The 127017-nt window shown below is 35.6% G+C and overlaps 2 protein-coding genes and 1 non-coding gene across 4 annotated transcripts in view; 2 read left to right on the top strand and 1 right to left on the bottom strand.

Annotated features, from left to right (window-relative positions):
- Window positions 1-6222: 6222 nt before the first annotated feature.
- On the bottom strand, window positions 6223-66608 carry LOC107139293 (snake venom 5'-nucleotidase-like). Its single transcript, XM_015482174.2, has 8 exons — window positions 66448-66608; window positions 43386-43537; window positions 34540-35120; window positions 33410-33557; window positions 32120-32285; window positions 8597-8744; window positions 7598-7784; window positions 6223-6503 (listed from the first exon to the last, which is right to left on the bottom strand). The coding sequence occupies exons 1-8, from the start codon at window positions 66606-66608 to the stop codon at window positions 6319-6321; spliced, it is 1728 nt and encodes a 575-aa protein (XP_015337660.1). The 3' UTR covers window positions 6223-6318.
- Trnaa-agc lies at window positions 22252-22323 on the top strand. The gene has a single exon. It is a non-coding gene; the product is annotated as a tRNA-Ala (tRNA).
- A 34844-nt stretch (window positions 66609-101452) lies between the features above and the next one.
- Window positions 101453-127017, top strand: part of LOC107139454 (regulator of G protein signaling 7 binding protein) — a 99223-nt gene continuing 73658 nt past the window's right edge. Inside the window, exons 1-2 of one of the 2 annotated variants that reach the window (XM_048806105.1) lie at window positions 101453-101578; window positions 101998-102164. In XM_048806105.1, the coding sequence (XP_048662062.1) occupies window positions 101564-101578; window positions 101998-102164 (182 nt within the window). In that variant the 5' untranslated portion in view covers window positions 101453-101563. Of the gene's footprint in view, window positions 101579-101997; window positions 102165-127017 lie in introns of those variants that run through there. The other variant, XM_048806107.1, reaches the window with a different exon arrangement.

The raw sequence follows: 127017 nt of genomic DNA, 5'->3' as shown, positions 1-127017 counted from the left end.
TTTTTTTTTTTTTTTGATAGTTTCTCTTCTTTCTCTTTCTCTTCTTTCTTCTTCCTCCAACAGCCAACTTCTCTCGTCTCTCCCATTAATTAATTTTTCTCATTTATCTTTTCCTCCTTTAGAGCCATCACTTGCTACATCTCTTCTGCTTTCTCTATGTTCACATTCTGAACATTCTAAACGTTTTTCTGCCTTTCTATCACATTTTCTTAATTAAATGTATTTTACCATCTTTTAGAATTATTTGGTTTATACAACTTCTGCCTTCCCCATTCATGTTCTTTCAGTTATTAGTACTAAGGATGACAGTTGACAACTGCTGTTCAATACCCAGAGCTAGTTGACAGCTATTTATTATTTTTGCTGTTAGCAATTGCTGACCACATTATTTCTGTTTTTCTAGTAATTAGTGTTGTAGATGTTGTTACAAGCATAGGGTATTTATTTTAATGCTGTACATTGTTTGTTTCTATTGCTATTGTTTCCCCATTTTCTGTGAGGTGCTCTGAATGTAGTAGTACACTACAAGTTCACAGGGTGGAGACTGCAGCTGAATTACACCTAGCCTAGTGACAGTACAACTTCCTTCACACGCAAATTAACCAGGCATAAACTACAGCAATACTTTAATGTAAAGAATAAAAGAGGTAAGATAGAGAATTCAAAAGAATGATTATAAAGACGACCAATGAATTCCAAGAGAACAGAGAAAAACTCCTGAATGAATCAAGGAAGACAGTACAGGATATGAATGAGAAATTCAATAAGAACCAAACAGAAGTCCTGGAAATGAAAAGCACAATAAGTCAAATAAAATGTTCAGTTGAAAGTCTTTCAAATAGAGTAAATCATACTGAAGACAGAATCTCAGAGCTGGAAGACAAAGTGACCAGCTTTGAACATTCAGAGAGTATTACAGAAAAGAAAATAAGTAACCATGACAGAAATATATGAGAAGTCTGGGACAAGATTAAGAGATAAATTGAATAATCATTGGAATTAGACAGTTGTGAGATGCAAGCTAATGGCATAGATAACCTCTTCAGGAAAATAACAGAAAATTTTCCAAACCTTAAGAATAATATAGACAACCAGATACAGGATGTATTCAGAACTCCAAATAGACAAGATCAAAAAAGAACCCCCTCCACAACACATTATAATTAAAATGCCTAACAGAGAACACGGATAGAATTTTTAAAAGCCTTAAGAGAAAAACATCAGGTCAAGTCACATTTAGAGGCAATCCTGATTGCCTCTACATCTCATTTCTTAGCACAAACTCTAAAATCCAGGAGGGATTGGAATGATGTGTTTGTTTCAAGCCCCAAAAGAAAATGTCAACCAGGACTGCCATATCCAGCAAAGCTATCTTTCCAAATTAAAAAAAATAAAAACCTTCCAAGATAAGCAGAAACTAAAAAAATTCATGACAATTAAACTGGCACTTACACAAAATAGTGAAGGAAATACTACTCACAGAAAAAATCAGAACAAATCTGGAAGTTTCCTTAAATGGACAAATCTCATTTGAATCAATGATAAGCAGATCAAATTAAACATTTGAAATAATTTGTAATGGCAGAAATTAATAAACATTTCTGTATAACAACACTGAATGTAAATGGTCTCAACTCTCAAGTTAAAAGACATAGGCTGGCAGAATGGATTAAAAAATAAGACCCTGACTCTGTTGTTCTCAAGAGACTCACCTCACAAGAAAACAATAGGCTGAAAGTGAAAGGATGGAGATGGAGCCTGAAAACAGTAACTACTCTCATATCCAACAAAGCAGACTTTAAGTCAAAATTAACCAGAAGAGACAAAGAAGGTTACTTCATACTGGTAGAGGGAACAATCCAACAAGACAATATAACAATAAATATCTATGCCCTAAACATTAGTGTACCTAATTACAAAAAACATAACACTACTTGAATTAAAACTTAATATACTCCAGTATGATAATACTGGGTGATTTCAACACAATTCTCTCATCAATAGTAGGTCATCTAGACATAAAATTGGCAACTGCGTCTTCAGGTTTGTTGGGCAATGTCCTTATCCCCTAAATGCTCCATACTCAGATATGCCTAAGGGCTCCCCAAAATGCAGGTTCCTTTAATTCTCTTATCCCTCTACTATGCTCACGAGGGACCACTCCAGCTAGAGCTTCTGGCCCAGCTATGGAGCAGCTGTGCCACTGGGGATTTTTTTTCCTTATTTTATTGTATCCAACCTCCTGTATCCCTGGTCTGCTTTGAATGTCCAGTTTTTATTTCCAGTAAAGCCCCCCCCCCCACCTTTTTGTTGTTGTTCACCCACCTTGCAGAGAAGCTGCCTGTCTGCTTTCTTGGTTTCACGTTATGGAATAGCCAGGAACACAACCTCCTCTCAGATCTATTTGTCACATATTAAATCCACCTTTTTACATTTAAAAACTCTCTTTTATACTTAAAAAAAAAAGTCACTGGCTGGATCTGACTCAGAGGCCAAAGTTTGCGAACCACAGATCTATCACTGTTTCTCAAATTGGGCTGCATAATAGAATCACTTGAGTAGTTCTTAAATAGTAGTTCTTAATAACTACTATTATTTGGTTCTACAATATTTAGTTCTACTCCCAAATATTCTGACTTAATTGGTATAGGATTTCTTAAAAATTCCCCATGTTAATATGTACTAAAATTTGAGGACTAATGCTCTCTACCACCCCTATTTCTGCCCAATTGTACATTTTTGGACATTAAATCTTTTCAGTACATTTTGCATGACTGGATTAACACAGAAATCTTTTCATTTCTATATAAAATTGGCAGTATAATTAATAGAATAATAATCAAAAAATAGAAGTTTTCATTAACACATCCCTGCTCCCAATAGGAAACCTAACCCCAACAGATAAGATGAGTCAGTAAAATAAAAATTAAACTTGACAATGAGTTAAGAACTCATTGAAAGAGCTGTTATTTTTAATTACATTTCTCTAGTTGCTATAGATGTTGAATATTTTTTCATATATTTGACCATTTGTATTTCTTTGTAAACACATACTTCACAGTAAAGTGCCTGTTTAGTTCCTTGAACTGCAAATTAAAACTACACTAAGATTCCACTTCACTCCAGTCAGAATGGGAATTATCAAGAATATAAGTAACAATAAACATTGGTGAGGATGTGGGGAAAAAGGTTCACTCAACATTGCTGGTGAGACTGCAAACTGATGTCGTCTATGGAAAACAGTATGGAGATTCCACAGAAAACTAGGAATGGGACCATTATTAGACCCGTTATACCACTCCTTACTATATATCCAAAGGAGCTAAAATCAGTGTACTACAGAGATGTGGCCATCAATGATAGCAGCTCAAGTCACAATAGCTAAGCTATGGTACCAACCTAGGTGCCCTTTAACAGATGCATGGATAAAGACACATACACAATGGAATATTACTTACGCATAAAGAAGAATGAAATTATGGCATTTTCCAGTAAATGGATGAATCTGGAGACTATCATGCTAAGTGAAATAATCCAATCCCCAAAAACCAAAGGCCAAATATTTTCTCTGATAGATGTAAACTAACACACAATGCAGGGGAGGGGAGCAGAAGTTCATTGGATTACACAAAGGGGAATGAAGGAAAGGGAGGGGAAATGGGATAGAAAAGACAGTAAAATTAATCAGACATAACTTTCGTATGTTCATATGTGAATACTCCACAGAAAACTCCACATCATGTACAACTACAAAAGTGGGATCCTAAATAGAATAAGTTATACTCCAGGTATGTATAATGTGTCAAAACACACTGTCATGTATACCTAAAAAGAACAACAGAAGAAAAAACACTGTTATTTTATACATATACACACAAAAAAAAATATTTCAGAAGTAAATGAAATATTAGTGAGGATGTAGGGGTAGAAATGAACCTTTTTCTCTGCATACTTTTTTGAAACTTTTCAATTTTATATCAGCATATAGAATAACTTCCTGAAATAAAATGAAAAACAAAGTTAAAAAAAGTACTGGAAGAAAAAAGTGAAACATGGGAAACTTCAGAAAGTAGAGTAATAATTTGTTAAGGCTATGAAAAGTACAAAATATCATAAATCTTATCAATTCAGGATAATTAGAGGAAACCTATTTAAGAAGCCTCAGCTAGTAGAGTTCTGCTTTAAGGATTAAAAATTTACAAATGGCTTCAGAAGCTTGCATAAAATATTCTCTTAGGTGCTTTAAACTATCAAACATATTTTATACTGCATAATTACACTATAAAGGATTTTCAAAGAAAGTTATAAATTCTTTCTCGGCTTTCTCTGAATGTGAATTTAAATTGAATTTTAAAGCACCATAGTTGCTAGTTTCCTTAGAAAATATCTTTAAATTCCTACTTCGATTAGCACAATCTGAAGAGCCACTTTATGCTTGTCATCTTTCCCAAGCAAAATTATTTAATATGTAATATGTAATATGTTATAATATAGTCAAGTAATCGCCCATTTTAAAGACATACTATATTTTTATTCTTACCAATGCTCTTATTTCAATTTGATTACGTTTCTATCTTCTCAGAAACTTTCATATAAAATATATCTGCAAACACTAAACAATAACATACATACAAAGTCCCCTCATGCATTCAATGAACAGTATGTGTACAATAAATATTCATTGAATGAATGTCCATTTTATAAATGATGCTCAAATGTTTTACTGTTCTTTTTGTTTTTTGAACCCAGAACCTCATGAATGCTAGGCAAGTAGGCAAGCACTCAACCACTGAGCCACATTCACAGCCCTCAATTCAAGTTTTGACCATGACTAAACCCAACTTAAATGATGGCCACATATCCTAAGAACTTCAGAAGAAAGTCCTTGTGATTTTCTCATGATTATAATTTAAAAATAAAAAGTCCAGAAATCTACTGGGTATCACATAAAATGAAATCTAAAATTACTGTTGGAAGCAATGTTTCTACTCCTGTCTACTTTCTATTATCAGGTATTCATCAGAGATAATCATCAGTATGTATGTATGTCAAAATATTCATTTATGCATATGATTAATAATGAGCTAAAAATAAAAGGGAATTAAATGAAAACTGCACCACCAGAGTTCCTTCTACCAGATAAACTCCTATTTACATTAATTATGCTAATGTATGGTTACTATTATTCACAACTTACAATACAGACACAATTCAGAATGTCTTTTTCCTTCTACAAACTAGAAAAAGATACACATAGCCTCCCTAAAATAGAAAATGTCCCTTTTCCATAATTACAATATGCACAGCTCTTAACTGAAAAAAGGAAGGAAAACTTACTTTAAAAATTATAAACTTAGGGCTACAGTTGTAGCTCAATGGTAGAGTGCTTGCTTAGTATGTGTGAGACACTGGGTTCGATTCTCAGCAACACATATAAATAAAATAAAGGTACACTGACAACTAAAAATATTTTTTAAAAATTATAAACTTAAAACTATCATAGATGAGGTATATTTAGAAAGGACCATAATTTTATTAATCAATTAATTAATTACCCATTTTGAATTTTGTCCAATCTGATTTTAAATAATTATGAAGCAAAATTTTTCATTATGGCTTACTGGTAAGTACTACATCCTTCCTTCTCATTGTTTTCTGGTAAGAAAGATTTCTTTAATTGAAATTATAATGTAAGCAAACTGCATTTTAAAAAGTATGCTGTCTATTTAAGATGAAAAACTCAGGACTTCTAAAAATATTTATTATCCCATTGCTTCCATACTTTACAACATCATTAAAGTTACAAAGAATAGTAATGATCAGTGTTAGATAAATTTACCTTATTTTTTTAAATTCTGGATCAAATGAGTTATAATAGCAAAATAAAATAGTCTTAAACTAAAAATGGAAGGAAAAGTATATTATTTTAGATAGAGAAGATAAGCAAAGCAAAATTAAGAGAGAAAAAAGATAATATATAAATAAATACTGTAAAAAAGGTGAACAGTGAAGTAATTTAATCTGGAAACATTATGTAATAGACTTAAATCACAAACTTATTCACAAGTGTACATATATTGTGTACATATATGTGTACAAATATTGTTTCCTGCATAACCACAGAAAAGTCAAAAGTTATATGACTTGATAAGAATCAAATAAGAAGAATATTTACAGAAATATTCTTTGAATTAACATCAATTCTAGAACAGTACAAAAGAATCATTTACATTACTGTGTTTAACAATGCTAAAATTGTGTTAATTGGTCAGATTCACTTTGGCACTGACTAATAAAACACAATACCCATATTATATTTCAATCAGAATCAGAATTCTCAGACGTATTATCACTAATGGTGGGAAAAGTTCTTAAGCCTTTTTTTCTTTCAGTTCTAAGTTGGTGCAAATGTTCTTTCATATCCTGAGAAATGTGGCAAATTCGTCCTTCAATGCCAGGTACTGCAATTATTGATGATGGTTTATTTGACTCTTCCTCAAAGGCTATAAGTACAGTAAAACCAGTTAAATTCATCATGACTACAAAAGTAAATACTTAAAAATTATATATAACTAATGAAAAAATTTTAATCAGAATTTCTCTGAATAGTCATTCTTCACAATCAACTGTACAACCAAGAATAAAATTTCATCATTTAATAAATGTATATATAATCAAAAGGATGTTAATTCATTTTTATTTTAAAGATTATAAAGAAAAATGATAAATATTTGAAGAGATACATATATTTACCTTGATTTGAACATTACACCATGTATGGAAACATCCTAGATACCCCATGAATATGTAAATTTTTTAAGAAGAGCTTTCAAAATATTATTATATATATTCTAAAGAGGATTATCAGTTCAGTGTATACTTTATTTAAATGAAAAGATGTACTAGATTATATATTTTATAATGTGATATTTTTAATTCTATCTTCTTATTTCATGTTTCAAAGAAACCAAATGGACACAAAGTATGGTTATTACCAAGTATGGTCATTAAAAACCTTATTTTCTTGTATTAAAAATATGTAATTTGCTTTCAAAACTATGAATATAACTTTCAGAAAATGGGTATATTTAGGAAGACAATTATTTTATCAATTAACCAATTATAAAAACCCATTATGAGTTTAGCCCACTCTTGTCTTTAATTATTGTTAACTGACATTTTTAAAAGAATAAAAGTTCTAAACCAAATCGATAAGATGAACTCTAGATGCCAATGCACAGTGCTTATCAAATAGGAAAAATAAACAAGATATTTTACAGGATGCCAATCTCACTAATTAGAAGTTGTGGGGGGAGTAGTTAAGTTAGAGAAAGAGTAGAATTTGAAAAATATACAATTTTCACTTATGTGTGCTTTTAAGCTTTGAATTTTTTTTTATGCCTTTCTTATAACCATTTGTACTTTCCTTCGATCTAGCTTTTTACACCTTGGCAAATAAATCTCAGCCTTTATTTTATTCCTATTTCCCAAAATATAGTAAAAACAATAAGCCAAATACTATTTTCCAATGCCCTGAAGGTAATAAAAAATTGCTCAAAAAAGAAGCATTTCTAATAAAAGAAAACTATATTATCACCTGTTAGTGATGGTGATTTGCTTGTAGTAGTAATTAAACTCATTCGATGACCTGAAAGGCACTTCTTCCTTCCCTGCAATATTTTTATTGACTCAAAGTGATTCATGACTACTGTAGAAAGTACTTGTGCAGTTTCTGTGTCAAACATTCGAGGACAACTTTTAAGCATACTGTAACCATCCTTCCCCTGGAATATCAAAACATTTTAATTTTTAGTCTAAAATATTAATAAATGAATGTATATCTTTTAAATTAACTGTTGGGACTGAAGTGAATATCATGCACATATACCAAGACATATATTTCCTTTTATGTAAATTGATATTCTAAATTCCTGACCCACTCCTAGGATCTAGACATGATCCCCCTGAAATTATCCTTAGCTCTGTTGCTTAACAGCCTTAAGAGAATAGGTCACCTACCATAAATATCTAAACACAGTTGTGGAAACAGCCTCCCCTCAACTGGGAGATCTTCTTAGACTTGGATTCCTGAACCCATCTGAAACTCATTAAATGAATAGTAATGTGGAATCTGCACGTCTACCAAGCTTCCTGTCATCACCTTCACTGTTCCATACTCAGATACAGAAGAACCCACTGAATCAAAGTCCTTATAAATTAGTCATCAAAGTTTATTCTACATGACTAAATATGACATAAACAAAATATGTAAATGTGTTAGAAGTGTTTTTCATTAAATTTAAAGTTCAGCAATCCTTTATGGAATTTTTTATTCTGGCACTTTCAATCATTTAGAGAATAAGCATGAATTTCAGATGCTCTGTATTTTTAAATCTAATAATAAAAACAATGAAATCATACCTACATATAATAAATTTAATTAATTATAAAAATATAATGGAAAATATTTATTTAAATTACAGAGGATCTGAAATAATCAGAAAGAAAATTATGTTTTTATATACATTAAAATTAATATATAGTAACATAAGATAATGAATTTATTTAAAACCTTTTCAAAAGAAATTAATCTCACATTTGCAATATACTCTTTAATAGCAAGGAGGTAAATTTTTTTTTTCTGTAAGTATTGTCCTTGAACTTTTACAGTATCTCTTATGATTCGGTGTCCTGGTTCTGCATCTGGATCAAATCCAAACTGTATTCCAGCAACTTGAGGAAATCTGAAATTTAAAAATATATTCTTGGAATTCTGTAAAAGACATACTAAGTGAGAGAAATCATTAAAACTTTAAGTGAGCACATTTTATGCTGCTGAAACTGCCAATGTGTGTAAAAGTTAGAGATTACACAACTGGGAAGAACTTGCCAAATGTACTAGATTTAAAAAAGTGGGGGGGGGAATGATAGTAATTCTAGTTTATTTTATTCTACTTAAAAAGAATGTTAAGAATTCTATTCTCAGACTCAGGAGATGGCAGAGTGGATCTAGGCAGCAACTTGTAAATCTACAGCTCAGAAATAAAGCAGTGAAACAACAGCTGATCAGACAGGTGAGTGACAAGAGTAAAACTCAATATTGGACAGCTTGAGACTTGTAGGAATTTGGAATTTGGATACTGGAGCAGAAAATGGGAAAAGAATTCCTTAACCCTGACCCCTGACCAGAGGGAGGTTAGAGAGAGGAGGAACAACAAGAGAAAAAGGGAGAGAAAAATCCCATAAGCTTACTTCCTTAACAATAGTCAGAAAGAAAAGCAAACCAAGTTAAAACTACTGGTGCAACAGAGACAGTGAAAGAGTTCAATTCAAATTGTGGGCAGAATGCTATGCCTGGCAAGGCAGCCATTCTGTAGAGTCCACAGCAAGGTGGCCTCCTTAGAAGAAATTAAGTTAATATAGTTTCTTCCCCCACCTACACAAAATAATAAAATCATACAGAATGCTTCTGAAACAGGTTGTTTCAGTAATCCATCTAGAAGGAGTTTGTAGAGTGATCTCTGTTGGCTGATGATTACTGGAACTCCCTCCCCTTCACTACAGACAAGAGGAGTATGATGGAGTCTTACCTGAGAGCAAATCACTCCTGAGAAGTGCTAACTCCAACCCAGCCTCATGGAAGTTCAGGCAAAGATGGACCAACTGACACCTAAAATCCTAGTAATCTGCAGCAGCCAGGATGGAAGCTTCTGTGCCAAAAATCATGCACAGAGATCCTGCACTCACAGGCCCAAGATTTGCAGACAACCACTGAATCCTTAGATAGGGTTATGACAAGTCCCAGCAGAGGGAAGTCAGCACCCAGCATTTCACAGCAGTAAGCATAACAGCCCTGAGCCCTGACCCAACAGAAACAGCAGACAAAGCATCCTCCAAGAACCCTGACTTTGGCCTCTTGACTAATAAGCATCTATTGACAAAAACATCATAACAACACAGCAAGCGGCCCCTGTACCACAGCACTTCTAGGAGGATCCACAGCTGCAAGTCTAATAGTTGCCAGCTCAATTCTCATTCAAATATATGGGCCTACAAAAGGACATTTCCTGAGGATAAAACACACAGCCAATGGAGAACCTCAGGGTCTAGGCTGAAAAAAATAGTGGAAAGTCTAACTGGCTTACCTGCAAATGTGACCTCCCATTTTTCTCTTGTGGTTTTCAAAATTCTATCCTTGTATTCATTTCAATTATAATGTATCTTAGAAGGATCTTTAATCTTGTCTATTTGGATTTCTAAATGCCTCTTGTATTTGAATTTATATTTCATTCCTAAGGTTTGGTAAATTTTCTCATATTATTTCATTGAAAGGGTTGTGCATTTCTTTGGTTTGCATTTCAATGCCTTCTTTTACACCAGTGATTCTTATATTTGGTCTCAATGCTATTCCAGTTTTTAAAATATTTCTGGTCATGGTCTCTTAACATCTTTTCCTTTTTGACAACTTTATTTTCAGGATTATACATTTTGTATTCAAGGCCTAAGCATCTCTTCTATGTGGTATACTTTATGGGTGATGCTTTCAACTGCCTTTTTAAATTTGATCTATTGAATCTTTCATGTAAAGGATTTCTGTTTGGATCTTTTTCAGAATTTACCACTCTATTGAAATGATCGTTCGCTTCCTATATTTTCTTAGTTCATCCCTTATATCTTCTTTTAGTTCACTGACCATTTTAACTAGAACTTTCTAAATTCTTTATCTGACCTTTCCTCCACTGTGGTGTCCGATGGATCAGTTGTTGAAGTGTTGTGGGGTATTTGAGGTGGCTTGTTCCCCTGCTTTTTCTTATTGTTTGTACCTCTACTCATTTGCTGGAATCATTCCCTCTTCTACTTTTATGCAAGGAACTATTTAGTGAGCTTGTTTACCTCAAGTGCTACAGGCTGGGCAAATATCCAAGTATTGATATTACTACTCAATGTCTATTCTTTGTTATGCCCATAATCCAACATCACTTTAAGATACTAAACCCTAAACTTCAATCACTTCTGAGCAAAGCCATATGCTAATAAACCTTAGGTAAATAAAACTTACTGAAAATGTTCTCCACAGTTTCTCTAATCCAAGTATAAAATTGTAATAGTGTTCTTAAATAGATTGAAAAACTAACTATTAAAAGTAAAATTACTATTATACTATATATAGTTGAAAGGGGGATAAAAGAAAAGTGGGCAAAGAAAAAGAAAAAAAGATAGAAAAAATAATAAAAACTAACATAAAAAATAAAAATGGGGGTGGGGGATTTAAAGTAGGAGCATGCAAGGTAATTCAAGAGGGAAAATAGAGACAAAGAAGAGCAAAAACAAATATAGAAAGAATGATTCCAGTTAATGCTTACAACATTAGAAGAAGTACAATCAATTGTGTTGAGGTCTACAATACTGAATAATAAAGGAACATTTATCAATGCAATATGAAAAGTTAGATCAAACCAGACAAGAGTTATTTATGATACTCCATGCCAAGATGGGAAGATTTCTTATTAAGTCTTCTTAATTTGGACTGCATTAGGATTTGGGACTTTTACAAGATGCCCACAAAATTCAGTACCCATTCATGTTAAAAATGCTAGAAAAAGTGGGGATAGAAGGAACTTACTCAACATTATAAAGACTCTATGCACCAAACCCAAAGCTAATATCATACTGAATGGAGAAAAATTGAAAAAAAATTTTCACTAAAATCCAGATCAAGACAAGGGTTGTCCACTCCCACCACTCCTATTCAATACAGTTCTTGGAACTTTAGAAAGAGCTATAAGGCAAGAGAAGACAATTAAAAGGAATAGGAAAAAAGAAATCAAATTATATCTGTTTCCTGATGACATGTTCTTATATCTAGAAGACTAAAAAAACTTCACAAGAATTTCTAGAGCTGATAAACAAATTCAGCAAAGTAGCAGAATACAAGATTACCATACAAAATCAATTATCTTCTTCTACTCCAATAATGAATCTGCTGAGAAAAAAATCTGGGAAAGTATCCCATTCATAAGAACTGCACAAAAAAAAATAAGATACTTGGGAATAAATCTACCTAAGGAGGTGAAACACCTCTACAATGAAAACTATAGAACACTGAAGAAAGAATTTGAAGACCTTAGAAGATTTAAAAAAAAAACTCCCATGTTCTTGGATGTGTAGAATTATTATTGTCAATGATCATATTACCAAAAGCATTGTAGACTCAATATAATCTCCACCAAAATACTAATGATGTATTTCATATAACTAGAAAAAGCAGATCTAAATTTATTTGGAAAAATAAAAGTCTTAGAATAGCCAAAGCAATCCTGTGCAAGGCCAGCAATGCTGGAGGCATCACAATACCTGACTTCAAATTATACTACAGAGCTATAGTAACAAAAACAGCATGGTACTGGCATCAAAACAGACTTGAAGACAAATACAGTAAAAGAGAAAACACAGACAAACCCACATACATAAGGTACTGAATATTCAACAAAAGTGTCAAAAACATGGTGGAGAAAACATGGCCTTTCTAACAAATGGAAAAACTGGTTATCTGTATGTAAAAGAATGAAACTAGACCCCTACCTTTCACTCTGCACAAAAGTCAACTCAACTCTATGTAACAAAGACCTAGGAATTAGACCAGAAACTTTACAACTGCTAGAAGAAAACATAGGATCAAACACTACAACATACTAGTGCAGGTACCTGGCCCCCTTAACCCCTAAAGCTCAAGAAATAAAACTAAGAAAAAAATAAATGAGATGGCACTAAATGAGAAAGGTTCCACACAGCAAAGAAAATGTGAAGAAACAGCCTACAAAATGGAAGAAAATCTTTGCCATCCACTCCTCTGATGGGATTAATATCTAGAATCCATAAAGAACTCAAAACATTTAACATCAAATAAATAAATAACTCAATTAATATATGGGCAAAAGATCAAAACAGAAATTTCTTAAAAGAAGGAATACAAATGGCCAACAAATAAATGAAAAAAATGTTCAACATCCCTACCAATCAAGGAAAAATTGATCAAAGCCACATTGAGATTTTATCTCATTCCAGTCAGAATGGCTATTATCAAGAATACAAATAATAATAAAAGCTGGTGAGTATGTGGGGTAATTGGTACACTCAAAATGTTGATAGCACTGAAAATTAGTACAGCCACTTTGGAAAGCAGTATGGAAATTCCACAAAATACTAGGAATGGAACCACCATATAATGAACTACCACATTCCTTGGTATTTATCCAAAAGAATAAGAATCAGATACTACCATGATACAGGCACATCAATATTTATAGAAGCACAATTAATAATAGCCAAGTTATAGAACCAGCCCAGGTACCTTTCAATATAGGAATGAATAAAGAAACTATATAGGTATACATATACAATTGAATTTTACTCAGCCATAAAGAGTGAAATTATGACAACTGCTGGTAAATGGATGGAAGTGGAGAACATCATGCTAAGTGATATAAGCCAGACTGAAAAAGTCAAGGGTCAAATGTTTTCTGTTACATGTGGAATCTAGAGCAAAATAATGGAAAAAAATGGTGGGGTGGAGAATCCCATGAAAATATAAGGGAGATCAGTGGAATAGAGAAAGAGTAATGAATAGGAGGGAGGAAGAATAGGAAAAAGGAGGAACTATAGAATGAAATTGACCAGATTATGCTATATACATATATGATTATACCAAGTGCATTCACCTTTATGTGTTATCTATAAAGCACTAATTAAAGAACAGTAAATAAATAGAAGGAAGGTCAGTAGAGATGGGGAGTAATGGGGGAAGAAGTTGCAGAGGGAAAGAGAAAGTACTGGAGAGAAATGGAGCAAATTACATTCCATGCATGTATGATTATGTTAAAATGAATGCCACTATTATGTATAACTGTAATGTAGTAATAAAACATCTTTTTTAAAAAAATATTCTATTCTTCAACAACTCTACACTAGTCTGAGATCACTGTTGTCTCAATTTCCTTCCTCAAGTTACTAAAGGAATACAGTGTAAAACAGACATGTTTTGTCTGTTTAAAATGTCGGCTCATTTTTTTTACTTTTTAAATTTTTTTATTCTTACTTGTTCTTTATGACAGCAGAATGCATTACAATTCATATTACACATATAAAGCAGAATTTTTCATATCTCTGGTTGTATACAAAGTATATTCACACCATTCGTGTCTTCATACATGTACTTAGGGTAATGATGTCCTTACCATTTCACCATCTTTTCTACCCTCATGTTGGCTCATTTATTAATTGAATTCATTTTAAATGTAAGAAATAGGTGGCTTCTTCTTGACTATTACTTCAACATTAAGAAATGGCTAGAAAGATTTTTAGTAAATTGATAGACCATTATTAGGATAGTCTGGGAAAAACAAAGTTTGCCTTCTAAATTCATAAACTCAGTCTTATGACATTCTTGGAAGACTATTCATATTGGTTCCAATGACTGCTCTCTTTTCTATTCCTATTGTATCTGTCCATTCCCTTGAAGTTTCAAACTGGAAGGAGCTGGCCTGTTTTGGTACCAATTCACAGAAGTTATTAGGCAATCATTCATTCAAATAAAATAAAACAATTAACTGAATATTCAGTATCACAGTATTGCCTAGTAGAAAAGTGATAAATACAGCATTAAAACTAAGATAAAATAATGCATATATCTAGATAACATAAAGAAATTAAAAAGAAGCACTGCTTGTTTTAATCAATAAAAACTAAATCATCCAAAATGTCAAGCTTCCAATATGTATCTAGATCATGAATATAATACCTTACTCCCCAACACACACCACACAATAAGTCCTGATTACAGAGAAACAGCACACAGACAATGGGAAAAAATTTTTCACTGTAATTGATACATTAGCAAATAACATGTAGGGACATGATTTTCACTGTAATTGATACATTAGCAAATAACATGTAGGGACATTGGGTGAATATTTTTGCTTGAGCTGTCACCATGTTGTTTAGACTTTTTGTCTCTAAAATTATGTGTTACAGAAACATTTTTTCTTTATAATTTAACCAGCCTTATATATTTTATTATAGTAACAGAAAATGAACAAATGGTATGGCTAGTAAAGAACAATAAGTGTTAAATCAAGTACTCTGGGAATTGTGCCAAAATTCTCATTACATTTTATTTATGTACAAGCAAATTATGGAGTAATTCTTTATAATAAAATTGGCAAAAATTAAAGTAACTGACAATATCAAATGAGAAAGTGTGAAATTTAAACTCTGAAGGAAAGAGTTAATTTTTATGTCCTCCACGGAGGGCAATTTTGTAAATCTGAATAAGTACATGCCCAATAATTTTATTTCCTGGTTGACTTTTTCCTAGAAAAAGTTAGCACATCTACACAGAACAATATTGTGTGTGAGGATATACTATGGCAGTGCTGTTTAAAAAGGAAAAATTGAAAATAGTCCATATGTCCACAATTAGGTAAATGGATAAATGTAGTATGTGCTTGCAATGGAGTTAAGTTTCAAAAAATAAAAGGAATACATCAGCCCAAAGCATTTTACTAAAAAATTATACTAACTACTTGACAGTAATTCTATAATTTTAGTAAAAAAAAGATGAAGAACACTTTACAATTCATGTTAGGTATCCAATATTTCTCCATATTACAAAAAGATAATCTAAAAAGCTAGAAAGTATTATGCTTCATGAATATTAAATACTGACATAAGATTTCCAGTTTTCCTAGCACCATTTGTTGAAGAGGCTATCCTTTCTCCAATGCATGTTTTTGGCACCTTTGTCTAATGTATAATTGTAATTTTGTGGGTTAGTCTCTGTGTGCTCTATTCTGTAGCATTGGTCTACCAATCTGTTTTGGTGCCAATACCATACTGTTTTTGTTATGATTTCTCTGTAGTATAGTTTAAGATCTGGTAGTGATGCCACCTGCTTCACTCTTCCCGATAAGGATTGCTTTAGCTATTCTGGGTCTCTTATTTTTCACATGAGTTTCATGATTGCTTTTTCTGTTTCTATGAGGAATGTCATTGGATTTTGATTAGAATTGCATTAAATCTGTATAGTGCTTTTGGAAATATGGTCATTTTGATAATAATGATTCTGTCTACCCAAGAGCAAGGTAAATCTTTCCATCTTCTAAGGTCTTCTTTGACTTATTTCTTTAGGGTTCTGTAATTTTCATTAAAATGAAATTAAAGCCCTATCTCTCACCATGCACAAAACTCAACTCAAAATGGATCAAGAACTTAGGAATAAAACCAGAGACCCTATGTCTAGTAGAAGAAAAAATAGTCCATAATCTCCATCATATGGGATTAGGGCCCAATTTCCTTAATGAGACTCCTGTGGCACAAGAATTAAATCAAGAATCAATAAATGGGATGGACTCAAACTACAAAGTTTCTTAGCAAAAGAAACAATCTGTGAGTTGAATAGACAGCCTACATCTTGGGAGCAAATATTTACCCCTCACACATCAGATAGACCACAAATCTCTAGGGTAGATAAAGAACTCAAAAAGTTAAACACCAAAAAAACAAATATCCCAGTCAATAAATGGGCCAAGGAACTGAAGAAACACTTCTCAGATGATGATATACAATCAATCGACAAATATATGAAAAAATGTTCATCATCGCTAGCAATCAGATAAATGTAAATCAAAACCACTCTAAAATTTCATCTCACTCCAGTAAGAATGGCAGCTATTATGCATACAAACAACAAGTGTTGGGGAGGATGTGGGGAAAAGGGTACACTCATACACTGCCGGTGGGACTGCAAACTGGTGTAGCCAATACGGAAATCAGTATAGAGAATTCTTGGAAAATTGGGAATGGAACCACCATTTGACCATCCCTCCCCTCAGTCTATACCCGAAAGACTTAAAAACAGCATACTATAGGGGCACTGACACATCAATGTTTACAGCAGCACAATTCACAATAACTATACTGTGGAACTAAACTAAATGCCCTTCAATAGGTGAATGGGTAAAAAAATATGGCATATATACACACTGAAATATTACTCAGCAATAAAAGAGAATAAAATCATGGCATTTGCAGGTAAATGGATGGCATCGGAGAAGATAATGCTAACTGAAGTTAGCCAGTCCCAAATAACCAAATGCCAATTGTTTTCAGAAGGCTGATTCATAGTGGGATAGGGAGAGGAAACATGGGAGGAACAGATGAACTCTAGACAGGGCACAGGGGTTGGGGGAAAGGAAGGGGCATGTGGTTAGAAATGATGATGGAACGTGATGATCATTATTATTATCCAAAGTACATGTATGAAGACATGAATTGGTGTGAATATACTTTGTATACAACCAGAGATATGAAAAATTGTGCTCTATATGTGTAATAAGAATTGTAATGCATTTCATTGTCATATATAAATTAAAAAATGACAGAAACAAAAACAAAATAAATAAATAAATACTGACATAAAATCTTTAACAAAATATTAGAATTCAGTAGTGCATAAAAATAAACATGTACCATTACCAAGTGCAGTTTATTCCAGAGATGTAAAACTAGTTCAATATTTGAAAAATCAATTAACATTATCTATCAAATTAACAACTTCAAAAGGCAAAAATGCATGATTCTATGAATTCATTCATAAAAAGAATTTGAAAAAAATTAACACATAATTTTAAAATTGCCGAATACTGGGAATACAGGAAAATTAGTTCAACTTAACAAAGAACATCTTCAAGAAATGCATGGCTAGCATCATATTTAAAGATGAAAACATAAGTATTTTTTCTTCCTAAAATCAGGACAAAGATATCTGCTCTCACCAAATCTGAACATAGTGCTAGTCATCTAAGCCAGTGCAATAAAACAAGAAAAGAAAAGAAAAGTGTGTAAATGAAGTTGTTTTGGGATGTTTGCAAAATTGTAGTGACACATGGTTAGCAAAGAAAATCTGAAGGAGCACACAAATATGTTCCTGGAACTAGTAAGGTTGCAAGATACAAGATCATCATTCAAAATTCAATGATATATTTCTATATATCAATGAGCAGTTGGAAATCAAAATTAGAAACATAAACCATTTATAATAGTGCATAACAATGAAACTCTCAGGTGTAACCCCGAACAAAACATGTACAGAACTTGTATGCTGAAAACTACAAAGTGCAATCAAATAAAAACTAAATAAAATGTAGAGACATACCCCAATTGTGAACTGGAAGATTCGTGACAGTGAAGATGTCAATTCTCCCCAAACTGATATAAAGGTTTAACATAATTCCTATTAAAAATCTCAGCAATACTTTCTGTTGCTGTAGACAATTCATTCTAAAATTTATATGGAAAGGTTAAGGAGTTAAAATCATTAAAACAATTTTGGGAAAGAATAAAGTGGTTTTAAGACATAATATATATCAAGTCTGTGGTATTGATAGGGAAGACATATTGATCAAGGGACATGAATGGAGAACAAAAATAGAAACACACAATCACTAATTTTTTGCAACAGTACAAAAATAATTCAATGATAAAAAGACAGTAATGACATCAGAAAGATATGCTATCCACAGGCAAAAATAAACAAAAAAAAAACTCTAACTCAACAGGACTCTCACACCTAATAAAGTATTTAATATTTTAAATGAATCACAGATTTAAACCTCACACATAAAACTATAAAACTTCTAGAAGAAAACGTAGGAGAAAATCTTCAAAACTAGGGTTTGTTGAAGAATTCACAGACATGAAACCAAAAGTAAGATGCATTAAAAAATGAATTAATTGGACTTTATCAAAAACTCATTCTCCATGAAAAACCCTACTAAGAAAATGAAAATACAAGACTGGAAGAAAATATTTACAAATCACACAACTCACAAACAACTCTCATCTAGAATGTATGAAGAACCTTTAAAACTCAACAGCAAACCAAAAACAAATAGAAAATAGCCCCAAAACATGAATAGATATTTCATCAGAGGATAAACATCATTAATAAGCACTTTAAAAGTGCTAATTGGGCTAGAGTTGAAGCTCAGTGGTAGAGGGCTTATCTCGCATTGTGTGATAACTAGGTTCAATTCTCAGCATCACATATAAATAAATAAAATAAAGGTCTACTGACAAGTAAAAAAATTTTTTGACACCAAATTCAAATTTGGTGTCAATATACCTTATATACAAACAGAGATATGATAAATTTTGGTATATGTGTATTAAGAATTGTAATGCAAAAAAAAAGAGTAAATTTTTTTTTAAAAAGTGCTCATTATTCATTAGAGAAATGAAATTTAAAACCAATGTATACCTATTTTAAAGTTAAATTTTAAAATAGTAATAATATGAAATTGCAGAGAAACTGGGATATCTCATACACTGCTGTTGGAAATGGTGTAGTTACTTTAGAAAGCAGTTTGGCATTTTCTTTAGAAAATAATCATATATTTACCATATGCTCCCACAATTACATTCCTGATCATTTATCACAGAAATGAAAACTTATATGCAAACACCTGTACACTAATAATAATAGCAGTTTTATCTGAATAGTCTAAAACTGGAATTCCTCAATATAATGTAATGGTTACATTATGGTACATCTATAACATGTAATACTAATCAGTAATAAACAGACACATGAACTAACTTAAATGGATCTGAAGGACACTGAGTGAGAAAAGCAAATATAAAAGGTCACACAGCTTATAATTTCTTTTATGTAATATTCTCAAAATAAAAAAAAATTATTGTAGAGATAGAGAACATGATGGAGGTTGCTAGAGATTAGGGAAGGTGAGTGGGAAAAGAACAGGTATGACTAAAAAGGGGGCAACATAGGGAGATATTTACGATGAATGTTCTGTATCATGATTGTGCTGGTGACTACATATGATAACATTGCACATAATTATACAAACACACTGCACTAGTATCAATTTCCTGGCTTTGATCATGTACTATAGCTATGTAAGAGGCAATTTTCGCAAAAACCAAGGGAAAGGAAGCTAAAACCTCTCATATTAATCTTGTAAACTTCCTATGAAACTATAATTATTTATAAATAAGAAGTTAAAAAAAGAAAAATCTAAAAAACTGACCAAGTCCTCATTTGAGGCATTATATGGAGATTTTCTTATTTTATCCTTTAATAATAATCTATATTAAAAATATTTTCAAAGACATAGCTAAAAACCTATCATATAAAATGCATATTTCAAATTAAATTCCTAGTTTATTATTTCATATAAATGGTTTTCAACAAGGGATTCTGGGAGTGCCTGAATTTCAGAATATACCATAAAGTGAGTGGCTTAAATAATGGTAATTTATTGTCTTGTCCAATCACAGATACCACATATTATATGATTACTTTCATATGAAATGTCCAGAACAGGCAAATCTATTCAGAAAGTAGAGTGGTGATTGCATAGGAATGGGGAGTGACCACTAAGGAGTATAGGCATCTTCTTGGGATGATGAAAATATTCCAAAATTTGACTGATGATGGATATATAACATGAAAACACTAAACATCACTCAATTATATATATTAAATGGGTAAATTATATGGTATATGAATTATATCTCAATAAAGCTATCAAAATTCTACAAACCCGACATTTGGAACTTTTTCTAGAAAGCAAAATCCAAGCGAGTACTCCTTCAATTTACGTGAATTCTTTCTGAGGGCTTATATCATTAATATTTGCATATACTTAAATCTTCAGCACATTACAAGGTTAATGATGAAGACCATAAATCTCTACATAGAATAAACTTTAGTGTGATTCATTTGAAGGCAGAAAATAACAAAGTATATCTAACTAAGTTTCAGCCAAAATAAAAAAAAATTCAAATCCTGGACTTAAAGAGTTAACCCTTTCCAGTCACAGTGGCACATGTCTGTAATCCCAGTGGCTCAGGAGGCTGAGGAAGGAGGATCATGAGTTCAAAACCAGTCTCAGCAATTTAGCGAGTCCCTAAGCAACTCAGTGAGACCCTGTCTCAAAATAAAAATATATTAAAAAGGCTGGGGATGTGGCTCAGTGTTAAGCACCTCTGGGTTCAACCCCTGGTACCAAATTAAAAAAAAAAAAAAGAGGTAATCCTTAGCTGGAAAAATATGGCTTTTCATAATAACAGTCAAAATCACTAGTATTTTCCTGCAAATCTATATATTAGTAATTAGGACTAAATATAAAGTTTATGTACACAGAATTTTCATGATTATTTATGATAACCTGAGACAGGACATATGCAAATGTTTGCCCAATAGTTTGTTCAGTGAAAAAAAAGCACTGTCTTGTGTCTGCATTTGGCTTGATTTTGGTATTTGTCTCAGTTTCTCCTTCCCAGCCTAACTAATGTCAACAGAGAGAATGATGCAAGTTAGGGTCCACCTCCAAGCAAACAAAAGCATATGTCAACCATTTCAGACCAGCCATCACTGATAAGGACCTAGAAATCACTTCTCTGTTCCTGACATATCATCTCTTTGTTATTACTGCATCCTTCCCAATACTGATTTTTTAAAAACTTTCAATGCTTCTTAGCTCATTTTAATTTTTCCATATTTTTATTGGTGCATTATACTGATGCATAATAGTTGGATTCTTTTAGCCCTACCAAACTAGAATTTTAATATTTGACTAATAGCCACTTGACCAAGATAAAATCTGTACTACTCTGTAATAATTTTTTGATTTTTTTTAGTTTTGACTCAAAAAAATCCCTTATATTCCTACTAGACCTCCCTACTCAGCCTTTATTTCAGAAAAATAAGCCAAAATATTAATTTGCCTCCTCCTAATTCCATGCAGTCCTATAAAATCAATTACCAGTCTAAGAAATGCCTTACTATATGTGAGATTCTATTTTTAGGTACTGTAGGATAATTTAAAAAGCAAATGACATAGAATAACTTTATACCAGTGGAACTCCAAAAGAAAGAACTGCCTCCAGAACTAGAATATATGCAAGTCTCATAAAATCTATTTCTACTCATCTCTGAAAGTTCCCTAGAAAAAAATGAAGAACACTGGGAAGAAGGGCATAAGATAAGGAGTTTTAAGGTCACATAATTTAAGTACAGGTTGAAAGAAAGCCAACAATCTAATTAAAGTTTAGAGGCTAGGCTCTAAACTAGGCTCAGTTAAAAATCATGTATGAAATCCCTTTGTGGACACATGCCTCCAGTTAATATCAAGATATCAAACTACTTAGAAAAATAATGATATGGGGGCTGGGGCTGTAGCTCAGTGGCAGAGCACTTGCCTAGCATGCATGAGGCACTGGGTTCGATTCTCAGCAGCACCATATAAAAATAAATAAGTAAAATAAAAGTCTCCCGTCCATCTACAACAAAAGTATTTTTTTAAAAAAATAACTATACTAGCTGCTTAGTCTTTTTAACTGCACTTATGTTAAATAAGCATTTCTACTTTTGAAAAAGAAGGTGCTTACAGAGCTTCCTAAGCACTTCACCTAAACTGTATACATAGAAAACCATTCATAGTACAAGTTTTTCCTTGTGTTTATTCACCATATTAGCAACACAATGTTAATGTTGATGTAAAAACATAACTAATTCAATAACTCAATTTATAAAAATCAATTTTCTTTATATTAGCATTGAATAGTGAGAAATAAAATTAAGAAAACAATTCCATTTACAAAAGATCTAAATATAAAATAATTAGGAATAAATGTAATAAAACTACAAGAATTATAATATGAAAACTACAAAACACTGTATAAAGAAATTAAAAGAACTAAACAAATGTTAAAAGACATTCTACACTGTTGAACTGAAAGATTTAACATTGTTAAGAAATGCAATACTCCCCAAATTGGGCTACAGATTCAACTTTATTCATATCACCTGCCTTTTCTTTCTTTTTTTTTTTAAGAAATTGAGAAGCATTTTCTAAAATTCATTTTGAAAACACAAGGAACACAACATGGTCAAAATAATCCTGAAATTACAAGTATTCATAGCTTATTTTTAAAACTTATTACAAAGGTAATCAAGACAGTGTGGTATTGCCTATAAGGATAGACCTAATAGATCAATGTAACCCAATGAAAGACCAGAAATAAACCCTTACACGTACAGTAAACTGTTGTAACAAGAGTAATAAGACAATACAATGGGGAAAAACAGGCTTTTCAACAAATGGTCTCAAACAATTGGATACCTACATGTAAAAGAAAAAATTGGACTAACATCTTATGCCATACACAAAAAACAACTCAAAATGGATCAAAGACTCAAAGGAAAGAGCGAAAATTATAGAAGTCTTGGAAGAAACAGGTATAAATCTCTGTGATCCTGGATTAGGCAGTGGTTTCATAAAATGGCAATAAAAGACAAGTAACAAAAGAAAAATAACTGTATTTCTCAAAAATTAAAAAACTTTCGTGTTCCAGTTTGCAAATCACAACTGAAAAGAGATTTTTATCTAGAAGATAAAAAGAACTCTTATATAACTCAATAACAAAAACAAAATAACCCACTTTTGAAAGGCAAAATATAAAATTAAACATTCTCAAAAGGAGATACACAAATGGCCAATAAACACATGAAAAGATCCACAACATCAATAGCCATAAGAAAATGCAAATTAAAATAAAATGAGATGCCATTTCTCATCTACTAGGATTGCTATTATCAAAAAGGTAACAAGAAGTATTCGCATAGAAGCGGAGAAACTAAAACCTTCATACAATGCTGAACAATGTAAAATTATGTAGTCACTTTGGGAAACAATCAGTTTCTCAAAAAATTTAGACTAACCATATGATCAAGAAGTTCTATTACTAAGTATATGCCCAAATGACATGAAAAAATTATGTCCAAACACCTGTGCATGAATTCTCATAACAGCATTATTCATAAGAGCCAAAAAGTAGAAACAGTCCAAATGTTTGTCAACTGATGAATAGAAGCATTTATGATTATCATACAATGGAATGCTACTCCACAATAAAAAGAAATGAAGTCCTGACACATGCTATAGCATGGATAATCCTTGAAAACATACTGAGAGAGAGAAGTCAGTAAAAGAGTCACATATCTATGAATCCATTTATATGAATGCACAGAATAGGAAACCTATAGAAATAGTAAAGTAGAAAAGTATTTGCCTAGTACAGGGAAGTTTGGGAAGAAATGGTGAGTGATACTTTGAAGTTGATGGAATATTCTAAAACTGTGAAAATAACTGTACAACTCTGTGAACTACCAAAACCTATTCAAATATACATTTTATTTTTTGGTAGTGTTGGGGATTAAACTTAAAGGATGTATGCTAGACAAGGGCACTACCACTGAGGTACAACCTCAGCCTCAATTGTATATTTTAAATGGATGACTTGTATATGAATGATGTCTCAATAAAGCTTCTTAAGCAAACCTTGATATAACATTTTATAAAAGTATAAGATTTTTCTATAAACTTACTCTCCAGGTGGTTGGCTTCACTTTTTTTTCAGTTTATTAACTCTTGCCATCAAGGTACCCTATAAAATGTACAACACAATGATACCATAGAGAGCAATATTTAGCTGCTGACTTATCATATATTTTAGTTAACAGTTAAAGGGGCTCTGGGAATGGCCTGTCCACTGCTACCTCTGTCGCTACTTCTGAGGTCACTGCCACTGATGCTGGGAGGTCTCTTCTCCAATCAGCTGCTGCCTACACTGCTACTGCCATTGCCGCTGCCTGTGATACTGCTGCTTGCCACCCTAAGGTTTCCTGGAGATCTTCTTTCTAGGTGCTGCTGCCCATGCAGGTACACCCACCTGCTGCTACCACTGAAAACACTACTGACCCTGAAGCAACTGATGCCGACACGGCTGCTGTACCCCAGAGATTGCCTGGTAATGCTGCCCCCATAGCCACAGTTGCAGCCACCGCTGTGGCTGCTGCTGACACTGTTTCACTACCTTCACTACTGTTGCTGCTTACATGCTACTTGCTTCCACCAATCACATCACCAACACTGCTACCACTGCCTAGAGGTCTGCTGTGAGGGGGACTCCAGATTTGGTTGCACACAGCCGCACCCATTTTAGGACACCAGCCAGGGTCTGGGGCCCAGGTGCCAGCCAGCAGGTTTACCACCACAGAGCCTGTCTGGGGACTCCAGCTGGGACCTGCAGGTTCAGTGTGGGGGTGCCTGCAGCATTGGAGGTGGCTGGGAATGCTGGTGGCCCTTGTTTTGCTGCTGAATCTCAGGTTTGCAACCTGAGACCATCCCTGGTGCTCTCTCTGAAAGTAGGAACAGCATTGAGATCTTGGGACTGCAGTGTGACTGAGCCTGAGGTATCTGAAGACCATATTGGTGGGATAGTGACTGAGTCTCAGAAGGTTGCTGTGGGCCTGGTGATCCTGATAGACATCAGAGACAGGGCTGAGAAGCTTTTGAACACTGATGGAAACACTTTGACTTTCCATTAAGATAGATTTATTTATTTATTTATTTATTTATTTAGTTAGTTAGTTTTCAATTCGCTGATATCTCTATAATATTTGTAACAGGGTGTTTTTCATGCATCCGTGTGTGGAGGACAATGATATATGAATGGTGTTTTGCATTTTTGTTACATTTTTATGTTTTTACTTTTTTCTCTTTGTTTGTATTCTTCCTCTCACTTGTCTGTTTTCTTGGATTTTCTTTCCAACTCTTCTCCAACCAACAGCCAATCTCTGTTGGCTCCTTGTCCACTTTTCCTGTGAATTTCTGCTTCTAGCTTCTCCATTCCTCCCTCATGGACATCGTGGATTATGCTACCACTGTTCTCTAATCCACCATTTGAAATTGTAAACCGTTTTAACAAATTTTCGTTTATACTATAGAGAGTTATTGAATTCATCATTTTGGTTTAATGTGAGAAAGCAGTAGATGCTTTAGTGGGAGCTATGAGGTTTAAGGTATATATTTTTTATACTGGGTGCTGTTGATATTGGTCTCACCATAAAGGCAAGGTGCTGGAAACCTTCAGGGACACTATAGGTCCACAGGGTAAAATTTGTGCTGTCTTAATCCTACTTCGAGATGGGAAAACACACAAACAACATGAAAAACCAAGGGAACAATGCGCCCAAACAAACCAAGATGCTTTAACGACAGAAGCCACTAATAACACAGTAGAAGAAATGTCCAAGAAGAAGTTCAGAATAATCTGTGAAGTAAAGGATAGTTTAAGGAGTAAAATCAAATAAAAAGATACAGGAAGTGAATGGTCACTTCAATAAAGAGTTAGAGATTGTGAAAAAAATAAACAAGCAGAGTGCTTGGGTTGTAGCTCACTGGTAGAGCACTTGCCTATTATGTGTGAGGCACTGGATTCAACTCTCGGTACCATATATAAATAAATGTATAAAATAAAGGTCCAGCAACATCTACCAAAAAATTTCAAAAAACAATAAGCAGAAATCTTCAAAATGAAGGAATCAGTAAACCAAATTATAAATTCAATAAAAAGCATCACCAACAGACTAGACCACTTGGAAGACAGAAAGTCAGGCAATGAAGACAAAATATATAATCTTGAAAGTAGATTTGAACCATTCAGAGAAGATGATAAAAAATCATGAATAGAATATACAAGAATTATGGGATAACATGAAAAGACCAAATTTAAGAGTTATCAGAATAGAGTATAATAGAAGGAGTAGAGACACAAACCAAAGGAATCACAATCTTTTCAATGATATCATAACAAAAATTTTCCCAAACCTAAGAATGGAAAGGAAAATCAAATACAAAAGGCTTACAGGACCCCAAATGTACAAAACTACAGCAGACTCACACCAAGACACATTATAATGAGAATAAATAACACAGAGAATAAAGATAAAATCTTAAAGTCTGTGAGAGAAAAAAAAAATCAAAATTACGTACAGGGGGAAACCAATTCAGATCTCCAAGGATTTCTCGACCCATACCCTCAAAGCTAGGAGGTTCTGGAATAATATATTTCAAGCTCTGAAAGAAAGTGATGCCAACCAAGAATTTTATATTCAGCAAAATTAAGTTTCAGATTCAAAGATGAAATTAAAACCTTCCATAATAAATAAAAATTCAAAGAATTCACAACTAGAAAGCCTACATTACAGAATATTTTCAACAAAATATTCCATGAGGATTAAGTGAAAACCAGCAAAGGGAGGATCTACACTAAGGAATATTTAACCAAAGGAGAAATTGAGTCAAATTAAAAACCAGGAAAAAAAAAACCCAAAATGACAGGGAATAAAAGTCATCTCTCAATAATAACCTTGAATGTTAATTGCCTAAACCTATCAATCAAAAGATAGAGAGTTGGCAGATTGGATTAAAAAGCAAGACATAATAATATGCTGTCTTCAATAGACTCACCTCATGGGCAAAGACATCCACAGGCTGAAAGTGAAAGGATAGGAAAAAACTTATCACTCTTATGGATTGTGTAAACAAGCAGGGGATTCCATTCTCATCTCAGATAAAGTAGACTTCAAACCAAAGTTAATAAGAAGAGATAAAGAAGGACATTTCATACTTCTTAAGGGAAGTATATATCAGCAGGACATAACAATTATAAATATTTATGCCCCAAGCAGTGAAGCATCTATGTACATCAAACAAAACCTTCTCAATTTCAAGAGTCAAATAGACCACAACACAATCATACTGAATGACTTTAACACACCTCTTTCACTACTAGACAGATATACCAAACAAAAACTAAATAAAGAAACTATAGAACTAAATAACACAAACAATAATTTAGACTTAACAGACATATATAGAATATTTCAACCATCAACAAGTGAATCTACTTTCTTCTCAGCAGCACATGGCTCCTTCTCTAAAAACAGACCATGTCTTATGCTATAAAGCAACTCTTAGTAAATACAAAAAAAAGCAGAGATAATACCCTGCATTCTATCAGATCACACTGGAATGAAATTAGAAATCAATGATAAAATTAAAAAATAGAAGCTACTATAACAATTAGAGACTAAATAATGTTCTATTGAATGGTGAATGGATAGAAGAAATCAAGGATGAAATAAAAAAATTCTTAGAAGTAAATGAGTACACTGATATAACATATCAAAATCTCTGGGACACTATGAAGGTAGTACTAAGAGGAAAGTTTATTGCATTGAGAGCATTCATTAAAAGAATAAAAAGTCAACAAATAAATGACCTTACACTACATCTCAAAGCCCTCAAATTAACATTATCAATATGATTCAACAACATGTATACTCAAAAGAATGAAAAATTATATCCCATATATGTGTGATATATCAAAGTGCATAAATGCATTCTACTGTCATATAAAACTAATTAAAACAAATAAAAAATTAATGAAAAGTGGAAGAAGATAGGAAATAATTAAAATCAGGGCTGAAATCAATGAAATCGAAACAAAAATAACAACTGAAAAAATTGACAAAACAAAAAGTTGGTTCTTTGAAAAAATAAATAAAATAGATAAACTCCTAGCCATGCTAACAAAGAGAAAAAGAGAGAAAACTCAATGTACTAAAAATACAAGATGAAGAAGGAAATATCAATGTACATGTCTGAAATACAGAAATAATTAGAAACTATTTTGAAAATTTATACTCCAATCAAATAGAAAATATCGAAGAATCAACACATTTCTAGAGACATATGAACTACCCAACTAAATGAGGAGATCATACATGTTTTAAAGAGATCAATTTAAAATAATGAAATAGAAAATGCCATCAAAAGCCTATCAACCAAGAAAAGCCCAGGACCACACAGATTCTCAGCTGAGTTCTACAAGACATTCAAAGAAGAATTAATACCAATACTCCTGAAAGTATTCCATAAAACAGAAGAGGGAACCCTTCCAAACTCATTCTAGGAGGTTAATATCACCCTGATACCAAAACCAGACAAAGACACATCAAAAAAAGAAAACTTCAGACCAATATCCCTAATGAACATAGGTGCAAACTTCTCAATAAAATTCTGGCAAATTGCATACAAAAACATTAAAAAGATAGTGCACCCCCATCAAGTAGGATTCATCCCAGGGATGCAGGGTTGGTTCAACATATGGATATCAATAAACATAATTCATATGAATACTTAAAAACAAGAATCATATGATCATCTGAATAGATGCAGAAGCATTTGACAAAATACAGCACACCTTCATGTTCAAAACACTAGAAAAACTAGGGATAGTACAAACATACCTCAACATTGTAAAAGCTATATATGCTAAACTCAAGGCCAGCATCATTCTAAATAGAGAAAAATTGAAAGTATTCTCTCTAAAAACTGAAACAAGACAAGAATGTCCTCTTTCACCAATGTATTTGTGTGGGTATGTCTCTTGTCCTCTAGTTTGTACCACTAGTTCACAAGTCTATTTTGGTGCCAATACTATGCCATTTTTATTACTTTAGCTCTGTAACATAATTTAAGGTCTGGTATTGTGACCCTCCTGCTTCACTTTTCTTGAAAATGAATATAGAATATTTCACTTCTATTCAATATCATGCTTGAAACTCTAGCCAGAGGAATTAGACAGAAGAAAAAAGTTAAAGGAATATAAAATATGTAAAGAACTCAAACTGTCACTATTTGCTGATGACATGATTCTATATTTAGAAGATCCAAAATATTCCACCAGAAAACTTCTTGAACTAGTAAATAAATTCAGCAAAGTAACAGGATATAAAATCAACACCCATAAATCAAATGCATTCCTATATATCAGCAATGAATCCACTGAAATAGAAATTAGGAAAACTACCCCATTCACAATAGCCTCCAAAAAATACCTGGGAATCAATCTAACAAAAGAGGTGAAAGACCTCTACAGTGAAAACTACAGAACACTAAAGAAAGAAACTGAAGAAAACCTCAGAAGATGGAAAGATCTTCCATGCTCCTAGATAGGCAGAATTAATATTGTCAAAATGGCCATACCACCAAAAGCATTACACAGATTTAATGCAATTCTGATTAAAATCCCAATGACATTCTTCATAGAACTAGAAAAAGCAATCATAAAATTTATTTTGAAAAAATAAAAGACCCAGAATAGCTAAAACAATCCTTATCAAGAAAAGTGAAGCAGGAGGCATCACAATTCTGGACCTTAAACTATACTACAGAGCCATAGCAACAAAAATGGCATGGTATTGACACCAAAATAGACTTGTGGACCAATGGTACAAAAGAGAGGACACAGAGACAAACCCACATAAATAGGGTTATCTCATACTAGACACAGGTGCCAAAAACATTCACTGGAGAAAAGATAGCTTATTCAACAAATGGTGCTGGCAAAACTGGAAATCTATATGTAGCAAAATAAAATTCAACCTCTTGTTTCTCACACTGCACAAAAAACTCTCAAAGTGGATCAAAGACTTAGGCACTACAACAGAGACCCTGACCCTAATAGAAGAAAAAGTAGGCCTAAATCTTCACCATGTCAGCCTAGAATCTGACTTCCTTATAAAGAAAGATTCCTAAAGTGTAAGAAGTAAAATTAAGAATCAATAAATGAGATGGATTCAAATTAAAAAGCTTCTTCTCAGCAAAGGAAACAATCAATAATGTGAGGAGAGAGCCTACAGATTGAGAGAAAATCTTTACCACATGCATCTCTGATTAATTAATCTCTAGGATATAAAAGAACTCAAAAAACTTAACACAAAAAAACAAATATCCCAATCAATAAATGGGATAAGGAACTGAACAGACACTTCACAGAAGAAGGAATATAACAACCAACCAACAAATACATGAAAAAGTATTTAACATCTCTAGAAATTAGAGAAATGAAAATCAAAACTACACTAAGACTTCATCTCCTGTCAGAATGGCATTTATCAAGAATACAGGCAACAATAAATATTGGCAAGGATAGGAGTGAAAAGGTACACTCATAAATTGTTGGTGTGACTGCAAATTGGTACAACCACTATGAATGGAGATTCATAGAGATTCATCAGAAAAGTTGGAATGGAGATTCAGAATGGAGATTCATCAGAAAAGTTGGAATGGAACCACCATTTGACCCAGCTGTCCCACTCCTCAGTTTAAACCCAAAGAACTTAAAATCAGCATACTACAGTAATGCAGCCATGTCAATGTTTATAGCAGCTCAAATCACAATAGATAAATTATGGAACCAACCTAGGTGACCTTCAATAGATGAATGGATAAAGAAAATGTGATATGTGTGTGTATATGTGTATGTATGTATAAATATATACACATACACACACACAATGGAATATTACTCAGTTATAAAAAAGAATGAAATTACGGCATTTGCCTGTAAATGAATGGATCTGGAGAATATCATGCTGAGTAAAATAAGCCAATCCCAAAAAATCAAAAGCTGAATGTTTTCTCTAACATGCAGATGCTAGTTCACAATAAGGTGTGGGGCACTAGAGAAGAATAGTTAGGTAGAGGGAAGTGAAGGGAGGGGAGGAGATGTAGGGATAGGACTGATAGTATAACGAAACAGACATTATTACTTTATGTATATATGTGACTGCATGGCCAATATTATTCTACAACATGTACACTCAGAAAAATGTGAGATTATATCTCATCTATGTATATCAGAGTGCATAAATGCATTCTACTGTCATATGTAACTAATTAAAACAAATAATTTTTTTTTAAAAAAAGAGAAAGAGATGCACCTCAAATCTTTTAAGTCTACTAGTTTTTCTGATTTGCCTACAAATTTTATAGTGGGATTTGTATATAAAGCCTGACCACAAAATAGTACCTTATTTCTCAAATAAGAAAAGTAATTTTAAAAATAAAATTTTAGATACTTAAAAATTGAAAGAACCCACCCAAATATACCAATAAACAAATAAATAACTCTAATTTTTAATAGGAAGTATATTTTTTACATTCTAATACTTTGACAGTCTCACAATACTAAAAATTTGAGATGATTTTATAATCACCCTTACACATTAACATTTTAAAGTTTTACAAATTTAAACCTTAAAAATGTTAAGTCATTTATTTTAGTTTCATTATATAAAAAATAATTGATGAGTGTGTCACTTATTAGAAACGTTTATACATACCTCCCATCGAGAGCTGGGTACTTGTATACCCCATTTTCAAGTGCTTCAAGCAGCTGTGCACCTGTTACTCTAACAACTAAAACTGGGTCTACTATCGGAAGAACAGCCAAAAGATCATGCAAAGTGAAATTCCCTACTGGATGTATTCGATCAGATCTGAGTGTACCTATAATAATTTAAAAGAAAAAAGTAATATGCATTTTAATTTAATTTCTTCCATAAAATGTCACCTTTATGTCTTATGTTCAAAAGTTCAGAGTTATATACCACACTTGATAAAAGTTCCTGATTATTTTTCTAATCTCTTCCCCATGTTTACTTCTATCTTAATAATGTCTAGCATATTCATTTTTGGAAGATTTAATTTCATATTAGCTACCATTTTCTCCTAAATTACAACAACTGGAAAGAATACAACAACTGGAAAGCCACTACCTCATCTCCTGTTTTCAGACAGGAACTTGCCTAAGAAATTCCAAAGCAAAGATTGTCTATTTTTAAAGATGTCCACAGGGGGCAAAAACAAAATAATTGTAAGTTAATAATTTTAAATTTAAACAAATTTCACTCTTAGAAAGTGTTTCCACAAGTTTAATTATTTGTGTGTAAGATTAAGATCACTTGTATTTTCAGTGGAAATAGCATTAAGAGGAATGTATAGCTAGAATATTACATGATGTTACATTCTAAATTTCTGAAGTCATCCATCTCATACTCACTGTGACTATACACAGTATCTAAAGCTCTAGATTATAGCATATTGATCAAGGCTTGTTTCAAAAAAGTGCTAGAAATTTTCTATAGAGAATTTTAATATCTCATAACCCAAGATAAGTCAACTTCAAACTATTAGTACACAAAATTGGTTAGGTTATGAACAGTTTCCCCATTTACCCTACAAGATTTCCCTCATCACTTCCTCTTATAGCTCAGGTAGGAGCTTGGGTAAAGAACAAAAGTTAAATGAAAGATTTCAGTCCATTGCTTCTCATATCATCAAAACTTGATAGCACACCATATTTAAGAGAGATAACAATGAGGCCACATTTTCATTCAAATCTCATTAAAAATTAAAAACCGGATGCTTTAATTTTCAAATAGAGTACCTAATGCTAAATGTTGTACCTAAGCATAACAAAAAATAAAAGGGCTGATCTCATCGAGTTAATGGAATGAATTTTGATATAGGACTTTGCATGTATTAAAAAAGGAATACTGTTATTGTACATTTTAAAAATCTAATTTTCGTCATTTTGTGTTTATTTTTAACAAATTAAATAATGAAATCACCTGAATTGAGTAGTGCTACATCAGCATGAGTAGCTTCCAACATTGCATTAGTTACCAAATTTCCAAGATTGCTCTCAGATCTTCTCACAGTAATTTCACGACCATCTAATTCCATGTCAATTGGGCAAAGAACTTCTTCTAACATATACTAAAACAAGGAAAAAAATAAGCTATCTAAAATAAACATTTATCAGCATTTAAATTAATTTTTTCTCTTCTCAATCATTTCTTCTTTACCTCCAAAATTGAATAATCTATGGAAACTCTTCCTCTCCAAATAATGTACTAAATAGATATCAAAATAATACATATTTCAACAATAATTTATTTTTCAAAGACATTTCAAGAGTCAGGTTATCATAAATTTTAAGAAATACCATCTATACATTAGAGAAACAGAAAACTACTATAAAAAAGCAGTTCCTGACACCACGCTTATCCAAAACAAAGCCATCCATTAATACGCCAACCAAAATCAAAATAGGGAGCTCTGTTCACACAGAACCAATTCAGGTACTCAAGATCATATGAAACAATGCATACAAAGATGTAAATACAACCTGGTTTATATTTCCCATCAGCTGTTACAAATGTAACATACACATGCACCTATAAGGAACTACAGTTTGTCCAATATGTAGAGGATACTTGAAAAAAAAACAAGACTTTCAAATGCCTATAAAAGTTTATGGTATTCAAGAAGAAAGAAGGGAGAAAAGAATGTTTGTCATTATAAACTGATGTAAAAGTCACCTGTAATTTTGTTAACCCGGTGCTTCTTTGAGAAGTAGAAGTAATCCCTTCAATAAAAAATAAATTCTTGCAGAATTAAGTACAGAAAAGTGTTTTCATAGTGATTGCTAAATAAGTCTACTGAAGCCAATCTAAATTCCTGTTATATTTATAAAAATTCCTGTTATACTTACAAAATTCCTGTTATATACTTATAACGCCAAAATAAAATATAAGTGGAACATGAAAGTCCAAATCTAATAAAGCAAAAACTACTGTTTATTATTTTGAAGAAGATGCCATGTGCACTATTGGTTATTTACTAATTACATACTATTATTTTGCACTACTGTCCATGTGATCAGTCTGTACTTAAATAATATAAGCAATTCGCATACCTGTATGTTCTGAGTAAAATCTTTTACTATTGCTTTAATATGTGAATCTTCTTCCAGGTAACTCAAAATGTCCACTTTCTCAAATACATATTGAAAAGATTCACCAAACAGTCTTATATTTATTTTTGTCAAGGTTTTAAAATCAGATCCACTTTTGACAATCCAAGTTTCATTCACCTTCCTGATTCCATAATCATGGTCATGGCCTCCTAGAATCAAATTGACCCCTTCTGCTCGTTGGGCAAGTCTGGTATCATTTCCCCATTTCATATGAGTCATTGCAATAACAAGATCTGCTCCTTCTTCTCTAAGTTCTATTGCTATTTCATTAGCAACTTCAACATAATCTTTATAATTTACATTTGACTTATTAACAGTAGCCAAGGTATCTAGCCAATCTTCTTCAACTAATCCCATTAACCCAATTTTTATATTGTTCCAGTGAATAATTTTTTTCACTGCACCATGTCCAAGAGGTTCAGAAGTAAATCTGTCATAGACATTACTGAGAAACCATGTAAAATGCATTTGTTTCATGTATTCTTCCAAAATATCCACACCAAAATCAAACTCATGGTTTCCTATAAAGAAAAACAAAATGTTTTTTGTTATTTCATTTTCATATTTAATTATTGTAGTTCTCCAAACAATAGAATTTTCAACACTTGTAAGACTATGTGTTAAGAGCAAGCATTTTATCACATACTACATTGAATTACTCCAACTTCCATTTACATATGATAAGTTTTAGAGGCCTTCATTTTACAGATTTTTTGCAATTCAGATAGCATTGTTTTATCAAAAAATCCTTTTTAATTTTTATTTTGTTCTTTTTATTTATACATGACAGTAAAATCTATTTTGATGTATTTACACAAACACTGAATATATCTCATTCTAATTAGGATCCCAGTCTTGTAGAGATACATGTTGAGATTCACTGTGGTGTATTCATATATACACATGAGAAAGCCATGTTAGATTCATTCCAATGCTTTTCCTATTCCTATTAAGAAGGAGGGACTTTTGATGCCTTCTAGATAATTTATTTTGCAACACATTACTTTCACAGTTGTAAATAACTTATGTACTGTAACATCACTTTCAGCTATGTGTAAAGAAATTAATTAATTAATTAAGGTGCAAAAAAAGGAGGGAAAAGAAGCCTTACAATATGGGGGAAATACAATGGTATAATTAATCCTGGGTTAATAATATGCAAATTTGAAATTTTAGTGAGTCTAAGCACACTTACCTACTTCAAAAGGATTCTAGTTTCTCATAGAAAATTTAAAATAACACCATTTAAATTAGCACTCCTAAAAATGAAATAATTAGGTATAAATCTAACAAAATATGTATATAGTCAACATGAGGAAAGAAATCAGAGAACTAAATAAATGGAGATATACTGAATATTCATGGAAAGACTCAATATTGCCAAGATATTAGTTCTTCCCAAATTGATCTATGGGTTCAATAAGATCCTAATCAAAATCCCAATCAAAAGAAATTATTTTGTGAGGGGAGAGGTGGGGAGGGGGGATGGTGGAGGATGGGAAAGGCAGCGGAGCACAACAGACACTAGTATGGCAATATGTAAATCAATGGATGTGTAACTGATGTGATTCTGCAATCTGTGTATGGGGTGAAGGTGGGAGTTCATAACCCACTTGAATCAAAGTGTGGAATATGATATGTCAAGAAATTTGTAATGTTTTGAACAACCAACAATAAAAAATTTTTAAAAAAAAGAAATTATTTTGTGGATATCAGAAAATTTATTCCAAAATTTATATGGAACATGAAAAGACCCAGAATAGTCAACAAAATAGTGAGAAGACTGACACAAGTTGACTTTAAGACTTATTATATGGGGCTGTAGCTATAGCTCAGTGGTAGAGCAACTGACTAGCACTTGTTAGGCACTGTGTTCAATCTTCAGCACCACATAAAAATAAAATGTATAAAATAAAGATATTGTGTCCATCAACTTAAAAAAGACTTGCTACACGCAGTATTAAAGACAGGTGATTGGTGAAAAAAAAGACAAATGGATCAAAAGAACAAATAAAGAGTTGTAAAAAAGATTCACACTAACACAATAGATGAATCTTTGACAAAGGAGCAAAGACAACAGAACAGTCTTTTCAACAAATGTTGATGAAAAAACTGAACATTCACATGCAAAAAATAAGCCTAGAACAGATTCTTTACTACAGTTAATTAAAATGGAATGCAGACCTACAGTTCAAATGCAGAAAGTGTAAAACTCTTAAAATTAAGATAATACAGGAGAAACTCTAAATAACCATAAATTTGGCAATGCCACTTTAAGAAACAAAATTAAAGGCAAAAAAAAGGTGGATAAGCTGGACTTCATTAAAATAAACATTTCTCTTCTGAAAAAGACACTGTCAAGACAATGAAAAGATAACCCAAAGATTAGGGGGAAAAATCTGTGAAAGACATATCTGATAAAGGTTTGCTAGCCAAAATCTATAAAGAACTCTTAAAATTCAACAATAAGAAAGAAAACAACCTAAATAAAAATGAGTCAAAAGTCTTTAACAGGTCAGAAAACACATGACAAAATGCAATATATTGTATGTCATCACACAGATACAAATTATGTCAGTATTACTACAAACCTATTAACATAACCAAAATCCAGAAAACTACCACCACCAAATTCTGACAAAGACGTAGAACAAAGTAATTCATTCACTGTTTTTGGGAATGCAAGATGATATGGCCATTTCTAAAGATAGTTTCTCAAGGTTTTTAAATTATTTTTAGTTGTAGAAGAACACAACATGTTTATTTTGTTTGTTAACTTTTATGTGGTGCTGAGGATTGAACCCAGTGCCTCACACATGCTAGGCAAATGCTCTACCGACTGAGCTACAACCCAGCCCAGTTTTGCAGGGTTTTTTTACAACACAATTTCACCATATGACCCAGCAATCATACATTTCATATTCACTCAAAAGAGTTGAAAATTTATATCTACGTAAACACCTGAAAAACAGCTATTTTATAACTGTCAAAACCTGGAATCAATCAATATGTTTTTAATGTATAAAGAACTCAGAAAACCTAACAAAAAATAAGTGATCCAAACAAAAATTGGAAAATTAACACTTCTCAAAAAAAGTAGTACAAATATCCAAAATAAATATAATGTAAGTGAAAAAAATTATAAACAAATAAAATACATGAAAAAACTACATTGAGAGTTCATCTCACCTGTTAGAATGGCTATTATCAAAAAGGCAAAAAACAACAAATGCTGACAAATATGTGGGAAAAAATGAACTCTTATAAACTATTGATGGAAAAATAAATTAGTATAGCCACTATAAAAAGAATACAAAGTTTCCCCCAAAAGCTAAAAATACACCAATCATAGGATCTAGCTATACCACACCTGAGCATATATCTGAAGGAAACAAAGTCAGCATACAAAAGAAATACCTACAGTGATCATAATAGCCAAGATATGCAATCATCCCAGGTGCCCATCAACAGTTGAATGAATAAAGAAAATATGGTACATATATACAATGGAGTATTACTTAGCAATAAAGAAGGAAATCCTGTCATTTCCAAGAAAATGAGCAGAATGGGAGAACATCATGTTAAGTGAAATAACACAGACACAGAAAAACAGTATACCGGGGAGGGGGGAAAGATGACCTGAAAGTTGAGAGATCATTAGGGTTTGGAAAAAGGGGGTCTGAAGGAGAGAGAAAAGCAGAGTGAATGGGAGAGGTAGAAGGGAGAGTAGACATAATGCATAATATATGAATGCGAAAAATGACACAGGGGATCCCATTAATTTGCACAATTAATGTGCAAATTTATTAATAATTTTAATAAAAAGAAAAGAGGATGACCTTCAGTAGGTAAATGAGTAGATAAAGCATATTACATCCAGACAGTGGATTATTAAATCATCAAGCCATTAAAATATATGGGAGCTGGGTGTGGTGGCTCACGCCTGTAATCCCAGTGGCTAGGAAGGCTGAGGCAGGAGGATCTCAAGTTCAAAGCCAGCCTCAGCAATTTAGCAAAGCTCTAAGCAACTTAGCAAGATCCTGCCTCAAAATAAAAAATAAAAAGGGCTGAGGATTTAGTTCAGTGATAAAATGCTCCTGGGTTCAATCCCCAAAACCAAAAGAGGGTGGGGGAAGCAATATAGGATATAGAAAAGTTAAATGTTTACTATTAAGCAAAAGATGCCTATCTAGAAAGGTTACATACTATAATGTATGTACATACTAGAAAATGCAAAACTGCAGATAAAGGAAAAAGATTGGTGATTACCATGGATTATAGGGGAAGGAAGGATGAATTAGGCAAAACAGAAGATTTTTAAGGCAGTGAAATTATTTTATGATACTATAAAAATATATATAAGTTGTTATAAATCTGCCCAATCTCATAGAATATACAGCACCAAGAATGAACCCTAATGTTAATTATGGATTCTGGGTGACAAAAATATGTCAACATAGGTTCATCAACTATAACAAATATACCACTCTGAATGACAATGCTGATAATGGAAGAAATTATACATATGCAGGAGAAGGGGATAAATGGCAAATCTCTGTATCTTCTTCTCAATTTTGCTGTGAACCTAAAACAGCTCTAAAACATAAAGTGTATTTAAAAAGAAAAAAAACAAGATATACAGTAAAGACAGATAAAGTCTAGTAGTTTTCTCTAAATATCACAATTTCATTTATTATAAGTACACTCACTTAGAAGATAGTTAAGATAGTGGCATGTAATATCTCCCATTCTTATTTAAGGCATAAATATTGAAACTGAATTGAACTATTTAAGACTGTATAACTTAATTCTGAACCATTTGTATTGTATTGAACCTTATTATATTAACACAAATTAATACTGAACTGTACAAGACTGTGTAATCTATGAAGCAACTTGGGGTAATCTCATGTCCTTAAAAACAATGCAAATAAATATCTTCACTCATATACAAAGAACTATTATTGAGCAACTCCAACATGCCAGACACTACTGTTGGTGTTAAAAATACAGCAAATATAAAACAGAAAAAAATTCTACTCTCATTGAATGAGGCAGACAAACAAAGAATAATTAAGCAAAATGTTAGAAACTTAATAACTGCTTTGGGAAAAAAGTAAAACAAGAAAGGCAGATCGAACACAAAAGTAAAGGGTGTAATTTTAAATAGGGTCCTCAGAGAAGGCAACTCTGGGTAGATATTTAAGAAAGAAAATCCAACCATGTAAATAACTGAAAGAAGACTTTATCAGAAAGAGGGAACAGCAAAAGCACAGAATTTATGTTAAGAATACTCCAGTAGTGATTGAGAAATATAAGCTGACAAAACAGCACCAGCAAAGTAAGTTGAGTGACAAGACAATATTATGTGAATCCCAAAAGTAATGGAATGCTAGATCATATCAGGTCTGATTGGCCTGTGAAGACTTGATTTTACTTTGACTAACTTCAGGAGACATTGGAGTTTTTTTAATAGAGGACATTATCTGACATTTCAAAATGTCAGATGGTGGATGGTGTGATGAGAATAATCTTTGGGAAGGCAAAAGCAGAACTAGGAAACCATTTTCTGGTAATAATCCAGAAAAGAAATAAAGTTGCTTAAAGCAGGGTGATAGAGTGGATAGGACAAAGTGAATAGATTCTGAACATGTTTCAAAAACAGAACCAGTAGGATCAGCTAGAAAACTGGTTTGAGGCTGCTAAGAGAATGACACCTAAGATGTTTTTACCTAACAGATACAAGGATGAAGAAGATGGAGTTGTATTAACTAAGAAAAGCACAACTACAGAGGAGAATATTTTGTTGGGGAATGAGGGGTTAATTTCAGACCTATTCAATATTCCAAGTCAAGATGTCAATTTGGGCTGGGGATATGGCTCAAGCGGTCGCGCACTCGCCTGGCATGCGTGCGGCCCGGGTTCGATCCTCAGCACCACATACAAACAAAGATGTTGTGTCCGCCGAGAATTAAAAAAAATAAATAAATATTAAAATTCTCTCTCTCTCCCTGTCTCTCTCTCACTCTCTCTTTAAAAAAAAAAAAAGATGTCAATTAAGCAGTTAGTTAAGAAGATCCAGAGTTGAGGCAAGCAATCAAGATCAAATATATGATTTTGGAGTCAACAAACAAATAGGATTTGAAGTCAGAAATATGATGAGAACACCAAGAGAGTGAATATAGACAGAGAAAAGGAACAATCAATTATTCTAATAGGCAATTAATATCCACACTATTTAAAGAACCCAAAACACAAAACACCAAAAAACAAATAACCCAATCAATAAATGGGAAAATAATCAAAACAAACATTTCTTAAAAGAAGAAATACTATGGCCAACAAATATATGAAAAAATGTTCAACATCCCTAGCACTCTGAGAAATGCAAATCAAAATTATACTGAGATTCCACCTCACTCCACTTAGAATGGCATCAAGAATATAAATAATTAATGCTGGTGAGGATGTTGGTGGGACTTCAAATTAGTACAACCACACTGAAAAGCAGTATGGAAATTCCCCAAAAGACAAGGATTGGAACCACCATATGGCCCAACTACCCCATTCGTTGGTATTTATACAAAAGAACTAAAAGCATACTAAAATGGTACATATATTCCAATGATTATAGCAGCACAATTCACAATATCCAAGTTACAGAATCAGCCTAGGTGTCTCTCAATAGATGAAAATGTGTTCTATGTACAATGGAGCTTCACTTATACATAAAGAAGAACAAAATTGTGTCATTTGCTGATAAATGAATGGAACTGGAAAACATCATGCTAAGTGAAATAACCAGACTCAGAAAGTCAAGGGTCAAATATTTTCTCTCATATGTGGAAGCAAGAGAGCAAAAAAGAAGAAATAAGAAAGGTATCTCTTATTAAAACAGAGGGAAGACCAACAGCATAGAAGAGAGGCATCCAGAGCGAGGGAAGAACAGAGGGCACAGTGAAGTACTAGGGAACAAAATCTACCAAATTATGCTACATCTATGAATAAATATATCACAATGAATCCTGCTTTTATATATAATTATAATACCTAATTTTAAAAAAATAATAAGAGAAGGAAGACCAGTAGGGTAGAGGAATGGTGTCAGGTGGAGGGAGGAAGGGAGGTAAAGAGGAGGGGCTGAGGAATGAGAGTCATCAAAATATAACTTGTACAGGTTTAAAAATGGCATAATTAATTCCTATATTATATGTATAATTATAATGCACCAATAAAACACTTTAAAGTCATGCAAATAAAAAAACTATAAAAAGTTTCTCAAATTCTGGGAAACACTTAAAATTACTCAGTTAACTAACTGTTTGATTGCTATTCCAACCAACAATTCTGTTTCATTTATTTTTTATTTAAATTAAATGCAACTATATATCCTGAATAATTCCCATACTTAAGAGAACATTATAACTTTTCCTAATAAAGTCATAATATAATGTAATACATAAAATAGGATGTACAGTCCTTAAAAATATATTTACAATGCATTTCAAAGGGGTGATTATGATGGAAATATTCAGTAGACTCCTCTATATTTACTCTGTACCTTTTACTATCCTACTCTAGTTTTAGGTAGTCCAGCTTCTACTGACTTCATTAGCTGGCTCCTTTATCTGCCAGCTTCCTATTAGATCAAACCAATGATAGATACAGAAATTTGAGAACTGATTAGGAAAGCAAACAGGGTATATATTTCCTAGATTTCTTCCTTCTTCTTCAGCATTTCAGAATGGCTGATAATAGTTTACTAAAGGTCATGTAATCTAGCAACTAACCTTTTCACAGAACTCCTCCCTTCCCTTTTTAAGGCTTAGATATGCCTCTCTATGCTAAACTCCATACTATCATTAACATAAAGAAAGTGTAAGCAATGTGTGTAATTTTAAACTTTCTAGCAGCCACATTTAAAAAAGAAATAGGTAAAAGAAATTTAATATATATTTATTTATTTATCATAATATTCCAATGTATTATCATTTTAGCATGAGATCAATACAAAAAAAGATTGAGATATTTTACAGTCTTCTGTTTTCAGTCTTAAAAGCCCAGTATGTATATTAAACTTACAGTACACCTCAATTGAACTAGTCACATTTAAGGAAATGTCACAGAATGTTAACATAAAATTATGGCATTATGAGTGATTATTTACCATGTCTTGGTACTTTCTATACTCTCAAAATTGCACTAAATTCATTAAAAATAATTTAAAGTGTCAAAACAAACTGCATATAATACTTAGCAAAACTAATAAGCTGAATATAACCAACAAGTTTGTCTTGCCTTCTTAGAATAGAAACCACCCAAAAAGTCTATAAAAAGAACACTGAAATCAACCAACTATAGTTTTGTGTTACAAACAATTCAAATAAACTGAAAATAACACCACTTATGGAAAATCTGTATGTTCTTCAGAGAGGGAGTCAAACACTATACAGCCCAGACTGTATTGCTAGTACAACGGTTTTCAACAATCATAGTTTCCTCTTTCATATTCAAGCCCAGGCCCAGCTAACTCAAAATTCATGATCTTAAGTACTCTGATAATATTTTTTTACTTTTGAACAGGCACAATTAAAAATATTATCATATAAAGTCAAACCTAGGTTTGATTACAAATTTTCATATTTACTGAACAGTCCTGATAACTGGCTCTGTCTTAGTGCCTATAAACTGATAAACAGGGTTATTTAACTCCTGTTCCATAAAATATTATAGAAGCAGTATGTAAATTAGATTTCAAGTAATAAAAAAGGCTTACAAATACTTACCAAACACTGCAAAATGTACTCCCAACTCATTTAATATAGGAATCATATGCTTTCCTTTTGTTATTGTACTTAAAACTGAAGGATTTAAGCAGTCACCACTAAAAATCAAGAGTGGATTCAAGAAATCAAACTTTTTCACAGCTGTTGCAAATCTAAAAAAAAAAGTTATATGCTATAATTTCATACCTTTGTCAAAAAGAAACAAACATCTTAAACAGCAACATGGTTTTCCTTTAAATTAAAATAAAAACTAAAATATGAAAACACAACAATTTTTAATTAGATCACTTCCTATAACCAACATACCTCACCTTTTAGCATAGTTGCATTCTGAAAAATTAAAACACAAATTTCTTAAATCATTTTCCATTTAAACATGAGATATATTATAACTCAAAAGATACTTAAAATTATGTGAAATGGATTAAAAGAGCACACTTTAAAGTACATAGCAAAACAAACTTTGCTAAACATACAAATCCTTAAGTATAAATTAAATCCCCCGGGGACCAGATGAAAGGAGGTTTATCTAATGTTTAACTAAGTTTTTAAAATTAAATTTATTGCATCAAGTTTGATATAAGAGAATGCCTCTTTCCATCCTTATAATCTAATGTTCCAATGGTAAACAAATTCCTCAAGACTCATTACTGTATACTTCCTTCATCCAATGCATCCCTTTGCTTTCACTGAAATCTGAACTTTCCCTGAGGACTGTAGTTACTTTACTAAACTTGTCCTCTCTAGTGGCCACTGCTCATTTTCTGACTTCCACAATAAACAGAATAGGGAGTGAAGAGAAGAGAGAGAAAAGAGGCATTCCCCAAAACTAATTTTAGACTGGACAAAGCTTCCCTTTTAAGCCTCAAGTTATCTAAATCTACCACTTGCTGTGCCAGCAAGTCCCGACATATTCAGTAACAGCACTCACTTCAAGAACTGGCCTTAGATTATGAAAAACTATGTACATGATTCTGATCTTTTTTTTTTACATAACGAAAACCAAAATTTATCTCCCCACATTCATGTAGCTTCTACCTTTCCCTTTTCTCCATATTTTGCCATTCTTTTTGTGACATTAACACCTTGAAGAGGCTCTACTACTTTGATAACTATCTCTAGTCCACTACATAAACTCATTGTTGTGGCCACATCTGCAATTTAAAAAATCCTTTTAAAGATGTACCTGATTCCTACATGTCTTTCCAGCCTTATCTCCTCTTTCAAAATGCACTCTAGCCCCAGGGACTATAGAAAATCTCTCTCAAACTTTTATTTCAAACGTACTATTCCTTCATAACCAAAATACCCTTTCCCAACCAAATACAGGAAAGTCTTCCTTCTCATTTTAAATTTTGTGAGCTCTGGGAAATCTCTTTGGCATATGAAAAATACCAGCATCATTGTTCTTGCACTTACTTATTTTTGATAAAGGTTACTCAAGGCCAGTATTGCAATACCATGATGCTTGATCTGATAACTAAGTTAGCAACAAAATAAAGGTAAGCAGTACATAAAGCATGGATATGCTGGACAAAGGGACAATTCAAGCCCTGAAACAGAACAGTATGAGATTTCTTCAAGCTATACAGAATGGAATACAACTTAAAAATATGAATAATTTATTCCTGGAAGCTTCTATTTAATATTTTCAGACCATTGTTGACTGGGTAATTGGAATCACAGAAAGCTAAATCATGCTTGGTCAGGGGGAGCAGGGAAATTAGCATACATTCCTGTTTCAAAATTTATTCACTCACATTGTTCCAGCTATAGTCTATATTATATGATTTCCAAATCAAAATCTCAGACTAGTCACCAAGTATTATACTACAAAATATGTAAGGAATACTACCTAAATTTAAGATTAAACTATCTAGTAAAGGACTAAGTGAGGCTTCTGCTCTCAAGCAGGATGTAGCAATTTTGGCAGACTACATTCCCATTTCAAAAACAAATAATAGTTTTGAAAACATCAAAGAACTAAGGGAGTAAAAAAAATTAAATGACTTGAAATTCCATAAAGTTGAAAACCTCTAAGAGGTAAGCAATTTATCACTGACTGGGGGATATCTGTCAATTATGGATGAATGACATTGTGAGTATAAAAGATGCAGAAAGGTTAAACAGAAAATAAAGTCTAACATACACAACATACAAGTAATTAGAATCCAAAGAGGAGAAGAAAAAGAGTCTGTATCAGAAGTAATATTTAAAGAGCTATTATCCATAATTCCTCAAGTTGATTTAAAAAGAACCCGCTAACATGTTCAAGAACCTCAGTGAAGCAAAGAAAGATATGAACAAAAAACTACCTTAGCACATCATAATCAACCTGCTTAGAAAACAAAGATAAAAAACTTAAAAGTAGAGCAGGGTTAGTAGGGTGATTGTGGTGATGGTATACAACATTACTGATACCTGACATTACAACATAAATTTTGGAGGCCATAAGACATTATAAAAAGTATTGGGAAAAATACCTGCTAATCTAAAATCTTATGGTCAACAAGGAATGATTAAAAAATGAATGAAACATGGACATTTATAGACAAAAAGAAAATTTATTGCCATTCAATCTGTATTACCAGAAATATTACAGAAAATTATTCAGGTTGACAAAATGATTCCAGGTAAATGCAACTGAACTATATACATAGAAATGAAGAGCACTGGAAAAGGTAAATATGTAATTTTATTTTATTTATTTTTGATAGTGAGGATTGAACACATAGACACTTTACCACTAAGCTACATCCCCAACTCTTTTTATTTTGAAACAGAGTGTCTCTAAATTGCTTAGGGTCTTGCTAAGTTGCTAAGGCTGTCCTGAAATTTGCAATCCTCCTACCTCAGCCTCCCAGGTCATTGGAATTACAGGTATGCACCACCCTGACTGGCTATAATTTTTTAACTGACTATTCAAATGAAAAATATTAATAATGTCATGTATAAATGAAACTAAAAGAGGTACACGTAAACACTAGGAGGAAGATAATTAAAGTACTAGTTTCATACAACGTTCAGGAAGTAACAGAAGATTAATAAGTTAAATAACAAATGAAGGATATATACATGTAAATGGACTAAACACTCCCATTAAATAAAAGAGATAAAAAGATTAAGTGGAAAAACCCTACAGTAATCTACTTGCAAGAGATACATTGTAACTCAACTCAAAGTGGATCAAGGACCCTGGCATTAGACCAGAGACCCTGTGCATAGTAGAAGGAAAAACAGGCCCAACTGTCCATCATATCAGCTCAGGAACAGACTTCCTCAATAAGACTCCTAAAACACAAGAAGTAAAATCAATAATGGGAGCCTTTCCGAGACGGGAAGATGGCGGCGAGGGGAGTGCATTACCCCCGTGTGCTGCTTCACTGTGTGGGAGTATGACAAGTCAGGACGGCTAAAGGATATCTTGTTAGGAATTTCCAGCAATAGTGGGGTGCTCCGGAACCTGGAGGAAGGATTTCCATCGCATGAGGATCTGCTACGGGGACTCAAACGCGAGAGGTTTGTCGCACGGAGGGTAACACGGCTTATTCAGCAAATCGCCCCGCGGCTAGAGTCTGCAGCGCGCGCTGGGATAGAGACGCAGGGTTACAGCGCTGCAGTTTCTGCCAGCCGTGCAAGCACCGTACTCAGGGCTGAATTCTGGGTTCGAGACGGGGGAAAGGAAGCGGTCCATCTCGGTTCTCCACACCGGTCAGACCACAGAGGAGGCCAGCAGCCACCATGATGGTAAACTGACGTCACCTTCCCTGTTTTAGACTGACCGCAGCTCATTCAGCCATAGATCAGGTAATTTCAGGCTGCAATTCACCTGCGGCTTGCAGACAGATTGCTAGGGTTCAGCGCCTGGGTGCTTCTTAGAACCTGAGCTTATCGGAGCGAACACCGAGCGCGGGGCGGCCGAGTTCCGGCTCCCGGAACCGTCCCGCGGAGCCTGCGGAGGCTGCTTCTTGGACCCTGCTCCTATCAGAGCATACAACAAGCACTAAGCAGCCGAATTCCGGCTCCCGGAACTGAGCCCGCGGGGACTGCTTCTTGGAGCTTACACTTATAGGAGCTTACACCGAGCACGGAGCGGCCGAGTTCCGGCTCCCGGAACTTCCCTAGACCGGGGCTAGGAGCCCGCGGAAACTGCTTCTCCGTACGGGTCCTGCTGACGGCCGGTCAGGACTCACCCGTTGCTTTGGTTGCCCGGCAAGAGGAACGAAATGCTGCCATTCGCATAGGACACCAACATGGCAGAGATCTGATGTCAGCAGAAAGCGGCGGAGGAGAGAACTTCATCAATTCCAGCGGTGACATAAGCAGTTGGTCTCCTGGTAGGGGGGGTGAGGCACAGTCACCCGAGTCTCCTCAATTTGTCGTTGAGCCAGAGGGGAGAAGCCGGGCCGCTGCCAGCGCCCGGAGCAGGCCCAGCGGCTCGCCAGCGTGGTGACCGTGTGGCCCCAATTGGAGAGGAGGCGGAGCGGAGCCACCACTCGCACCCGCAAGGTGGGCAGACCCGCGACCCAGTGGTGCATGGGCGTGGTAGGAGGGGCAGGGCAGAGCCGCCGTTCGCGCTTGCAAGGTAAACAGACCTGTGACAGCCGGGCAGGTCAGGCCCAGTGGCCTGCCAGTGCGCTACACATGTCACCCCAACTGGAATAGGGGCAGAGCAGATCCTTCTCCCACGCCCGGATCAGGCCCTGCCAGTGTGGTGGTCACGTGACCCTAATTGGAGTGGGGGCGGAGTGGGGGCAGAGCGGAACCTCCACTCGCGCCCGCAGGGTGAGCAGACCAGTGATCAAACTGCAGATCAGACCCAGGGGTCTGCAGGCGTGGTAGGAGGGGCAGGGCAGATCCGCCGCCCGTGCCTCCAAAGTAGGCAGACCTACAACAGACCGGTGGATCAGGCCCAGGAGCCTGCCGGCATGGTACAAACACCACCCTAATTGGAGTAGTGGCGGAGCAGAGTCACCGCCCGTGCCAGGAACAGGCCCAGCGTCCTGCAGGCGGGGTAGTCACGACACCCCATTTGGAGTAGGGGCAGAGTAGAACCGCCGCCCGCGTCTGCAGGGTAGGCAAACCTGCAACCGACTGGCGGATCAGGCCCGGTGGCCAGCCGGCGTGGTACACTCGTCACCCCAATTGGAGTAGGGGCAGAACAGAGCCGCCGCCAGCTCCCAGAACAGGCACAGTGACCTGCCGGCGTGGTAGCCACGACACCCCAATTGGAATAAGGAGAGAGCAGAGCCGCCGCCCGCACCTGCAGGAAAGATACGCAAGCAGTATGAAAAGACAAGGAAAGAAAGGACCACAAGCAATGCAGGTCAACGCAACTTTAGAAGAGGTAACAGCTGCAGCAGATGGAATGTCAGATAAAGAATTCAGGATATACATGCTTCAGATGATCTGGAGTATCAAGGAAGACATTAAACAGCAAAATCAGACAATGAAAGATCACTTCGACAATGAATTACGCAAACAAATCCAGGAAGCAAAGGATCAACTATACAGGGAGATAGAGGTTATAAAAAACAAACAATCAGAAATCCTAGAAATGCAGGAAGCAATAAACCAACTTAAAAACTCAATGGAGAATACTACCAGCAGAGTAGAACACTTAGAAGATAGAACATCAGACAATGAAGACAAAGTATTTCAACTGGAAAAGAACATAGACAGCTCAGCAAGACTGTTAAGAAACCATGAGCAGAACATCCAAGAAATATGGGATAACATTAAGAGACCAAACTTAAGAGTCATTGGGATACAGGAAGGTACAGAGCTCCAAACCAAAGGAATGAGCAGTCTATTCAATGAAATAATACGAGAAAACTTCCCAGACTTGAAGAATGAGACAGAATCCCAAATCCTAGAAGCCTACAGGACGCCGAATGTGCAAAATCATAAGAGATCCACACCTAGACACATTATAATGAAGATGCCCAACATACAGAATAAGGAGAGAATTTTAAAAGCTACAAGAGAAAGGAAGCAGATTACATTTAGGGGTAAGCCAATCAGGATAACAGCTGATCTTTCAACACAGACTCTGAAAGCTAGAAGATCCTGGAATAACATATTTCAAACACTGAAAGAAAATGGGTTCCAACCAAGAATTGTGTATCCAGCGAAATTAAGCTTCAGGATGGAAGATGAAATTAAAACCTTCCACGATAAACAAAAGTTTAAAGAATTCGCAGCTAGAAAACCATCTCTTCAAAACATCCTCGCCAAAGCATTACAGGAAGAGGAAATGGAAAATAACAATGAAAACCAACAGTGGGAGGTAGGACAGTAAAGGGGGGGGAAATAATCAAAGAGGAAAACAAACCATGTTTAGTAACAGAAATAAACAAATATGGCTGGAAGAACAACCCATATCTCAATAATAACCCTAAATGTTAATGGCTTAAACTCACCAATTAAGAGACACAGGCTAGTAGAATGGATCACAAAACAAGACCCAACAATATGCTGCCTACAGGAGACGCATTTGATAGGAAAAGACATACATAGGCTGAAGGTGAAAGGTTGGGAAAAATCATATCACTCATATGGACTTCGGAAACAAGCAGGAGTGTCCATACTCATATCAAATAAAATAGATTTCAAGCCAAAGTTAATCAAAAGGGATAAAGAGGGACACTACATACTGCTTAAGGGAACCATACACCAACAAGACATAACAATCATAAATATTTATGCCCCAAACAATGGTGCAGCTATGTTCGTCAAACAAACTCTTCTCAAGTTCAAGAGTCTAATAGACCACCATACCATAATCATGGGAGACTTCAACACACCTCTCTCGCCACTGGACAGATCTTCCAAACAAAAGTTGAATAAGGAAACTATAGAACTCAATAACACTATTAATAACCTAGACCTAATTGACATATATAGAGTATACCACCCAACATCAAGCAGTTACACTTTTTTCTCAGCAGCACATGGATCCTTCTCAAAAATAGATCATATATTATGTCACAGGGCAACTCTTAGACAATATAAAGGAGTAGAGATAATACCATGCATCTTATCTGATCATAATGGAATGAAACTGAAAATCAACGATAAAAGAAGGAAGGAAAAAGCATACATCACTTGGAGAATGAACAATAGGTTACTGAATGATCAATGGGTTATAGAAGACATCAAGGAGGAAATTAAAAAATTCTTAGAGATAAATGAAAACACAGACACAACATATCGGAATCTATGGGACACATTGAAAGCAGTTCTAAGAGGAAAATTCATTGCTTGGAGTTCATTCCTTAAAAAAAGAAAAAACCAACAAATAAATGATCTCATACTTCATCTCAAAATCCTTGAAAAAGAAGAGCAAAACAACAGCAAAAGAAGTAGAAGGCAAGAAATAATTAAAATCAGAGCTGAAATTAATGAAATCGAAACAAAAGAAACAATTGAAAAAATTGACAAAACTAAAAGTTGGTTCTTTGAAAAAATAAACAAAATCGACAGACCCTTAGCGATGCTAGCGAAGAGAAGAAGAGAGAGAACTCAAATTACTAGCATACGGGATGAAAAAGGCAATATCACAACAGACACTTCAGAAATACAGAAGATAATCAAAAACTATTTTGAATCCTTATACTCCAATAAATTAGAAGATAGTGAAGGCATAGATAAATTTCTTAAGTCATATGATCTGCCCAGATTGAGTCAGGAGGATATAGACAACCTAAACAGACCAATATCAATTGAGGAAATAGAAGAAACCATCAAAAGACTACCAACTAAGAAAAGCCCAGGACCGGATGGGTATACAGCAGAGTTTTACAAAACCTTTAAAGAGGAACTAATACCAATACTTTTCAAGCTACTTCAGGAAATAGAAAAAGAGGGAGAACTTCCAAATTCATTCTACGAGGCCAACATCACCCTGATACCTAAACCAGACAAAGACACTTCAAAGAAAGAAAACTACAGACCAATATCTCTAATGAACCTAGATGCAAAAATCCTCAATAAAATTCTGGCGAATCGGATACAAAAACATATCAAAAAAATTGTACACCATGATCAAGTAGGATTCATCCCTGGGATGCAAGGCTGGTTCAATATACGGAAATCAATAAATGTTATTCACCACATCAATAGACTTAAAAATAAGAACCATATGATCATCTCGATAGATGCGGAAAAAGCATTCGACAAAGTACAGCATCCCTTTATGTTCAAAACTCTAGAAAAACTAGGGATAACAGGAACATACCTCAATATTGTAAAAGCAATCTATGCTAAGCCTCAGGCTAGCATCATTCTGAATGGAGAAAAACTGAAGGCATTCCCTCTAAAATCTGGAACAAGACAGGGATGCCCTCTCTCTCCACTTCTGTTCAACATAGTTCTCGAAACACTGGCCAGAGCAATTAGACAGACGAAAGAAATTAAAGGCATCAAAATAGGAAAAGAAGAACTTAAATTATCACTATTTGCAGATGATATGATTCTATACCTAGCAGACCCAAAAGGCTCTACAAAGAAACTATTAGAGCTAATAAATGAATTCAGCAAAGTGGCAGGATATAAAATCAACACGCATAAATCAAAGGCATTCCTGTATATCAGCGACAAATCCTCTGAAATGGAAATGAGGACAACCACTCCATTCACAATATCTTCAAAAAAAATAAAATACTTGGGAATCAACCTAACAAAAGAGGTGAAAGACTTATACAATGAAAACTACAGAACCCTAAAGAGAGAAATAGAAGAAGATCTTAGAAGATGGAAAAATATACCCTGTTCATGGATAGGCAGAACTAACATCATCAAAATGGCGATATTACCAAAAGTTCTCTATAGGTTTAATGCAATGCCAATCAAAATCCCAACGGCATTTCTTGTAGAAATAGAGAAAGCAATCATGAAATTCATATGGAAAAATAAAAGACCCAGAATAGCAAAAACAATGCTAAGCAGGAAGTGTGAATCAGGCGGTATAGCGATACCAGACTTCAAACTATACTACAGAGCAATAGTAACAAAAACAGCATGGTACTGGTACCAAAACAGGCGGGTGGACCAATGGTACAGAATAGAGGACACAGAAACCAATCCACAAAACTACAACTATCTTATATTTGATAAAGGGGCTAAAAGCATGCAATGGAGGAAGGATAGCATCTTCAACAAATGGTGCTGGGAAAACTGGAAATCCATATGCAACAAAATGAAACTGAATCCCTTTCTCTCGCCATGCACAAAAGTTAATTCAAAATGGATCAAGGAGCTTGATATCAAATCAGAGACACGCCGTCTGATAGAAGAAAAAGTTGGCTACGATCTACATACTGTGGGGTCGGGCTCCAAATTCCTCAATAGGACACCCATAGCACAAAAGTTAATAACTAGAATCAACAAATGGGACTTACTCAAACTAAAAAGTTTTTTCTCAGCAAAAGAAACAATAAGAGAGGTAAATAGGGAGCCTACACCCTGGGAACAAATCTTTACTCCTCACACTTCAGATAGAGCCCTAATATCCAGAGTATACAAAGAACTCAAAAAATTAGACAATAAGAGAACAAACAACCCAATCAACAAATGGGCCAAGGACCTGAACAGACACTTCTCAGAGGAGGACATACAGTCAATCAACAAGTACATGAAAAAATGCTCACCATCTCTAGCTGTCAGAGAAATGCAAATCAAAACCACCCTAAGATACCATCTCACTCCAGTAAGATTGGCAGCCATTATGAAGTCAAACAACAACAAGTGCTGGCGAGGATGTGGGGAAAAGGGTACACTTGTACATTGCTGGTGGGACTGCAAATTGGTGCAGCCAATTTGGAAAGCAGTATGGAGATTTCTTGGAAAGCTGGGAATGGAGCCACCATTTGACCCAGCTATTCCCCTTCTTGGTCTATTCCCTAAAGACCTAAAAAGAGCATGCTACAGGGACACTGCTACATCGATGTTCATAGCAGCACAATTCACAATAGCAAGACTGTGGAACCAACCTAGATGCCCTTCAATAGACGAATGGATAAAAAAAATGTGGCATTTATACACAATGGAGTATTACTCTGCATTAAAAAATGACAAAATCATAGAATTTACAGGGAAATGGATGGCATTAGAGCAGATTATGCTAAGTGAAGCTAGCCAATCCCTAAAAAACAAATGCCAAATGTCTTCTTTGATATAAGGAGAGTAACTAAGAACAGAGTAGGGACGAAGAGCAGGAGAAGAAGATTAACATTTAACAGGGATGAGAGGTGGGAGGGAAAGGGAGAGAGAAGGGAAATTGCATGGTAATAGAAGGAGACCCTCAGGGTTATACAGTGGAGGAGGTAGAGAGAGAGGAGGGGAGGGGAGGGGAGAGGTGGGGAGGGGGGAGGGTGGAGGATGGGAAAGGCAGCGGAGCACAACAGACACTAGGATGGCAATTTGTAAATCAATGGATGTGTAACTGATGTGATTCTGCAATCTGTGTATGGGGTGAAGGTGGGAGTTCATAACCCACTTGAATCAAAGTGTCAAATATGATATGTCAAGAAATTTGTAATGTTTTGAACAACCCACAATAAAAAATTAAAAAAAAAAATCAATAATGGGATGGCATCAAACTAAAAAACTTCTTCACAGCAAAGGAATCAAGAACATGAACAGAGACTCTACAGAATTGGAGAATATCTATCACCTGCACCTCAGATACAGCATTAATCTCCAGGATATATAAAGAACTCAAAAAACTTAACACCAAAAACACAAATAACCCAATCTATAAATGGGCATAGGAACTGAACAGGGACTTCACAGAAGAAACATGAATAGTCAAAAAATATGAAAAATGTTCAACATCTCTAGAAATTAAAGAAATGCAAATTAAAACTACACTAAGATTTCATCTTACTCCAGTCAGAATAGCAATTACAAACAATATAAGTAACAATAAACGTTGGTGAGGATGTGGGGGAAAAGCTTCACTCATACATTGCTGGTAGGAGTGCAGATTGGTACAACCACTCTGGAAAGCAGTATGGAGATTCCTCAGAAAACTTGGAATGGAACCACAATTTGACCTGGTTATTCCACTCTTCAGCTTATACCCAAAGGACTTGAAACCAGCATACTACAGTGACACAGCCATATCAACGTTTATAGCAGCTCAATTCACAATAGCCATGCTATGGAACCAACCTAGATGCCCTTTAACAGATAAATGGATAAAGAAAATGTGGTAAGTACACACAATGAAATACTATTCGGCCATAAAGAAGATTGAAATCATGGCATTTGCTAGTAAATGGATGGAGCTGGAGAATATCATACTAAGTGAAATAAGCCACTCCCCAAAACCAAAGGTCAAAGGTTCTCTCTGATATGTAGATGTGAACCCAAATAAGGGAGGATAAGGAGAGGAAGTATAGAAATTCATGAGATTAGATTAAGGGGAATGAAGGAAAGTGAGGAAGTATGAAAATAGGAAAGACAATATAATGAATCGGACATAACTTTCTTATGCTCATATATGAATACACAACCAGTGTAACTCCACATCATGTTCAACAACGGGTTCAAAATTATAATGTGTTGCACCCCATGTATTATAATATGTCAAAATACACACTTCTATCATATGTATTTAAAAACAAAAAATAAAAAGAATGAAGGAATAAGAATTTAAAAATCAACAAAAGAAAAACTATGTGCAAAAGAGATGCATTTGAAATATAATTCTATCAAAAGTTGAAAAATTGTAAATAATATACTATATAAACACTAACCAAAAGAACACTGATATAGATATATAAATATAAGGAAAAGATAGAACTTAAGAAATATTACTGCAAGTACTACTACAGATTAAAAGGTATACTATTTTTAGCTATTAAAGTGTTTATTCAGAAGAAAAATATAAAATACATTTGTATGCACTCAATAACACTGCCTCAAGAAGGATAAAACAAAAGTTGACAAAAATAAAAGGAAAAAATGAAGAAATTCATTGTCTTGTCAATTTAAAAAAATACTTTTCTCAGTGTCTGATAGAATAACCAAATGAAAAATCTGATAAAGATACAAAATATTTGAAAAACATGATTAACCAACTTGACAAAATTCACATACAGAAGACTATACACAATAACACAATATGCCTGTTTGAGGGAATATGAATTTTTTAAAAAAATATGCTAGATCTAATAAGTATTCAAGTTCTATAACATAAAGAATATTCTCCCTTACCTTAATGAAATTAAAGAAGCACTCAATAACAAAAGATAAGTAGAAAAGTTCTATATATTTAGAAATTAGGCAACACAAATCTAAGTAAGTTATGGGTCTAATTAAAAAATCACACTGGAATTCTGCAATGAATAATAATGGAAATACAACACCTTACAGCTTGTGAAATAGAGCTAATATGGTATTAGTAATTTATAGTTCAACATGCATATACTAGAAAAGCAGAAAAATTTTTAAATATGTAATCAAGTTTCAACTTCCAGGCAAGTTAGAAAACAAATACCAAATTAAGCTGAAATAAAGTAGAAAAAAAGAGTGAAAATAAAAATACAATAATTAAAAAGTCAATCAAGCTAGAATTTCATTCATAGAAAAAAATTCATAAAATAAATATGTTATAGAAAAACTGAGAAAAATTAAATTATCAATAACAGAAATAAAAAAAATTAATACAGATTCTATAAATTTTAAGATGATAAAAAAGAAAATATTAAAAATACCCCTGGTAGGGGGCTAAGAATATATCTTGGTGGTAGAGTGTCTTCCTGGCATGCAGGAGGCCCTGAGTTCTATATCAGCATCACACACACACACACACACACACACACACACACAAACACACACACACCCCACCCCTCCTGTCAATTATTTGGAAAATTCACACAAAACAAATTCCTTGAAAAATATAACAAAACCAACACAAAGTTGTAAAAAATCTGAATTTTCCTGTCTATTAAAGAAACTGAAACCTTAATTTAGAACTTTTCAGCAATAACAAAACTCCAGTCCTACATCTCCACTGGAGAATTCTTCCAAGCACTTTTAAGAGGAAAATCTATTATTCTTAAATAAATTCTTCCAGAGAAGAGAAAAGGAGTAAGATTTTCCAACTAATTTTATAAGGTCAGAATCATCTTGATACCAAAGCCTGAAAAACATAAGATTATAAGAAAATATCACTTATGAACACAGTCACATAATTCTTAAACAAAATGTTAGCAGACTGTATTAAGTAATATGTAAGAAGAGTAAGACATTATAACCAAGTAGGGTTTATTCCAGGGATGCAAGGATAGTTTAACATAAAAACAAAACATAAGTATTACATTAAGGATAAAAATCATTGATTTTCCTGCACCTATCTAAAAAAGATACAAAAAAAGTATCGAATTTCAATATCGATTCCTGGGAAAAAATAATCATCAAACTAGGAATATGAATGTTTTAGGTAGAAAATCTTTTTTTTAGAAATTCACTACATAAATTTCAACATAAAATTTATATGTAAGTGCAAAAGTTCTAGAATAGAGAAGCAAATATTGAATAACAAGTAAACTAAAGGACTTACTCAGTTGAGCATCAAGACTTACTTTAATAAAGCTATGGTAATTAAGATAGTAAAGTATTATCTTAGATGAAAGAGAACAAAGTAGTCACACACATAGTCACTTGATTTGCTACAGAAACACTTCTTTTCAGTGTGGGAAAAGACAGCTTTTTCAATTAACAAGACTAGATCTAAATATACAAATAGTGCAAGTATACACATATAAATATAATTATTAAAAATATATGCTACAAGAGCAAAATTTTACCCCTAACTCAACCACACATAAATATTATTTCAAGGTGGATCACAAATCTAATCTAAGAACCAAAATAATAAATTATTTAGAAGAAACTATAGAACATCATCTTCATAATTTTGGAGCAAAGACTTCTTAAGATGAGAAAAACACAAATCACAAAAGAATGTATTGATAAATTTAGTTTAAATTAATAAAATGTATTTATCAAAATACACCATTAGAATAGTAAAAAGGCAAATACTGACTACAGAATATATCTTTAAAGCACATTCAACAATAGAATAATATCCAAAATATATTAACTACTCTTACAAATCAATTTTTAAAAAGGCAGGCAACTATATTTTTTAAAAATTTTAAGCCTTAACTAAAGAACAAATGTAACTGGCCAATAAACATGAGAAAAAAAATGCTCAATATCATCACTTAACAAGAAATGCAAATTAAGCCCACATGGTATATCTATACATATAACTATACACCTAGCGCAATGGTAAAATTAAAAACACAATACAAAATGGCAAGAATACAAAGCAATTAAAACTCTCATACATTTCTGATGGACACATAAGTTGGTAAAACTATTTTGGGAAGATGTTTGGCAGCACCTACTAAAACTATACATATGTCTGTATGTGACATTAAAATTCCACTCCTGGGCATACACCCAACAGAAATGAATTCAGTCCACCAAATTATTATACAAGAATGCTGATGGTAGTGATTTCATAAAAGCAAATGTAAGAAAACAATCTAAATGCCCTTAAACATTACAATAGATAAATTGTGCTGTATTCACAGTTAGAATACAACTCAACAATAAAAGGAACAAATTATTGTTACATACAATATGGATGAATCTCAATGCTAAGCAAAAGCAGCCAAACACAAATGATGCATGCTGTACAATCTTAAGGGGTAGAGAAAAGATAGTAGGGACTGGAAAGGGCATGAAGAAGTCATGTACTGTGCTGGAAATACATGATTACATTAATAAAAATTAAGTAAGCTCTACCCTTAAGATTTGTATTCTTCAGTATACTAAATACCTCCCTTTTTTAAATATTGGAAAATAATACATATGCACTATACAAGACAGTAAAGAAAAAATTATTAGTACAAAAATTGACCAGTACAGGAGTTCAGATGACCCTAAGGACAGCTATATTTAAGATGGACAGTAAAAGGATTTGGTCCAAATCTCAGGAATCATCTAAGTAAAAAAGAATAAAAATATGAGCGAGATTATAAAATTTAAAAATACAAGCCATATGTGATGATTAGTGTTAAGTATTCCAGCAGTTCCTAAAGTATTTCTTCAAACCAGAAGCAATCAATATCACTTGGAAACAATGGAAATTCAAATTCTTATGCCCCCTTCTCAGATGCTAGGTTCAGGCACAGAAATGTGTTTTAAAAATCCCTCTGGGAAATTCTAATACATGCAAAATTTGAGAACCAATGTTATAAAATAAAGTAAAAAAGAAAAAAATCTATAAAAATAGGTCATAATTACAGTTTTACTCTTTGGAAAGGCCATGTAAATTATTTGGGATAAGGTTAATATATTAAATGAGAGATCAAAGTTATGAGAAAGAGGTGTTCTGGAGAAAAGCTGATGAGTTTGATTTTAGACACAGAATATACTATTCAAGGAAACATCAAAGTGGGTTTTCTCAACAGGCAGGCAAAAATATAGGACTGAAAAGAGGTTAAGGCTAGATTATAAATCTAGGAATAGAATATGTGAAGTTGTTAATGCCAGAATTTACAAATGGCAATACACTACTAGGTCTTAGAGAAACAAACTTAATAGAAATAGACCTTGCCACTGCAAATTTACAATCTAAATTAGAAGTTCTCAAATTTTTCAGTCAAGAACCTTTACATACTTTAAAAAATAATTAAGAAACCAAAAAGCCTTTTTATATGGGTGATAGCTGCTATTACTTATCATATCAGAAAATAAATCTCAGAAATAAATATATATATATATATATATATATATATATATATATATATATATATATATATATATATATATNTATATATATATATATATATATATATATATATATATATATATATATATATACTTGTTAATGTTCATATCTATAAATCCAGCATCTCTCCCTCTCCATAAGGTCCATTTTCAATACAGCAGAATGATACTTTTAAAATCTGATAGTTTATATCATTCCTCTACTCATAACTTCCCGTGGATTCCCAGTTTATTTAAGTTGAAAACCAAAATTGTCAATATGACAATACATCTATGATGTGATTTCTGCTAAATCTGTGATCTCATCTTCCACTAATATCCCTTTGCTTTCTCAGCTCCAGCCAGTTGCCTCCTGATGGTCATGAAACCGAATAAGCACATTTTCATCTCAGAACCTTTGCTCTTGCAATTTCTTCAACCTGTAACACTCCTCATAGACAACCAAATGTCTCATAGTACCTCATTTTACTCACATTTCACCTCAAGTGACACCCAATCCATGAGATCCCATCATATTAACATTTTTATAAAATAGGAGCCATCCCCAATTTCAAATTCATACTTCCTATTCTGTTTATCCTGTATTATTTCCATTTATTACCATCTGATAAAATACATGCTTTCTTCTTTTATCTTACTCCCAACTAAAACACAAGCACTTATCAGGGCTGGATTTTTTCTCTTCTGTTCCCTGCTATATCATCACTGCCTAAAACATTCCCTATATGGTTCATTTTATTGAGTTATATTATTAATAACTCCGACACCAGGTATTCCATACCTGATAAATGGTATACTTTCAATGAATATTTGTTGAACCAAATAAATATTAAATAAATCTCTACTTCAGTAAGCACAGAAGTGAGCAATGGAACTGAAGACTAACTTTCAGACACACAAACATCTAAGGAAGAGAAGTCATGACATCTTGCTAATCTTATAACCAAAGTCAAAATGGTCCAGAGATTCCATCAATCTAAATACACACAAATTCTTTCTGCAACTTCTTAGTTACAATTATGAACAGAATATTCCCAGAAAAGCCACAGCACAAGAATATTCATTAAATGAGTTCTAATTTCTTTTTATCATCAGAATAGTCCAGAAATCATATGAGTACTTTCATTTGTTCCTTCAAAGGCAGTCACTAATGTGGTCTATTTTCTAGTATCTCAGTATGGTCTCCAAGTTTCATACCTCTGATACCAAAGATATTGCTGATCCAAATCTCTTGAACTCTACCAAAGACACTAACATTTTCCTCAGTATAAGAAATATGTATATGAATAGTAGGTTTAATAAAAGGCACGAGATGAAATAAAACTACTAAGAGCTTGTACTGAACTGCACAACACATACAAAGAATGTATTTCCCAAATCCAATTCTGCTGTCAGACGTATATTGTTTTTAAGCCCTCAAAAGTCAATCCATGGTTTTTCTTTAGGCTTCCATAAAAATTGAAAGGAAATTAATAACATCCATTTTCTGAGAAACAGCTTTTTAGTTTGAATCCATCCCATTGATTGATTCTTGATTTTACTTCTTGTGCTTTAGAAGTCTTTAAAAAGTCGGAACATAAGCGGACATGAAGGTGATTTGGGTGTACTTTATTTTCTGTGAGGCTCGGTCTCTGTTTTAATGCCCAAGTCTTTGATCCACTTTGAGTTGACTTTTGTGGGGGGTGAGAGAGGGAGGTTTAATTTCATTTTGCTACACACAGATTTCCAGTTTTCTCAGCACCACTTGTTGAATAGGGAATTTTTTTCTCCAACGTATGTTTTCAGCACCTTTGTCTGGCATGAGATAAACATATTTATGTGGTGTTGTCTCTGTGTCTTCTATTGTGTACCATTGGTCTACATGTCTATTTTGGTGTCAATACCATGCCGTTTTTGTTACTATTGCTCTGTAGTATAGTTTAAAGTTTGGTAGGGATGTCTCCTGCTTCATTATTCTTGCTAAGAATTGCCTTGGCTATTCCGGGTCTCTTATGTTTCCACATTAATTTTATGATTGCTTCTTCTAGCTCTACGAAGAATGTCATTGAAATTTTAATAGGAATTTATCAAATTTCTATAAAAGTTTTGGGATGGCCATTTGGGCAATATCCAAGAGCATGGGAGGTCTTTCCATCTTCTAAGGTTTTTTACAATTTCTTTGTTTAGTGTTCTATAGTTTTCATTGTAGAGGTCTTTCACATCATTTGTTAGATGGATTCCCATGTTTTTTTTTTTTTTTTTGAGGTTATTGTGAATTGGGTAGCTTTCCTAATTTATCTATGCAACAAAGGAAACACTAAATAACATAAAGAGACAGCCTACAAAACAGGAAAAAATCTGCATCTCCATCTGCACCTCAGAAAGAGCTTTAATCTCCAGGATATATAAAGAAATGCAAATCAAAACTAAGATTTCATCTCACTGCTGTCAGAATAGTAATCATCAAGAATACAGGCAACAATAAATGTTGGCAAGGATGTGGTGGAAAAGGTACACTCATACATAGATGGTGGAACTTCAAATTGGTGAAAGCACTATAGAAAACAGTGTGGAGATTCCTCAGAAAATTGGAAATGGAACCACTATTTGACCCAGCTATCCCACTCCCTGGTTTATACCCAAAGGACTTAAAATTAGCATACTATAGTGACGCAGCCACATCAATGTTTATAGCAGTTCAATTCACAATAGGTAGACTATGGAACCAACCTAGGTGTCCTTCAATAGATGAATGGATAAAAAAAATGTGGTATATATTCTCAATGGAATATTACTCAGCTTTAAAGAGGAGTGAAATTATGGCATTTGCCAGTAAATGGTTGGAAGTAGAGAATATCATGCTAAGTGAAATAAGCCAATCCCACAAAACCAAAAGCCAAATGTTTTCTCTAATATGCAGATGCTAATTCACAAAAAGGCAAAGGGCACTAGGGAAGAATAGTGTTACCTTAGATTAGGTAAAGGTAAGTGATGGGAGGGGAGAGCAGGGGATGTGGGGATAGGAGACAGTAGAATGAAACATGTATGTATATACATGACTACATGACCAATATGATTCTGCAACATACATACTCTGAAAAATGAGAAATTATATGCCACCTATGTATGATGTATCAGAGTACATAAATGCATTCTACTGTCATGTATAACTAATTAAAACAAATTAAAATTTAAAAAAAAACTAAAAAAACTATAAACACCAAAAAAACAAACAACCAATCAACATATGGGCTAATACTGAACAGACATCACAGAAGAAATACAATCAATCAACACATGATAAAATGTTCATCTCTCGCAATTAGAGAAATGCAAATCAAAATTAATCTAAGATTTCATCTCACTCCAGTCAGAATGGCAATTATCAACAATATAAGTAATAATAAGTATTGGCAAGGATGTGGAGGAAAAGTTTCAAATTGGTACAACTGCAAATTGGTACAACCACTATGGAACAAACCAAGTTTTCCTCAGAAAACTTGGAATGGAACCACCATTTGACCCAGATATCCCACTTCTCAGTTTATACCCAAAGGACTTAAAATCAACATACTACAGTGATATAACCACACTCGTGTTTATAGCAATTCAACTCACAATAGCTAAACTATGGAACCAACCTAAATGCCCTTCAATATATGAATGGATAAGGAAAATGTAGTATATAGACACAATGGAATATTACTCAGCCTTAAAGAAGAATGAAATTATGGCATTTTCAGGCAAATGGATGGATCTGGAGAATATCACGGTAAACAAAATTAGCCAAACCCAAAAACCAGAGGCTGAATGTCTTCTCGATAAGTGGATGTTGATCCATAAAGGCGGGTGGTAAGGAAGGAACTTTGAATTGGACAGAGAGGAGTGAGGAGAGGGAAGCGGGTGTAGGGGATGGGAAGGACAATGGAATGAGATGGACATCATTATCCTATATACATGTATGATTACACTACCAGTGTGACTCTGCACCATACACAGCTAGAGGAATGACAAGTTGTGCTTCATCTGTGTACAACTGTCAAAATGCATTCTACTCTCATGTATAACTAATTAGAACAAATTAAAAAATAAAAAATTAATGACATTCATGAATGTCACTAGAATATTTATTAGAGGTTAAATTATGTTCCCAAAAATATTATGGTGAAGTCTTAATCCCCAGTATCTATAAGTATAATGGAACCTCATTTGGAAACAGATTCTTTGCAGATATAATTAAGATAACATGAGATGATTAGGGTGGACCCTGATTCAATGACTAGTTTCTTTACAGGACAAGGGAAATCTGGGCACAGATACATAGAGGGAGAATACCATGTGAAGACAGACTAGAGACTGGAGTAATATATTTGTAATCCAAGGAATACCAAGGATTCCTGGCCTTTGCCAGAAAGTAGGTGGAAGCATGGAACAGATTCTACCACAAAGCCCTTAAAGAAACCAATTCTTCCAACACCTTGATTTCAGATTTCCAGTATCCAAAGCTTCGAGAGAGAGAGGAAAAAAAAAAACTTTTATTATTGAAGCAACCCATTTTGTGGTATTTTGCTACATCAATCCTAGGAAACTAATGCAATATTGATATAAATAAATGGATAAATAAAAATAAGGAAAACACAAATCTTCCATTAAGAAGTTCTACAAATAATTTGAAGTTGATATTTCACCCGTTAGGTTAGAAAGCATTAACTCCCCATTTCTTAAATGTGAGCTGCACATAGTCACTCCTTACAAGTACAGTACGAAAATTCTGAGGGGAAAGAGTAGTTTTAGAGTAGCGAAACCTGACAAAGATCAATACTGACAATGATAAATCATGTTGGTAATATGTACCCCTGGGAAAAAAATTATGAAAATGTGACTTTATTTCTATGTTCTATGGTATAATCTTAAGCAAAATACCAGACAAATCTCAAATAAATGATATACTACAAAACACCTCACAAGTACTCCTCAAAATTGTCAAAGTTATTATAAACAAAGAGGTTTAATAAAACTGCCACAGCCAAAAACAGCCCAAGGAGTCAGGAACAACAAATGTAATGTGGTATCCTGTATGGGATCCTAAAACACAAAAAGAACATCATGAAAAATTGCAGATATGAGAATGAAGTATGGATATTGGTTAGTAACAACTATCAAGTTTGATTCACTAATTGTAACAAATAACACTAATGTACTCATGTAAAATGTAAGTAATGGGGAACATGCAAAATTTTGTACTATGTTCATAATTTTTGTGAAAATCTAAAATAGCTTAAAACATTTATAAAAAATAAATGACCAACAATAAATAGAATTCAGTTCATTAACCACCACCACCATGGTCAGATTAAATTAAAAACTCACATTCAGTACCATTTTATCAGTTCAGTTGTACCAGCATGTCCCATCCTCCTCCACTAAAAAGTAGTACCCACTTTGTACCAGACATTAATGTGGGTACTGAGAAAAACAAGATGATAAAAACAAAGTTCCGGCTGAGTAGTTCACATTCTGATATAAATTCATAAATCTTAAAGACCAGGGCATATGCAGTTTCCTACCTGATCCTCAGCATGATTCCAATTATACATCCTATAGTGACTTGGAATGGACAATTTTAACTAAAAACACAAGCAAACTGTAAGCACTGGTGAAGGAAGAAACTAGCCTACCCCTATGAAGGAACAATCAGTAGGCCTCTAAATGGCTTGTACTACAACAAATGAACTTCTCCACAGAGAAGATGTAGAATTTCAAGAATAGGATTTTCTTCCCAATTCTCAGAAGAGCCACATACATGCAAAAGAACTTGGGGAGGGGGATTAAAATACTGGAAAGATAAATACTACTATTCACTTCTACTTACCTACTCAAAAATTAACATTTATTATTGACTCAAATTAACATTTCCTTTCCAACACCAATTCCCAAAAAACTAGACACTCCTTCAGAAATAGTTTAATGCTCTTGTTACTCAATATTAAACAAAATAATGGTAGATTCCTCCATTTTCTTCTACTTAAACCCTAATGTTTCCCTTTCTGTGTGTATACATGTACATATACACGTTCTTTAACATGTCATTAACTACAAATATGTCTTGTTTATTGTATCTGCTATCTCCCAAATCCATCTGTTCCTTTTAATTCTTACTGCCCAACCTGACTTAATAACTATATTCATACAAAGAGCCTCAGTGATTTCTCCTTTAATAGATTTTCTAACCTTTTATATCCAAAATCCCCCTTATTATTTCCAAAATACCTCTTGGATCATGTTATTAACACCTTTTTGATCATCTACAAAAACCAAGACTAGTTCTCCAATTGCTAACCAAACATTCAACATTTTATATGACCCCATGTTTTATATCCCATCCCATGCTCCTTTAGATTAGTTCCACACTGCCTTACCTTAGCACCCTTTTGATTTCCCCATTTACTCTTTTTCATCTTTGAATTACTGAGAGCAATTAGATGGCATGGAGCCCAACCTCACTTTATAACAAATAAATAAAGGAAAATAAAGTTCAGAGAGAAGGTTTAAGTGACTTGCCTTATATTACCCAAGCAGGAAAAAAAATATCAAACTTATAAAAACCTAGGTTCCCTAAGCTGCAATTCCTAATTGGTCTCACCTAACTCACATTCTACCAGTCTTTAAATTCCTGTCAAATATCGTCCTGTCTTGATCACTCTAGGGCCACTAGTTTGTAGCTGTCTTGGCAAAAGATGAAGGAAAGATATGTTTAAAAAATGTAGGTTCCTGACAATTAGTAGTTAATAGACATCTGGCAATTTTATAATACAGAGAAGGGGGAAATTATTAATTGCTTAGAACAGGCTAAACACTTGATAGCTGCTTTCCATAAATCACCTCAGTTAATCTTGAGGAGAAATAAAACAATTTTCTCTTTACAAACGCTGAAATAGGTTCAATAAGCCCTGCTCCAAGATCACAAAAATAGTGGAAAAGTTGTGTCCAGATCCAGGGTTGGATTAAAAACAAGGGCACTTCCCACAGTGCACATTTCAAGACAGGGTTTCAGATACCAGACCCAGCGTTTTTCACCTTAGCCCTGCTACTACCTGCTGGCTTGGAAACCATCCCATTATTAGCTAGAGCAAGCACGGAGCTGAAGCTCACACAAGAGGGTCTTTGCCAGGGAAGCCCTGCCAGCTTCCAGGCGTTCTTGATGGGTTTCGAAGGCCACATATCCCGCTTAACCCCTCCAGAATCTGATAGGGGAAGATGGCGGCCACACCTAGCAGCGCCTCCTACAGGCTCCTCTGGACTCGGGTCCACGTCATACACGTCGTTGAAATGAAGGATGGTCAAGTCGCAGGGACTGATGTCTCCTGGGCAAGAAGACAGCTCTGGGGACTGAGGCAGTGCCACCAGGGGAGCCTGCTCGGCAGCCTCCATTCCCTAGAGAAAGAAACCACTCCGGCTCTCTCAGCTTCGATGTCCCCTCCACAAAAGGTGTGGGTGCGCCTGCGCAAAAGTAGCACGTGGGTGCAGTGGCGTGCGCGCGCACTACAGCGTGCTTTGCAGCCTTGCGCGGGCCCTCCGCCACCTTGGATCACCGAGGTGGTACGCTGTGGCTCGCGGGCTGTTGAGGACCTAACGGAAACCCAGGTGCCTTTTGTTTCCTCTTTCACAGGATATGGCAAAAGGGGATTCAGACCAGCCGAACTCATGGCACTGGGAGTGTAGTCACAGTTCGTTTCTGTAGAATTTTGTAGTTTCAACATTTTTAACCCTGAGCCTTATAAAGATTCTGACCTCTTGACGGGGACATAGCAGGCTATTTTTCAAGGACTCTTTAAGTATTAAAGCCTTTTCTGCAACTAAATACGTAATTCCTCCAGTGTCTCTGAAAGCTTACTTCTGTTTTCCCAGTCAATTTAAAATAATTAAATATCTTTATACCAGGCACTTGTGCATGGGCCGACTACAAAACAAAATAGACCTGCCTTTAGGGAGACCATACAAGATGATTTCATCTGATTCTTTGCCATATCCTGAGGTCCCCTTTCTGTCTCCACCATAAAATCCCAATGACCTTTCCTTATGTCACTTTTATTTAAAAATCCACGCAGTTCAAGATTTTTCTATTTACCTCATGATTCTTCATCTGTACTTTTCTATCGTCTCTAATATTATGACTCTGAAATACAGTCGTCTGTTGTAATTTGAGCTCTGATATGCTTGTGAGAATAGAGCAGGTCAAAAAATAATGTGCCTGTTGAATTACATTTTACACTCATTATTAAGGACTCATCAAATCTATCCAATAAATAATGTACCCCAGAGAACTGCAACCCCTTGAAATATTGCCAGTTGGTCATTTGCTCAATTGAACTTTGATTAAATGGACACATCTAGAAGAATACAAAGTGCCAAATTTGATAAAATAAGAAAAATAAAACTTGAACAAATAAATGAAATTAAACTGAAGTAATAGCAAAGTTTTCTCCTTCCCCCAAACCAAGAATGTTTAACATGTGAGTTGTACAAAGTTGTTCAGTCTATTTTATAAAATTAGTGCAATTAAGATTCCAAAACCAGATCACAGAAAGGTAAATATATAAACTCATTTTATTTATAACTGTGGGTGTAAAATTTCTTTTAAAATAAGTTCAGTAGTACATTTCAAAATGACATTGTTTAGCATTTATCCCAAGAATATTAACAATGGCTTAACAACAGAAAAATCTGTCAATGTAATATGTGCCATAGTGATATATTGAAATAGAAAACTAAATGATTATGGCAAATAACACAAAAAGTCTGATAAAATTAAGTATTAAAAATTCATAACAATTGAAGAAAATGACTATTTTAGCTTGGTAAACCAACAGTAAAATTCTATATAGTAAACTAACTTTAAGTATGTTCCCTATAGGACCAGGAATAAGACAGGTCTGGCCCCAATCACCACCATGGTTTAACAGATTACTGGACATCTGGAAAATGCTGTAAGAAAAAGAAAAAGGTGAAAGGGGAGAAAGATGCAAGGGGGAAAACAGTGTAACATGCCAAACTGAGTGAATAAATGACAAAAATCACCAAATCACCTTAATAGACACAGAAAAAGTGTTTGACAAAATCCCACAGTCTTCCAAGATTAGAAACTCAACAAATGAGAGAGAAAAAAACTTCCTAGTTGACAAAGGGGCATCTTTGTAAGTTATAGTTATAAAGAAAGCAGTAAGGATGTCTATACTCATCCATTCTATTCAGCATAAAAATGTATGTTCCCAGTTAGTTTATGAGGCAAAAAAGAAAAAAAAAAAAACATCCAAACTTAAATTTGGAGGAGGAAGAGAAAGGGAACTTCATTTTTGTGTGACTTAATTCTGTACGTAAAAAATTCTAAGACACCCCAATACTAAAACAAAAAGGACCAATGATCAGATAGATTCTCAGCAGAGTTCTACCAGACCTTTAAAGATTAATACCAATCGTCCTCAAATTATTCCATGAAATAGAAAAGGAGGGAACTCTGCCAAATTCATTCTGCAAAGCCATTATCATCTTGATACCAAAACTAGACAAAGACACATCAAGGAAAGAAAACTTCAAACCAGTCTTCTTGATGAACATACATGCAAAAATTCTTAATAAAATATTGGCAAACCACATACAAAAGCACATTAAAAATGATAATGCACCATGATCAAATGAGTTTCATCCCAGGTATGCAAGGTTGGTTCAGCACCAACCAATAATAATAAATAAATACCAATCAATAAATGTAATTCACCACATAAATAGACTCAAAGGCAAGGATCACATGATTATCTTAATAGATGCAGTTAAGGCATTTAACAGCACCCATTAATGTTTAAAACACTAGAAAAACCAAGGATAGAAGGAACCTACCTCAACATTGTAAAGGCTATATATGACTAAGTCCAGGTCCACATCATTCTAAATGGAGAAAAATTGAAAGCATTTCCTCTAAAAACTGGAACATGACAGGGGTGCCCACTCCTATCCAACATAGCCCTTGAAACTGTAGCCAGAGCAATTGGGTGAAAAGTGTAATTAAAGGGATACAAACAGGAAAAAAAGAGTTCAAATTATCTGTTGGCCAACAATTTGATCCTATATTTAGAAGACCCAAAAAACTCCACCAGAAGACTTCTGTAACTCATAAATGAATTCATCAAAATAGCAGGATACAAAGTCAACACCCACAGATCAAACACATTCCTATATACCAATGATTAATTGCTGAAAAAGAAATTAGAGGAACTATCCCATTCACAATAGCATCTAAAATAAAATACCTGGGAATCTGTCTAACAAAAGAAGTGAAGGATTTTTACAATGAAAACTATAGAATACTAAAGAAAGAAATTGAAGAAGAACTTAGAAGATGGAAAGACCTCCCATGTTCTTGGATAGGCAGAATTAATTTGTCAAAATGTTCATGGTACCAAAAGTGCTATTCCAATTCAATGCCATTCCCATTAAAATTCCAATGATGTTCTTCACAGAAATAGAAAAAGCCATCGTGAAATTCATTTGGGAAAATAAGAGGCCCAGAATATCCAAAGCTATCCTTGGCCAGAAAAGCAAAGTAGGAGGCATCACAATCCCAGACCTCAAATTATACTACAGAGCTACAATAACAAAAACAGCTTGGTACAGTCATGAGGACCAATGGAATAGAATAGAAGACACAGAGACAAACCTACATAAATACAGGTATCTCATACTAGACAAAGGTGTAAAAAAAATACACTGGAGAAAAGATAGCCTCTTCAACAAATGGTGCTGGCAAAACTGGAAATCCATGTGTAATAGGATGAAATTTTACAATCTATCACCCTGCACAAAACTTAACTCAAAGTGGATCAAAGAGCTAGCAATAAGACCACAAACCCTGCACATACTAGAAGAAAGTGTTGGCCCAACATGGGCATTTTTTGTCAGTAGACAAAGGAAAATGAAGGGAAGGGTGGAGGGATGAGATAGGGAAAGACAGTGGAATGAATCTGACCTAACATTCTTATGTACATATATAAATACACCACAGTGAATCTCATCATCATGGACATCCAAAAGCTGCTAATTTTAAAAAATTGAAAGTAAATAGCAGAAAGATCAATGGAATAGAGGGAAGGGAATGAGGGTTGGAAAGAAGGGATAGGAAGGGGAAGTACTGGGGACTGAATTAGAACAAATTACATCCCATGCTTCTACCATTATGTCAAAATAAATTGTCATGTCTGTCTGAGTTGGGTAGACTGAAACACTCTCTCCTCACAATATTTCTGGAAATCTAAAACTGTTTTAAAATTGCTTATTTTTTAAAGTTAAGAAGGTATTTAATGAAATTCTACTATCAACTTCACAAAATTCAAAGTGGGTCAAAGAGCTAGCAATTAAACCACAAACCCTGCACATACTAGAAGAAAATGTTGGCCCAACACTAACATTTTTGTCAGTAGACAAAGGAAAATGAAGGGAAGGGAGTTGTTCAGCAAAATCATGGGATACAAGATCAATTTACAAAAATCAATCTTATTTTTTTATATTACCAATGACTAATCTGAAAAAGAAATTAGGAATATTCTACTCACAATAACAAAAAAAGAACAAAATACTTAGGAATAAATTTTAAAGGAGGTGCTGCCTCATACAACAAAAATTATAAAACATTGCTAAGAAAAATTAGAGAAGTTTTAAATGAAATAATTTTATTTATGGATTTGAGGACTATATTAAGGTGTCAGTTCTCTTCAAATCTATAAATTTGACACAATCCCTATCAAAATTTCCATGAAGGGTTTTTTGCAGTGAAAAGCTGATTCTAAAATTTATATGGAATAGGAAAGGACTAGAATTGTCAAAAAATGTTAACCAAGATCATTTAGTTTATTGAACATATATTTTCAATTCTATGAAAATATTTATAATAATTGCTTTGAAGTCTTAGTCTCTGCTAAATCAACATTGAGCTCAATTGGAGCCATTTTTCATTAATCCTTATTTTTTCTGAGTGTGGATCTCTTTTTCATCCTGTTTCTTTGCATGTCTAATAATATTTGATTGGAAACTAGACATTATATAATAATATGGTGTCTTTGAGTTCTGTTGTGTTTATCTGGACATTGTTGTTTTGGGTTTTTTTCTTTTTGATAGCTATCAAGGATTTTTTTTTCTTCAGAACATCATTGTTCTTTTGTTTTACTGGATAGTCTACTTGCTTGCATTCAAATTGTGAACGTTGTCTTCCCCTTGTTAGGCAACTACTGATATCTGTGTCCTAATCTTATGAGTTGTAGTTATTGCCTGGCTACTCGTGTATCACAAGTATTGTTGCCTGTATGATATAATCGTCATTCAAGGATTTGGACAGCTCTCCTATTAGAGAGCTTATCCTAGCCTTTCCTGGTTTCCAAGGATTCCACTCCCTCCTTCCCCAGTTTCAACATCTTCTGGCTCAGTCCTCTGACACTTCAAGCCCTTAATTTTTAGCTTTTTCCTGCCTTCATGCTTTTGGGAGAATGCACTCAGTTAAAAAAATAATAATAAAATCAAAACAGGCAGCAAACTAACAGCTCTTGCCCTTTACTTTTTCTCTCTACTTTTCACATCTCTGCCTACTTTTTTTCTGTCTGCCTTGGAATTTACTCCACATGTGAGTAAGTTAGAAATATAGGCAGAGTTTATACTCAGATTTCAAGTCTTGATCTTTGTTATTATCCAAATAAGAATTTTCTCTTTAAAATTCCAAATACTTTTCAGATTCTGAAGTCTGATCTGGCACCTCAAATTGATAAGACTGTGGTTTGCAACTCCAGTTTTCTAACTCGCTAGCATTGGGGTTGGGAGGAACCATCAGGTCAAGCCCTCCTCAGGCCAGTCCGCAACCTTGCAATTCTTACCCCCTCCCATTGCAGTTGTTGGAGAAAATGTTTCCCCTTGATTTCTACTAAGATGCTTTCCAATGTCTTTATTAAATTTTTACATATCCAGTTATAATTACTATCTGTGGTACTATTCACATAACTATTTCATTCCACTTACTAGAAGTTTGCCCTCCTCCCCTTTAAATAGTCCCATGCTTGGAAATTCTTTTAAATTCCAATAGTGATCCTCTTTAAAGGCATTAACTTATATTGCTTTCTTAATCAACAGTAAGAAATATATCTAGATTCCAAATTTGGGCCCTATATCAAAAGAGTAGAGGATGGTCAGTGGGAGCAGTCTGAATGAGTTCAGGAAATTTAAATGATATATAAAGTTCAAAATGAGCATAAAACCAACTTTAAAATGCTCTGTTTTTCACTATTACCATTCACCAGCAATTCTAAGCAACATTAGTGGTTAAGTATTTAACTACTGCCCTCTCTTTTGGTATGCCATTATTGTAGCACATTTTAATTTCATTCCCTCCTGCCCCGTGATTCTGTTTTCTTTCTTTCTTTCTTTTTCTTTCTTTCTTTTTCCTTCTTTCCTTCTTTCTTTCCTTCCTTCCTTCCTTCCTTCTTTCTTCCTTTCCTCCTTCCCTCCCTCCCTCCCTCCCTCCCTCCCTCCTTCCTTCCTTCCTTCCTTCCTTCCTTTCTTTCACTGGGGATTGAACCAGGGTCACTCAACCACTAAGTTATATCCTCAGCCCTTTTTGTATTTTATTTAGAGACAGGATCTCACAGAGTCACTTAGGGCCTCACTAAGTTGCTAAGGCTGGCCTTGAACTTGTGATTCTCCTGCCTCAGCCTCCCAAATAGCTGGGATTACAGGCATTGGCCACTGTGCCCAGCTGATTCTCAGTTTTTCATAACAATATCTGAGATTTGAGTTCTAGATTATTGCTGTGTTGCTATATTTATATCATATAACTTCATTTTCAAAATAAATTAAAAACCAGGTGTACCACTATTGCTCACATCTAGCTTTGTGTGGGCTGTTTTCAGTGCTAACACCCATTCTTTTTTTTCTTGTTCTTTTTAGTTATATGTAACATGAGAATTCATTTTTACAAAATTACAAAGCACAAAATATAATTTGTTCAAAGTCAGTTCCCAGTACTTCCTCCTTCTCTTCCTTTCTCCCTCCCCCTTTTCCTTCCCTCTACTTACCTGATATTTCTCCTATTTACTCATAGATCCCTCCTCCTTTCCCTTCATTCCCCTTCATCTACTCTACTGATCTTTCTTCTACTGTTTTATATCTTCTCCCTTATTTCAGATTAGCTTCCACATATCAGAGAAAACATTCAACCTTTGACTTTTGGGGACAGTTATTTCACTTAGCATGATAGTCTCCAGTTCTATCCATTTTCAAGCAAATGCCATAATGTCATTCTTCATTATGGCTGAGTAATACACCAGTGTGTGTATATACCACATTTTATCCATTCATCTGTCGAAGGGCACCTATATTTGTTTCATAGTTTGGCTATTCACACCCATTCTTTTTACATTCATAGTTCTTTCATTAATGAAGTCTAGAACTTAAGATCTAGATTAATTTTGTGTTGGTTTGTTTTGTTTTATTGCTAGGGATTTAACCCAAGGCCTTGCACCTTCTAGGCTCTCTACCACTAAGCTGCGTCCCCAGCACTAGACTATTTAGATTATCTCTGTTGTGTTATATTTATACCACATATTGGCTCTTTCAAGACTACATCACCCAGTGGACCACAGTAAAATCATATATACCTTTTTTTTATACTGTGTACTCCTGAGATCAATTCCGCTTTAACTATCAATAATTTTTTCAAGAATATATATTATTACCTATAAGAAAATATCTTACTTTCTTATTTATAATACAGCTTAGTAAGAGAAATCCGAGATCAGTATGATTTTTGTTATTTTGGAATCTATTTTTCCTTCGTTTGTGCTTGTGATTTTTTTTCTTTATCCTAACATTTGAGAAGTTTTGCCAACATGTGTGTGAATCTCTTTTCATTTACTTTTACCTGGAATACAATGACTTTTTCTAGTGTACTGTATACAGAGATGAGAGCTTGGAAAGAGTGATATAAAGAAACTACTCCCATTTTAGAGGAAGGATAAAAACTAGAAGCGATTTATTTCTAATTACTCCAAGCATTTACATGGTAGGGGAGTTTAACTTTCTCCAAGTGAATCTGATAATGGAGAGAACTTTGTATGTTTAAATTTTAATTTTCAGGAAATTTCTGTTGCTAATTTTACATTATATATATTCTATCTTTTTATGGTGATATTCTTTTGTCTTTGAGGTCAGTTGACAATACAGATGACAATATAGTAAATAAAGATGGACAGTTGAATTGGAGGTGAATTCTTGGCCTCATATTTAAGGAGGCCTAAATTACTTGGGTATTTTATTGATTTTGATCATTTTTTATATTTTAGGAACAGTTCTCAATAGGAAGGAGTAGTGACAAAAAATGAGAAAGTAGTTCTTTGATATTCCTTCAATCTCTCTCTCTAAAGGAAACATAATCATGTCTTTGATAAACAAGTGGACTATTTTAAGCCCATTAGTTAAGAGAATAATATTTTTAAATTTCTAAATGAGAACTTTGTTCTCAAGAGAAAAGAAAAAAAAATATTCCTTCACGTACATACACACTTCATACTGCCCTTAGGAAAATGACTTCTATCATTGACCAAAAATAGGAACATTTAATTGGCCACTTCCATTTGGTAATAATTCATCTGATTAAAAAGGTTAAACACAGGAATGTGGACACTTCTCTCATTCTTCATGTTACCAAGTGACTAGAATATTAAAAAAGACTGTGCCAACTCAGCCAGTTTTTACTTTATCTCTCTTATTGTATATGTATGATATTATAAAATTTCTCAATTCCTCTGGAATAAAATAATTTCACTTAAAAAAGAGAAATCAATAATAAAATGTAATGACCAGTTTTTCTTATTATACATTTTTCATAAAAAATGAAAATAAAAATTGTTATTTGTGAATGGAAAGCAAAAAATCAAAATAGGAAAACAGTTTGCTGCAAATATAGAAAATGGTAACATTCTTACTATAGTCAGAACTTAACCAATTTTTAAAATCATTAAGATAATTGAACTACCATAGATAAACAAGAAAAGACAATGAACACATATACAATATACACAAGTAGATTAGAAACATGAAAAATGTTCACTAATAATCAAGAAAATACCAAGTAAAACAGAATGAAAATTCTTATTTTTTAGGTCTATCAATTGCAGCCAATATACCCTTCTGATGGGAGAGTTGATGATTGGGGAAAATCATATGGACACATGTACATATGGACACAGTGGGTATATGGAAAATCTCTACCTTCTTTTTAATTTTTCTGTAAACCTGCTCTACTTAAAAATTTGTGTTGTCAAAATGGTATAGGGGAAGCAAAACTCCACCTCCAACCCCCTAGCCTACTAGCTAGCCCTGAGAATTAAAGATAGAGTGGAAGGAGAAATGCATGCAAGTTGTACTTAATATGGTTTTTATGTAACACAGGAGCCCCCATAAGGACATGGAGATGCAAAGAGCAGTTAGTCAATCATTTATACACTGAAATTGCATGGAGCACACTTGGTAGTGAAATGTGATAAGGCAAAGGAGCTCGGGGCTAAAGTAAGAGTTTAACAAGGCTTATTTGTACAGATATCTGTCTTCAACCTTTCATTCTTGATGATAAGAATGTTATTTTTCTTTTGGTGTAAAGATGACTTCTTTCACATGGAAATTTCATCCCCTGCTCTTAAGACACAAAATGAAAATCAGCATGATCTTGCACCTGCTGTTTTTTCAAGTGCCTTTAATTCAAGATAGTTGACATGCCAAAGCAGCATATTGTGGGAGAGCATATTCTTAACTCCCTCATTAGCAAAGATAAATTACAATGATATATTAAGTGATTGTTAGGGTTAATGAGTTGAAAACTTAACAAATCTGATGTTTCCAGTTTAATTAATTTGACCCAGCCTGGAGATCAATTAGGGAATATTACAAGTTTTTGAATATCCATATGGTCTTAAAGGTAGGTTCCATTCTTAAATATTCCTGTGGGACATACTGTAAAATGAAGACAAAAACCTTTATTACTACGTTATTTACAGTAGAAACATTTGAGAACTCCCTAAACATCTGTAAAATAAATTATTATTGTCATTCATACAAAGGAATATTACAGTCAATAAAATGACTTTCTAAATAATTTAAAATGATAAGCAAAAATGCAAGATTGACGTGAAAAACAAGGCTATAAAACTGCACGCATGTAATACAATGTTAAGTGTATTGACATTTCTGTAGTTTTTAAAACCATAGAACATTTACATTTCTACTATTTTAAAAACCATCAAAAAAAGATTTAAAGAAAATATACCAACATATTGCCTCTAGTTGCTTCTGGATATTAAGATTATGATGGTTATTTTATTTTTATTTTGTTTCCTTCTAATTTTTTACTTACGAGCATGTCTTTTACCTTTAAAAATTTATTTGTAGATTATATAAGTACTTAAATAGAATAATTCCTTCCCAATTCTTATTCTTCTTATTTCTTCTTATATTATCATGCTAGGTAAGTATATCTACAACAATGCAAGTAGTTATGGCAGGTAACCCTAGTAGGTTTACAGATCTTAAAGGTAATGTTTTTAGTGTTTTAACACTGTAGATAAGGTCTGCACTAAGATTCTGTAGATACTTTATAACATTCAGCAATTCTTCTTTTATTTCCTAGGTTGTTCAGAGTGTTAATATTGAATTGCTATCAATTTTTATCAATGATTTTATCTGGTCAAAATCATGTGATTTTTCTTCTTTAAGCTGATAATGTGAAAAGTTATACCAAGTGTTTTCTCATATTAAATTAACCTTTCATACCAGAAACAAACCCTAATTGGCAATGTTATATTAGTTAATGAATGAAAGTGAACTATGATTTTCTTTCCTGTACTACCTTGTCAAAATTATGCTAGTGTTATAAATTAAATCAGAACTATTTCCTCTTTATATTTTGGAATAGTTTGTGTAATATTGGAATTATTTTTTGCCTCACTGTTTGGTAAACTTGCCTTTAAAGCCATCTAGGGTTTATATATTTTCTTTCCTTTTTTTCTTTTTTTAATTGGTTGTTCAAAACATTACAAAGCTCTTGACATATCATATTTCATACATTAGATTCAAGTGGGTTATGAACTTGTACATCCAATCATGCTTATTTATTTTTTTATTTTAATATGGCTAGTTTTCCTCTTTGGTTATTTTTTTCTCCCCTTTACTGAGTTACCTCCCACTGTAAGTTTTGGGTGCTGTTTTTCTATTCCTCTTCTTGTAGTGTTTTGCTCAAAATGCCTTGCAGTGCTGGTTTTTTGGCTGCGAATTCTTTTAACTTTTGTCTATCGTGAAATATTTTAATTTCATTGTCAAATCTGAAGCTTAATTTTGCTGGATACAGTATTCTTGGTTGGAAAACATTATTTTTCAGTGTTTGAAATACGTTGTTCCAGGATCTTCTCGCTTTCAATGTCTGTGATGAGAAATCAGCCGTTAACCTAATTGATTTACCCCTGAATGTAATCTGCCTCCTTTCTCTCGTAGCTTTTAATATTCTCTCCTTGTTCTGTATGTTGGATATCTTCATAATTATGTGTCTTGGAGTTGGTCTATTACAGTTTTGTATGTTTGGGGTCTTGTAGGCTTTCAGTATTTCGCAATCCATTCCATCTTTCATATCTGGGAAGTTTTCTAAGATTATTTCATTCAATAGATTGTTCATGCCTTTGGTTTGAACCTCTATACCTTCTTCTATCCCAGTGAATCTCAAGTTTGGTTTTTTTATGACATCCCATATCTCTTGGATGGATTGCTCATGATTTCTTAGCATCCTTTCTGTGTTGACTATATTCTTTTCAAGTTGATAAACTTTGTCTTCATTATCTGATGTTCTGACTTCTATTTGATCTAGTCTATTTGTAATATTCTTGTTTGAGTTTTTAATTTGGTTTATGGTTTCCTGCATTTCTAGGATTACTATTTGATTTTTTTTAAATCTCTATCTCCTGGTAGAGTTCATTCTTTGCCATTTAAATTTGCTTATGTAATTTGTTTTCAAAGTATACTTTCATTGTTTGGACTTGCTGTCTAATGTCTTCTCTAAGATTCCATTCCATCTGAGTTAGGTATGCCTTGAATTCTTTCTCTGTCTATTTTTCTGTTGCCTGTAGGTTCTCCTGTGAATTTAAGTTGTCCTGCATTGTTTGTAATCCTTTTTTCCCTTGTTTTTTCATGGTGCTCACGTTACTTTCCAACTCTGTTTGACTGCTGTGTTCCTGTTTTCTCCTTTAAATTTGTTTTGGTTTTTATAGTTCCAATATCTCTCCTTTGTGTTGGGAGACAATGTTTAGAGATGTTGGATTTAATTGTGATTTAAGGTAAATTCATTAGTTTCATTAAAGGCCTACAGATTTTGATGGGATATAGAGAATTGAGGTTTGAACTTAGGATTTTATGTTAAGGTCCATCGTTTTGATGGTATGGAGGTTAGTATATGTTAGCTTCTTTGGGGGGGTTGCTCAAATGCAGGCGGATATTAACAAGAGAATAGACAGGAGTACTTGGGGGTAGTTACGGGCTTAGGAGGACTATAGACCGACTTGTATTCATCTATTTGCATTTAGTAAATTATACATAATCTGGGTGGTCATGCTTAAGAGGAAAGATGGGGAAAAGGTAAGGAAGCAAACCAAGAAAGAGAGAGGGGGAGAAGAAAGAAAGAGAAAAGAATAGAAAAGAAAAAGAAATAATAAAAAATAATAAAATGCAGTAAAATAAAAATTACAATTAAAAAAATAATTTAAAAAAATTAAAATTAAAAAATTTAAAAAATTATTTTAAAAAGGCACTGTTAGGCTTCTATTTTCTTCGCTTCCAGTAGGTGGTGCTGTGTCTTCCGGGCCAAGATTTTGCCCTCCGGCTGTAGGAAACAATCCTTGTGAGGCCGCTCCCCCCCCCACCCCCGTGTCTCTCAAAACCTGTTAGCTTAGGTTTATTGCTGGTCTCTAGTCTCCTCGCTTCTCCTGCCAGACAGGCCTTCCCCAGTGTGATACCTCTCTGCAATTCAAGCTACACTCTGGACCTGCAGTTTCCTGGATGTGGAGCAAGGCTATTGGGAACCGGCCCCTTATTGTTTTGATTCCCTCCGATAGCCACTCCTCCGAGAGCTGGCGAGACAGGTTTCGTTTTCGCCGCTGGTAGGAGGGGGGAGTTGGAGGTCAGGTGCCTTTACCTTTCCCCATGCCTCTATTCACGCTCACTCTGATAATCACGCCCCCGGAAAGCCGGGGAGAGATTTTATGTGATTTCCCCGCTGTATGGGAGAAGGGCTAAATGTCACACACCTGTTCTATTGCTGAACTTGCTGAGATCTGTCGGAAACTGGCGATGGTGATGTCAGCTCTCCAAGATGGTGGCCGCTGGCTTCCTCGGTGGGTTGTCCGGTGTGGAGGACAGACCTGGACTGTTTCTCTCCCCCGTCTCAAACCCAGAACTCAGCCTGGAGCACAGTGAGGGCACAGTTGGCAGGACCCCACAGAATCTGCAGCACTGTTTCTCTGTGTTGCTGGCACGCCATTTCTTGGCGCGCCGCCGTCTCTGGCTGCGGGTTGGGCTGCCGATCAATTAGCCTGAATCTCCAGGCGCATGGTTCACTCACGATTGAGCCCCAGTAATTGATCCTCGGGTGATGGAAATCCTGCCTCTAGGTTTTGGTGCACCCCAATTTTGCTGGAAATTCCTAACAAGATAGCTTTCGGCCGTTCTAACTCGTTATTCACCTGCGCAGTGATGCGGTACACGGGGGTGATGCACTCTATTCGCCGCCATCTTCTGAGAGTATTTTTCTTTTCTTACTTTCTTTTTTAAAAATACTTATTTTTTAGTTGTAATTGAACACAATACCTTCATTTTATTTATTTACTTTTATGTGGTGCTGAGGATTGAACCAAGGGTCTCGCACCAGTTAGGCGAGCATTCTACCGCTGAGCCACAATCCCAGCCCAGTGTATATTTTCTTTGTTAAAAAAACAAAAATTATCTTAATTTCTTAAAATAAATTTTTTTCTAAGAATTTTTCCATGTCATCTAATTTTGGAGTGTATCAGCATAAAATTTTTCATAATATACTTTTACTATCTTTATGTCTAAAATCTGAAAAGGTGGTGCTCCTTTTTAAATCACTAACACTGTTTCCACATGCCTTCTCAACTTTGCCAAGGTTTATCAAATATATCAGTTTCAAAAACGGATTTTGTCAGTTTATTTACCATTTCATTAACTACTATTCTTATATTTTTTATTTTCTTCCTGATATTTTCGCAGAGGTTTTTTTCCCCCTCTGCTATTATTACTCCAACATCTTGAGTTGGATACTTAGGTCATTAATTTACCCTTCTGTTCTTATATAAACACTTATGGATTTAAATCACCCTCTAATTACTACTTTAGATGGCCCAATAAGTTTTGATATATAGTATTTTCATATCATTTAATAAAAATATTTTTATATTTTCATTATAAGTTAAATATTTAACACAAAGTAAGTTTGTTTTTTAAAATTTCCAAACATAAGATATTTTATAATTATATATTGCTTGCAATTTCTGTCTTGTAGTCAAGGAATAAAATTTGTATTTTTCCAGACTTTTGAAAATTGTTGGCCATATGTGGCTAATTGTCACACTAACCATACACTTTCTATAGTTGTAGAACCTAGGCATATATCAATTTATTGTCCTTTCAGATTTTCATTGTTGTCAAATTTTTAACAATTTTATCTGTAATTATTGGAAAATATATGTTAAAATCTCATATTATAATTGTGGATTTATTTATTTCTCCTTTCAATTAAATCAGTTTTTGTTTCCCAATATTTTGAGATTCTGTTATTAGATAGCATCCTATCCAATAAAAAAATAATGTTTTTCCCACCATGGAGTAACTCTCATTATCTTACATTAATGCCTTTAAGTCTGATATAAATGTATCTATGCATAGAATGTATTTTCTTATCCTTTAACTTCCAGCCTGTATATTTAGATGTATTATAATTTTTTTTAAGTATTGATTCCCAGGGAGTTAAACATATTATTGTACAGAAAGGGACTGTGTACCTTTACTCAGTTTCCCCCCAAAAGTTACATCTTACATAACCGTCAAACAATATCAAAACCAGAAACCTGACATTGGTACAATGTGTTTGTAAGATCCTTGTCATGTGATCACATAGGTAGTCCTGAACTAAGATCTAAACAGCCCAATGCACAAGATGACTCAGCCAACTGATATTCCACAGCCTTCATTAGTGCTCCTCCCCTCTCCCAAGTCCTAGAGTTGCTTGCTGGCCATGCTCACAGACCTGTGATAGGGCTAAATTTAGGAATATCTGGTTTTAGGGATTCAAAGGATGTCATTAAGTCCCTGTCCCTTTCTCTTGGCTTCGCCATTAGGCAGACTTTCTTTATATTGTGGAAAAGAGAACCTACAGAAAGTTTCTTCCTCCCATCATCTGCATAGCTAGTGATTCCAGAGAGAAGAGTTAGACCCTCTTTACCTTGGTCTACATGTTAAATAGTAAAGACACCCAGTTTTGTCCCTACTTTTGGAGCAGTTTTCATATCTAAGGATATGATTGTCCTGACTGAGTTGTAGGTCTTCCTTTATGTGTAGGAAGTGGAACCCCATAATTACAGACCCTCTAGCCAAAATCATGGAAAGGAAGAGAGGCAACTCTTAAAATGAAAAGAGATGTACTGGGGCTGGGGATGTGGCTCAAGCGGTAGCGCGCTCGCCTGGCGTGCGTGCGGCCCGGGTTCGATCCTCAGCACCACATACAAACAAAGATGTTGTGTCCGCCGAAAACTAAAAAATAAATATTAAAAAAAAAATTCTCTCTCTCTCTCTCTCTCTCTCTCTCTCTCTCTCTGTCTCTCTCTCTCTCTTTAAAAAAAAAAAAGAGATGTACTGTTACACAACAGGGAAGACAGGCAGAATCAAACAGCTGCTGAGGGCACCAATGATAATGACATATAGCCTAAGTTTACAATCACTATTCTACACATTCTCCAAGAGAATCCTCTATTAAGTAAGTGCTTAAACTTTCATTTCTACAGAAGGATTCTCAGACATGCATTTCAAGCCCTCTTTACTGAATTTCAAATGTGGTAAATATAATTATCTGCAGGACAATTTCCCTAAGAAGTCTCATTATCACCTCAATTTAACATATCTACATCCAGCTAATACTAGATTTGGGTATTTCAGCATAAATTCAGCCTCATAAATATGAGACTCTGAAGACTTACCTCTTTTTCCCATCATTTGAAATCTTACCAAGTCTTCCTTAGTAATGTCTTTCTCAGCACCCCCTTTTATCCCACCATTTTTTAATTCCAGGTTCCCTTATTTTAGGGTAATAATCTTTCTCACCCAGATCTCTATCCATTCTATACATTGATATTTCTCAATTTCTCTTTTGTTTATAGGATGAAGTCCAAAACATCCTGATATTTCAAGATCTTTTATAACCTGGCTCCAAACCATGTTCCAATCTACTTGATTATTATTTACTTATATAAACCCTCTGATCCAGCCAAAAAAGATACACTTACTTTCCCCATATGTGCATTTGAACCCTTCTCTTGTGCTTTTATTCATACCAATTCTCCTGCCTTGATAGCTTTCCCTACTCTTTTTTCTTATCTAAGTACCAATTCTTTTCTTCCAGACCCACTCCCTGAAACCTTTTCTTTTTTTCTTAACAACTTCAGCACTGTACTGACTCTCTCCTCCAATCTTTTGACCCCCTACTCATTTAGTAACCAAATGTAAGCTCCTCATTCCCCAACCACCATCAAATAAGTCACTGTGAGTTAGAAGCCAACACAGCTCCACTCCTAGTTCCCTAAACACTCTTCTCCAGGGAAGGTAGTACACAAGAATACTCTAGATTTAAAACCAATCTTGTTGCCAAAAGCTAGAACCCTGGTATGGATGAGTTTGTATATCAATGAGGCCATTGAATTGTAAACCTTCTCTCTTCCCAAAAGTGTTGGCATGACCCCTATCATTGACCTTCTGCTTTGCATTTTACCCCAACTGTCATCAAATCCTAGCCTGCTTCTCTGTGACTTAAGAACCTTGCTGAGCTCCTGTTAGCCTACTACCCTGCTCCCCTGTCTGCTGGGAGTCTCACTGCCAACAGACTCTTCTCACAGATGATTCTGTCACCCTACATGTTTCTTGCCATTTTTATATCTGTTACTATAATGTTGAGAGCCACAGCTGAAGCGGCCCCAGCAAACTTCCAGCTGATTGGCTCCTCTGTGGTGATTCTCATTGGGCTGTTTCCCCACCTTTCAGACCACGGAGCTGCTCATTGGGGGACTCTTTTGGCTCCACCCACACAACCCAGCCAATCGGCCTCAAGGGCGGGAAGAGTACTGGTTGTGGTGCTCGCTGGAGTGCCGGAGGTGGCAGTTGGGTTCTGAGGGAATTCCTGAAGAGCTCGTGTGGTGCAGCATGTGCATTCTAAAAATAAAGTTCGTTCCTACTTGATAAGTGGCTCGTGAATTGTGCCCAGCCAGACTGCAGCATTTGGTGGCCCGTGCGGGGAACACCTGAAGCTTGGGGGTAAGTGAAATTGCTCGCCCCTGAGGGAGGGCGAGAGAATGGGTGGCCATTTCAAAAACTAATGTGTTCTTGTTTTGATTTGTTATGTTTCTGTTTCAAGCTGCCTGCCCCTAGAAATAAATGGGATGCTAGAAAAGTTGTTCGGCCCTGAGGAAGAGATAAAGATAGACCACGAATATACATTTCAAGAAAATAGGAAAATTGATACAATGCATTTTTGTTCTGTTTTTGTTTCATTCTGTTTTGGTTTTGTTTTGTGTTATCTTGTTGGGTTGTGTTATCTTTATAGTAGAAATATGGGATCAGAAATTAGTGAAAAACAAACCGAAAGAGTGTTAAGTAAATTGTTAGAGGAAGGAGGCACCCCAGTAAAACCAAGAACAGTTAGGGCATACATTGATACAATACAAAAATGTAGCCCATGGCTTTTTAAGTAGGAGTTGTTGAATATATCACAATGGGACCATCATGGTGAAGATTTAAGGAAGAGGGAAAAGAAAAACCCAGGAACTCTGCCAGTTGGCACATTGCCATTGTGGATGATGATACAATTTTGTTTGCCTAGTCCAAAGCCTTCAGTTCAGACTATGGTAGAAGACATGTTAGATCAAGTAAAAGAGAAGGTCTCTCGAGCTAGTCAGACAGAGGAAGAAAATTTAAAGGAGGAAAAGCCATTAGGGGAGAAGTTACAATAGGAGGCTGCTACTAACACCTTTCTATCACCAGAGGGCGTAAGTGCCCAACCAACAGCTCCACCTCCATATGCTGGGAGGCCCCCAACCCCCATAGTTGATGAACGGGATCCTGAGACAGGACCTCAAAGATTAGCATGCCCTGTATTTGAGCAGGCAGGAGGGCAGCAAATTCACTATGCTTTAGATTTCAAAACAATGAAGCAGCTAAAAGAGGCTGTAACAACCTATGGTCCTCAAGCACCCTTCACTGTAAGCATGGTGGAATCCATTACCAAATTGAACATGACTCCAGCAGATTGGACTAGTATGTGTAAAGCTGTGCTAAATGGAGGACAATACCTGTTATGGAAGGTTGCCAATGAGGAATTTTGCACAGAGACAGCTAGGCGAAATGCAGCAGCCGGTTATCCTCAGAGAAATCTAGATATGTTGTTAGGAAAGGGACCTTATGAGGGTCAGCAGCAACCAATTGCATATGATCCTGTCAAATACTCACAAATTGCTGTAGATGCGGTTAGGGCATGGAAGACTTTACAAGGACGTGGAGATTTACAAGGTCATTTATCTAAGGTAATACAAGGAGCTAATGAACCTTACACTGAATTTGTAGATAGGCTTATTCAAACAGCTACCAGAGTTTTTGGGGATACAGAACAAGCAATGCCATTAATTAAACAGCTAGCCTATGAACAAGTGAACAGATGGTGCAAGGAGGCCTTTAGACCATGGAAACATGGAGATTTAAACATATATATTAAATTATGTAGAGAGATTAATGAACAAGGGCAAGTCTTAACAGCTGCAGTACAACAGGCTTTAGATGCCAGGCAAAAAACATGCTACAATTGTGAACAAACAGGACATTTTTAAAGGAATTGCCCATAGGAGGAGGGTTGAACAATACTAGGTATCAAAGGGGTAGAATACCGGGTATTTGCCCATGATGCCATAGAGGGAGACATTGGGATAATGAATGCCATTCTCAAACCACCATAGAGGGTACTCCATTATCAAAAAACGGACAAGGACCAGGTGACCAGGTGTTTACCCACGATATCATGGAGAAAGGCATAGGGCTCCATTGCCAAAAAACGGACAGGGGGGCCCAATGCTCCGGGGCCCACAACCACAAAAATACGGGGCACTGGAGGAATCCAGCAACACCATCAGGGTAGTGCCTAGGACACATTATCCATCAGATCCCTCACTAGACAAACCAGAGGGAGCACAGGATTGGACATCTGCGCCTCCACCAGAGCAGTACTAACTCCAGAGATGGGGGTTCAAATCATTTCCACAGGGGTAAAAGGGCATCTTCCCCAAGGAACAGTAGGCTTATTATTGGGACGCAGTTCTTCTACTCTAAAAGGACTTATGATAAGTCCTTAGGTAATTGATCCCGATTATGAAGCTGACATAAAAATTATAGCCAGTTCTCCAAAGGGTATATCAGTAATTTCACCAGGAGATAGGATAACACAGTTATTAAAAATACCCAGCCTACATGATAAATTTTCCAGTCATACTGTAGAAAGAGGTTCCAGGGGATTAGGCTCCACAGATGTAGTGGGCTATGCTTTCTTTAAATTTAGATTCTCGCCCCATGCTAAAACTAAATATTCAAGGACATGAATTTAATGGGCTACTTGATACAGGTGCAGATCTTAGCATCATCTTTCGTCAAGAATGGCCAAAACATTGGCCATTACAACAAGCCACTAAAATGCTTCGAGGCCTAGGAGTGGCGACTAATCCCCATAGAAGTGCAATGGTATTAGATTGGAAGGATCCTGAAGGATGTGAAGGAACTATACAGCCATATGTATTGGATCATCTTCCTGTAAATTTCTGAGGACGAGATGTCCTAGATCAATTAGGACTAACATTAACAAATAATATCAATTGAAATTAGTCCACTATTATGGCTAGACAAGGTTTTAGGAAAGGAAAAAGATTAGGAGAACAAGAACAAGGTATAGCAGCACCAATACAAATAGATCAAGGAACACACAGTCATGGATTGGATTTTCAGGAGGGGTCACCGAGACAATAAAAATTACTTGGAAATCAGAAAGACCAGTGTGGGTTCCTCAGTGGCCCCTGACTAAAGAAAAGATACAAGCAGCCCATGACCTTGTCAAACAACAATTAAGGGAGGGACATATACAACCTTCTGTATCTCCCCAAAATACTCCCATTTTTGTCATTAAAAAGAAATCTGGTAAATGGAGATTATTGTAAGATTTAAGAGCCATTAATAATGAGATGGTTATTATGGGACCTGCTCAATTGGGGATTCCCCAATTGTCTGCTTTGCCAAAAACTTGGTATGTTTTAGTTATAGATATTAAAGATTGTTTTTTTTTTCAATTCCAATTCATCCTGAGGATAGTCCAGGTTTTGCATTTATTATCCCTGCACTGAATCATGAAGGTCCCGATTAGAAATATGAATGGAAATTACTCCCTCAAGGGATGGCCAACAGCCCAACTATGTATCAAATTTATGTTAACAAAGCAATCCAGCCACTTAGAAATCAAAATCCTGAACTACAAATATTTCACTATATGGATGATGTATTATTAGCACACAAAGATAAAAACACATTGCTAGAATGTTATGCCACACTTACAAACTTATTAAAAAATTATAATCTAGAGATAGCAATATATAAAGTACAATTAAATTTTCCAATTAATTATTTAGGAGTTCTATTATCCTTAACCATGTTCCGTCCACCAAAAATTCAAATATGAGTAGATCAACTCAAATCACTTAACAACTTTCAAAAGTTATTAGGAGACATAAATTGGATAAGCCCTTATCTAGGCATACCAACAGAAGAGTTGGGACCTTTATTTGATAACCTAAAAGGTCCATCAGTTCCAAATTCACCCGCATGTTAACGCCTGAAGTAAGAAAGACATTAAAAATCATTGAAACATATATGGAAAATATGCATTTGGATAGAATTTATATAAGTTTCCCTTTATTATTAATTGTACTACCAACAAAAAATATTCCTACAGGAGTATTTTGGCAAGAAGGTCCATTATTATGGATACATTTATCTTATTCTCCTAACACTATTCTTACTAGGTATCCTGAGGCTGCAGGACAATTAATACTCAAAGGAATAAAAGCAACAAAGGGAGTGTTTGGAATTTCTCCCAATAAAATTATTAATCTATATACTATGGATCAAATTGATGAGTTAGCTAATGAGTTAAATACTTGGGCAATAATCATGTGCAAATCTAATGTTTCATTTGATAACCACTTACCATCTAATCCTTTGTTGTCTTTTTGGTCATCACATCCTGTAATTTTTCCAAAATGACAAGAAAAACACCTATCATGAATGCTCCAAATATATTCACTGATGGGTCAAATAATGGTACAGCAGCAGTAGTTACCCCTGATCAAACTTTTACATTTTTAGTACCCAAACAATCAGCTCAAAAGGTAGAGCTTAATGCAGTTTTACAAGCTTTTGTGATGTTTAAAGATTCTGTATTTAATTTATTTTCTGATAGTCAGTATGTAGTTAATGCTATAGTATCTCTTGAAGATGCTGGTAGGATTTCCCCTTCTTCTACTGTTTTCTCTTTGCTTTCCACTATACAAAGTCTAATCTGGGACAGAAAAGATCCATTCTTTATAGGACATATCAGGGCACATACAGGATTGCCTGGAGCCCTTAGTTTGGGCAATGATTTAGCAGATAAAACTACACATGACATACATATTTTCTCTACACTAGAAGAAGCTATAAATTTTCATAAAAAGTTCCATGTCAATGCTAATACTTTACAAAAGCGTTTTAAAATAACTAAGGAACAAGCTAGACAAATAATAAAACAATGTCAAAATTGTGTGACCTTTTTACCACAAGTTAATCTTGGAGTCAATCCTAGAGGATTGATACCTAACCATATTTGGCAGATGGACGTCACACACTTGCCAGAATTTGGAAAATTAAAATATTTGCATGTTACAGTTGATACTTCTTCTGGATTTTTGATGGGCTCCCTTCATGCCGGAGAAAAAACTAAAGATGTTATAGCTCATTGCTTACAAAATTTTGCCACTGTGGGTGTTCCAAAACAGTTAAAAACAGATAATGCCCCTGGTTATACTTCTACCTCTTTTAAACAATTTTGCTCATCATTTGGTATTACACATATAACAGGAATCCCATACAATCCACAGGGATAAGGCATAGTTGAAAGAGCTCATCAAACTATTAAAATGTACTTATTAAAGCAAAAAGAGGGAATTGGGAAGGGGTATATATCCCCCAAAGATAAACTTAAAATAATCCTTTTACTCTAAACTTTTTAAATTTGGATTCATCAGGGCTTAGTGCTGCAGAAAGGCATATGTGTCCCAAAAATGTACATAAGCCCAAGGTACTTTGGAAGGATTTTCTAAAAGGACAATGGAAAGGTCCTGACCCAGTGATTGTCTGGAATCGGGGGTCTGTTTGTGTGTTTCCACAGGGAGAACAGCAGCCAATTTGGATTCCAGAGAGATTAACTAAAGCGATTTCTACAGACCAAAAAGAAGATGATTTGGCTCACATCCATACCAGCTGATATCCAGAACTCCAGTTTGGCTATCCTTACATCTGCAACAGAACCAGGATGCTTTTTTCAATATCTATTTTATTATTGCCCTTTCCCACATCATGAAGTTCTATTTTGTTTTTTGAGCTCATACAGACCTAGGTTAATGTTTTGCTGATCAGTTCTATCTTTTGACTATGGAGTTTTTAAACATTGCAATGGAGATTTCACCTGTAAAAATTACAAGGCCTTTACTATTATGTTATGTGTTGTATGTATTATATTATGTGTGCACACTTGTGTTTTGTGTTGTATGTTTGTATGTGCGTATGTCCATATATCATATATGATGAGCGCTCATGAAAAAATGGATCCAAATATTTTTTTCTTATTCACGTGATTTAAATGGTTTAATTTAAATTGGGTAAACAGGTGTTGAGGATTGTTTTAATATGTGAACCAAAAAGGAGGTTAACAGATCTGTTTGTTTACTTTCACCTTTCCTTTTCATTATATTTAATAATTGTGTTCAGGATAATGTAAATTGTTCAGAAAATTGCTTTCTTTTAGTGCCTGCATGTTCAATCAAAAAGTCGATTTGCTTTGGGAGGAAATGGATATATTAATGGATTCCTCTGCTTTGAACTGCATGCAGAACTTGCCTGGACTATGTATCACTTGTATGCATTGTGAACTATCTGTTGGTGCAGCGACTTGTGGTAGTGCCGGGGTATTTTTGCTGATGGTTTCATTGGTGGTACAATTTTTCCAAAAGGAGCCATCAATTGGCTTGGTGTCATGGAATTTTGTATCCTCCTCCCTTCTGCTTATGATGGTCGTTCAGTTAAAATTTGGGGGCCAACAGAGGTGAGGCAAAGCACCTCACCCCCCCCCCCACTGGTACAAAGGCCTATATACAGGTGTGGCTGTATGCTGGACTGGTAGTCAATGACGGATAAGATCCAATTGCAATGGTACCAACCTAAGACAGTAGGCTGACGCCTTGAGTTCAGCTCATCCGATGACGGGTAAGAACCATATGTAGTATTGGACAACCTAAGACACGCACGGTCCCTAAGCCACATGCTTGTTGTTTAATTAAACAGAGAGGTGGAGATGTTGAGAGCCACAGTCGAAGCGGCCCCAGCAAACTTCCATCTGATTGGCTCACCGTGGCCCCAGCAAACTTCCAGCTAATTGGCTCCTCTGCGGTGATGCTCATTGGGCTGTTTCCCTGCCCTTTCAGACCACAGAGCTGCTCATTGGGGGACTCATTTGGCTCCGCCCACGCGACCCATCCAATTGGCCTCAAGGGTGGGAAGAGTGCTGGTTGTGGTACTCACTGAAGTGCCAGAGGTGGCAGTTAGGCTCTAAGGGAATTCCTGAAGAGCTCTTGTGTTGCGCTGTGTGCATTCTAAAAATAAAGTTTGTTCCTGCTTGATAAGTGGCTTGTGAATTGTGCCCAGCCAGACTGCAGCACTATAAGTTCCTTGTAGGTAGAGATCTTTCTTATTTCTCTTTGTATCCCCAGAAATTAGCATATAGTAGGTATATGTTTTCTTAAATAAGTTTTTTATTTTGGAATAATTTTAGACTGATGAAAAACCTGCAAAAATAGTACAGAAAGTTCATGCAAACCTTTTCCCCAACTTCCCCCAATGTTAGCCTCTTACATAACCATGGTACAGTTCTCAAAGTGAAGAAATTAACTTTGGTATGCTACCATTAACCAAAGTACAGATTCCAAAGTTCACAAATTATTCCAAAATGACCTTTATCTGTTATAGCATCCAATCAAGGATACCACATTGGATTTAGTCATGATATCTCATGAGTCTCTTCTAGTCTTTTTCAGGTTCTCAGTCTTTCCTTGTTGTTCATGACCATGACTCTTTGGAAAAACATTAGTCAGGTTTTTGCAGAATGTTCCTCTATTTTAATTTTTTCTAATTTTTCCCCTAATTTATTTATTTTTCTTAATTGACAAGTAAAAATTGTGTAAGTTCATCAAATATAATGTTTTAAAGTGTATTTACATTGTGGAATGATTATATCAAACTAATTAGCATCCATGTCTTACACACTTAATCATCTTTGCATGAGAATACTTAAAAATCTACTCCCTTTGCTATGTTTGAGAATACAGTATTAACTACAGTCACCATGTTCTATAGTGGATCTCCTGAACCTATTCCTCTTAACTAAAATTTTGTCTTTTGACCAATATCTTCCCAACACCTAGCCCATGATAACACGAGTCATGTTTTTAGAACAGCAAAAACTCTCCAACAAGATTACACCTCCCTGGATATTCAAGCTGACATAAATTGTGTCAATTTTGTCCTGTCTCTTTGGACAAAGCATAATGGGCAGTTAGTTCCCCAACAAGGGTCAGTTCTCCTTGTCCCAGTCCTATCTGGACTCCTTTCTTCATGTGGATTATAAGGCCTCATAAGCAAGCATAAATTATGACATTTAATATTTGCATCTTAGATATCTATTTTTATGGCTCTAAAAGTGGTAACTGTATCACCTGATTTCTTGGATTTCCTATTATATAACCTAGTGTCCTAAAGACACCAAACATTCTCAATCACGATTTGTTAATGATGATCTGAATTTATTGTAAAAACACTAAAATGACTTTTAGCATTATAATGAATTCATTGTAATCAATTGTCTTTTACTCTGATAAAGAAAAATTATCTATCAATCATTCAATATATTCCTGGACTGCACATAACATCCTCCAGATGTCTAGTACTTCTCAGTCTACTTATCTAATATTTTTTTCAGTTTTATTGCAATTATAACTATAGAGTAACAAGAAAGATTAGATCTATAAAAAGGAGAAGTTATTAGCTCCTTTAAATAAGCACAAAACAATCAGGTAATAATAAACAAAGGTCTTTCCTTTGCAAGTTTCTCTATTAATTGATATGTAGTTCTGCTTTATTTATTTCATATCTCTCTTTAGACCAGGTCTAAAAGCATATTATTACATCATTTCTCTTCCTACTGTGGTCATATAAAACAAGAATATTTTGCTTTATATTTTTCTCAGATCACAAAGTCAACACAAATTATTAGAATAGTTATTTAATTTTAAAAGCAGTAAATTAGAGCCTTGAGGCATTAGTTAGATATAATATGAAGGTACAACAAAGTTATTTTTACTTCAGTCATGGTATTATTAAAGACCTTCTCAAGAATAGAGGTTAGTGTCAAGTATTTGGAAATAATGAAAATGAGTGTGCACATCTCCAAGGAAGGGGAAAGGAACTAAATTACATTTGCCTGGAAGGACAAAACCTGAAAGGTGACATCATATGAATCTTAAAGGATGCAAGTGTTACTATCAAGAGGTTAGTGGCCTCATTTTACCTATGGTCATGTAACAAATCAGCAGAGATAGTGGACTCTGCACTAGCAATTTTGAAAAAGCCAGAAGTACTGTGGCTGCATCTGCTGCCAAATTGAAAGTAGACACACTCTACTTCTGCCAGACTACCAGAACAGAGACATCAGATAAGTCCTTCCAATTTCCAGAAATGGAGAGAGGACAGGATGAGTCAAACATAAGGGGCTGGAACCAATCCTAGCCTGATGCTGAACCCTTCATCTCTCAGTCCCCTAAAAGGTTACTTTTATTTCCCAGTTCTCCCAGGGAGGAGAAACCCTAGATCCTCCATGCCTTAGAGCTAAGAGATACTCTCTTCATCCTAGTTTTCTTCCCATTTCTATCAAAGTTTGAAAGACTTAGCTGTATACAGCCCAATTCATGGAACCAACCTAGGTGCCCTTCAACAGATGAATGGATAAAGAAAATACAGTAATGGAATATTACTCAACCCTAAAGATGAATAAAATCATGGCTTTTGCCAGTAAATGGAAGGAACTGAAGACAATGATGTTAAGTAAAATAAGCCAACCCCAAAAACCAAGGGCCAAATGTTTTCTCTGATAGGTAGATGCTAGCACACCATAGGCAGGGGAATAGAATAGAAATTCATTGGATTAGACAAAGGGAATGAAGGGAAGGGAGGGAGAATGGGAATAGAAAAGACAGTAGAATGAATCAGACATAACTTTTTTATGTTCATATATAGATACAAAACTAGTGTAACTCCACATCATGTACAACCACAAGAATGGAAATTTATACTCCATGTATATATAATATGTCAAAATGTATTCCACAGTCATGTAATATAAAAAGAACAAATAAAAAATGAAAAGAACTTAGTTATACCAATATTTTGAAAACACAGATTTATATTAACTCATCTATCTATCTCAAGTCCAACTCTAAATTTCCTGTATTTACTAAAGAAATTTTCCAAGGAGAAATTTAAAATAGATATAAAGAAGAATGTCCTTACTACAAGGTTTATTAGGTGCTAGAATATGTTGTTGAAATAAGTTGTAGAAATCAGCTTAAGAGAAAAGATGCAAGCCTAAGAAGACCCTGAATCTCCCTATCACCCTCCCTCAAATGCACCAGAATTTCAGTAACTCAATTGGAAATGCAAGAGTTCCAATACCTCTTGAAGATGTACTCCATGTTTGTATAAATATGTCAAAATATACTTTACTGTCTTGTATAGCTAAATAAGAACAAATTAAAAAAAAGAAAATTCAAGATTTCTAATGCCTCAATCCCTAGTGCCAGATGCTGGTGTTATTTCATAGCCCTTTACATGTTCAGTATTTTATTTACTTATTCTAAGGACTTAGACACTTAAACTTCTATTTTATTGTCAGTATTAAACTGAGATCAATACCACTGAATTCCTGTTAAGGACTCAGGAATATTGTCCAAGACTCTTCTTATTTAAAAAAAAATTAAATAGTAGATTTCCATTCATTTGTACATTGGACAAATTCCATTTTCTTCTGACACCTTTTCCCCCTATAATTATGACTTGTTATTAAAGCAATGTCTGTCTGTACTTATCTACTAGATCTTCCCTTCTTTTGCAAAAACAGTCTTTTAAAAAAACAAACCCACTAGTCAGAACTTCCATTTCATGCCTGTTGTCCTGTGTCCCCATGTCCTCATACCTGTTGACCTTGCTGGTTTCTTCTACTTTCTTAACTTCATAGTTCACTTATAATTTGGGTTTTCTCCTACTCAACTATAAATACTCAATTTTTCATAAAGACTTCCTCTTACCCAGATGTATTTTTCTAAGATCTTTACTCCTTGAAACCCCTGAAGCAAACACACAGTTCACTCCTTGAAAGTGACTCCACCCTTTGATTCTGGGACACTGCATTCAGTGACTTTTCCTGAAGAGTGCTGGCAGTCCCTTCTCCGTTTCTCTACTCACTTCACCTTTGCCTTTTTCTTTCCTATACTTACTCCTTTTTTTAAGTATTTATTTTTTTAGTTGTAGGTGGACACAATATCTTTATTTCATTTTTATATGGTGCTGAGGATCGAACCCAGTGCCTCACGCATGCTAGGTGAGTGCTCTACCTCTGAGCCACAACCCCAGCCCCTACTTACTCCTTTTTGTAGACATATCCATTCTTGGACTTCTTTGACTACTTTTTATTTCTGACTTCTAAATTTATATCCCTAGCTCAAACCTATAACCTAGTCTAATATTTTCAATTGTCCAGTGCTATCAGAAAAATTCCATTTTCATTTCCATTTCATTTCCATTTCATTCAGATTAGGAAATTTGAATTCATCTTTTAATTTTTTTTCTCTTATCCCTGTCCTGCCTATATTCCCTAAAAGCAAACAATTTGGAAGCCCAGCCTTTCTAAGATAGGCTGCACAAACTCATGCTTACTTGTGTGAGCATATGAGTCTTAGGGCCATACTGGATAAGACAGTAGTGTCAGGGGAGAAGAGGCAGGACACTACCAAGTATAAGTGACAGAAATTCTCTGCTAAGAGTTACTAAATCAGCAGAAGCCTGGAAAGCAGAGAGAAAGAATGCAGCATCAAAATAGGAAAGTCAAGTTGGAACACATTTAAAAGTATAATGATATCAAACTGGCCAGTATGTAAGGAAAGAAGAACCTTCATAAATAACCAACATGCATGTAATTTCATACAATCATTTTGAAAACAAATTTCAAGTATCTCATTAAAATTTAAATGTTCATAGTCTATGACCCAGGAATTTCACTTCTTCATATGTACTTTTGAAGTATATACACTTATATAAAAAAGAAGGAGTCTTAAGAATTTCATTGCAGCCTTATTAATAACATTAAAAGATTGGAAATAATCTAAATGTGCCAACTGGTGAGCTGGCTTAGTAAACTATAATATATCTATTATTCTAGAACCCCATACAGAAGTCCAAGATTGAGGTAGATGTGAACCAATACAGAAGCTTCTCCAAAGACATAGTGGTGAGAAGAAAGAGAAAAGGTATGTTGCAGAATGATATAGAACATATCATTTCTACAAAAATACACATACATAAACAACACCAAAGTGCTATACAGTTTTCCCAGGAAGATAAGCATACACTTACCTAATAGAAGATCTAGAAGATTTACATAGTAAACTTATAAGAAGAATTATATCTGAGGAGGCAGGGTAAGAATGAGACTGGGATGGTGGTCAAAAAGGACATTCTCCTTTTCTGCAATGTAATTTTTTTTAAGTAAAGAAAAATATGTACACATTGTATGAATCATGAAGGAGAGAAAGAGTAAAGATGAACCAGAGAATGTAGCAAACGTAGGAAACGAAAGAGCCAAAATGAGGCAGGATACAGATGGGTCAAAGGACAGTTAAGGAGCTAGTTCTACAGACACAGTCCATCTTCTCCAGTGTTCCTGTAATGCTTCAGTACACTTGGCAGGTCCACAAGTGTCCTTAAAGGAACCAGATTGTGTTGGAAGAGTGACCACTGCAGACAGGATTGGTATGGCCAGAAGAAGGAAATAGGTTCAGCAAAGCAGTAAATAATGTGTCTTGGGTGGTGTGGTATGGATTAGGGTTAAGTCAGAGCTGTGGTTGGAGAAAGAGATCTGTCAAATGGCAGGAAGTTTCAGTAAAATTCAGAGACAAGGAGAATGGAGGGGTGAACTAATCGGTACTTGTGCTAGATACACATCAGGCAGAAAAGCCTCTATGGAGCCAGGGCAAGATGCAAATTTCAGGGATAATTGTCAATGAGTTTTGTTATGTCCATGGGAAATTGAAATGTCTGTTGCTGTTTTGTTTTGTTTTGTTTTTACCTTTAGTAGGTCAGCTATTTTCCAGTTAGTCCTATTGTGGGTTTATTCTTTGACCCTAAAACCTCTTAAATATCTCCCTGGTTCTTATAAGCACAGGAGGGTTTCTCCTCCTCTTGGTTTATTATAGTAGCTATCTCTTTATTCCAATCCATGTTACACACACTGCCAAGTTAATCTTCTTAAAACATCACTTGCCTCTTGCTAATTCCCTTAATTGAGAAATGACAATTGTCTTGTTTTTTTCCCATGATTTCTCCCAATCCAGCATCAGGAGCAAACCTGTTTTGTTCAAAAAACTATAAGTAATGTGAACCATGCCATTATTAGCTACTATTAACTCCCATCTGCTCATAAATTGTATCACTAATTCCTGAGAACACTGGAATTCAGACTCAAAGTCCACTTCTGCAAAAGTAGGAAGACCATGGTAGACATCAGATTAGTGCTAGGGGATATATTTCCTAATGTGAAGTCAATTCATATACATTTTTGCCATCCAAAAAAAAATTGTTAGGTTTTCTCTGTTGCTCAGGTAATGTTTTGTTTTTACTTTTAGTAGGTCAGATATTCCTTCCTTTCCTAAACCAAAGAAACCACACCATTTATCCAATATACTTGACCTCTCCCAAAACATGTTTACATGAGCCCCTCTTTCTTGTCTTCAGTTCAGGTCAGACTCCTCATGGCCTCTATTCTTGTGCCTTTGCTCCTGCTATTAGCCAACCTCGGAAAAGCTCCCACACATTTGTCCAGATCCTACCTATACTTCTATACATACCTCAGGTTTAATAGTTCAAAAATGGTTGAATAATGACAGTGTCATATGTTTTGACCTGATAGTTCAGGAAAAAGTCTCAAGGCTAAACTTCATTGGTCTACTTTAGATTTCATATCCATTATTAAAACAATCATCATGGCTGTCGGGATGCAGTGCTCTCATGGGCCAAACCTGAGTCTTATTGTCCCACTCACAGAGCCATGTGGGCAAAAAATGAGAAAAGACTAATTTCTCAAAGGAAATTTAATGTGCTATCATCAAAGGGGGGGAAAAAACTGAGCAAGGTGTGCATATATGAGATACGAAAGGTAGAAATTTACATGAAGGTAATGAAGCTTACACTTCAGGGAACTTCACTTGCACAGGTTTCTTCTAAGACCACGTATCTAGTTTTATATTTAAATTGTTGAATATTTTTTTAAAGAAAGGCCTACAAATTGCAAAAGTTCTAGGACCAGTAAAACCTGGATGTACCCCTGCTAAAAACATAAATATTTGTAAAATTAATAAATAAATGTTCCCAACATATTGGGCTCCTTATTTTTAGTAGAAATGAATCATTTAGTGGACAATTCATTCACTTTAAATTCTTCACAATAACTTAATGTCTTATCTTTTGACATTAACAGAAAAGAACTTAATCATTCACTTCAGATGTCTCCAGCTTCAGTATCTTAACATATTTTAACATACTCAGTATCTTAACATATTTTTCTCTGCCTGTGTCACAGACCCACTCAGATAAGACCCTTTTCATTGTTTTTCACCCCCTCGAACTGTGTTTCTAAATGAAATCTGCCTCCCAGTATCTCCATTCATGAGAGGCCTGATCAGTTATAGTTATTCGTGGATCACAATGTGGTTCCTCATAGCACCAATGTGAAGAAATGTGCCAGTGGTTCATGTTCACTCTAAACTGATATTCTCTCATAGTATTCTTTTTAAAAAAATTCCAAATTAAAATTATACTTCCATAGAGAGAACATGAAATGTAAGGTATATCTTATATTGGGGTGAATCTAGGGTGTGAGCCTTATCAAAGCCATTCAACTATAGGGGAGATATGTCAAAATTGGATCTGGGTAACCAGAAAATGTGCCCTTGTTTTTGAGTTTTCCAACTGCACTTTAATCTTCTTCTTGGCAGTTAAGGCCAAGGGGAATCTATCTACAAATGACAATTTCCACTTAATACCCCAGCAGGTGTCCAAGTCTATAGTCCTTTAGATGTGGCATTGCATTTGTCCCATTTATTCCTTAGTTTTCTTCCCTCTCTCACCTCCTACAAGAAATATGGCATGGAGACTGGGCAGTGCAATTTTGTTGCCTTTTTTTTTTTTTTTACTTTTAATTTGTTCAAATCAGAAGAAGGGGATGAGGGCAGGAGCCAGATGGTTGTAGCTAGAGTAGAAATCTACTACTGCAGAGCTTTGAGATTCTCAGATCTAGTGCAAGTCACAATTTTCTTGCAGTGAAAAGGGATGAAATAACAGAATAGTGACAAAAGGCTTCTAGCAGATTGAGCCCCAGTGCCCCATTTTCTCCATCCTGTCTACACACATGTAAAAGGCAGTGTCTTTTCCAGTCATTCTCCAAAGCCCCCATCAACCATGGACTACAGCAGATTCTCTTAAAGGTTGGGGGAAGGAGGAGGAAGACAATTCAATTATAATGAAAGAAATTTTTATCATAGGACTTAAAGAATTTACAAATGAGTATCATGAATTTCTCTTTAAAGTCCTTCAGCCCCTCAGTCACTTTCTTCCTAACCACTCACCAAATCCCAGGCACTTGATGTAACTAACCCTTAGCCCCTCCTTCTCCCTATGCACGTGAAGTAGAGAACAAATTGAGACTGAGGGAAAGAGGAACAATAAGGCTAAGGGTTAACCTCTTTTATCTTCTTATATTTGAGGAGATTCAGCCAATAGAAGATTCCTTTCATACTGCTCTCTGGACCATCTAAAGCCCTAGAAGATAACAGCACACAGAGGTCTGAAGAGAACTGATGGCTCCCTCCCCTAGTCTGTGATAAAGAAAACTGACTCTCAATCTTTTATGAAATAATATGTAAATGCAACTGAATATCCACTCAAATATCCACTTGTTAGGTTTTGTTTTTCCTCCCCAACCAGACATATAATGCCTCTTCCAATACTATTCCAACTCTCTCATACCAAGGTGTCCTACAATTCAATTCATTTCTATCACTAACTACCTGGAGTTAACATTAGACTCCACAGGTATAAAGGCTCATTCCCACAAAACTGCCCTTACTTTAGAGGCCAGTCAAAAGTGTTAGACCCCCAGGTACTCACTCTTCTGTCCAACTTGGTGACAAACGCAGGGATTCCAATCTCCTTTCTTCTCAGGTTCAATAATTTGCCAGAATGACTCATACAACCTGGGGAAGCACTTTATTTATTATTATCAGTTTATTTTAATGAATACTCGGGAATAGTCAAATAGAAGAGAGTCACAGGGCAAGGTATGGGAGTGGGATGCAAGGAGCTTCCATGTCCTTTCTAGGTATGCCACCCTCACAGCACCTGGATGTTTTCCCTATTGTAGAAATTCCCCAAACTCCATTCCATAGTTGTTTAGAAGTTTTTAAATGGTGGTTTCTTTATACTATAGATATAATTGATTAAATACTAGGGAACTCAATTGCTTATCCCCTCTTTTTTCCCCAAAGGTTGGAGTGAGGCTGAAAGTTCCAATCTTCTAATTAAGGGCTATTTTTTCTGGCAACAAGATGCTCCTGTCATCTTTATCCCTCAGGTAATTTCCAGGGGTCTTTGGAGTTCTGCTCCAGGAACCAGGTTCAGAGGCTAACTATCTCTCTTATTTTATTACACCATGTCAGTGTTTAACTGTCCTGTTTAAAAAAAAAAAATCCAGAACCACCCCGACCGATTCTGGCTCTCCCTTTTTATGCACTTTCCATATCCCCTTAAGAGATTGACCAGGAACCTCTGATTTGTTCTTGATAGGCTTTTCCCCATGTAACTAGTTCCCCTGTGGCAGAATTCTTTTATCTCTCTCCTCCAATAAATCATTCATGAGAACAAACATCCTCAGAGCATTAGAGTCGAATGCCCCCTACTTGCTCTTCTTCCCAGAAGGATTTTAGGAAGTCAGTGGTTGAGAGTGAAAATAAGTGGCTGACACCTCATTCCAGTCCCTTTTCATATAGGCATCTGCTCCTCTTTCCATTGACCTACAGGTTATTGATGCTCCAAAGAGGAGAAAGGATAATTTTTGAGGGTCCATGGAAGTGTTTTGGCTCTTACTTCTTCTTATTTATACTGGGAAACTCAGAGCTGGATCCTGAGACTTGTCAATGCAAAACTAAGAGTTTTGCTAGTTGAAATGGGATGGGGATGAGGACTAATTTGAGTGAATGTCTCTGTGCATTCCACCTGATAGCCTCCCCACCCCCACAAACAACAACAACAAAAACAATTCAGGGAAACAAAGCTTCCCTTTTATGTCATCAAGAGATCTTTCTTTGAAGCAAAAAACTCACTCCCTCCTGTGGCCCCAGATAGACTCCTCTGAGATGCTGAGGGCTTGAGCCCACGTTGGCTCATTTAAAATCCTGTTTAGGTCCCAGCATGTGGCAATGTGCTCTACTCTGATGACACTTTTCGTTTCTAATAATAGAGCAGATGAAGTAATATTGCAATTGATGTTCCCTGGGATTTGATTGGATAAGTGTATAAACTGTGGAGGGGGAAGGGGGTTGTATGGACAGATCACATTAGTATTCCTGTCCTATCAATGTGCGGGGCCGCGACCAACGTCAGCCGGACCGACTCCCTGCGTCTACCAGTCCCGCCACGAATTCATTTGGGATCCTTAAACAGAGAGAGGAGCCCGCGGAGAAGGGATCAAGGCAACCGATTAGAGCCAATTGCCTGCAGCGGGGACAGCCAGCCCTTCCAGGCCTGGCGACCGCAGAGGGAGGGGAAAGAGGCACTGAGCACCGCTGCGGGAAGACACTGAAGCAAGAGCGACACCCTTTCCCGTCCCCCCCCCACCACCACCACCACCTTGCAGCGCAGGCTTTGAAAGCTGCTCCCCCATCTGAATGGAAACTCGGAACCGTGGGGCAGCGCGTTCCTCCTCGCTCAGCCTTGCAATCCATGCCGAGAGGAAAGCGGTGCGAACCCACGCCAGCGTCCAGCTCCCGGGACAGGGCCGGCAATGCTGCTGAGCAGAACTTGATCGCGCCTCTTCACAGCTGGTAGTGGAAGCGATGCTGCACGGCACAGCCAGCGCTTCCCCTGCTCTCCTTCAANAAAGACAGGGTGAACTGGCTCGCTCACAAGGAGGGAGGGGTTGGGGTTGGGGTGGGGGGTGCTGCTTTGTGGTGAGACAGTAGCAAACAAACCCAAACAGAGAGCACGGGGCGCTGCGGAGGGGATGAAGAAACTGGCAAATCTTCTTCAGGCTCCAGAGCCAGAGGGGTTCCATGGCCAGGCAGGAGGTGACTGTTTTTGCCTGTTAACATCCTAGTCTTTTATCTCGTGCCACTTCATATCCATGTCCTAGCAGTAGCAGAGGGGAGCATCTACGTGGGAGTCCCAGCATCATTCTATAGTGACCTGGGAGTGGAATGATAGCTCTCCAAATAAGCTCTTGCTCTTCAGAAACATTCTGAATGGGTGGGGGCAAGTGGTTGTGCAAATAGAGTTTCCAGGATTAGGCTTGCTTATGGAAAAAAAACATTTGCTTTGGATAAAGAGACTTTCCATCTTTGCGCCTTAACTTTAAACAGTCTTTAGGGTCCTTGACAGAAGATGTGGGGAAGTGGCTCAGAGGTCAGTGAAATTTCCTTTATGTACACCGAAATAGGAAACTTTCTGATGACAAGTGTTTGGTGAAAGAAACTGGCTTCTTTTCCAGCTTGTCCAAGAGTTCAACACGCAAGTGGCTCTGTATCGAGAGTTGGTCATTTCAATTGGGGACGTCTCAGTCAGTTGCCCCTCACTTCGCGCGGAAATGCACAAGACAAGAACCAAAGGCTGTGAAATGGCCCGTCAGGCACACCAAAAACTGGCTGCCATCTCAGGGTAGGAGTCTCTTGGCATTATTTGATAATTTGTATATGAGGCATGGATACTGACAGAATGTTAATGGTGTCCAAGGGTCAGAGATGATCTTTGCAAATTCGGTATTTAAACAAATCACCCTAAGGTTGGAATTCTCTAGAGAGCTATAAACAAACTATAGGCCAAACCATAATCTGAAGGCTATAGGAGTCTTGTGTGTGGAGAGGTAGTAATAAGTGATTTATTTCTTTAAAAATTTAACTTTCAGTATGATGGCTGCATAATGGAATTGGGGACTTAAGATTTGAGGAGTGGGATTGAGAATCAAATTAAAGTTAAATTATCATGCCTCAAGATTATTTTGTCAGGGCTGGGGATGTGGCTCAAGCGGTAGCGTGCTCGCCTGGCATGCGTGCGGCCCGGGTTCGATCCTCAGCACCACATACAAACAAAGATGTTGTGTCCGCCAAATACTAAAAAATAAATATTAAAAAAAAAAAAAAAAAAAAGGGTAATTATTTTGTCATCTGCTGCCAAAGAAAAGGGCAATAATGCTGTAAGAGAGAAATCTTTGCATAAATTTAAGATTTAACAAACTATTTATACCATGAGTTAAAATTCCCTATGATTTAAAATAAAATCCCTAAAATAAAGTCTTGGATATAAATTACTCTCTTCACTGNTCTTAGTTACTCTCCTTATATCAAAGAAGACATTTGGCATTTGTGTTTTAGGGATTGGCTAGCTTCACTTAGCATAATCTGCTCTAATGCCATCCATTTCCCTGCAAATTCTATGATTTTGTCATCTGCTGCCAAAGAAAAGGGCTATGCTGTAGAGAGAAAATCTTTGCTAAATTTAAGATTTACCAAACTATTTATACCATGAGTTAAATTCCTATGATTTAAAATAAAATCCCTAAAATAAAGTCTTGGATATAAATTACTCTCTTCACTGTAATGATATTGAAAGTGAGGGGTTTTGTTTGTTTGTTTTTACAGATTGGAGAAATTCACAAATCTAAAAAAACCTAGGCCACTTTGTTCCTACAAGTTATTCAAGTCTATGTAAGGTGATAATAGAGTGAGTGAAAACTTTTCTCCTGGGACCCCATCTACTCCGTCTTGATCTCCATATTGGGAGAAAAGTTAGCCAGGGACTTGTTAACAGTTGCTATTTTAAAGTACTTACAGCAAAGAAGCACAGAAATTCTTGTACAAATACAATAATTTAAGTGCTTGTTTCAGTCATAATATATCTTTATCTTTATATAAAGAAGTTATATAACTTCTTTATCATAATAGAAGTTCAAATTAGTCAGACCCACCTACTAATGTTGTAAATTGATCCTTGTAGGAATTACATATAATTTCTTCTTCATCATCCTTAATTCCAATAATGACTATTACTGGTCACTATAAAAAAGACTGGAAAGCTCTATGCTGCCTTTCTTACTAGCTTACATTTGACAATAGTCATTTTATATCAGGAGAAAAGATACATCTTTCTAATTTCCTGGGAGTGAGGGACACAAATGTACTTAATAGGAAGTGAATCCAGGAAGTGTATTTTAAGAAATGCAGGCTATAATATATTTGAGAGACAAAGATAATGTGAAACATTAAGGGACAAATGTGAAGTGGAGAAAAAACAAAACAAGAAACATGAGGGGAGAGTAATGGTTTTAAAAAGTATAGAGAAACAATGTCTCACAAGAAAAGCAGGTTAGGACAAGCAAATTTCCACTCAGGGCTGAGGCATAGCAACTCTATAACCTTCATGTCTAAGAGTGTAGGATGGAGTTATATCCAGGATCCCTTTATGTGGAAACTCAAAACAAGAACTCATTCTAAGCAGAGAAAGTAGAAGAAATGAACAAGTTCAGTTCAGAGTATTTTTCTGTACATATGAAATTCAGTTCTTCTAAGTTTTAGGAAAGAAGAAATCTGAAACTATTGGCTGAAAGTTGAGTTTTGAGGATTTGAGGTAGATTGTATTTACTTTGTTGCTTATCTATTAACTGAGGGTCAATGGTTAAGGGGGGAAGTTTTTTATAAGAATTCGTGAGAAAATATGGTATTCTTAGATCTTTGCAAAGGTAAAGCTAACTTCCGAAAATTACCTAGGATAAAATTTGACACATTCCTCCCTTGAAAATAATTAAATGCAGTTTAACATTCTTTATAAAAGGTGACAGTGATATAATTGAAGGAAATTCCTCTGGTTCCTCACCTTCAGGGCTCCATCAATGAAGAATGTGATTTCCTTTTTGCAGAATTCCATTTCTGATATTGCTTGTTATGTGGCTTCTCATTTCAAGCCTGACGTGAAGGCCGGTAGAGAGACTGTAAGATTCCTTTTACAGTATAAAGCTAGGGTGAGAACAGCAAAAGTTCTTCCAAAAGTAAAGAAAAATATTGGATTTCTTGAGTGCTTGCTATTTGCTGTCACAATCCAGCTAATTCATAAAATAGGCATCTCAGGAGGGATTATTATTCTTATTTTATTAAGAAGGCCCAGGGAGATTAAGGAAGTTGCTCAAAGACCCAGCTACAAAGTCGCACCTTTGATTCAACCCCCATGTTTTCTTGCTTCTGATATCCATGCTCTTTTCTGATGATCTTTTAATGATACCATTTCAAGAGTTGTGTAAAAAGGAAAAAATACTAACAATGCCAAAATATTGATAAACCTTAAAGAGACTAGGCTAACTGAAAAAAATCTAGTCATAATCATAGTATATGATTATGTTGATATGCAATGCCCAGAAAAAGCAAATTTATAGGGACAACAAGTAATGATTACATAGTACTTCGATGGGAACAGGTAGTGACTCAAGATGGACTCAAGTAATCTTTTTAGAGTGATGGAAATATTCCAAAACTGGAACGTGGAAATATTCCAAAGTACAACTCTGCATATAAACTAAAAACCAGTGAATTGACAACTAAAAGTGAATTCATTTTATAGTATATAAAGAATATCTCAATAAATGTTTTTTAAGACACCATCACCATACTTAACGTTTGGTCTTTTTTTGGCTTCATTCTTTTCTACAGATGTAGTTTGTAGTGAAAGGATATAAGTTAGAGGGATGGAAAAAAAATAAGTTTTGCTCTCCACGCATCCATCAAGATACCTATCTGATAGCTAGCCTCTAAGCACTGATGCTTTTGTAGGAGTACAGGTGGAAGAAAGGCAGGAGTTGAAGACATTAGTAAATTCACCAAAGAGTTAGTGAATTCATTGCTTACCACTACCCCTTTCTTGTCCACCAGCTGAACCTTGGGCCAGAGGAGGGAGATGGGATTGAAAGTAGACAGGGTAAAAAGATGAAAGAGAGAGGAAGAAAAAAAATTATGAGTCAGAATTAAGCCACAAATGCTACTACCTCCTTTTCATCCCTAATCAAATGAATCACTCCAGGTATGGTAGTAACCACAAAGGAGAAAACCCAGCCTGAGTTTCTCATGACCACCCTGGGTTAGAAATGTATCTTTCCCAACGCAATCAAATACTTTCTCAAATGGTGTTAGGTAAGTAGCTGTTTCAGCAACAGCCTTTTATTTCAGAGGCAGCAAGTGTCTTAGCACAAACCCAGCCAGGTGAATCAGAAGTCTTCTCGGCCTGATATGATTTACCAAGGTTACTAAACCTTTACAACTCAGATCTTTTCCTACATATTAAGGCCGGAGGGGCCTTAAAGATTATTTGCATTGAGGATGTATCTCAGTGGTAGAGCACTTGCCTAGCATATGTGAGGCCCTGGGTTCAATCCGCAGTAAAACACACACACACACACACACACACACACACAAACACACACACACACACACACACAGATTTGAAGATCACTTGCAAGAGTAGTCCCCCGCCCCTGCAAAAAAGTAGACGTTTTAAGCAGCAAATCTTTCCTTCAATCTAAATGTAGAAAGTCAAATCTAGAAGACAGGCCAAAGTAGCATTGCTATGTACTGTTTGAGGGTATATGTATGTATCTATGCACATGCATGCTTTCATATCAGTGGGTAATGGTCCAGACCCTGTCTCCTTGGACTTCCTTCCCAAAGTGACTTCTGCTCCAGAGTACTTTATATTTGAGGAGTCTGAGATTCAGAAGATTAAGATGAATTTAGAGGCAACTTGGCAGAGTATACAGGAGATTTTGGTCAGACAGATCTGGAATAAATACCACATTTTATGACCTTGATGAAAGTAATGTTCTATCAGTTCCTTCATCTGTAAACTAGTTGTTCTGTTCGCTCATGGAGTACTTGAGAGGACTAAGAGAACTCAATATGCAGAGAAGGGACAACATGCCCAGCCTGTCTGATGGACACTCTGCCTATCAGAGGCTGCCTAAGACTGGAACCTGAGTCTTTTGCTCCCTGGTCTAGTGCCTATTCTGTCAAACATTCCACCAACTCCTGAGAATGATGAGAGCACAACACACAGGGGAGGGGTGACCCAGAAGTGCCACTGTCCCCCAGCAAATCCCAGTAGCTGATGCTGTGGTGGGCTGGTGGTTAGGATTCCTGTCTAAGGCTGCTTTTGTGGTATCTGTGTTAAACAGAGTCTTCCTCATGCCAATACCTTCTGTTAATGGCTGCTGAAGAAACTCCAAGTGTGGAAGGGCATATGCCAGATCTTAAAAATAAGATTTAAGTATGCTAATGTGAGAGGCAAGATAGTGTAATGGAAAAGAGCATTGACTCTAAATCAGATTAGATCTGGATAAAATTCTGGCTTTACCACTTACTAAGGGTACATGTGCAAGTTGATATGCAAATTGCTTCACAGAGTGGCAAGTGGCCATCTGGTATAGTGGCTAAGTACATAAACTTGGGGGCCAGACTGGTAGTGCTACCATAGTTCACAACCTTGGGCAAAGGCATTATCTCTCTGCCTTAGTTTCCTAATCAGCAAAATAAGGTTAATAAATAATAGGACCAAATCATATGGCGTTTACAAGGGGCAAGTATTTAGGAAGCTGCCTTTTATATAGTACATTTATCTTATTATTAAGTTTGAGTTGATGTTAGTATAATTGTGAAGATATAAATTTTAAGACATAAAGTTCAGGTTGTCAAGATACATTTATATAAAAATGTATATTAATCCATCAAATATTTTTCAAATAAATATTATGGCTGGAATAAATTTTTGTTTCTCTTTGTTTCTTACATTATATTTTGAGGAATTTTCTATGGTGAAATTTTCCAGAAAGCCACCAAAAGGCCCAATCTTGAACACCTTACAGATAACATGGAGAAGTCATTAGGTTCAGACATATTTTCTTTGTTTATATCAACTTCATAAGTTATATAATACTTAAATTTTTTTAAATCTAGTTCTGTTGTAGCCTGTGTGACATTGGACAAGCCCATTAAATTCCCTGTGCAACTAAATGAGAGGGTTGAACTGAATGGCTCTTCGTCTCATGGCTTCATCATTTATTTCAGTATTCAACATTAATTGATGTAAAATCACATAGTTTTTGTTTACAGACAGACCTAGGAAATAAGAAGCACCACATAGGGAGTTTGATGATTAAATTCCAAAAATAATTTTCTTTTTGAATCTGAACATATACTAAATTCATAAGAAGAATCTTAATTTCCTGATGTTTTTTGAAGCATTGTAACAAATTATCCTAGAGCTCCATAAATACAGATTTCATGATTTTCCCTCCAGCAATGATTTCCTGACCAGCCAAGCCTGTGTTTCTCTCATTTTCTCCTTCTCTCTGCCTCTTCCCTCCTTGGTTTGTTTTGGTTTGTTTGTTTCCTATACAAAATTCCTGCTCCATTTTTTTTTCATTCCCACTTCTAGTAGGTTTCTGGTCCATTCCCTTGCTCCATTTTTTAGGAAGAAGGAAAATAGAACTGCAACTTAGTAAAGTTCCTTTTGACACTGTGGCCAAGACCACAGCAATGACATGAGTTGTGAAAACGTGGAAGGAGAGAGCTCAGTGACCATGGTCGCAAGTTCTCAGTTTTCTTTGATCCACAGGATGGAGGAGGCCTTAAGTGGGCAGTGACAGCCTCTGCTGTTAGCAGAAGAGCCCTGCAATTGGCAAGCATGCCAGGCCACCCACTCTGTCCTTTATTTTCCCTTCCTATGACAGGTGTTTTGCTTTATAATTTTAAATTCTAACTGGCCAAATAGTAAAAGGCAAGTTATGTCTACACCAAACGAATATGCTATTCTTTGAGATAATGATGAAAGCACAATTCTGCATTAGTTTGTTAGGGCTATAATTTTAAAGTGCTACAAACCGGGTGGCTTTAAGCAACAGAAATGTATTTCCCCACAGCTCTGAGGCAAGAAGGTTAAGGGGAATGTTTCAGCAGAGTTGGTTCCTAGTTCTAAGGACTATGAGGAAGAATCTACTCCATATGTCTCCCTTAGCCTCATGCCTAGCTGGCCATCATTGGTGCTCTCCAGTTTGTTGAAGTATCTCTGTCTTCAGCTTCACATGGTGTTTGCTTTTGAGTGTGTCTATATTCAAATTTCTCCTTTTCACAAGGACACAATCAGATCAACAAAAATCAACTGACAATACACACGTGGAGTGACTACTTTCTCTGATATGCAGGGAAGTACTGGGCAGATGGCAGCCCCTCGGTGGTGTGAACACTATTGGTTAAGGACCATAAACATACTGTGGAGCACATGACCAAGTACCAACTCACATTAGATTAGAGAGTGCTCTGATTAGCCACTAAAATCAATGTGAGAAGGGATCTAGAAAAGTGTTCCTCCATTATCTGCAAAGTTGAGCCTTTTTATGTTCTGAACAGATTGAATTATTTTCACCTTGTTAGGGTTTTCTCAATGGATATTCCAATTAAAAGTTGAGTCTAGGATGAACTTTAGGAAAATTCATCATCACTTTATTGTTTATACTAAGAAGTGCAAGAGGGCAAGGCTGTGTTTCATTATCTGCACACAATGAATGGCATGTTCAGTGACAATGCATGCCTTGCTTGTTCATTAAGTTTACTTGATATTTCAAAGTGTATTCTTAAAAGGAACTGTGATGTGATACAAACTTTAGTAAGAATTGAGAGATTAGATTAGTTCACATTTTATGAAATTTCTATTATATTTGATTGCTACTTTTACTGTTTTATAACTCTAAAATCAATGTTGGTTTTCAAATAATGGAGGACTTGAAGAGCATATCTAAGATTAATTTCTGAAGCATAAGCCCTCATTATTATAACCAACCAGGGGTCAGTGTGTTATTTTACAATTACTCACGAGTAATTATGTTTAATATCATCATTATATCTCCCTGCTTGGTGCCTTTATATTGAATAGTTAAATAATAGTTACTATTGAGATCGTCTTTTAGAATTGTTCTTTAAACTTTTAGCTCTTGGGTGTTTAGTTGTGCTGCATCCCAGAGACATCTGTATACATCATGGCTTCAGAGCAATACCTACATTGCCTATTTATTTCCTTCACTTTACTTGATTTAAAAAAAGGAAAAAAGAAAAACCTCATGAAAAATCTTTAACTGCTTGTATACACACACACACAGAGAGATATAAATGTGTGTGTATATATATATACACACACATATATTTATAAACACACTAAACTTATTTGTGAAATTGTTAGGATAAAGCATCCAAGCCTTTAAATAGAACTGATTTAGCAAATAAATGTTTTCAACCTAATGAAAGGCTCTAGATACACGCGGGCTAAAACAAACAAACAAAAATCAACCTAAGGTTTGTAGCTGTAGATACATAGTTAAATAATAGTAGACAGCTATTTAATTGAGTTTAAACAAAAGGGGCTATATGCATACTAACCTAGAAGTCAGACCCCCTAGTATATTCCTCCACTAAGAATATCTTGAGGCTCCCCCACTCCTTATCCTCTCAGTTACCAAGTCCTATAGTGTTTTATCTTTTTCAGTGTCTAATCTTTCTTTACCCTTTTCCCCATTTCTGTGGCCACCCTCTTAGTTCAAAAATATATCCCCCCAGGCCATCAACTATTCTTCTACCTCCCATCTGATCTCCTTACCTTCAATTTCTCACCTATTCTCTTCGATTTATTCATCAGATTCAGCCTAATCCTCCTGAAATCCTCCTCTGATCTTGTTATTTTTTTGCTTTAAAACTTCCAAAGATTTCCCACTGCCTAAAGCAGTGTCTCTTCAGATGTGATCCTTGGATTGTCAGTACTGGAATCACCTGCCCTCAGACCTAACGAGCTAAAACCTCTGGGTGTGAAGCCTGGAAACTCAAGTTGTTAACAAGCATCATTGCATCCCCTAGGAGATTCTGGAACATGCTACGTACGAGGCCTGTCAGCCTAACACAGTGATTCTTAACCTGAGCTGCACATGGAATCACTGGGGCAGTGTTAAACATTTGCTATGCCTAAGTTCCATCCCTAAAATTTCTGACTTAATTGGCCTGAGATGCAGTCTGAGCATTGGGATATTTTTTAAAAGCTGCTTATATGATCATCTGTATCAGAAAGGATTATGTGGCTACATTTAACAAAAAATTTTAAAGTAGCAGTTGCTTAAAAACACCAGGCTTTATTTTTGCACAGAAAAGTCTTAGAATGGACAATTTAGAACTGGGGATGGTGACTCATGTAACCATGGTTCTGTTGCTCATCCTTAGTTTGTGGCTTCCACCTGAAACCTCACTTTATGATTCAAAATTACTGCATTGGGTTCCCAACTAGAAGGAAGAAAAGAGGAAGGGCAAGAGGCCACAATTCCAGCTGCATCACCACCTAAGCAGTTCCAAATAGAACCTCTTTCTGAACTACATCACATTGTCACATCTAACTGCACACTTTCACCTAAAAGGTTTTATTTTCCCTTGCCACATTAAATGAGAAATTTATAGCTAAGAAAAAAGAAAAAAAAGAGAGAGAGCAAATGAAGATTGAGAAACAACTAAAAATCTCTGTCAAAAGTACCCTACCTATATGCCTGGGCTTAGCTTTTACCACTTAACTTTTAAAGTCTCCACTTCTTCACGCTGTTCTTTTTAATTTCTTACATGTATGTAACAGGAAAACTATCCTATTAGTCTAGACAGATGGTTTCTGTATGTAAAGGCATACTCGTTAGCTCAAAAACTAAATAATAAGTCACTCTCCTGAATGTCAGGGTCTTATAGTCTCATTATGACCTCCTGTGCTTCTCACAATGAAAGACAAAACAGAGGAAAGCATCAGTTTTGGTGTTCATCAAAAAATATGAGGCACAAAAAACACTGAAGAGGGCAGGAAGTTAGACAAGATGACTTTGAAGGGATTTGAGTATGAGTTTCACCAAAATAGGATATGAAATGAGATAAGACCTGGAAGGAATATAGGTAAGGACACTCAAGAAATCAGTTTTCAAAACTTACCTGACATTGAGAGAGACTAAAAAAAAAAATTAAAAAAGTTTTTTGAAGCCACCTTTAGTAAATCAAAGAATTTCATTTCATCAAGAAGTTAAAATCTGATCTGCTGTTATGAATAAAATGTGGGCAAGCAGCTATACAACCAACTTGAGGAGGCAGGAAGGTTTTCTGGATATGGGGATAAAGTACAAAATGTTCTATGATCCAGATTTTAATGAGCTCATTAAGGGAAATTGAACTCAAAGCTCAGTATCTCCTATAAACACTGCTCTATAGTTAGGTTATAAATCATATTTAACCCATAATTCCCTAAATTATAAACCCATTCATTACATATGATAGTATTTTGTATGGGAAACTCTATTTGTGGCCCAACTCCAGGAGTCATCTCTCTATTTGGGAATCTATTCATGGAGCACCCACCATATGCCACCATATGCCATGTGTTCTTCCAGGTGCTACAGACACAACCACTCTGAACAAACTAGAGAAGGTTTCTGCATTCATGCTGTGGAGGGAAGGGGTGACCAAGATGAAACAAGCAAAAAGGGCATTTCAGATAGTGATAAATGCAGTGATAAAAATAAAGCAGAATAATATGAAAGAATTATGGATGCAATGTGGGAAGTTATTTTCAGATAGGGTGGTTAAAAAGGATCTTCTGAGCAGTGACATCCTACCTTAATATCTTATTTTGAGAAGGAATTAACTATGTGATAATCTGAGAGAAAAGCATTTTAGGCAAAGGGAACAGCAAGTGTAATGTTCCTAACTATGAACTGACCTTCGCATGTTTGAGGAAAAGAAAGCAAGCTACAGTATTAGTTCAAAATTGGCTTTAGCTGTAACACAGTCCAGATATCAATGATTTAAATACATAAATTAAAACCCCAATAGTGGGGACTGGGGTGGTGGCTCAGTGGTAGAGCACTTGCCTAGCATGTGTGGGGTGCTAGGTTTGATCCTTAGCACCACATTAAATAAATAAATAAATGTATTGTATTCATCTACAACTAAAAATATAATTTAAAAAAAAACAGGGGTGGGCCTGGCACTGTATGGCACACCTGTTATCCCAGCAGCTCAGAAGCTGAGGCAGGAGGATTACAAGTTCAAAGCCAGCCTCAGCAAAAGTGAGGTGCTAAGGAACTCAGTGAGATCCTGTCTCTAAATAAAATACAAAATAGGGCTGAAGATGTGGCTCAGTGGTCAAGTGTCCCTGAGTTAAATCCCCTGTACCAAAAAAAAAAAAAATGCCAGGGGTGGGACATTACAAGCATTGTTCATAATTCAAGGATACCAGGATTGAGATTTCTGTAGTACTCCAAGTGTTTTCCTCAAGGTCCCAAGATTGCTATTGCAGTTCCAGAAATCGTCTGATGTACTTATCTCTCTCTTCATACCAGTTATCTAGTGAGAATAAAACTCTCCTAATCCATAAGCTAAAGCCCAGGACACCATCTTTAGCAAAACTGGGGAAATGGGAAAAGTGAGAATCTTAGATGTGGGAAGTAAGGAAAGGATCTGAAGTGGGAAGAAAAAAGTAGAAGGAGATATTTAGCATTTCCCTGTCCTTCCTGCCCATTCTCTTTTTAGTTTGTTCCTTCACTTATTCATTAAACATTGAACACCTATTATGGGCCAGATATTGTGCTAGGTTCCAGAAGTATAAAGATGAAAAAAACATAGTCCCTGCACTTAGAAGTGCTGAGCATCTAGCATCTGGATGGAGACAGACATGTAAACAAACCATTGCCAAACAGTGTGATAGATGCTGCAGTAGAAATATCCAGATGAGTGAAGGTAGACAGGAGGCAGCAGTCAGCTCTGCCTCAGGGGGCATAGCCAAAGAGGAAGACTTCAGGAGGGGGATGATGCCATTTGGCTGGGCCTTGTAAAGCAAATAGGAATGTACTTTCTCTTTTATTTGTGGCTTCCTGCCATGGGTAAACCTCATGAGACACTCTTTGTAGGTCTTGCACCAAAAGGAGACAGAAATAGTTTTTATTCATTTATTTATTTAGAGATGGGGTCCTACTAAGTTGTCCAGAGTGGCCTCAAACTCCTGGGCTGAAGTGATCACGGGTAGCTAGGACTAGACCTGGCCAGAAATAGGAGTTTAAGAGCCTACTATATGTTCTGCCCTTTGCAAATATTGCTTCATGATTAAATGAGTTCTTCAGAAATAATATTTTCTTACAGGCCAGTGAGATAACGTTTTTAAAGGCTGGCATGCTGACTGGGAAGTAAATTTACTTGCACATGTCAGAGATTGGCCACAGTGACCATAACACAGAGCCAACTATGTAATTGGGTGGGAGCTGGAATTATTTCACCAGTTCAAGAATGTCAGGATTGAGGCCCTTGTCATTCTTTTGACTTTTCCCTATGGTTCCAAGATGGCTGTCCTCTTCAGGGCGAATGCATTTCCAGGGTTGTCTCTGGATTCTAGGTGAGGCACACGTGGAAGCTTTTCAGAGAAAGCAAAATGCTAGGGTTTTTTGTTGTTGTTGTTTTTGTTCTTTTTGGTTTTGTTTTTTTAATCATCACTTTGTAGTAAACTGGGGTTCTGAAAATTTGACATATTTGTTTAAACTATTTGGTGGGCTGGGGTTTGAACACTAGTCTCCCTGGTCTTTATTCCAGCCACTCCATGGGCTGTTCTCCCAGACTGACCCTTTCTTTCTTGGACTGCCCCAGGATTCCTTTCATTTTCTTCCACTGCCACAAACTATTATTTCCACTTAGAATCTCTCTCCTCCCCTGAACACACTTCAGAATAAGGATCTCTTCAGCTGCCACACACAGCGGACTTGAGGGCTTTTAAGGTTTTCTCAGCTACTAAGAAAAGGAAAACAGGATGGAAGAATAACAAAATTATGGCTTTACTGGAGCTGCCAGTGGAATGCAAATGGATCTTGGCTCTGCATTCCTGAGGTCTCAGCACTTTTCTTTGGACCCCAAATTTTTCACTTTCTTCCCTCATAACCACATTTACTCAAATTGCTCTATCCTCAGGCACTGTCCTTCTGGGTTGTGATTATGCAAGTCCTAGAAATGACCCTGAAGGACCAGACTTTGTTCAGGCATGGCTGGGCTGAATTCTGGGTATTTCAAGAGCTGATCTGTCTCTTCAAGGCAGAAGACATTATAAGCAGGAACAGGATATCCTATCACCACAATGACAGTGGCCACCCAGCTCCCTTTCAGGGTGCCAATGAGCACAAGAGTAAAAGAGAAATGCAGGTGAGGGTGAGGAATGGTACCAAGGGCTGGAGGGTCTCAAATGAGAGACAGCTTCCACTGGGATGATAGGACCCCTCATAAGAAAGTAGCCTTTTTATTCTTGCCATCTACTCATGAGCTGAGGACATATGTGAAGTTGATAGGTCCTCCCCCCTCAGATATTCTTTATCAGTAAGCAGATAATTTCTCATGTTTCATTTTCAGTATCATATTCTTATTATTCCATTACCTTGAATATTGCCACTTGTCTTATAATCAAAAAGGAAACCATCCCTCTTATCCTCACCAAATATATCTGATATAGGAAAAATTCAAGTGGGAAATTTATCCCCAAAATGGTCTCTGATGTATAGTACTACTTAATGTTTCTTGAATTATATACCTCAAACATTTTGGATTTTGTGACTTCATTTCTGTTTTTTTATCTATTCTTATTGTAAGAGAGAGAGAGAGAGAGAGAGAGAGAGAGAAAAGATGGGGCCCATGCATATTTTTCCACAGAGTAAGAAATCAATAAACAGTGTCTAGGATCCATCATCTTAAGACTTGTTCCTGTTCTTACTAGTGGTTTATTAATTTTTATAAAGATGTTTGTTTTTGTGTTGTGATATTTTTCCCCTAGGCATTGTTCATAAGTAGTAGCCAAAGTAGACAGGTCTTCTCTATGAGGACCACAATATGTCTTTACCCCCAAGTAATGTAGGTGAAGCAGGTGTAAATGGTCAGGAACTTTCTGGGACTGGGACTTAGGAATATATAGATTGGATGAGGGCATCCATGGGAGAGAGAAATGCTCACTCTACTGGAGGGTGAGTGGAAGGTCTCTCCCCATTTGGGTCAGTTCCCTTGGCTATCACAGGTGGCCAAAAGCCTCAGAATTCATCATTTTTAGAGGGTAGCTGTGGGAGGGTAACCTGTAGACATTTGAGGAGCCTTCTATGTGTGCACAGCCAGAGGGGAGAATGGTGGTAGCTCCCACTAGACAGCACACCATCAGGAGACAGGACACATCAACCACCTACTAAGAGTGACTCCACAAGGAAGAAAAAGATTTGACAGATTGCACTGGGTAAGTCCTATGAATCTTTCACCTCACAAGCCACATTTTCTGTCTGTCTGAAGTTTGAGCTTGAATGGCTGCATCTGTTTGAATACTGTACCATTGTTGAATAACGAGGAAACTGCTTAGATTATTTTAGGCCTCAATATCCACCATGGTACAGAATCACTCTGCAAATGTTCCTTCCATAAAACAAGCCATATCAACTGTTTTTATATTCATAGATTCAGTCTTTTGTTTTCTGAGGAAGAAATGTGTTTTAAGCTACCAAATCTGTTCAGACTTAGAGTGGATTTAAATTTTTCTCTAAATCTGCATATCAGGTTATTGTAAGGCGCCACCGTACATCTCATGTGAAAATTTGAAGTGACTTCAGGTATCCACTTAGGTATAATCTTTCTAGAAGCAAGGCGAGCACAGTTCATTCCGGGAGAGTCTTGCTTGACGCGTCAGCATTCTAAAGGCATTCTCCAGCTTCTGAGGAGGAAATTCTGTGGGATGTGAGGGGGAACAAGGCAGGCGAGGAGAATGATTCAGCTGAAAAAGAAGAAAGGAAATGGGGAAGGAGGGCCGAATTAGTTCTTTGGGAAATATGCTGACTAAGGAGTTGGTACTGCCAAGAGATGAAGGGATGAAGTTGAAGGGAAATAAAAGGGACTGGTGGATCTCAGGACAAGAAGCTGGAGGCAGTGTGTGACTCAGGGTCTTTGAACTCATGTCCAGCTAGGGCCAAGATAGATGAGGGTGTGAGTGCAAGATCACGTGCCAAGGCGTCTGAAGCAGGCTGTGGCAACCAGGTTTCATTGGTTGCCAATTCCCATGGGCCAAATGTGCGGTTTTGATGCTTCTTCTTCTTCCTTTTTTTTTTTTTAAATCTTATTTATTTTTGTTCCATTTTTTAATTGTTTCAGTATAGTTGTACATAATGGTGATATTCATTGTTACATATTCACATATCTGCACTGTATAACAGTATAAATTGGTCAATATTATTCCCCAGGATTTTTTCCTGTCCCTCCTCTCCTCTGTCCCCCTGGTCCCTTTCATCTACTCCACTGATCTCCTTTAGATTTTTATGAGATCCACCTCTACCTTTACCACAGATATGTAGCTTATTTTCTAAGAGACCATGAATCCATGTTTGTGTATGAAATACCATGGTTTTGTACGTTGGCCAGTGTTTTCTGACTCAGGGGGCCTCAGCCTTCTGTGTCTGCCTCTGTTAGTTATCACCTCCTTGCTCAGAATATTTGCCAGTTGTTGATGGTGGACAAATTGAGAAGTGCCTGGATATTTTATAATTTTGGATTTGTATTAGTCATTGGTATCAGTGTCACCTTCTTAATTTCTTTGTTGCTTTCACAGTGGCATGTGGTAGAGATTAAAGATTGTCAATATCATTCACCTCATAAAAAAATCCTACCAAATATAGAAAAAAAGGAAATACATTTTAGTTTTGAGTTATTAATTAATGAAGGCCAATCCTATTTAATTAGCCTTAGGAAACTAGAATTGAACCTAAGGAAGGAATGATAATATTTGTACATTTGTCCTAAAGTCAAATTGCTTGAAAGACCCTCTTTTGCCAGGAAGGCAGTTACTTAAATGATTATATAATTCACATATTATTCTTTTGCATTAAACAGGAACCATTAATCATCTTATGAGCAAGATCAAGCCTGTCAGAGTCTGAGGTCTGCATGCGTATCATATATCAAATATACACATTTTACTTTATCTAAGTGAAGTCCTAAGGGGAAAAAAAAGTCTTAACCTGATTTCTTGTTATTTATATGATTTAGTAGCTGGTAGGATTTAACTGAAAGAGAATACCATATATGACACACTGACAAATTTTACTCTATAAGAGTTATGGCTGTATCTGCATAGTTATTTCTGAATTCCCAAATGAGTGTTCATTCTATGATCAGATTTTTTCTTCTCATGGCTATGGAAACTGTATCTAACATTTCCTTTTGTATATTGAATCTGTCCCTGTTCTAAGACTAAGATTGAACGCAGCCTGGAATTATCCATTCTTCTCATGCCTTCCTCTGTTTACCTCTCCCTCTTCTAGAAAAGCAGTCAGGTGAGATGAGACTAAAGGGAAGGGGATTTGGACTAGAAAGACATTGGTGTGACATGCAGAGGAAAAAAAAATTTAGGGAAGAAATTTGTGCGTTTGGAAGAAACTAGATCAAATGGCTGACTTGTAAGGTTCATGAAAACTCCAAGATCCACAAATTCTATAATAATTTAACTTTGTCTTGATAGCTTCTTCTAGTCATAGATTTAGCACCTATATATGTGATTTGGCATCAATATTTCAAACATTATTATTATATTACTAATGCAATTATACCTTCTGGAGTTTTCAAGGTTAGTAAGGTTCCTAACTCCTGCATTTTCAGGGTTCTTTAATTTTTTATTGTTTATTACCATATTAGTCCCTAAGGAATAAGTGCACATGATCAATCTGCAACCACAGGCCCCACACAGCAATCATTACTGTCCACAGGCCCCTTAGCACAGCTTCCATGCCATCATCTTGACAAGTCCAGGCAAAGGTGTTGTCTTAGGTATTCTGAAAACAACCAGTCCCTAGAGTGGTGGGGTGGTACTGGGGTCCATCCTGAAGAGGGAGAATAGCCACCACACTATCTCCATGCCAAGGGCTGGAAAAAACTCTACCCATTTTTTAAACTGTTGATGTATTTTTAGAATCTTTTGCCTCTGCTTCATCTCATCACTGAGGCTGAGTCTCATCTAGGGTTCAGGTGGTAAACAGACACCATTCAACCTCCTACAGCACTATTCCTTCTTCCAGACGTATTTCCCAAAATCTATTTCCCCACACCCCACAGGGACAAGTGAAACCCCAGGAATTTCCCCAATACATATTCTGGCAATGGAGGTGGAGATGAAGACAGAAAAAGATTCAGAAATAGGAGAAGGTGTCCTTGATCTGGGGCCTTCTCTACCCTAGCTCAGCAAGCTAAGTTAAATGAATAGTTGAAGAAACAGCTACTGGGACTCGTATTCCTTCTCAGGCATCTGATGGAGTCCTCTCACCCTACCTACCATTGCAGGGTCTACAACTTTAGAGCTAAGTGGGTACTGTGTGATATCCCTTGATTTCCTGGAGTCCTAGAGGGCCCTAAGAAGTGCACTTACCCTTAGTTGAATAAACAGAATCCATTGTCACCATGGATATTCTGCTTTCCCAGAGCAAAGTGCTTCCACTTACATTAAGGACATTTAATCCTTACTACACCTTTATGAAGTGGGAATCATTATCTCTGTTTTACATATGAGGAAACTGAAGCTCTGAGAGGTGACTTGCCTTCACCACATGACCCGAGAGCATGGAGTGAGAAGCCATGGCCTTGCCCTCCATCCCACAGGGCTCCTCTCCATTCACTCTGTTATTTATCTTTAAGGGAATTTTTTTTTTTTAGCTTGCAACAGGCAGATTCTTTTATCTCTTATGAGCGAATACCCATCTCCATTTTTATTTCTTGCACTTATCTGCCTTCAGTTGTTGTTCTGATGTATTATACAGATCTGAAGAATCTCCATCACAGAAGTGACAGCAGGGTGCGAATTCACCACAAGGGAGAAGTAATTTAGCACTTTGCTTAGTTTCTATGGGAGTATACTCTGGTATACTTGCACCTAACCTGTTCCCAACTGAAGCCCTGGTGGAGGGGAATTTGTGGGTGTGAGTGGAACATTGAATTACTAAATCCTAGAGTTTTTCAATCCAATTAACCTTGCCTTCAGACACTTCACCAAAGAAGTGGAAGACATGGCAAGCAGTCTTTTTCTAACCTGCAACCTTTGGTCTGAAAAAGTGATGGGTGAGTTCTACTTTTCCTAGGCTCAAGGTACCATCCATTTCCAACTCCACTGCAATTAGGAAGGGATAATGGCAGTAATGGCCAAATTCTAGTTCAGCTGACACTTTTGTGAGACAGTCGGGTCTGAGTCTGCAGGTGCTCCAGCCAGCTTACTTAGGCAGTGAGCAAATAACACTACCATTTAAACACCTACCAGTATTTTACAGAAATACAACCTTGGAGTTTCTGGAAATGCTTGGAGAGGCTGCAGCCAAGCAGGTGGGGACTCAGAGATATTGAGATCTGAGGGCCAATGCTAAAGGATTTGGAGCTATGAGTACAAGTGAGAAAAGCCTGAGACACTCCAATTTCCCTTGAATTGAAGCTCTTCGTCTGCCCTCCAGCCTTTCCCTTGTAACCAGCTCTAAAGCAAAACATTCAAAGCTCTCTAAAACCTGAGCAGTAACAAGAATATGCACTTTTCTAGCTTTCAAGACCAAATACCCTGTGAAAATCGACTAAGAAATCACAAGAGTGATATGCCCATGTACTTTTAGCTCAAGAAAGAGTAATTATAGGAGGTTTCAAGAGGCTCCATTATCCAGTTGCCACTTTAACTTGCAGAAGCTAATGCTTAGAGGGTAGGGTCCCGGGACACCACTCTTGAGAGATCCTGATTTCAGCAGGTATTAAGCAGTGGTTCTTCGCCCTGTTGCACATTATAGTATTTAAAAATTATTATACCTGGGCTCCACCCCAGATAAATTAAACCAGAATGTCTGGGAGCAAAGTGAGGGAATGATAATTTAAAAAATTTCTACAGTTGATTTGAGAACATATAGTAGAAATTGAGAACCACTGGTATAGAGGAAAATGGTCAGAATTTGTCAACAGAAGACCGCCCCCACCCCATTTAGAATTTCTGCCAAGCTTTTTAACAGGATAATTTTGATCACATAATTGACCACTCTGAGCTGTAGTTTTCATATAATTTCTAAGTTTCCTGTAGGCCGCCAGCATTTGCATGTACATTAAAGCATTGTTTACAACCATAAAAAATGAGGAATAATTTAAAGACCCAATAGAGGATTGAATAACTAAGGATATACCAAGGTACTTGAATATTGTGCAGACATTTAAAATGACATTAAGTGAAATACCAGATTATAAAGCAGTTTTATCCTGTGACCTCATTTTTGAAACAAAATTCAAAACATACATACACACCAAAATCTACAGTTTTTCCTTTCTAGATAAGTAATTTTCAGTTTTTTTACATACCCATGTTTCTAAATATTTTGTATTAAATGCTAAGGGGAAAATCTACTCACACACTTCAAGTCTTGAATATTAGTGTTAAATAGAGTTGTAGTAAAATCTAAAAAATTAATTATGCTTATATATGTGGAGTTTTAGTTTAGTTTAGGAGCTTCATTGTTTTTGTTTTTGTTTTTGACAGTGTAGGGGATAAATCCCAGGGACTGTCTCACCCATGCTAGGCAAGTGTTCCACCACTGAGTGACACCCACAGCCCCTGAGTTTTAGCTTTTATATGTGTTGGGCAGCTAAATGCAAAACTGGCTGCTTTGCTTGTCCTCTAAATTACCTACAAAAGTGTACTAGTCCTAGACTTGTTTCTTTTCCTGATTTGCAGACTGAAGATTAAGAGAAAGAGTGGGAGGAGGAAGAAGGCATTTCTCCTGCAGTGTTTGTTCTGGGTCCTGATAGGGCTGCCCTCATTTCTTTGGAGATAATAATGAGAGAGGAAGCAGGAGTGAGAAAGTCAGGAGGCCAAGGGAGCCTCAAGAGATGGCTCTTGATCTATTTTTCTCACCTAGATCATCTTGTATCTATATTTTTATCTTATATTTCAGTGGTGATGAAGATAAGATGAGAGACATCAATATATGAGACTAGGACACAGGCACACAATCACTCAATAAATTTCTGTTCACTCACATATGCCTCCATGAAGTGAATGACATAACTGTTATTTAACAAACATGTGACCTCAGTAAATTATCACTTGCAAGCCTTAGTTTCCATTCCTGAAAAACTGAGGATAATAATAGCACCCATTTTACTTGGTTGCCATGAGAATCTAATAATGTGAAGCATTAAGCAAAACATCAAACATATGTGTTTGATACATGGCAGTTATTATTATTATTCTAGTATTTCTTAACCAAAAATACTTGATGTATTAATAACATCTTCACTGTAATCCAGAAAAAGAGAATTGTACATAAAATAATAAAAATAGTTTGGGAGAAAAGGATATTTCAAATGTTCAAAAATAATTCTTCTGAGGTCTGACATCAAGAATAGAATATTTCATTTTAGAAAGAATGCCTTAGAGAAATGATGAGCCACCTACAAAGGCTACTACTACACTAGAAAATGACTTTGGGTTTAAGGCCAATATTTTTGTCATAAAAGTGATTAGGCCTTTGAAAATATTTTCAAAACAACACGGTTAATGCACATAATATAATAAGGATATCTTGACTTTATTTCCAGGTTCAAGCATCAAGAGAACTGGGTAGAGGAACAGGGAAAAATAAACTCTCAGGTTTAGCTTTTATATATGTTGGGCAGCTAAGTGCAAAACTGGCTGCTTTGCTTGTCCTGTAAATTACCTACAAAAGTGCACTAGCTTAAAAAAGTGTACTAGGTAGAGACTGGTAAGTGAAATGATTCTGGCTTCAAATTGTAGTATACTTGCAGATGCTTTCAATTCAAGACTTTACTGGAATAAACAGGTTTTGAAACAATATAGGTGGTTTCCAAACTTGCATTGCCCAATATAATCTTCCCAGGATCTTAAAAAATGTCAGCATTTGGATTTTACACCCATAGATTCTGACTTATTTGATCTGGGGCATGGCCTGTCCTCCAGACTTTTTTAAAAATATCACCAAGTGCAGCCAAGTTAGACAACCACTGGCATAGACAAAGGACTGTTTCAAGCAAGCAAAGCCCCTAAGAAAGGATGTTTCCCTTCTTTCTTCAAGGGGATGTTCCCAAAGTAGAGCAATGGAGAGCAGTCCCACATGGGTGTCCCTTTCTTTTCCCCTATTTTTTTCAACCCTCTGCTGGAGGAGTTACATCAGCTTCCAAGAGACAATTGTTGTATCATTCATGACAATGACCATTTTTCAGATTATAATTCTTGTTTTACCAGCATCATGCCACCTTCTGATTTATGCACCTCTGCCTCAGTTTCCGAAGCTGCCCTTTATCTGTGATAGCATCACATAACCAGAAAACTTCCATTTATGGCCACATAAGAATCTCCATGGGCAATATTTAATTTTGTATTAAGCGACATTGCTATATGAAGATGATATACCAACCATATTAGTTTTAGGTAGAAGTCAATGTGTTTAGTTGGTAGCTTTGAAGTATGACCCAGCCAAGGAGCTCTTTTGTTTTGTTTGTGTGTTTTCTTTTTTTGGTGCTGGGGTTTGAATCCAGGGCCTCATACATGCCAAGGAAATGCTCTACCACAGAGCTACATGCCCAGCCCCAGGAGCTGGGTCGTGAATACAGCGCTTAATGTCTACATTTGTGTGTCTGTCAGTAGGAGAACAAAGTAAATTGGGTTAAATATAAACTTAAGTTTTTTAATTGAGAAATAAAAGGTCATTCACTCATCTTTCAACATAGTTTGGACTTCATTTCTTATACTGAAAGTAAAGGTAAAGGTTCTTTATACACTAGAATTTGAAGCCAGAATCATTTCACTTACCAGTCTCTACCTGAAAAAAGAAATTAAGAAATATATAATGAGGACTGGGTTGTGGCTCAGAGGTAGAGCACTCGCCTGCCATGCGTAAAGCACTGGGTTTGATCCTCAGCACTACACAAAAATAAAGATGTTGTGTCTACCTATAACTAAAAAATAAATTAAAAAAGAAATATATAATGAATGTGGATGGTGTACACATTGAGACTATATAGAAGAGAGTTTGTTGGCCTGAAATGATAAAAATAGCTTCCAAATTTAAAAGGGCTTTCATGATAAAAAAAAAATGATCTTTCATTGTCCTTGGAACATACCTGTGTGATATTTTTATTTTTCTGTTGTAGATGAGAAAAGGGAGGCTCACAGAGGTCAATGTCTTGCCAAAGATCACATAGTCAATAAACAGTAGGGTCAGTGCTCTAATGTGCATCCTCCTGATTCAAAAGCCACCAGACTTGTCACTGTACCACAACTGGAAGAACACAAATAGCCTCTGAATGTGGTTCTAATTTATTAGACAATTTATAACATTTTGCTCTTCTTTTTATTTTATATGTGACTTCCAGAAATAGGCTTAGCTCTGCTATTGATTGGTAGTTAAGGAGATTTATCAATTAGGTTGTTTTTTTTTTTTTTTTTNTATTTTATATGTGTACATTCCAGAAATTATGGCTTTAGCTCTGCTATTGATTGGTAGTTAAGGAGATTATCAATTAGGTTTTTGATTTTTTTTTTTTTCTTTTTTTTTTTTTTTTTTTGCAAGCAGGAACAGCTGGCTATATCTATCTTAAGCTAATATTAAAATTTATTGAAACATTATAGTAGGATCATACAGTTAAGTGAGAATAGGAGAAAAAAGGGTTAGAACGTGGACATGAACAAAGGGATCTACACAGACTATGTGGAATGGCCCAGGTGGGACGGCCAGGGTAGTGCTGCAACCAGTGCCACCAGTGGACGCTGCTGCTCCAAATGAGTCCTAACCATTCCTTTTTCTTGGGCTGCATACTCCAGTTTCTCAGGCCTGGTAAGAACACCCAGTTGGCCATGTGGAACATCCTGGCTGCAGGGGGTAGTGGAGGGAGGCTGTCCCAATTTCATCTTCCATGGACTTCATGAGTTCTCAGAACCACTAGTAAGGGGAAGAGAAAGAAGGGTTGAATGCTGGGCATCTAAAGAAATGTCCCCTACAGAACAACACTGGTTTAAGAAGTTATAGCTATATTCTTCTTTCTGTTTTTCTTCAGTATTAGAAAATCTCATAAGAGAGGATTCCGTGAAAATTATGAGCTATTATAAAAATATATATATTTTACTCATCCTTTTAATTAAAAAAACCTGTGGTTAATAACTTCAAGTCATTGGAGACATAAGTCAATTTGCACATTGAGCAGAAACAACATTCTGCACTGGGGGACTTTGTTATTTGTCTTCTCCCAAGATATAGGGTGTGCGGAGTTACACTCTCATTAGTTTTCTAACCCAGTTTTGGCTCATGAAGAAGTCACCTCATGCAATTGGGTCACAGCCACTCTAGGCCAGAGTCCGGAAACACACTCCTTGTTCATTCATTCGTGCACTTCTTCATTCATTCCTTCTTCAGCCTACATTTATTATGCATTTTTGTGCATGTTAGGCTTTGGGGTTTCCAGTATCTGGTTATGGGAATATGAAGATAAAAATTCATAGATCCTGAAAAGAATATATTGTTTGTGCATATGTGTGGTGGGTTCCTCCTCACATGACTTGAGTGTGTGTATAGTGCTATGCAAGAATTAGAGATAATCTAAGTTTTCAAACTATATGTGGGATTTAGATCATTTAAAGAATACCTTTATTAATAACATGAGAATAGCAGAGATACTAATATATTTAGACAGTGTTAAAATTTTCATTATCTTAGAATTCGTCCTTCTATCTCCTCTAATTTTGTACCCGCTAGGGTTTTTTTTTTCCTCTCTCTCTCTTTGCTGTGTGCATACATGCAAAACTAAACAGCAAAGATTGCTCATTGCTTATCAGTAAGAGGTACTTTTTAGAGAGAATGTTAGGTTTTGAAAAATTTTTGTTTCATGAATCTTTTTGGCATGCTTACTGTCTTTCAGAAAAATGACAAGGAAGAAGCTCACCAAAGACAGATTTTTATGTAAAGTTGGGCTAATGTAGGTGTTAAAAACTGAGCTGGAATCATATATAGGAAGAGCTGAAAAATGACTTAATATTATCATGGTTTAAATCTTTCTCTAAACAGTGCAAGCACCTCCACAGTTTGTTGCAATATCCCTTTTTTCCTGGAGCCATACCTGGGATACGTCAGCTAAGTGTCTGTTTTCATAAACCCAAACAGAAAGAGCTCCCTGGAACAATGAGGCTTAATTGGTAAAGCGTACAGAGGCAGAATATGCTTTATAAAAAGCATTTATTTTTGAGAGACATTGTGTAAATACCGTTTCAAGTGTCAAAATAATAACCTTTTGTTATTGGAAATTGACTGTAGGAGCATCTCCGTTTGCCTTTTTAGCTATTTGGAAGGCCATTCATTTCCACTTTATATACCCATATAAATAATGAACAGTTTCTTTAAATTCTTCTGTCTGGGGCTGTTATTTCATTTTATTTTATTTTTGAGAGGGGTGCTGGAAATTGAACCCAGGACCTAGTGAAAGCTAAGCACACACTCTACCACAAAGCTACATCCCTAGCCCCCTGGAGGCTACCATTACATTTAGAACCCAAGAAAAATGGCTTGAGTCCCCATCCCTCATTCTTTGAGAAATCTAGTGTACCCCACACCCTACACAACTCCTGTGAGAGTGTTCTTCTGAAGTGTCTTTGGTAGCAGAGGCCTTGTCTCTCATTTGCTGTTGTCAGCCCATGCCTCAGCCAAAGCCCTGATGGTGCCAGAATGCCCCTCTAATATCTTTCTTTGATCTTGTGTCTCTGGCCCACTACTCAAAGCTCCATCCATCTAGAGGCACTGATTGGAATCTGGACTCTTGCTCATACCTCTCTTTCCCACAGCTCACATAAGCCTGTTTTTACCAGTTTATCTCCCTTTCTGTCCAAGCATCCTCCAGATGCCATGCCTGAGAATTCTTCTACCTACTGGTATGGCCCAGGGGATAACCATAGCAGTTTCTCAATTGAATAACAAAAATAGCAACCTAATTTCTTTCCTCATGAGTGGGACCATTAAATTCTGCCTATATTCAGTTAACTTCTCATTGTTTCTGAAATATTCAGCCTCTTGTCATCAGGTTCCACCAAGCCTTCTCAACTTTGGAGAGTGATGTGGTTGGTGACACTGAAACCTAGCCAGGATGAATTAGGCCTTTTAACTCCCAGCTGTATTAATGAATAAGAAGCTGTGAAAACCTATAATACAGACAAATAGCCCTATTTTCCAGATTCCCTGGGATTTGAAAGGCATATTTGATGTGATCCTAAAATATCCCCTAGAACAGGCACTGGGGGTACCTAGGAAATAAGCAGGCATAATTTTCCCTGATGCAATTTATATCTGCTACTGGAGACATATGATAAATAAGAAAACAGACAAGTACAAAAATGTAACATGTTCAAAGACAAT

This window comes from Marmota marmota, unplaced genomic scaffold (genome assembly GCF_001458135.2).
Source record: "Marmota marmota marmota unplaced genomic scaffold, marMar, whole genome shotgun sequence".
In the NCBI taxonomy this organism is placed as follows: Eukaryota; Metazoa; Chordata; class Mammalia; order Rodentia; family Sciuridae; genus Marmota; species Marmota marmota.
Note: the sequence above shows the minus strand (reverse complement) of the source record. Positions and strands in the feature narration are given on the sequence as shown.

Bases quoted from the DNA above. Each gene is read 5' to 3' on its own strand.
- LOC107139293 (XM_015482174.2), bottom strand. From the start codon at position 66,608: ATGGAGGCTGCCGAGCAGGCTCCCCTGGTGGCACTGCCTCAGTCCCCA. The intron at 33,558-34,539 runs GTATGCGAATTG...TCCTTGTTTTAG, and splicing joins ATTTTACTCAGAACATACAG to TATATGTTAGAAGAAGTTCT. The intron at 8,745-32,119 runs GTATGTATAAAC...TTTAAATTTCAG, and splicing joins TACCCAGCTCTCGATGGGAG to ATTTCCTCAAGTTGCTGGAA.